Consider the following 144,179-nt stretch of genomic DNA (forward strand, 5'->3'; position numbering starts at 1 on the left):
ATTATCACCCAAAAAGTGGAGTTCCTTTACATTTGAAAACTACGAGGTGACCGTGACCAATGGAGTAATGCTGTATAAATTCTTTCCACCCTTTCCACAACCAAACCTTGCCATTTTAAAGATTTTCTACCCCTATAGTCCAGGTCAAACTGCCCGAACCTTGAGTAGTACCAAGCTTGAGAGATCCTTTCCATATCTTCCTAAGAATTTTATTCGGAATTCCCTATTAAGAAAAACTCAAAAGTTATTGGTCCAGGACTCTAATTGATCGAAGTCAGACCGAAAGTGCAGGGAAAAACTCAAAAGTTATATTTGAACACTGAGCAAATTTTGCATTCTGTAACATGGTGATGAAAGATCGGTTTGCACACAAGCAGGCTGTCAGCGGGAACCCGTGAATTGATTTTTAGTTATAGTCACTTACTTTGACGAGAGTAAAGCTAGAGAGACCCAACGCCTTTGTCTAACACTATCCTTAGCCAACTAATCTTCAATTCAAAGTACTAAAGGAAAAAAAAAAGATTTTTACTTGGAATAAATGAATATAAACACTTTTGTTCGAGGTTTTGGGCTTTTCTTCCTTTTCGCTGGAATCAAAAGGTTTATTCAAAGCCAAACGCATAGAAATTTTTCCAGATTGAGATAAATCATGAGAGAAACTCTGCTGACACATGAAAGCTGAATCCTAAGAAGCAGACTGCAAAAATGTGGAACTTACGAGCTTTCCAGATTCAAGGGTGTCGGAGAGAATGATCTTGAAGAAGTGAGGACTCTCAAGATGGGGACCAGTCACCATCTCTGGCTCGACACCTCCACCTTCCCTCCGGCTACGGCGACCTTAAGCCATATACAGTGTCCAGGAGTCACTCAAGAAAGGTGGTTTGTGCAATTTGCCTCTGTTCTGGAGGCAATCTTCAAGCTCTTACTGACGATATGATAAAGCTTTCATGTTTTATGCAATTTTACTGTTTGGATATTTTATAAAGTCTAATTCAATCTCTGTCAAATTAAAACATTGAATGATATCTTTCAACAAAATTGGATTAATTCCCGTATTTAGTATAAATTTTCATGCATTTTACAAGATCATGGCTCTTTTTAGTTATTTATTTTTTTATTGAATATTTATATATAAAATATCATATTTAATATATAAATTGACATGTGAATGATTTCTAATATTTGAAATTTTTAAAAGGCGCAGTTTGAAGAAAACTAGACATGGATCCTGTGGGATGGCATTTTTGAAGTCGTACCGTTGTTCTTCAAACGTGATGATGTTGATATTACAGTATTGCTCCATGGTAATAGCAACCCTCTTCCCCAACCAAACTATGTCAAATTATTTCCTGAAGAGCAGGTTGAAGTTGAACCATGATGCATGTGAAACCTCAAGAAGCATCAAACATGAGAGATACTCCATAGAGAAGGAATGTCATAAACGTGTTGCACTTCTCATTTGATACATCAAGAGGCAAAAACTTCTAGTGTGCATCTCCTTTGGTGTAAATGAGTTCTGGAACTGAACACTGCAATGGAGGCTTTAAACATGGAAAAACCATGACGATGAGCTCAAACATGCAGATGTCTCTTACTCGCAGCCGTTTCTCTTGTAAATAGATACCAGCCGGCAGAAAAGATGCCCAACAGGGCATGTCGATAGAACCTGAACTCCACCGGCCACAATCTGTCCAGAAACATGAGTCACAGTTTGCTCGTCTTCCATAATGTCGTAGTTGATGAATCCATGAGGAACACTCTGCCATGTATGATGAAGACCAGAATCATCTATACTTGCGTGCGCTCACGAGAGAAGCACACAAGATGAAGGCTCATGGCTTTGTAATTGCTAATTCAGACGTGGATAACTGTCAACTCGAATATGTACTGATAAAAAATTTATAACTTAACAAACGCAGCATGTAACTCAGGCTTTCTTTCGTTTCATTTCAAATTGCTAATTTTTCAATTCTACCATCTAATTGAGCAGGGTCAATACATTTTCTTTCTATTTAATTATTTATGAGAGGAGTCCATACTTAAATGCACACACAGTAATCTTCTTTTCATAAATCTGATCAAGTCCAAATAAAAGTGACCAAAATATAATCTCATGAAGATCCTACCGTTCATCATTAGACCAAAATAATATTAGGCAAGATATATAGTTAGGATTCATAAATGAATTTGAGATAGTGTAGTGGTGAATTAACAGCCAAGATCTTACGATGCTTCTCTTAATATAAGTTGGCCGCATCATCGCCTCAAAAAATGGGTTCTCCGATTCAAATGTACTGGCTAACGCGCAGGACGGCATCTAGATCGTTTGATCTTGGCTATAAACTCAGAAAGTAGAAAATTTATCATTTTGAAGACGCCAGCATGAAGGTTTCATCGATTGACTTACTATTTGAAGTTTGTGGGTCAGAGATAATTTGACGAATTAAGCCTTGCAAGCAGCCTAAAGCGACACTTATGGTTTTCATCTCAATCGACATGAATATGAGATACTTACCAGCAGAATTGCAGTAACTTAGACCCTTAAATCTAATTGATGGGCGCAGCAAATGCGCGGCCTCCCTCTTTGTGTGCGTTGCACTTGTCTAACCTTCACACCAACATCGCCGCTCACTCCCTCCAGTTACTGTCACATCATGCCAACGTCACGCTTCACCAATCTCCATTGCTCTTATCTCTCTCTTTCAAACAGCAATAGGTTTTACAGCTCAGTTAGATTATAACCATAATAGCCATTACATCATAATCTTAACCATCAATGTGATCTAACCAAACATGCAATCACAAATTCGTTTACAAGGGGATAGAGTAGAAGACCAGAGGGAAAACAGTAATCTTGCTTCTCAAGAGGAATACTCTTCATATAAGAAGGAATATAAGGTAGCTAGGCAAAATAGAAAGGATCTTAGGGAAAGAATAACAATGATGGCGCTTGATTTCGTTGCTTTTTCCGATTAATGCCACAGGAGGAGATAACAGCTATGACAACTGAGATGATGAACCCGTTACTCCCAGAAATAGTGAGGCTGACGAGGGTTAAAATTGAGAAAGGTTCTCCTTGTATAATCTAAGGTGTGGCCATGAGAACCTTATTTTGAAATAGGAATGATATTTGAATCCGCATCTCAATTTAAACAGGGTATCTAAAGATATGCATGAGTGTGAGATACTTTGGATGTTTTTTGAGGCAATATACATAGAAAAGTAGCGTTACATGGCATAAGATAGTCTCTGCTTTTTGAGGCAGAGTGTGCCCATTTTTTGAGCAAACGTGCTGGACGCATGGGGAGTTAACAGACGGTGAAAATTCCAATTTGTTTACATTCCTTGAGGTACACTGTGTGTACTTTCATATGTGATGTTGAGGAATGGTTAACGAAATAAGACAGTTATAAACATCGAGTTTTATTAGTAAAAGGATCGAAGTTTCGCTGGTAGAAGGCGACGTCAAAACAAAGGAAGAAGCTGCCATTGTTATTCTATCCAACAACCCTACATCGAGCCACGCAGATGACTCCTCTCCTCTGTTTTTGATATTGACAGACATGCACTTACTAATCTTCTCTTCAAGATTTGTGATTGACCCGAGATTCACATTCCCTCTACCCTCTATCGAATCTTTTGCTTCAACTTCTCCTTTCATGCCATCAATATCTATATAACTTCATTGTTGTGAATGGAACTTTTAGAGATCAAACCATTCAAAAATTCATTCCGCAAAGCAATGTACAACCAAGCATTAAAAGCAATTACTAAATCTCATAACAGGATTTACAATGCACATTGACAACAAACAGGATCTGACGTCCATGAAACAGAACATAAGCATCAACAAAATATTAGATTTTTTGGTTCATCATGATAGTGTACAAGCAATCATTAGGTCCTAATATCATAATTGCAAAACCTCTCGGCTGCTTGCGAATTTGAATTATGTTAATTGAAGCATCCCCCACAATCTGACATTTTTAGTCGTTGTCATCAGCTATGGAGGTAAAAACTAAAAACCCCATTGAAAACCAACCTCACTCACACTTTCAGTCGTCGCCATCAGGAAAGATATTGATAAAAAAGAAAAAAATTACTATGTTCCAACAAAAATGGAGAATGGAAACAACGCAATAGTTAGGAAGCCTCTTCTCTTCGAACTTCCCCCACAAATTAACAATGCACAGCCCGAACCGTTTCGAATTCAGGGCATTGTAGACGTTAAAAAAAAAGCCCCAAATCGAAACTCCAATCGGTCAAAGCGTCTTCTCGCAGCTGCCGATCTTCAAATTCGACTTGCTCACAGCCCCTCCTCCACTGAAGAGCAAAGCCCTGTCCCCTGGTTTCGCTTCCCCGCTGTCGCCTTCATCTGGTAATCCTTTTAAAAGTCGTCTACTTTTTCTATTTAATGATGTCTGCTTGCTTTTAGGATGCAGAAGACGACATGTTTTTCTTTTGCCTGGTTGGTCAGCCTGCTGAATAGATATATAGTGACACGTCAGCCGCCACGTATGCAAGTTTCCAACGGTGGTTTCAACGGACAGAGCACGCGTCTCTGCGATCCATGTTAAAGTTCGTTTGTTTTTTTCTTTTTTAAATTCAGGAAATGTGGCTTAAAAAGAATGGTCGATCTTGAGTCCCAAAATGACAATTATTTTTAGGCCATTAATTTTTTTTTTTCGGTAGTGCCGAATCTGGCGATGTAGAATATGATTTCGATTCTGGTACTCTAAAGACCGACTAATTTTAGAAGAAAACAAGCATTTCTTTCCATGGTCGTAATAATTTTTTATTTAGTGAAAAATATTTGTAAGGAATGCAGAATATAACCGTTAAACAACCAATTTAGGAAGCTATTGTCAGCATAGTTTCTTGGTTTGATCTACCTATTCCACATCCTTTACTCCACACGAAGGGACCGCCATCTAAATATTCGAAAGAATCGCTCTACATAGGGTGATTGAGAGAGAGAGCAGACGAGGTTAGTTGTGATGTTTGAGATGGCTTGTTTCGAAGACAACCAACAAATCCAAAATCCCTAATTGAATTGGCGAGGACAATGCTCAGTAATTTCAGGAAATGGAATCGCCAAAGTTTGAAACTTTACATAGAAAAGACTCGGTCGGCAAAGAATCGGAACCCGCCAAAGCTGTGTACCTTGAAAATTAATGTCCATGGAGCCTTTTTTTTTTTTTTTTAAGGAAAAACAGTTGGAGCTATTTCGGAGATTCTTCGCGACGAGATGGGAGCTCTACTGGATGGCCTTGCTACGAAGGTTCCAGCTTTGTCGGCGTTTCATACGGAAGCCATGGCCCTGCTCGGAGATTTGAAACGTTTTCAGTCGAGGAGAGAGAATTTGCTGGAGCTCGGGTCGACGTAATGCTGAAGAAGACGTGAGGTGGGAGGTGCAAAGCTTTAATTGAGGAAGCGCAACTATCTTCGGCCCAATTTCTATTTATCTCCTTGGCCCAACGTTCGAATACTCCTCCTTCCTCTTGAGCGGGCCGTCCTCTCCAACTTTTATGGAATCTTTTAATAATATCGTGAATTATTTCGGAAAAAAAAAAATGTACCCTGAGGGAAACCATTTTCCTGGATTGTGCAGCTTCTAACCTGCGTAAACATGCAGCTTTAATGCTGGGATTGTAGAACACTTGCATTTCTGCTAAAAGATTCCCCACAAATTCAAACTCCAGTCGGTGTTCGACCTTCATGGCGAAGGTCCGAGTGGCCTTGTTTCATGCCGAGGTTGCCGAAACTCGTAATCCTTCAATTCTGCTGCTTCGGGCCGACCCTTCTTCGCGAATTGGTCTTTCGTCTGATTTGACTGCGGTGATTCCGGAGAGCAAGACGCTTCGGATTACGGATTTGGAGTGGCGGCCGGCGATGAGGACGGACAGAATTGGGGGTGATCTTATAATCGCAGTGCCTTAGGCTATGGCATTTCGTGGTGAAGTATGGCGCTTTGGGATTGGTCGTGTGAGCATGAAAGAGGTATGTGCTTTTATCCCCTAAATCTACTTCAATCCTTGAGTTTTTCTCTCAAAACATAGTTGAAGATAATTGACTGATACTGGTTTCTTCAGGTAGGGATAATTTGAACTTTTTGTTTCTTATGGCGTGTATTTGTTGTTATTCTGCTTTGGTCTCTTAGACGTTCATGTTCTTAAGAAATGGCCCTTTGGAGAGGAAGACACTTCGGATTGTTACTTGTCCACAGTTGGTAGATAATCAGTTTTCGAGACCAATGATAGATAAGGTGCACTTTCTTTCTTAGTTCAGTAGAACAACATTGTTTTCTTGAATTCTTGATTTCCTAATGGCCTTCGATCAGCTTAGTTATTATCTTTAATCATCTCTTACCTTGTAATGGATGGTAGTTAAGCAAAGTTGTTATAGGATGCAGAGTATGGACAACTACGGGCGTAATAGCGCGTGACAGGCCAATGACAACTTTGGCTCTTGCGTCTAGAGATTCCAAAACCTGGAGATTTCAACAGGCCGGGACATATTTTCCCATTGAAGTACGGGGAGGGTGGTATCCTGAAAAGAGCTGGGTGTACAGAGGCTTCTGTCGACCTTGCTGTATCTGCCGGATTGGTGCCTGTGGCAGTTCTCTGTGAGTTAGTGGATGATGATGGCTCCATGGCAAGATTACCTAAAGTTTCGCGAGCCTGCACAGCAGGAGAGCTTGAAGATTGTATTTCTTGCTGATCTAATCAGGTATGTATTCTCTTCCCAGCAATCCAATGCAAGTACTTTTTAAGGACAGGTAGTCCCCAATCGAATCCAATTTCAGCTGCAACTTTCACTTCTTAAGTATTGGCTTTTTTGGCCAAGATGTTGTCCCAGCGGCATCACCCCTTTTTGGGAGTGGATAAATGAAGAGTAGAAAACTTGGAACCCTGGATGGTGTAGGAAAAAAGAGTCTCTTATGGGTGGCTGTTGGGCTGTTGTTTTACTTAGCAAAAGGAGAGAAGCATAAGCTATTTTGGTCTATTCATGTCTCAACTTTAGTTTATGCTTTAAGTTTGTGGTTGTTATTCCCGCTCGTCGACACCATGCGGATCAATGATTTTGGGTTCTGAAGAGTTTTCTCTCAATTTTTTTTTTTTGCGGTGTCGTTAGATTAATATATGGTTATAAATGGCCAGGATTCTTGCCAAATTATGTTAATGAGCCTGTGACCTCAGTTACTTTTATGTACATTTTCTTGTATTTACCTCTTTCAAAACTCATGTCTGAATGTCAGTTGACCGCTAACTGAGGCAGACTTTGAGGTGTATTCTCAGCAGTATCACCAGGAAATAGGGATAGAACATCTAGATTGTTTTCTGACTTGTATATTGAGAAGCTTCTTATACTGTGTGATTAAGAAAGTTTCACCGCTCATAAATTTATGGGTACCGCCAGAAAAGAGATAAATGAGTTAAACGTGCTGCTGCTGCAAGATTACCAACAATGTCGGGCCTTTCACAGCCCATTGCTGTAGGTCGATATTAGATGGAATTGAGCAAATTACAATGGTCAAGTTGAGATAAATTATGAGTTAATTGCTAAAACTGTTTTAAGAATTCAGAAACTAATGAACAGAGAGTTTTGTATGGATTAATTGTAAACTTTGAAGATCTTGTTTGTAGCAGTCCAATTTTTCAACTCAACTTACATTTGCACTTCATCTCATGTACTTCCATCGCATGATTTGTTTGACAATGATTTTACTAGAACAGGCTGTCAAGCTCTAGAGTTGAATAATCACACCACTGAAAAATTGATGGTATCTTTTGGTTGGAACTCCATCAAATGTATTTTGAAGCATGTAAAAAAATGTCTAATCATGTGCCAATCATAATTGGAAGTACCAAATTTATCTTACTTGGATAACAACGTTGTCTGGACAGGAAAGTTAACATCAGGAGAAATGATTTTTAGGATATTAGTGAACTGCTGGGAACAATAATTCTTTCTTATAGTTCCTGTATGTGTCTGCAATTGATATAGGAATGCCATGATTTTGATTAAAAGCAGTATCTTAGTTTTTCCTATTTTAGGTCCTCTTACAGACAGCAATATTTCCCATCATGTGATTCTTACTTTATTGTTTATCATCTGAACAGGGCAACATTGGAGATGATTGGGATGTCCTTGTTAGGGTACACTCGGGATTCATCCCAGGAGACATATCTGGATCTGCTAGATGCCACAGCAGCAACCAGCTTGCACTTGTGATGTAACAGATAGAAGCGGCGGCAGGGGCATGTGGTCCACCTCCGAGGGCACGAAGGAAGAGGAATAGGTTTAAGGCACATATCACGTGCCTATAACATGCAGGAAGATAGGCGTGATGCCTTGGAAGCAAATGTAGAGCTTGGTTTGCCCGTTGACTACAGGTAGAATGGAATTGGTGCTTGGGTATTTTTCCCTTAAGTCAGAAACTATACTAATGTGAGAGGCAACTGCTCCAGAGATTGTAAAACATTTTATAAGACTACTAGACGAAGCTGGTGACTAAAGCAGAGCTTCAAGTTCCCGTCTTAGAAAGACATGATCTAAATTAATCTGAAGAACCACTCCATTGTTAATCTTTTTATAGCATTTGTATTAGTGTTTAACATATTGACTAATACTGCAGATGTTGCGTGACCTGGGGGTCAGAACTATGGAGCAGATGAAGTACATCGGTCTTATGGCTTGATTATTGCTGAGAGTCCCTCTAGTAACTCCCGCAACAAAGGAGAACAAGAGATGCTTGGAGACAAAATGCTCCCAGATGGGCACATCTATGGAGCGGACAATGGCCTCTTCAGAAATCTCATCGGCAAAAACGGCAAGGTGAGCAGCCCTGTCTCTTTCGATCCAGCTGTGTCTGACTCATAGAACCTGAGGAGAACAAGAGATGGTTTGAGACAAAACAGTCCAAGATGGGCACATCTATGGAGCGGACAATGGCCTCTTCAGCAATCTCATCAGCAAAAACGGCAAGGCGAGCAGCCCTGTTTCTTTCGATCCAGCTGTGTCTGACTCATAGAACCTGCTAAGTAGTTTGACTGCTAATGATTTACACGGGGGGTCACAAGCAAGTTCACTAACAGATGGTGCTATTACTTAATTTTAAAAGCACTAAGGTAAAGAACATTGGGATACCTGCTGACGATGAGTTCTGGAAATTTTATGGCAATCCAGTTTTATAATTAGTCTAAGATTCATTATTGTTCTATTGATGTATTCATCCATTTTGTGAGGCGAAAAGGTGAAGATTAGCCATCTTATCTAAACTTCCTCGTGTAATCGATGGCTTGCAAGAGTTATCCTTAATTCAAGTTCACGGAATATGCTAAAGTCTTTGTTGTTGATCAACTCTCCATATTGGCGTTAGATAAGGATTGCTTATGACCTTTTATTTGTCGAATGAACACGCAATGCGCAAAGAGGTTGGAAATTAGTCACACACGTACCTGGTATTTTGGAAGATGCAATGTCCAGGTGTAATGTCCACCCCTTTCCGAAAAACATCAGGAAATACATCACCATTCAATTACTTGCAGCAGAGAGTTTTGCTTTCTTTGACCTGATTATCAAAACAAAATATAGCGAAGGATAGAATTTTCTGTAGGCATACCAAAGTTTACGCCTAAGGCTTGACATTCCTTTTGAAAATGGATACTTCAAGTTCAATAGTATCAATGCTAACAAGATCGAAAACACAGACATCTCCTTCCTTTAGAGTAGTTCCTCTCTGAGATGCAGCTTGACAGGCAAAGACCTTTCTCGAGCCACGTTGTGGGGTAGTACAGGAGCTTCACTTGCTATGATCAGTCCGAATATTTAAGAGCCACGATTGGCATGCTTCCCTTGATGCGTTCCCTTCAAAATCGCCAGGGACAGTCTGCAGAGTTTATTCTTGATCAACAAATGATGACTAACACAAGAAATGCTAATTGCAAAGTCACTCCAGTTGTCTCAACAATTTAAAATATTCGTACAATTCAGGAAACCACAACCATTACAACCTTTACAAGTAATGGAGAAAAGAAAAAATTCTTTCAAATTTACTAATGAAATCAATATTCATCCAATGTGCTGAAACACAACAAAGCAGATGCAACTCGTGCAATTTCCACAAGTTTAACTGGAAAAGCAAGTAGAGAGAGAAAATCTAATTGAGTAGAACTGAATTCCTACTATCTAGCATCATCTTTGTAGTATCAGTGCCAGAAAATCTTGGACAAAAAATGAACTTTGTGGATTAAGATTCCAAGATTTTAAATTTTATGAGGATGGAAACTAAATGGTGGATGGAGGAATCATTTCCAACATCAGATACAATTTTGAAACTTGAAATTAAAAAAAAAAATGGAATGAAACGACAGTTTCACATATTTGGATGAGAAAAAAGAATGGAAATGGGAGATGCTTAGAGGATGGTGTGTTTTAGGTTGTTATGCTGAGGTGGCAAATTGTGAGAAAATTATGTATTTACCTATTTGTCATCTTTGTCATATGACAGAGGATTTGCTTAATTGCCACATCAATGGCCAATCAATTAGCAATGGGTTAGTCATGTTAGAATTCATTTATCCACTTGCCTAATTTTATTAGCTAATACGAACCACTTTTTTACCATGTAAAAAGAAAAACCCGTTACTGGAAATTTACTGTAACAGATTATGGGATGATCTATCTTCACAGCCCACGTGACTAATCCTTGGTTGCATCTTGGATCCTTTTCGCGTCGCATCTGAGTATCCCGGGCGATTCCATCGCTGGATTTCCATCGTTACCTAGCGTCGTCATCATTCAGTGGATTCAAGGAATCGACGAAGCAGATGGTTTCAAGATTAGGAGCCTGAGAAGCTTGCCAGAGGTTCCGAAGTGATGGCGGTGGCAGAAACCTCGTGTTCCGATCCTATTGTGTGACTTGGCGCCTGGGCGTTGCGATGATCTCGTCGTCATGCCGACTATCCGTTGCTGGGTTTTCTTCATCAATGCATCCTCGTCGCCGTGTGTTCTGATTGAGAAGTTTGAATCTCTTCTTCGACCATAAAGGTCTACCTCTGTCCCGCGCGGTTGCTCTGTTCTTATGTCCTCATTGGGGTAACCACACGTTTGACGAAACGCCGGAGAGAGAGAGAGAGAGAGAGAGAGAGAGAGAGAGATCCAACACTTCTTCAGTTCGGTATTCGCTGTTCCAGCTCTAGATTTCACCTCTGTCACTGCCACTCATCGTCGAGAATTAAGTTGCCATGGTCTGTCCTAATTTGCGGTTGGTTATGAAGGCCTCCTTATGCTTTGTTCCTACCGTGCTTTTTCAAGAGAAGGTAATTAGTCTCTCGAAGACTCGAACTGCACCGTCATGCTCGCAAACCTTTTCTTCCTTCGCCTGTACACCATGTTCGGTCAAACGGAAATGCATGGTGACTGTTTGACGATATGCCTCATATGAATAACTTTTTTTTTTTTGGTCGAAACTCATAGGAATAACTTCACTCGGAAAACGATGATCGAAGGATACATGAGGATGGGAGCGGTGGGTGAGTCTCTGGATCCCTTAGTTACATGCCGTACAGGGATGATTGCTCTTGGAACACTGAAATCGTGTTTCGCCTATGGAATGAGCAAATGTTAGTTTCCGGGAAGAATGCATTTGCTTGAAATTCCATGATTCATGGTTATGGCAAGAATAGGACACCCATGGAAGCCCTTCCTTAGGTCGTGTTAAGGACATGAATTTGGATGCTTTTGAGACATGATCGGTGCATCAGCTTATGAGGAGTGGCAATTGCACAGTGAGTTAACTGAAAATAGCTATTTAGACAGTCGCTTCCTAAAAAAAATGATTTTGATTTGCCGGTTAATTAAGATCGATGACTTTCATGAGCCTGTTAATTTGATTAAAGCTACTGGACTAGCGAATCAGCGTATCAGAGAGTATGAAGAAGGGAAGGCTACTACTTGGAGGAGTCTCCTGCTCAGTAACAACTCCGTCTTCTCTCCGGCGAGGACGAGGATGAGGACAAGGACGAGCCATGACGTTGAAGGAATTATGACAAGGACAAAAGACGATGGGCTTCAAGGAGCTGCAACCTGCAAGTGCAATCACATGAGCTTTCAAATGAAGCACACCAATGCCTCTTGCTCTTGAAATTAAATCTATGTGGAGCTCGAGAAAGAGATTTTTTTTTTTTTCACTTCATATCTTCTGCTTCCATGACATCTTCCGCTTTTGCTGAGAGAAATTCGCTCCCGAGGTTTGATAGTTTGCCGCTGATTGGCAAATAATCTATTTCTGAATCGCTCTTGTTGGATATTATTTTGCGAAAAATAGAGTTCCCTTTGTAATTGAAAATTATGAGATGACCATGACCAATGAGTATTGCTTCGGGAATTTCCGTCACCCTTTCAACAATGAAACCATGTAATTATCATATGGCCTATGCTAATTTCCCAACCCCATGTCGATGATCACAGAAATCATAGTTAGGCACAAATTTAGACGGGCATCCTTCTTTTCCCATTAGTAATTAGTTAATGGTCACAGAAATAAATCATAAGGTTAATTAACTGCATCTTTGGGTGGTCTAATTTAGTGGTGCTTATCTACGATCTTATCTTAAAAGGACGTTCCCCAAAAATATGTTATCTGAAGAATGGACCACCATTAGATAATGCGACAATAATGTGATTATTTATACACTTGATTGTTCCTTGAGAAAAAGAAGCGAATTAACCACTCATTTGATCTCATTTTCTATTCTTTTTCCATTAATATATCTATCACGGGTTTCAACTGTGCTGCCACAAACTCTGAAATTATTGATTAGCATGTGAAAGTTTACGTAATTGGTATATCGAAAATAATAATAGTAAAAAAGGAGACTTTGAGTTCAATATTATCAATGCCAACGAGCTCGAACACGCGAACATCTCCTTCCTTTAGAGAAGTTCCTCCTTGAAATGCGGCCCCACCGGCAAAGAGCTTTTTTCATGCCATTTTGAGGGTAATAAAGGAGTTTCACTAGCCATGATCCGTCCAAATATTTAAGACTTACGGTTTGCATTCTTCCATTGATGCATACCTTTAAAACCCCGCCTGGGAAAATCCATGAAGTTGATTTTTGATCAACAAATGATCTATGAGTAAGAACATACTAGGTAGTATGACTAACACAAGAAATGTTAACCAGACCACATGTGCATAATCTCATAGGCAGACCCAAATCATATAGGAATATGATGAAAAGACTACTGACATGTCCAATGAAAATGGAGATCCTCTGCCTTGAAATTTTATTGGTGTATCAATCAATTATCAATTGGCAAGTTATATAAATGATTCTTGTATTAATGGTCGCGGTACGTGGACACACCCATGATAGGAATATGAGGAGTATAGAATTCACATTCATCCAATAAAATTTCTCTCCGCTTCGACTATTTTTCATTCTTATAAGGCCATAAAGGATTAATCGTAAGAGACGCACTTGAATGTAGTCAAAAATCCGAAGTTATCAATCTTCTTTCAATACACTTTAATTGGTGATAGAATAATACAAAGCTATCTTGTAACTCTTCAGAACTTGAACTTTTCCCGGTCATTGCATCAAAATGGCCAAACCGTATAATCACAATTGTTCAACCCTCACCGAGTTAAACACACTATTCCCCGGGTTAATAAGTCCTCATCAACATAGTTTCCTTGTTTGATTTATCTCTTATGAACGTGGGCCAACCATTGGATATGTTTGCTGCAAAATTGTGTTGATAGGTCCTGAGTAGGTGTGAGCATGTGAAATTTTGTGAGACTATTGGTGACTGTTCTAAAAATTTAAACTGTTAGATAAATGCATGATTTATTTTATTATTTAAATATTTTAGCGATCATCTCATGCTTGGTATGGTTTTTTACCTAGTATCAAGCATTGAAATTGAGGATGCAAATGGGGCATGGTAAGATTTGAACTCAAGATCTTCAACTTTAATATTATGTGGGATTTTATGGGACTACTGTTGTTCTAAAAGTTTAAGTTGTTAGATGAAGGCGTGGTTTATTTTATTATTTAAATATTCTAACAAACCAAAAGGAACTGTCTGAACCGAGAATTGGTTGGACCCTACCAACCAGTCAGTTTTGGACGATTTCTTAGGATATTGGTTCAGTTTCAGGACTAAATGCGCTAGTTCACTGTTCCTGGGTGGGAATGGAGCACCCCTAGTCCCGAGCTGGCCTAGCCACAATTTGTCTAAATACCTAAAAGTCTCAATTTATCAATTCATCTGAATGTCATCTCTTTACAAATTCGCAAGTAACACTATGCCAAGTGGATATTATGGCAATCAATATACGATGAGAAACTAGATAAATAGAAGCAAACACCAAAGAAGAAAAGGCCAACTAAATGTACATTATGCTGCTTTTTTCTAGCATAAAAATCTAAAGTCCTCGATCCCAATCCAGCAATTTGAAGCCAAAATGCCATCAATATTGTGTCCTCGAACTCTACAATAGCGTACACTATTTTTGAACTCCCATGGTAACGGTAACGCTTCATGGGTTACGAACACTGATCGCCTCTACTAACATCCGCTTAGTTATAACGCAATGAAAACAGAGCAGGCATGTCAACATGATATCAGATTTGTCAATTATAAAACAGAGCATGAGCACCGCCATCCACGTGCGTCTCTTCGAATTTCCCCAGAAATTGACAATGCAGTGCCTGATCTTCTTAGTTAGGGGCCTTTGTTGACGCAAAAAAGAGGCCTTGTCTCATGCAGAGTCTGCAAAAATCTCAAAATCATCCAATTTTCTGCTTCAGGGCCACGTAAATCCGGTGATACCGGCCCGGAGGTGAAACTTTGTCTTACCCTGGTGGTGTTGCTGTGAGCGAGACTCTGCTTGGGGATGAATCAGTCAGCATTGAATTGTAGCCCGGTGCAGTAGCGCTTGGAGCACTTTCAGCTGATACTGCGCCACATGAGCACTTGTTTCCCCGTCCAAGATAATAAATTTGACTGGGACCGATCCATGGCAGGCTTTGCTTCTATTACAGGAGCGATCGAGGACATCCGCCAAGGAAAGGTTGGTGTGCTTTCTGCATTACATTTACATTATCGAGTGCATTTTAATTGTTCATCCATAAATGACCATGTCACTGTTGGAACTGAAATCCAGATCGTAGCGGCAGTAGACCATGAGGATAGAGAGAATCAAGGGTGATTTTATAATCGCAGCACCTTAGGCTATGGCATTCATCGCGGAGTATGACACTGGGATTGTTTATGTGAGCATGAAAGGCGAGAGATTTGGAGCGCTTGTAATTTCCTTTGATGGTGAATCAGAGGGAGAATGACGAGAAGCTTCACCATGACTCTGATATGTGTTGTAAGATGCTTAGTAATTATTTTTCAATCATCTCTTCTCATACCTTGTAATGGGTTTCGTCGCGAAGCCGGAGACTTTGCCCAATGCTACATTCGATCTGATGGTGTGCCATTGCATTATCCCGGGGAAAGCAGGGGGAGTGTCGTCTCTCGCCTTTTGATCCTCGAATTGAAGTGGAAGGAGGTGCCGATTCAAGTTGAATTTGGGTTCGTTTGGTTGTTTTAGTGGGTGGGAGTGAATATGATCGGCGGAAGTAGTTTGTTCTGTGACCACTTCGCAGTCTCTGGTTTGCGGTGTTTCGGTTGAGATCGTTTGCCGTGTCATCTCATGCTGTATGAGAGTGCCCGGGTGTATCTCGATGGAATTGGAGTGTTGATGCGTATGCCCATGATTGGACTTTCTTCTTGTGATGTTGAATGGACCTGTAGCCTTAGGGATGCAATTCGTGGGGCGCTACTATTTGATAGGACGGATTTGCATGACCGATTTGTTTGGGTGAGGCATTGCCTCTCATTAGGGAGTAGCACCCATGGCGATGATAAAAGGGAAAATGACACGTTTTAGGAGGTTTACAAAAAGGAGGGCAAGGAAGAAATCTTGATATTGCCATTTTGATGCAGAATTCAAAATAAGTATAATTATAAATTGATCGAGAATTTCCAATGGTTAAATTTATATGTATCGTTTAAGTACGTATATATCTAAATATGATTGATTTGTCTAGTATAATAATTTAATGTATTAAATATTACAAAACTATATTTTTAAAATGTTCAAAAACTACATGATAGCTAATATAGTAAATGAATACGTAGGAGTACACATGAGTTCTTGTACATTATATTATGCTTTTCTTTTCTTTTTTCTTTTTTTTTAATGTCACACGTCTTCCCAAATTGAAGTGGAAGGAGGTGCTGATTTGAGTCGACTTCGGGTTCGTTTGATTGTTTTGGTGAGTGGCAGTGAATATGATCGGCGTGAGTAGTTTGTTCTGTGATCGTTTTCGTGGGCTCTAGTTTGCGGTGTTTTGGTTGAGATCGTTTGCCGTGGCATCTCGTACTGTATGAGAAAGCCGAGGGGTGTTTCTAGATGGAATTGGAGTCTTGATGCGTATGCCTATGATTGGACTTTCTTGTTGTGACGTCGAATGGACCTTTAGCTTTAGGGATGCAATTCGTGGGGTGCTGCCATCTTATAGGATGGATCCGCAAGACTGATTTGTTTGGGTGAGGCACTGCCTCTCATTAGGGAGTAGCACCAATGGGGGTGATAAGAGTGAAAATGACGCGATTTACGAGGCTCATAGAAAGGGAGGTAAGAGAGAAATTTTGGTGTTGCCATCTCGATGCAGAATTCATAGCGAGCACAATTGTAAATTGATCGAGAAATTTTAATAGTTAAATTTATATGTATCATTTAAGCATGTGTATATCTAAGATTTATGTGTACATTGTTTAAGCATGTAGCGCCAATAGGGGTAATAAGAGGGAAAAATGACACAATATAGGAGGTTCATAAAAAGGGAGTTAAGAGAGAAATTTTGATATTGCCATCTCGATGCAAAATTCAGAGCGAGCATAATTGTAAATTGATCGATAATTTTCAATAGTTAAATTTATATATATATATATATATATATATATATATCTAAATATATATATATATATATATATATCTAAATATGATCGATTTATCTAATAACTATTACAAAACTATATTTTTAAAATGTTCAAAAATTATATAGTAGCTAGTATAGTAAAGGAATACGTATGAGCACACATGAGTTCTTGTACATTATATTCATGCTTTTTTTTTTTTAATGCCACACGTCTTCTCGGGCAGCGTCTCCAGGAGAGTGTATAGATGAGTGCAGAAAAGTAGGGATGGCGGGAGGGCGGTTCAGTCGGGCCCAGTACGGCCCAGATCATTTCGTGCCACCTCCTTTTGTATTTTCTGTTAATATTTTGAGGCCCAGTAGAAATTTTCTTTTAATCATTAATCTTTGAAAAAAAAAAATTCTAAAGTGGAGACTCTCGTCGTCGAGGAAGAAGAGAAAGACTCTTCTTATTTCGTAACGTCCGTTGCGGTGAGCTCAGCTATCGCAAAGCCTACACCCCGTCCCCTCCTCTTCTTCCCCCACCTCCCTCCATCCATCTTCTTTCCATCACCACTTCAAATCTGAAGAGGAGAAAGATGGTCCAAGTTGATGTCACTGGAGAAATTGCTCTTTTATTGTCTCCTCAGACTCTATTCTCCATCGGAGAAAGACTCTCCAAAAAGCGACCTTCATCAAACGCTTGCGTTTTCTGCTGAAAGATTCCCCACAGATTGACAACGCTAGTGCCCGATCGTTTCGAATTCAGGGCTTTTGTCGACGGCCGGAAAAGCCCCAAGTCCAAACTCCAGTCGGTGTTCGACCTTCATGGCGAAGATCCGAGCGGCCTTGTTTCCTGCCGAGGCTGCCGAAACTCGTGATCCTCCAATTCTGCTGCTTCCGGCCGACCCTTCTTCGCGAATTGGTCTTTCGTCTGATCTGACTGCGGTGATAGCGAAGAATAAGACAGCTTCGGATTCCAGATTTGTAGTGGCGGTCGGCGATGAGGATAGACGGAATTGAGGGTGATCTTGTAATGGCAGCACCTTAGGCTTATGGCATTTCGTTGTGAAGTATGGCGCTTTGGGATTGGTTGTGCGAGCATGAAAGAGGGAAGATTTGGAGCGTTTGCAACTTCCTCTGATGGTGCATCAGAGGGAGAATGAAGACAAGCTTCGGACTGCATTCACCGTGATCGCGGTATGTGCTTTTATTCCCCTAAATCTATTTTTCAATCCTTGATTTTTTTTTTTTTTTATTTAATCAGAACTTAGTTGAAGATAATTGACTGGTACTGGTTCCTTCAGGTAGGGATAATCAATTTTCGAAAGTAATGATAGATAACACCCACTTTTATAGTTCGGTAGAACAATATTGTTTTCTCGAAATCTTGATTTCCTAATAGCCTTCGATCAGCTTAGTTATTTTCTTTAATCATCTCTTCTCTTACCTTGTAATGGATGGTAGTTAAGCAATATTGTTATAGGATGCAGAGCATGGGACGACTGCAGGCGTATCAATGCGTGACAGGGCGGCGTCAGCTTTGGCTCTTGCGTCTGGAGATTCCAAAACCTGAAGATTTCAACAGGCCGGGACATGTTTTCCCATTGAAGTACAGGGAGGGCGGTGCCCTGAAAAGAGCTGGGCATACAGAGGCTTCTGTCGACCTTGCTGTGTTCGCTAACCTGTGGCAGTTCTCTTTGTGAGGTAGTGGGTGATGGTGGCTCCATGGCAAGATTACGTAAGCTTCATGGGTTTGCACAGCGGGAGAACTTGAAAAATGCATCTATTGCTGATCTAATCAGGTAAATATTCTCTTCCCAGCAATCCAATGCAAAATACTTTTTAAGGACAATCGAATCCAATTTCAGCTGCAACCGTCACTTCTTAAGTGTTGGCTCTTTTGGTCAAGATGTTGTCGCTGCGGCATCTCCCCTTTTTGGGAGTGGATAAATGAAGAGTAGAAACCTTGGAACCCTGGGTGGGGTGGGAAAAAAGAGTCTTATGGGTTACTGTTGGGCTGTTGTTTTGCATAGCAAAAGGGAGAGAAGCATAAGCTATTTTAGTTTATGCTTTAAGCTTGTGGTTGTTATTCCACTCGTCAACACCATGCAGATCAATGGTTTTGGGGGTTCTGAAGAGTTGTTTCTCACAATTTTTTATGTGTATGGTGTCGTTAGATTAGCATATGGTTATGAATGGCCAGGATTCTTGTCAAATTTTGTCAATGAGCCTAGGACCGCGGTTATCTTTATGTACATTTTCTTGTATATACCTTGTTTCAAAACCCATGTCTGAATGTTAGTTGACCACTTACTGAGGCAGAGTTTGAGGTGCATTCTCAGCGTTATCACCAGGAAATAGGGATAGAACATCTAGCTTGTATTCTGACTTGTATATTGAGAAGCTTCTTATACTGTTTGAGTGAGAAATGATTCACTGCTCATTAGATGCATAAATCTATAGGTACAGCTGCAAAAGAGATAAGTGAGTTGAACGTGCTGCTGCTGCAAGATTACCAACAATGTGGGGCCTTTTACAGCCCATTGCTATAGGTCGATATTAGATGGAATCGAGCAAATTGCAATGGTCAATTTGAGATACATTATGAGCTAATTACTAAAACTGTTTTAAGAATTCAGAAACTATTGAACAGAGAGTTTTGAATTGATTAATTGTAAACTTAGAAGATCTTGTTTGTAGCAGTCCAATTTTTCAGCCCAACTTCAATTTGCTTCATCTTATGTATTCCCATTGCATGATTTTGTTTGACAATGATTCTACTAGAGCAGGCTGTCAAGCTTTAGAGTTGAATAATCACACCACTGAAAAATTGATGGTATCTTTTGGGTGGAACTCCATTAAATGTTTGTGGAAGCTTGTAAAAAAATGTCTAATCATGTGTCAATCATAATTTGGAGTACCAAATTTATCTTAGTTGGATAACAAATTTTGTCTGGACAGGAAAGTTAACACTGAGAAATGATTGTTAGGATTTTAGTCAACTTCTGGGAACAATAATTTTTTCTTATAGTCTATGAAATGATTGATAAGGGGCCTGTATGTGTCTGCAATTGATATAGGAATGTTGTAATTTTGATTAAAAGCAGTATCTCTAGTTTTTCGTATTTTATGTCCTCCCTTCAGACAGCAATATTTCCCATCATGTGATTCATACTTTATTGTAAAAGTTCTGAACAGAGTGACGTTGGAGGTAATCAAGTTGTCCTTGTGAGGGTATCCTCAGGATGCATCCCAGGAGACATGTTTGGATCTGCTAGACGCAACTGCGACCAGCTTGCACTTGCGATGCAGCAGATAGAAGTGGCTGGTAGGGCTGTGCTCGTCTATCCCTGAGGGCACAAAGGAGAGGAATAGGTTGAGGCACGTATTACGTGCCTATAACCTGCAGGATGGTGGGCGTGATTCCATGGAAGCAAATGTGGAACTTGGATTGCCTGTTTACTCTCAAGAGTATGGAATCAGTGTTCAGGTATTTCTTCCTTAAGTCAGAAACTATACTGATGTGAGAGGCAACAGTTTCAGAAATTGTACATCATTTTGTCGGACTATTAGAGGAAGCTGGTCGCTAAAGCAGAGCTTCAACTTCTTGTCTTAAAAAGACGAGATCTAATTACTCTAAAGAATCACTCCATCATTTCTTTTGACAGCATTTGACGCATCGGTATTAGTGCTTAACATATTTACTCCCAGGGAGTCAGAACTATGAAGCTGATGAGGTACCTGGGGTTCAAAGATTATGGCCTGATGATTGCTGAGACAGTCCCCCTAGTAACTCCCATACAAAGGAGAAGAGATACTTGGAGACAAAACGTTCAAGATGGGGCACATTTATGGAGTAGAAGTCAATGGTCGCTTCAGCAATCTCATCAGCAAAAAGGGGAAGCCTAGCAGTCCTGTTTCTTCTGATCCAGCTGTGTCTGACTTATAGGAGCTACTGGATAGTTCTACTGCTAATGATTTATCTGAGGGGAGACAAGCAAGTTCACTTACGGATGGTGTTATTACTTTAAGTTTAAAGCCCTATGGTCAAGAACATTGCGATACCTGCTGACCATGAGTTCTGTAAATTTTATTGCGATTCAGTTTTACAATCATTGATCTGTCTATGCCATTCATCCATTTTGTAAGGTAAGAAGGTGAAAGACTAACCCTCTAATTGAAACTTCCTTTTGTGTTATTGATGGATGGCAAGAATTATCCTTAATTCACCTTTCCGTAGATCTTTGTGTATCGATCTCTAGAGACCTCCCCATATTTCATGAATATGGATTTGGTGCAGGACATTCTTTCTTTCCTCCTGTGACCACTTCAATTGTGACAGATTTTACTTGAAGGAATATACTTAAAGGTCTCTGCTATAGATCAACTCTCCATTTGGGCAACTGATAAGGATTGCTTCTAACCTTTTATTTAATTGATCCCATGCTCCGCGTGCTCCTCGTCTCTTCGAATTTCCATCACAAATTAACAATGTAGGGCCCGATGGCTTTGAATTTAAGGAATTTGTCCACATAAGAAGCCCCAAATCGAAACTCCAATCGGTCTGCCAATTTTCAATTTTGGACTTGCTGGCAGACCCTCGTCCTCTCAAAAGCAAAGCCCTGTCTCCTGATTTGCTCCCGCTCTCGACCTCACAGGAGAGGCTTTCTCTGCTACTCCTTTTCAAAGAAGGGTCAACCTTAAGTCTCAAAATGACAATTATTACATGCAAATTGTTGTTTCACATGTATCAGAGTGAGGGACACGTTGATAAGGAGAACTTCCAAAATGACAATTAATAGATGCAGCAACGCATCTCATTTTCATTTAATGATACTTGCGTAACAACAAGAAGTGCATCGATACTAAAACGGAATTTGAGAGGATAAGAGATCTTGAAAGAGCCAAAACCTGCGAATTAGAGGGAGAAGATATTCCAAAGATAGAATTGCTTCTTCTTGTCTACCAGACTCCAATATTTTCCAGACAAAGATCGTCCATATCAGGTTCCGATACTTTAGGGAGGCATTTATACTTAAACTGAAAATCATTAGATTCCTAAATTATGGTTTTTACTGCGTCTTTCAACCCTCCAACATTGTGTCTGCAACCCTCTGTCACTAGGGCTGATAGACAGCCTCAAGTGACGCTTCCGATGTTCGTTTCAACCGGGCCTAAATGATGTTCGTCTCAATCGGTCCTTATCAGCATTGCTAAAGATTGAGACTTTGAACACAAGATCGTCCCTACCAGTGTGAGCTCAACGCATACAGACGTTTGATACAGACATAGCTTCTCTCGCGATTGCAGGCCAACTGTGTTGATAGGTCTCGAGCTGCCCTAGCGACAATCCGTCTAAATACTTAAGAGTCGCAATTTCTCGGTTCTTTTGAATGTATCTCTTCACAAATTCGCAAGTAACACTCTCCCAAGTAGAAGTTTTGCAAACTAATATATGATGAAAAAAAAAAATACGAGTAAACCCTAAAGAAAAAGGCAAACAAGATGTCCATTTTATGCTAGTATTTTCTAGCTTAAAATTTTGAAGTTCTCAATCCCAACCGAGCAATTTGATACCTAAATGCTATTAATATTGTGCTCTCAGATTCTGCAATAGAATACACAATGCTTCATGGATTACTAACACACCTATCATCTTTATTGCGATTAAGAGTGTCAAAACCGAACTGGAAAATTGAATCGAAGCTTGAACTGAGCCGAATTTTTGCGTATTTTCTTCTCAATTTAAGTGAATCAAAGATGATTAACAATTCACACAATCTCTCTCATTTTTCCGTAAACCTCTTTTTAATATTTCAAAAAAAAAAAAAACCGAAAAATTGAATCGATTGGAACCGAACTCTTTTCAAGGCGTGGTTCAGTTCAAATTTGTTGCACACCCGAACGGTTCAGTTAAGTTAGACGCCCCTGATCGCAACCTCTCGATTTATAAATAATAGTTATTTTCTTTCTATACACATCCAATTAGTTTTAGAAAAAGAAAGAAAAAGAAAAAGGAAGCTGTCTTCTATTAGAATTGGTAATTTGATGAGCCAATAAATTTAAGAAATGAAATTTCAAAATCACACCTGTGATCTCTCCATGAACTAAGATTAACAACGCGCGTAAATTTAGTTACGAAGCCTCGCCTCTTCGAATTTCCCCACAACTTGACAATTGCAATGCCCGATCGTTTCGAAATTTAGGACTTTTGCTGACAAAAAAAAAAAACCAAATCACAACTCGAAATCATCATGAGTAAAAAGCTAAGCGGCCTTGTTCCGTGCAGAGTCTACCGCAACTCGGAATCGTCCAATTTGCTGCTTCAGGCCCACCCTTCTTCCTCATCGAAGATGATGAATTTGACTTGGATCAACCCAGAGAATGCTCTGCTTCTATTCCAGAAGCGATTTGGGACATCCCCTAATGAAGGTTTGGTATGCTTTCTGCATTGCGTCATCGTGCGCATTTCAATTGTTCGTCCATTAATTTCTATGTCATGTTTGGAACTGAGTTCCAGATTGTAGTGATCTTATAATGGCAATAGATGAGGATTGCCTTCAACCTTTTATTTTATCGATCCCACGCTCCGCATGAATTCGACTTATAACGTACCCGGAATTTTGGAAAGATGCGATGTCCAGGTGTAACGATGTTCACTACTCTCCCAAAGAAAAAAAAATCAAGAAATACATCACCATTCCATCTGTTGCAGCAGAAAGTTTTGCTTTTTTCGATCTATTAACTAAACAAAACATTGCGAAGCAGAGATTTTTTTAGCAGGCATACCAGAGTTTATGCCCGAGTCTTGACATTCCTTCAGAAAATGGAGACTTTGAGTTCAATATTATCAATTCTAACAAGTTCGAACACACAGACAATCTCCTTCCTTTAGATAGAGTATGATCTTGAAGAAATGAGGTGCCTCAAATGCAAAACTTTTCCGGTGCTGTTCATCTTCTCTCCGGCCATGAGAAGTCATCCCCTGAGCATAATTTGTGTAGTAAGTTGTAACGTCTGAACTTAAACTAGTTTCATGGCTTTATATTAGCTGACTTAATTAAATGAAGCATCTAATTGGAGAAGCAATTCATTTCCGGGACAAAAAGTTTAAAAAAAAAAAAAATTCTGGAAGAAGCTCATTAAGAAGAGCATACACGGAATCGAATGGATGATAAGATGGACAATCTGTTAGTTGATCAAATTGTATCAAGAGTAATGTTAGAGGTACTGAAAAATCGATAGATTTGATTTACAAATTGATGTGTAATTAGTATACCATCGCCATTAGATATTCAGCCTACCAGTTAGAAGACTTGACCAATGAGCAGATCTAGCTCTAAGTACCAAGCTAAAGAAGAAAATTGTTTGTCTAGGCCCCGCTTATTTGCCCCTACGGCTTGGTGGACCTCGGCAGACTATGCCGTGAGGCCAAACACGTCTTCTAAATATAAGACCAAGAGAAAAGATAATTCACTCAAACTCAACGGGTCGTATCTATCATGTTTGAGCCAGTCAATCTTTATTTCCTTTGTTGAGTTCAGATTAGCATGTAGATTATATTAACTAGGAGAGTCTCACTAGCAATTCCTGTAACTAAGAATTGGAAGAAAAACACTAGTGGTACCTGCTACAAACCGAAGATCTTTAGCCTTTAGAAATTCCTTAGTCGTGAGTGCAGTACTTTTAAGTTGATCAAATATAGGTTTTATTAGCTAATATTTAGGTAAGGTTCATTATTATTTTGCTCAATTTCATTCATTTTTTCTAATTTGAAAAGTTGAGCGACTAGTCCTCTTATGGAACTTCCTCCCTCAATGTCAATGCTGAATATTCATCCGTGATTATTTAAGTAAGTGATTAATAGACTTTAATCTGAATCTAATTGTGTACTGATCACCAGAGAGCAATACCTACTTGAAAATTGATGCAGGATTCCAGCATGCCATGTCAGCAAATTTGGTTGAGTGGTCATCAGGAAGACCAAGTGGTTGTTGGGAAGGATTTCACTACATTTGATTCAAAACCTTTATGACTTAATCGCACTTTTTAAAAATTTAGAACACGATTATACATTAAGCATAAGGTTTGCGATCTTTTTTAGAAAGTTTCTCGAAAAAAGAAAAAAAAACAACGAATTAACATGCCTATTCATTTGGACGAGAAGAGAGTTGAAGGAGACAGAAAAGAAATGGGATGTTCAGTTATGAAAAATGAAGAGCATGCAATCTAGGCAATTATGCTGCAGTGGAAAAAGGTGAGAAAATCATATCGTTAACTATTATCCATCACCAACAGCTCTCCCCTCTTCCCCCGTTAGCTATTATCCATCACCACTCACAACTCAAGCGAAAGCTCAATACTTGACAGTCAAAGCAGAGAACCCGTCAATTTTCTCAGACTAAGGAATTCAAAAGAGAGGACTCAATAAAGAAGAAGTGCTGGCAACACAAGCTAAACATGAAAATAGCTCAGGCCTCGCGGTTCTACCTGGAGAACGCAACACACCCGCTAGCTCCTCAAATCCAAGGACGGGACTCGCAGTGCATAAGTGAGAGTGATTGAAAGTGAAGACGAAGGATCCAGAGAGGAGGGAGAGAGGATTATTTGAGGCTCGTGTTGAAGGTATTTTCTTTTTTAATCTTTCCCCATCGTTTTCACGGAAATTAGGAGGTGGGTTTTTACCTAGCAGCCGGAGTAGGGGTGGGCATATGCCGACAACGAGCCAGAGACGAGAACACGTTGAGCAACACGACAGCAACATTTTTCTCGTTACCTCGTCGGTTTCTCCTTGCTGATGGTTGTGATTCATGATTCCCATCTCTTTCGGTTCCAACCAAATCAAATTCACCCAGAAGCAGAAGCGATTAAAATTCTAGAACACGAAGCAGACACTAAACATGCCCCCGATCCTCCAAGGCGGAACAACAACAGCAGAGCTATAACACGGCGAATCGACCCACCTTGAGGATGTGGTGAGGGTTGAACCAGACGCGGTTGATGGTGGGGAGGAGGGCGTCGAGGGGAAGAACACAAATGCTCGGGCACGTCCCTCAATCGGTTGCCGTCCTTGTCGCCGTTGCCGTCGTCCTCCCTGTCGCCGTCGCAGTCACAGTCGCCGTCGTCATCGCCGTCGCACCAAGCTGACCAAGACAAGAGGAGACGGAAGAGAATTAGAAATAGGTCTGGTTAATGGTTCTATTTGGTTCGGTTCGGTTCGATTAACCGATAAAAATCGAACCAATAAAAAAAAAATTTCATTTTTGATAAGAATTTTCAAATTAAGTTCAATTCAAATCCTAACATCCTACTATTATCAATCACCAGCAGCTCCCCCCCCCCCCCCCCTCCCCCTGGGACCTAGGCTAGTAAGGGGTCCTTTTGAAAACTGCGATTTTATTAGGGAGAAAGAGAGAAATTGAAAATAGAATCGCTATCTCAACATAAATTTTCTTCATCTCCACCTTTGATTGTCTCGGTAACTTTAAATTTCTGCGCCATTTTCAAACATCTACTGTTCCTCTTATCGTGACTAGACAAGTTACAAAGATGAAAAGTTTAGAACCCATGATGCTTCAGCTAATGGAAAATTTGAGAAGTAGAGGCAAGTGAAAAAATAAAATAAATGAGAATGACCTTAACTGGATCTTACCAATTTTGTGTGCATTTATTATGTTGATAACTTTTGTATGATTGCATTGAGATCACCTTCCTTGTGGCCATCCCACTTGTATCTGAACAGTTTCACCCATTTTAGTTTTGGTGTGCTTAGAGTACCATTGGAAAAGATTTTCATTTTTGGGCACTCTACCACCTCAACATATTTCAAGGATGGGAACTTGAAGCTACATCTTGTGGTGGAGGAGAAGCATTCTAGGCTTGGCAATGTTGAAGTGTCAATCTTTAAGCTTCCCAAGAGAATTCACTTTTCTTTCTCCATTTTCATCATTTGCGACTACTTCTTTCATTCTTTCACATCCAATTATAGTTATGTAAGTGAGATGCATCAAATTTGTGATTGCTGAAACTTTCAATAGATGTACCAATCTAGAAGAATTCTTCACCACTAAGTTCGTCAAATTTTGGAAGGATGTCACGACTGGAAATAATGTTGTCAAACTAGGACAATCCCACACCTCAAATATGCTAATACTCTGAAGAATTTTTGCCACCAAATAGCCTTCTCTCCAGACATGCTTTAGGTTGGGTAGCTTGCTTAACTTAAGTTCTTTCAAATTTTCAAGCACGGGATGTTTTCCCACTTCAACAAGCCCTTCATCAGGGAATAAATCTTCAAATGAACTACAAAAGACCTCAAGGCTTTGTAGGTTTTGAAATCTTTGTAGGATGAATATGGGAGGAAAGACGGCATTTTCATCATGAAAGCATGCCAATGTTAGTGCTTTTGGCTTGCCAAAGATGTCATCGGAAAATTTTCTATTCTGTATCATCTGAATATCCTTATCGACTAATAAAAGTCTCTCCAAAGTGGGAATGCCCTACAAAATTGCCAATACAATGAGAGAAGTAAATTCAACAATGTTTGACAACAAATCATGGACTCTTAGTGGTAAACTTAAGTCGGTTAACTCCCATGGAAGGGGCCTTGTCCTTACATTTCATTGATTTCTAGAGCCCTACATACAAGTCTCAAGCTTCTAAAGTTATACTACAAAATGCAAACTTAACCAAACGCTACACTATGGCTATCAGCCAATTAGGCTTGGCCGTGTAGTTATATTATAATGATTAGATAGAAAGGGAAAGAACTGTATTGGCATAGGAATGATCAAACAAATAAATGAAAAATCATTTTACCCATAAAACATCAAAACAAAGATGGTCTTCCTAGTGTGATTTGAAAAGGAATTGCTAAATGTCTCTGCCAAATTCTCAATTTCGTCCACAAGAATTCCACATTTTTTATCCATATCAAGAACTTTAAGAGAATTTTGAAGTAGAGGTTAGTATGGTCAATTCAAGAACCCTCCTAACCAAATTCATCATTTAGTAGGAATGTCTTGTCCTTGTCAACAAATCCATAGTTCCTTGGAATTTCAAGTGATGAGATGCGTTGATAATGTTATTAAAACATTTTGGGTGTCCACAAATGAAAAGTGTGCTTAAAGACATTAGAAATATCTTTTGTCGACAAAGTGGTAGGCAAGGAACCCCTCTTTTTTATAGTATCGTAACGTGACATGACTATGCAATGCATAAGAAATATAGTGGGCGACATAACGAATAAAGAAGAAATGGAGGAAGAGTAGTTATAATCATACCCTCTCAATCGAGATGTGTGCTTCAGGGTCTAAAAGGTGGTGTTGATCATCCCTTTGAGTCCACTTATTCATGGATGCCACAAAAGACAACATGTTCAATTTGTCACAGTGGGTCACTCGCAATTCCATCAAGAATGGCCAATTCAAAGTGGACATGATAGAGCAAAAGCTCTTGAGTTGTGGCATATCATGTAACACCAAAGAAGTCAGTTCCGGGATAAGAAATTGAGTAGTGATAGGGCATGGAGTATCATCTCCACTCGTGACTATTTCCTTGAGTCCACAAGACTCCACCCGAAGTTCCTTAAGTTGGGTTAGACTTGTAGCCACCCAATACGGAAACAAATTTTTGAGGTTCTTACAGTTTTGTACCTCCACTTTCTGCAAATGTTTAAAAGTGAGAATTTCTTGAGGACGAAAGTTCCATATTTTGCTTAAGTTGTCCATATGGGAGAGAACCATTGATTGAAGGCAAGGAAATTGTACCTGCCATATTGAAAAATGATATAATGAATGTGATTACATTGAGTTATGGCCTCAAATAGAATGACAAATCATTAGAATACTAGAGTTTGTTAGTGACACAAACAAGGAGCAGTTGATAGATGCTTGCACTTAAGTTGACCAATAACTCTCTCAATTAATGAGTAAACAAATATGCGGATACATACATGTTATGATGAAACTTTCTACTCACCAATAACAAGAAAAAAGAATTAACTGGGCAAATGAATCTATTAGAAAAAAGGCCAAATAGGAGGGGAAAGAAAAGAGTGACTTGATTATTTGGTATGTGTTAATTGCATTTTAAAGAAATGATGTAAATTATAACAGATTTGGTGAATATATTAGCTTGCATTGGATCAATTCAATCAAAATAAATTTGAAAATTGATTTTGTTCTTTTAAAAATTAGATAATGGTGCGTACATGTATATTCCTTATTATTCTACTTTGACGGCAACCTCTCCTTTATTATATCAAATCTATAAAATAATCATTGAAATTTTAAAATGTATTTTGTTTCAATCTATAATCGATAGTACATGGAACATTGACTTTTAACGGGTTTACTTGTCATTTGATATTGACAACGCCTTCTCCATCTAATTTTTGGAAAGTTGCCATGATGACATCTCAGAATCTCCAATTAGCCTATCACATATGAATGCACTATTTTACTTCAATGCATTGGTGAATATAAAGAAATAAAAAGTTGATTGGACCATTAAAGCTCAAAGCACTCCAATTACAAAGGCCACTCTCTCTTTAATTCTTCCAATTTCTTCTCCATATATATATATTCTTCAATTGTCTACCCTTTTTTTGATAATGCAACATTGTATAAGGTAAGAATTCTCGAACTTATTTGCTTCAAGTTGAAGATGCAATTGAAAACTAATAGGCAACCAATTTGTGAATTGGATTTACAATATGAAAATTTAGTTAGTGTTGACACTTATCTCAGATACCTTATGGCCTGTATTCTTATCCTTAATTAATGTTGTGTCTCAATGATTTAGGAGTTTTATTTGGGCATGTGGAGGCAAAAACAAAAGAAAAAATTAAGTTGATGTTGCACTGCATAGGAACTGAAATTGTTTCATGTGACGCGTGCAAAGCACCATTCTATTTCCAAATTGCTATTACTACCATTGCATTGGTACTTCGATTTGACAGGATAATTGATCTAAAAAATAAAAACATTGCTTTGATTTGACAAGATAATTGATCTTAAAAATAAAAGCATTGGATTAAGAAAGAGAAACTAAAGATAATTGATCTAGGAAATAAAGCATTGGATTAAGAAAGAGAAGACTGACCCGCGTAGTGAAAAGTGAAGGAGTGTGGTCAATCTCCATCCAAGATTGCCAACTCAAACTTCTCATCTTGGGGCAGTGGGCAATTGTCATCTCTTCTAAGTAGGGACAATCCATCATATGATTCTTCCCTAAGAGGAAACAAGTTAAATTAGGCAAGCATTCCAAATTCATCCATTTAAGTTTCGGGAATGTAATCTTCTCCACCACGCTTCCCTGCCCTTCTTCCTTTGCGATTACTCCTTCTATTTCACCACACTCCTTTATCTCCATCCATTCAAGATTGGCAAGGCACCGAGCCATTGATGGAGTGAAAGCATTTCCCAAGTTGCTGCAATTGTAAAGGGTTAGACACCATAGAAATTTGAAACAAAGCATTTCTTGAAGATCTTTGTTCCATAATCGCCTCAACTTTGGTAGATTGACTAAGTCCAAAAACCGTAGTCGAGGTAGCACTCGAGTGCTTTCCATACCCTCTAGCCCTTCAAGATCGAATATTTCTTCTAGTGACTCACAATCGCACACTTGCAATCTTCTCATATTGTCTAAAACAAGCATCAATTTGGATGGAATAGCACTAATAAATGATGGACATTTATCCATCACCAATGATTCTAATTGCCAAGATGACTTGATGGGGTTAAGTTTGTTGTGCCATTTTCCAATCATCTCCGGGAACTCAGATAGCCTCATAAACTCTTCTCCAGCAACCATAGCCTATAAAAAAAAATGCATCATTGAATGTAAACTCTTAGGCGACAAAAGCAAATACTCTATTGGTAATCAAAATCATCCAATTATACAAATTTGATAACTAATGCATACCATTTCTTCATACATATTTCGGATGGTGATGTCCAGATTTTCCTTCCAAAACCATGTTGTTGTTGATACATGTACTCTCTCTAGTTTTGGCACCTCAACTGGTCCCTCAGAGAAAAACTTCATGTTAGGACATCTATTCACAGTGACTTCTTCCAAGAGAGGGAACATCAAAGTGTATCCGCATGAGCTGAAACATCTTAACCTTGTCAAACCATCAAGCTCCATATACTTCAATTGATTGAAAGCCACTACATGCCCCTTCTTATCTCCTTCGTCACAAATGATTTCTGTCAACATTTTACAATTACTTATCCTCAATTTTGTGAGTTCTACCAAATTTCCAGCTATTATCGGTGTGAACATATTTGATAACCCAACACAATGTGATACATCTAGAGTTTTTAGATGTTGGAAGTATCTTGAAAATGGTTAATATTAGCTTTAGTGATAACCCATCACAATATGACACACCAAGGGTCTCTAGATGTTGAAAATATCTTAGGACTTCTATGGCTTCCAAATTGATGCTCAGCTCTTCTAGATAAGATTCATATACAACCAACTTTTCCAAGTTGGTTAAACTCTTAACGAAACAACATGTGGATACTGTAGATTCCTTTGAGAGATGACAAAGCTCAAGAACTCTAAGCTTGCTAAAGAATTCCTCACTATGAAAATGCTCATGCCATAACTCCATCTGTTCAGATAGATCCAATTTTAACTCTTGTAGATTTGGGAATGCGCCCTGAGAAAACAGTCAAATCAAAATCTAAAGTCAGTTTAATTAAAAGAGTATTCATGTGTTATGGTATAAGTCATGCATATCGGACACCGTATCCACATTTTAAGATGTCAAGTCTCATGCTATACAACAGAAGGAAATGTGCTATGATGCAATTAACAGCTGATCTTTCATATTTGACTCGTATCCTTACTTGAACTTAAGTGAACCTCCACATTCCCGTTTCTAGATATCTATTCCTTATGAAAATAACTCCCCCCTCAAATGTAGCCACAACTGCATAGATTTCAGTGATTAATGTCAACCAAAGGTTCCATCTTTCCTTTGTTCTCATAACATCAATTATCTTTGTAGGGTTCAAATTAAGAACACGCTTGCGCCATGGTAAGTTCACAGCACATGCCACGTGTTTCCACAACCATTGAAATTGGCCGAAATCTCTTTTAAAGGGGGATCAATGAGTATGCATTTGACAAATCAAACATCTAACAAGAATGTTCAGTCAATACTTAAAGGACACATGATGTTTCCATGTTGCAATATTTCTATGGATTCAAAGAGAGTTGTAAAGTTTACATTTTCATACGAAGAACTACTTAAATGAGATGCATGGCTCTAATCTTAATCATCACTTCCAATATTACCATTGAAGTGAAACAAGTAATCTTGGGTCATACCTTTTCTACCGTGAAAAGAGGTTGTTTATGAAGTGGCATCTCATTCTCAGGTTGTGAAGCAAAAATCTCCAGTTTGTTACAACCATGCACCTCCAAGGTCTTCAACATCGGCCAATGTAAAGCATGTGTTCTGTAGATGCACTTCAACTTTGTTAGATGCTCAAGCTTGAGGGAGGTTAACCTTGGGAACACAACCTTGGGAATTAGTCCTTCCTTCTCAATGAGCTCAACAATGCCACAATTATCGATGTTTAGTTCCTCAAGTTGCATTAGATCTCTAGCTACTAAGGCTGGAAATAGAGTGGTGAGGCCCTTGCATTTGGAAACTCTAATAGAACGTAAGTACTGGAATTTAACTTGACAATGGAGTTCCCTATTCCATACACACTTTAGCTTATCGCATGCCTCCACATAAAGCGATTTTAGATTTTGCATAGAATCCATAGCAACCTGATTATCCCATATCCTCTCGATATTATTTATGCAAACAATTTCTAATGTCTCCAAGCTTGGAAATGCAACCTGTGGTATTAGCTCATGAAATTGGTGATTTAATTAAATTACAAATTCATGAAATTCCAATATGTAAATATGCAAAGGGAAGAGGAGGATCATTAAGTTGCACAAGAGGAAAAAAAAAGAATAAAAAAAAAAAGAGTAACAAAATCTCCATACTAATATGGTTTCAATTTCCTTGAGTATTTCATAGAATCGTCTAAAGTTTTCTAAATTCTTACTGAAAAAGATAAGGAATCTTTCTCCAGTATTTTCTTCAAAAAACAATTTGCATTGCAGGGCTTAATTTGATTAGTGACCCACTTTTATTCCATCTCAAGAACTTGTCCTTTAGAAATGGGATTAGCAAGTGGAGTATTAGTTATCGCTCTCAGTAAACCCTACAATACTTTCAACTTCAAATTTTGGCCCACATAGTTTAAACAATAGGCATGGCCAATGTCTAATGAAAACAAAAATATAATTGTTTATGATGGGCAAAATAGTAATTTGGATATGCTCATATTACAATCATTTATTCACATTAGTCTCTTATAGAAAGTGAATGATTTGAAGAATATTTTTTTTTTTTCTAAAAATGATCACTTATATCTTTTGAAAAATTAGTTAATGAAAAATATTTTAATTATCATTAATAATTTATGTTTATACATTTTCATAAACAATGAAAATATTTTTCATTCATTTATTTCTGTGAGCGATATAAATGACTACTTTTAGAAAAATGTTGTCCGAGTAAATCATTTTCCTCAAGACAAATTAAGCCTTAGATCAAATATTTCCCACTCTTCAATTTAGTTCATTTCGTAAAACAATTGTATCACACTTTGTATCTTGTATTTATTTTATTTTTTTATAAGAGCTGACCTCTAGCCCCACTCACAATGATATTTTTTGCTTTGGGCGACAGCTGCATTGCCATCACCCTCACGGTTTTATTCTCCTGGGCGTCACCCCAAAAAAAAAAAAAAATCATGCAAGTTAAGACTAGTGCCACTTCTTATGAGGCATATCACTTTACCATCCCCAAGTGAGTCCCCAAGTGATGTGAAATTCGGTTCATTCTTACCTTAAGGTGAAGTCGCACTCCCATCCCTTGTAGGAGTGGGTCGTTACATTTTTCATTATTGCATGTACATATTTGGGTGCCATTTTTGCTAGTTTAAAAATGAAATAGCTAGTATAAGTAGCAATTTTTAAAAATGAAATAGCTGGTACAAGTAGCAATGGCTAAATCCTCACAATCTTGTTCTATCGATTATGGCCATCTCATTCATGGGTACAAAGGGTTTCTTCGAACCTCCTGTTCTTTTCCAAGGTTCTCCTTTTTTGGGTCCTACTTATTGAAGGCATCCTCGTCTTGCAAAAGTCATACCAAATATTGGACAGGCCCCACAAAATAATAAGACAAAAAAAAAAAAAAAAAGCAGATTTTTTCGTTTCTCAATGCGCTAATACTTGATATATATATACATATAGAAATATTTGAAAACAAAAAGGACAATATTCCTCAATTTTGGTGGGCCTCTAGTTTGGAATATTGAATACAAAAAATTACTATCGGCAATTTGTATGACCTGTTCATGCTTTATAATAGATATTCAACCATCCTTGTGGAAATTATTTTTACGGAAATTCAAAGCAAGACATTGCAACTTATACATGTTTGCAACCTTGAACGCTTATGCTTGTACGCTGCTCACTTTTTTCTCTTCAATTTTTTTCTTGGTATGAAGAACGTAATTTCACGAGAATTCTCTCTCACCTCTGTTTAATCAACCAGCGACCCAGACATGCTGCTTTTTTAGATTCAATTGGAAGAGGAAAGAGAGAGATGTGGAATAAATGCAACCTTCGAACAAAGGTTGAATTTCATCAAAAAAGAAAAGAAAAGAAAAGGAATTTTCAGTTTTACAGAAGAAGGTGGGACCACAGTTGAGGGCCACTCAGTCAAGCTTGTAACAAAGGCTGTGTCACTGGTGTTACCGGCAGCGGAGATAGCCTTCCCCTAATAATTTAATAATTGTTTTTATCGATTATAAGGGTCATTAAGCGTAGTGATTTTTAAAATTTTGAAAATAAAGCACATTAATTTATCAGTTAGTTGGATTGACCACAAAATTTAATGTAAGAGAGTTTCTCTTTTATTTAGTCTATAAGTGATTAATCAAATACTTCACACCTGCAGATTGTACCACGTAAATTCATCTTTTAGATTTCAGACCCAAAAAAAAAAAAAAAAAATCATCTTTTAGATTTACCTGCTTTGTGGATTTGCCCTGATTTGTAACTTTTTAGGATTGGTTTTGTTTTGAAAGTATGTACCTCTCTAGCTTGTGAAATGAAAATTTTCCTTTTAATAAAAAAATTCACATCAAAATTCAAACTCATTGGCAGAAAATATAAATTTTTCAGACGAAATATATAAATATATAAATATATAGATTTATAATAAGATGATCCATATGTATATTTTCTGTACCTAATAAAAGTAAATGATCAATTATAACATGTTATACATACTTATTACATAGACTTGGGCGGTCAAGAGTCCCAGATACTAACCATCATTTTCACGTTCATTTGAAAAGGAAAATTGTTTCTTCCTAATCTTGATAATTTTGCTGCAACAATACTTATGGACATATTATCTTTGAATAACTTCTCTTGGATGGTCAAATGCAAATCAAACTTTTAATTTTAGTTTTGACATTGACAAGAAGAACAATGGCAACATTTTATTTTCCAATATTGATAAAGGATATATGAAAACAAAATTCATCATGAAGATCACCTATCAACTCTAATACCCAAAAATAAAAGGATAAAAATAGTAAGATGAACTTACCTAAAAACTCTCCACCTCAATGGAAACATGAAATGAATATTGTGGACTAAATCATCACCCTATATAATTTAAAGTCAATGGGATGGGAATAGAATTTCTAATTAAGGAATTGCTACATTGAAGCTCATTCTAGGACTCGGACATGGAGTTAAATCGTGTCTCCTCATATGAATGGCCCTTTTTGAAGAAAAAAAGAGGCGAAATTCCTAACTTACATTATGTAAAACGGAGAGACTAGGTAACAGTATAAAATCTTAATTGTCTTTGTAATATGGCGTAGGTAGATTTTTTATGCAATCAATGTTTTATTTTAAAATTGAGTGGAGATTGCAAGCAGAGTTCTCCTTGCAAGGAGAGAGATCAACATCTTGCAAATAGCAATCTAAGTGACATTCATGAATGAGTTTTAAAGGAGTACTCTATAATAAATATTTATAGAGTTTCCACTGAAATGACGATTCGGAGACAACCTGGCACATTCAGAAAATTGGCCACATGTTTGCCATAATGATAATTTGCTGGAAAATTTCGATGTTTGGTTGAAGCGCATAACTTTTAAAGAAATGAAATTTAACCCTGCAATTTGAGAGTTAACATTTGAGCTCACTGAAGATTAAGTATCCAACTTTGGTATATGTAGTGAATCTACTTTAAATTCTTCATTTCAACTTAGAATCACAATTTGAGAGGTAACTTTACTTTTACTTGTCCAGATTTTAGGGTGCAGTGATTATGTGGATTGTAATCAATCTTAAACGAAGTAGGCTTTGTAACTAACTTAATTTTTATCTTGACCATGCTTTGTCTTCGGTATAACTATTTATTCGTTCATTTCAATTATTTAAGTAGGTAGGCATAATAATTATTTATATGCCTATCTCATCTTCTTCTTTTTCTTCTTTTTGTACTTTTTTTTAATAATTTGTGTGATTGATCCAACTCTTGATTTCTAGAGAATGGGGTGAATTGAAACTTGCTCTCTGTTTGTAGGGCCATGTGGCAACTTGAAATACACAGCATGTAAACTTCCCAAGTACTATAACATAGAAAATTTATGCCAATTATTCTAATCAAGCAGATTTTGTTATATTAAATATTTTGACTTAAAGTTAATCACGTACCTCTTGATTGAAGAGGGCAATGGAGCTTGATTTGACATGGTCTTGACTCCAAGCTTCTTGGAAACCTGTCATTGATTTTTCATTAGATGAAATAAATGTCACCATTTGTATTGTAGGGATGAATTTATCTACAAGAAAATCTTCAATGATAAAAATAACAAATCAATCTCACATTTTTCATGAGAGAAGCACGTCAAACTCTTCATATATCTAAAACTTATATTGGTTAACATTGGGAATACTAGAGTCTTTGATGTTTCCATGCCCTGTCCTTCTTCCTCCATAATAATTGTCTCCATCTTCTTGCAAAGCCATACTTCTAGTGCTCCTAGTTGAGGGAGAGATTGAACCATGGATGGGAGAAATAGAAACTCGAGTTTGTCACACCAGAACACATCTAGCTTCTTCAAATTATGGAATCTCACTATTCCACAAGGATTCTTGTTCCATATGCACCTCAAACTCAACAAACCAAATAAATTTAAGTCAGTTAGCTCAAAGAGGGTCACATTTCCACCAGTACTTGGTCCAACAAGGTCAAAAATCTCTTGCACCGAAATGCAATCTCTTATACTTAAGGTGTGTAACTTATGTAGCTTTACTAGAGACAAGAAGTCAATAACCTTTGAGAGAGATTTGCACCCCAAAACCTCTAGAGATTGGACATTTCTTACTCCTAGTGGAGATTCATCGCTCCATATATCTTTCAGATTGGGAAGTCCAGACATAATCAAGGACTCCAAGGATGGCATTGAAACCTGGTGGATAGATCCATCAGCATAAGCATATATAATTACAAAAGACAGGCCAAAAATATCAGTGCTATAGGAAGGTATTCATAATTTTTGCATAGACAAAAATCAGAGATAAACAAAAGCTACTTTACAATCTAAAAGGGCACTTTACGATCCCGAAAGACAACCAATGAGCTTAAATTTTATTTACAATATTACAAGGGATGTTATAGCAATTAGATTTGGTTTGCAATTTACTAACAATAAGGGGAATTACAGTCATCAAGAATTTTTCTCTCATTCAGATTCCCAAGGACAAAAAAAACTAATGACCCGATAAAGCAAAAGTATTTTCAAGATAAACTACTTCCTATAAGGTGAACTACTCCCTTTAGGGTATCTAATTACTTTTAAGGTGAATTACTAGGTATCTAATTATTTTCAAGAAAGTAAATTAGTATCTCGCAAGTGGAGATTATTGCCATGAAAAAGAAGAAGTAAAGAATATAGAATGACTGTGATTACAAAAGCATGGACAACTTACTGCCAAAGGAAAATTACCCATTCCAACAAGTGAATGACTATCTCAATAAGGCAGGATTGCAATCATAGGTTCACTAATTACTTAACTATTGGCGGGTTTCTTTGTATGTGTTGTCTGGAAAGAGGAGGACTCAATGATTATTCATTTGCCAGAACCAGAAGTTGAAGTTTTGGTGGATAGGGATCAACATATGGTAATAATTAGTACTTCATTATAGCCACGTACTTCCTCTTATCATTAAATATTAACTTCCAGGGGCATGGATCATCCCTATGATCCTTACAACCATTGTCTGCAGCTCGCACAAATAGTCACGAGCCAGGTTCTCTCTCTCTCTCTCTCTCTAAACCTCATGAAGACGCGACCAAGTGCTAGAGTCAAATTCGTTGGCCGTGCCTGCTACGGACGGCAATTGCGGGCAAAGAGAATTTGCACCGCTTTGCAAGGAGATGAATGAACACAAGGGTTGAATCCGCGAGCTGTTGGTGGCGACATCGATGGAATTGAATGGTGGCCAGTCATGGCGGTGGCGGATGGGTGTTGCAATGGCGGAGGCAAGCGGATCTGGCTCTCAGCCCTTCAACAGGCCGGGAGAAGGAGAGAGAAGATGTAGGCACTCTCATGACGTTGGACAACTTCTTGATGGATGGAGAGAGAGAGAAGACGATATGGTTCAGCCATTCATGCGCGTCCTAGACAACGGTTGCATAGTAGGCTGGAAACAATCCATACTCAAATTTCCTTTCATACTTTGTAATGCTACGAAGCCATCACTAAGTACTCAACATTAGTGTAATTTTCCTCAACAGGTCGTAATCTCTAATTACAATTATTAGTAACTATACCTCTAAGCATAATTTGCCTAAAGTCATCCAACTCTCGACCGTATCTCTATATAATTAGTATAACCCTTTGTTGCAAATCCTTTGGTTTAACTATGGAGATCGCAACATAGAATGCTACCACTTAGTGAGTAACCAATAACAAAGCAAGTTAACCCAAATTGTCATGAAGTTATTGTGTTTAGTGATTAACTGAAGCATTGTAAATTTCCTTTAAGTCCTTGTTAAAGACAGTAATCTATCTTTAGGGACAGCACGTTACCTCTAAGTTCTTGTAAGTGTGAAATTTCCAGTGACCTCAGCTTTCCGTGAGAAATAATAAAACAAATTGAGATTATCGCGAACTTCTTTCTTCCTATCCTTAGTAAATTACATCGGACATTCATTTAAGGTCTATCAGCTGATCTACCTGTCCTATTAATTGTCCTTGTGGTAATTTCCTTAAGGATGAGTCTAAATCCACAGCCAAAATGTGTAAAACCACAACTTTTTAGATGAAGGAACGCTGTTGTCCTTTATTAGAATGGAAAGCTTTATTTTTCTTGTCTTTTCTTTTGTTTTTTTTTTTTTTTTGTAAAGAGCAATTCTTCTTTTTCAAAAGTTCACTGCCTTAACTTGAGAAATCCTTCTGACCGAAAAAAAAAAGGAGAAAATCCTGCGTCTGCAAAGCTGCTCGCAATCTCCCATCTACCTCGGGCCCACCCGTCGCTCCCACCTATACAGCAAGTTGAACTTCTCTGTGTTTCGTTCATTGGACTATCATCATCCCCGACAAACCAACCTTCAAACTCCTACTCTCGTTGCCTGCCACCTCTTTACCATGTCGGAGAGTTTTGTTACAGTTAAAAGAGGTATGTCATTATAATCCCACGTATATTTGCAGATCTGGATTGTAAGCAAAAATATAAGAATGAAGTATTGAAGTATTTACGCGAGAGTAATTCTTCAATGAAGATTTAGATCCCTAAAAATTTAAAAGCCTCACGACCTCTTTGCGACCAATCCAGTTCCTCTGTTGTCTTTGAAAGTAAGCTCTCTCCATGCGAAGATACTCAAGCACACTACTTTGTCAGACCCACAACTTAATTTCCACGACTCTTTCTTTATTGATGGGGAAACTAACGTATTGCCTAAGTCTTGAGCCCCACCATCAATGTCGATGACGATTGCTGCCGATTATAAAGGCAATCTTCTCTAGTCAACCAAAAGGCTTTTCCAGCAGCAATTTTTGCTGTACAAGATAGCTGTGCCCTTTCTTTATAAAAGGGCAATCCTTACTTTACTAACTTCTCTTTATTGTCAGGAAATTATCTCGGACAATTCTCTAAGTCAGATTCCTCGGTGATAATGGTTTATTATACACAATTATTAATTATTCATATTATGAATGTTATGGCCTACTATGTCTCAATTGTCATTTCATATGCTTGAGTCTCGACTGAATCAAGATTTTGCTAAAGGCTCCGAGCATTCATCTACAAACTGTTTCATTTGAAAATTTCAACAAATTAAAAGCATGATTTGGACCATAATAAAGGAATGAAGCACATGAAGTTGTTTAGAATGAGCAAACAACTTGATTAAGAGAATTAATTAATAAAATTAAACCCAAGCTTTTATCTAGACAAAGCAAGAAAATGTTATAATTGATCTTTTACCGCTTTGCAGTAAATTTTTTAGTTATTTTTTAGTAAATTATAATAATCAAGTCTGCACTCAATTATGAACCAAATCTATGTACATTATTCCTTTATTTAGGGCAGATTCATACTTAATTTCATGAAATAAAATAAAATAAAATAGAATGGTATGATTTCTGGGGATGAAATCTATCATCGACATTAACATTAGAACTTGATTTGCATGTATTGCAAAATGTTGAGGATTCAGCCAAAATAAAATATTTCCTCACGGCTAAAATGTTACGACTCCTATGACACTTTCTCCACAAGCATATCTATATCTTTCTTTTATTGACTACATCAGTACATATAATTAAACGTATTGCCATGTAGCAATCTTAGAGCTAAAGATGAAAATATGACAAGTCTGGAAAATATCTTTAGAGAAAATGGCAATAAACGTTATTGCCATGTGCACTTCTTTAATGATTTTCCTTTTCTTTTATTTTTCTTTTCTTTTAAAAAATGAATTTTTAATTTTTTATATTTATTTATTTATTTTCCTTCTTCTTTGGCCAATCACTGGCCATAGTAGTGGCCAGTGACTGACCACAAGCTAGCTCGGCGATTGGTTGCTAGTCATTTGTGGTCGGCCAAGGAAAAAGGAAAAGGAAAAGGAAAGAAAAAAAAATTAAAAATACAGCAAAAAGAATTAAAAGTAATAATACTAATTAAAAAATTCGAATTTTAAATTTTTTTATAAGAACAAACGTTTCATTATCTAAAGACCTGAGCCCAAACGACAAGAACTCACGCACGGCCTTCACGAACCTAGGCCTAATTGCCCATGACCAAAGCTTGAGCATCGGGACTTGAGCATGACATTTATGTAGCAAGGCTCAAGTGCCAAGGCATTGAGCACAGGGCACCAAGGCTTTGGGCTTGGCCTTGACAGACTTGAGCATGGGTGCTAGGGCACCGAGCGTAGGCTTCGAGGTCCCAAGCTCGACCTTGTGGACCCTGGCTCGAGTGGTGGAGACCTAATCCTAAACGCTGGGGACCCGAGACTAGCATTAGAGATTTTTGTGCTCAAGCGTAAAGTTTGAAATCCGAGCACTAATACCTAGTTAGATTTTGGAAAATGCTTTCTAGTCTTTCAAAGAAAAAAAAAATCATTTTCCTAAATTGAGGCATAGGTTTTCTGTTGAATAAAAAAAATATTTTTCGTTAATTCATTCTCCTTTTTGTCAAATAAGAAAACATTTTTTGTTGATGTGAGGCTCACCCTCACCGGATTTGGCAAGGGTCAAGCCTCGCTGGCTAAGTGGACCAAACACCGAAAAATGAAGAAAATATTTTTTCAAAAAATATTTTTCACGAGCCATCCTGCTAAATATTTTTCCATTATTCATGTTCGGCAATACTACAGCTCCCCTCAACAAGCCAACCGTTATTTATTGCCCGTCCCCTCGTCTCTTTCTTCATTATTAATTGCAACACTCGTATTTTTCTCTAGTCTTCAATAATGCTAATTTACATCAATATAGTATTCATTTACTTCAAGAAAAATAAAAATTAAAGAGAAATTACACGAAACCCCCTGTGAAATTTGAAGGTGTTACACTGTACTCCTAAACTTTTAATTATAACATATATTACTTCAACTTTGATACGACTGCGGATGTCAACCCTTCATACATTTTACTATTTGCATGTGATTTTTTAACTGCAAAGTCGCAATTTTTCTGTATTAGTTTAGTCGAATCATCCTTTGGCCTTTGAAAATGCTAAAATAAAATAATTTTTCCCAAACAAACACAAAAAAAAAAAAAAAAAAAAGAGGATAAAAAACGCAACCATCTCAAAAAAGAAGAGAAACGGAAGATGGCTTTATCTAATTAGAGGAGGCACGAATGGATAAAGAAAATGCGGAAAAATGAACTGAAATCAACAAAAGAATATGCATCATAATCTATATGACATCTAATTAACAAAGGAAGGAAAGATTTAAAAAAAAAAAAAATACTTTGTTCTTTTGATAAAAAGTTACCTGCTGTCCATTGAAGAATACAGCTTGACTGCCAACTTGGGTGTTCGATGTACTGCTTGAAGGAGCCGTCTTGGGGGTGAAAAAGTTCTTGATACTTGGCAAGTCACGCAATTCCAAAACATGTAAATTATGCAACTCAACTTTGCCACAATCATCAACTCCTACAATCTCCCGCATTAAGTTGCAATTGACAACGCCGATCTCTTCTAATTGTGGAAGTTCTCTTAGTAATGAAAGAGGAAACAAAACTTCCATCTTGTGACACTCTACAACTCGCACTACTTTTAATGTATTGAAGGGCTTGCAAGAGATATTGTAGCATATCTTCTCCAAGTTGATGAGATTCTTGAGATGTAATGACTCCAACAACTTAAAAGCAGTTGGAGAATGCCATCCGAGGATGTAACGGACAGAGGGATTATTCTTGATTCGGAGATGCTTTAATGTTGGAAAACCTTCTAGGGATAATTCAGAAAAACTTTGCTCAATTCCATTCAACCCGTCCAAATATAGATCATCACTTCTTTCTAAGGTGGTTCGTACACATCCTTTTTGAAGAATGTCGTTCATTGTATTCAACTTGAGGTTCAACGCCTTCAACCCTTTGTACTTGCTTGACCAATTCCTCGTGTTACCTATTTGGATTCTATACTTGATTAATTTCTCAATGTTTAGATCCTCTGGCAAGGCACTTAGATCGGGAATGGATACATGCAAAGTGTAGAGATTCTTCATGTTATTCAACTCAATCAAACTAGCATTTGTTGGTGGAGTTCTCTCCACAGCATTCCATTCATCAAAGCTATTCTCCATATATAACTCCTCCAATTTGATCAAGCTTCCAAGCACACCCGGTTCAATTACTTGAAGCCGTGAACAATGGTTCAAATCCAATAACCTCAACTCTGCTAGCTGCGTAATTTCTTTTGGCAATCGGTGAATTTTGGAGTTCACAAAGCTGAGAATTTGTAACCCTTTTAGGTTGCCAATACTGGCTACATCCTCTAACAAACAACCATCAAGACACAAAGTGTGTAAGTTCTCCAAGAGTTGAAACGATAAAGGCGAATGAGAGAGACGTATTCCTTTAAGATTTAAGACCGCAAGTTTTCTCATAGAGTTGAAATATGAGTTTGGAACAATAAGAGATTCATTGTTAGCGAACAACAAAAAGATCTCCAATTCGGGGCAATCTAATTCTTCGGGTAGCTGCTTCATGTCAATGTTAGGAAAGCATATTGCCCTACAACTTTTGGGCTTGTCCTTCGACCACTCTGTTACCAACTTATCTTTATCTTTTAACACGAGAAAAGGGTGATCTTTTGAAGCAACTGAGGCAACAAACTCACGAACCAAGTCATGTATCTTGATACTACAAGCATCTTCATCCTCTAACAAAAGGGACGAGGCTTGAAGAGTATTAATCGATGAAGTCACACTCTCTCTAGCTTCTTCCATGTTATCTTCCCGAAATAACCCCAACCCCACGCCATACCTCACCAAGTTTTCAAGAGAGGGTTTAGAGACGCCACAGACAACACAAAGTCGTAACAATGATTTCACATCCTCACCTTTTAAATGGTCATAACTCAATTGCAGCATCTTATTTATTTTCACACCAATTCCCTCGTTTTTGGACAACTTGAGTTGTTTCAAAACATTCTTCCATCCGGATAAATTAGCGTGTTTAAGAAGTTTTGCCATTTGGACAATTAGGAAAGGCAAACCTGCACATTTGTGGAGTGCTTCATCGACCAAGGTTTTGAACTCGAAATCGTGAACTTTGTCTTCCACATACCTCTCAAACAATCTTCTTGCCTCTTCCTCCTGCAACTCACCAAGGTGAAAGGGGTCGTCGCAACCCATTTCCTTTTGCAAGATATCTCGATCTCTCGATGTCAACAATAATTTGCATCCCCTGACTTTGTTATCATGTCCGCAAGGAATGCCGACTGATTTCAAGTCGAGCGCCTCCCACAGGTTGTCCAGTATTATAAGGACCTTCTTTTTCTTCCTCTCCTCATCATTTTCATGTTTCATCTTCTCCTCATCATTTTCATGTTTCATCTTCTCCTCATTTTCCAACCTGCGGCGAAGAAGATCCGCTCGCACGTTGACATACTCTTCGTTCTTTATGTCCAGGCCTAACGCATGCGCAATCTCTCCTTGAATCCTCTTGATATCTGGATTTTCCGACACCTCTGCCTTAGCGACCAGATTAAACGACTTGTCTTCCTTTATTCTCTTCTCAACATCTGCCAAAAGGGTGGACTTGCCGACGCCACCCATCCCGTAAACCCCAACCACACTTTTGCTGTTATCGGCAAGAGCGGCCATGATATCCCGTATGATCGAAGCTCTGGATTCGAAGACGCTATCATCCGTAAGCTTAATTGAAGTCGATGCAAAAGAAGTTGAAGCTGTCATGGTGGTCCGCTGGACGACACCTTTGCCTTCTCTCCTAGCCAGATTCGGAGCAGCTACATTTCCCGGAGCTGGATCACTAAAGGAGATGTCGTTCAATCCCTTGAATCCGTTGCATTTTTGAGTGAGTTGCTTAATGACCTCGATCTTGCCCTCAGCATTCCTGCTGAATTGATAGCGACATTTGGGGTCGGGAAAAGTCCCGTGGCAGCAAGTCTTGCTATCATTTTCAAAGTTGCGCAAGAGGTCTTGCGCCTCCTTCAAGGCCTTCTCAGTACTTGCCTCCCACTCCGTGAACACATTGTGGAAATTCCGAAGATTGTTTCTGGCCACTTCCGCAACAACCTGGACCCTCAAAACCTCGTTCTCCAGATTCCCGACTTCCTTGTTAAGATCCAGGGCGTAACTCTTGGAGGACATCACGTATCCGAATTGACGCTTGATGGGAGTAACTACGCACTTCAAGACATCCCATGCAACAGGAATGGCAGAATCGATCGACATTTTCCTTTTATTTTTTCCAAGAAAGAAAGAGAGAGAGAGAGAGAGAGAGCAATGAAAAAAAAGGGCAGCAGGAAGTGAAAAAGGAGGAAGAAGAATGGTTGTGCGGAGGAGAAGAAAGAGCAAGACGCAGCAAGAACGATGAGAGACAGGCGGTGAAGATAACTGAGTACAGAAATGGATGAGGAAACAATGGCTGAGATTCAGTACTGGAGATCCAACGATTTAATATAAAAGTCAGTTCGCCGTTGGTCGCCTCTATCAAGCCACCAATGTGGACTTGCAAACAATGGAAGAATGGAAATGAATGACCCCATTTCATCGTTCCTTGACCTGATCTGTCACCCTCACACTGTTTAAGTCTCCATCCTTTCCTTCACTGGCAATGGACAAATATCTAATTAATGTTGACCAGTAGGTGAAAACATGTCTCGAGTGTTCATGTATTATTTTCCTAACTTTCACAGGTTTCTTAACAGAAAGCCCCTCAAATCAATCATTCAAGTGAAAACAAAAAACTCATTACACAGGAAAAAATTGAAGTTGTTTACTTTTTTTTTTTTTGCCAACCATAAGTGTTAGATTAGAATATGTTGAATTACTCAATCAGTATATTTATTATGATTATTTGAAAAGGTTACGACTAATTTCTAAAAGAAATATGTTATGACTAACAAAGTCACGAGGGATGTCATTTTTGTAATTTTGTTGATAAAGATCTTTTGCATGATAAGGGAACATAATAAATTAGATCATCATATAAAGTAAGCTTTTTTTCTTTTTTTAGTAATCTAAAAGCATCGATGTGGAGGTCAAACCCATGATATATCCCATAAAGCCGATTAAACTTAGGTCAGGCCTGTGTAGGTGACTCTAACCCAAAATAGCTTGCACGCAACTTGTGGATGAACGAGCGATTCCCCACTTTCGAGCTGAAAATCTCACAATGCCCCAACCAAATACACCAATCTTGGGTTAAGCAAGCATAACGTTTTATTATAATGAGCAAGTGTATTTTGCATCTTGTATCATTTCTTAAGAAATATGACAATGTTGACATAAAATTATCGTACTAGAGACATTCAATAATTGTACAATAGAAATGCTAAATAAATGTAACGATAAAGTAATAGTATTATATGATAGATATTCATATTATTAGCCTCGGAGATAGTTGAATGTCAGGTGGCCAAAATTCTATGCGTTTGTTGGTCTCACATGACAAACACGCCCATCATAATTGGTAGGTTGGAAAGGTCAATTTACCCCCGATTCGGTAGATGCATTATGGCCGTTTGAAAATATTTTGACTAAGTAAAAACAATTAAAGTCATGAGGCAAATATTCTTTGTAATTAGGTTGAGTAGAAACTTTATCTAGTTAATAAGAAATTAATGCACATAAGAAAATTATCATATCTGAATAATCTATCTAGTCAGAAATGCATAACATTAGCTTAAGTGGAGCCTAGGTGGCCACTTTTTTCATTGGAGAATGTGGCAAATCCAATTCTTGGAATAAGGAGAAGTCCTTTTTAAATTCTGTTATCTAGAATGCTAGGTGTCAATGTTAGATGCAGCCCTTAGGGAGGAAACTATTATTATATAATTACAAATAGAGATTCTCTCTCACATTGATTTTTGTAGGGGAAGTTAGTGCATAAATATTCTTTGTATAAAAAAAATACAATTTCTTAAAAAGAAAAATTACACCCAACAAAAACAATGTTAACATAAGCAAATTCAGAGTCGTCTCCCACAGAGACTGTTATTTGTATAGTTATATCGATCTATATCTTCACTTTGATATTCTATGTGAAGTTAGCACATAATTTTGGGTGAAAAAGTTTAATTTCTCAAAAAGAAAATTTACACCCAACAAACACAATGGTAAACATAATCAAATTAAGACTCCCTTTCCACACAGAGAGATACTGTAGGTGAAAATGGAAAACAAAAGAGGTTGTATCAAGCATTTTATTCTTTCTGGTCTCTTGAGGAAATATTACATAGGGACAAATTTGGAACAAGCCCAACAAAGTATCACGCATAAAATCTAATCGCATCCAGAAAAAAAACCAAAGAGCCCTTTGTGGTTGGTGGGTTTCCTCAAGAACTTTTCTATATTTTAAGAGGGGCTTCCATCGTTAACTAATTTAACCATAAAATTAGATGTTTGCCGTTGAAAAGCAATCCGTACCTATCAATTTTTAATGTATCGATAATATTGCGTATCACTCTTAATAAAAGCTACGTGTACTTGGCAAATGTATCTATTATTTGGATAAATGACTTTCATATATGGTAATATTTTCATATGTTGTAAAAACATTCATTAATATGTTATTTTTAGGGATATTTCCTTTTTATTAATGCAATATCAACAAAATTTGGTGATTATCCAAAAGAAAAGCCTAAAACAAGATAACAAATATATATTTATCAATTTAGATACAAACATATTTCAGGGCAGTTATAACGGTCAAACCAATTAAGGTTAGTTGGGCTTAATTTCCAATTCTCGGCAATTAAAATTCAAGAGAAGAACACAATTGAAATTCAGAAAGGTTTAGTGAAGTGTATATCAGTTGGGGCGAGTCCAATAGCTATGGCCTTTAACGTCAAAGATTCCAACTTTAACCACCTCTCCCAAGATTTGTCTCTGTTAGGGATGTGTAAAAGAACTAGGAACCACTTAGATCGCCTAGAATAGAATCAGACTGAACTGGACCAGATCTAACCAAAATCGATGGTTCCCATGGAGGCTAGTCTAGTTCCCGATTCTAATTTAGTGAAATTGGTGAATACTGATTTGATTCCCAGTTCTAGGCATGAAACCGCCTACACACCCACCCGAATTGGACGGAAATATATATATTTAAAAAAGATTTATTTCAAATATTTAATAATTTTGTAATTTTTCGACCAAATATATATGTACATATATGTATATTTGTAGTTATTAGACATTATTAACTAATTTTGTCTATCGGGTGTGTAATGGGATTAACCCCTTATTTTTATTTTTCATTCTAATAATCCATTTACTTGTTTTTTCAACCAAAACAAAATAAACAAACGTAGAAGAAGCAGAGAATCCATTGGCGATGTCTATAAGAGCCAATGACTCATTTTAAGAGTATAATTAGGTCTTTCTTTAGCCATTCCATGATTAAATTATGTTGACATTGAAAAGATTATGAATCAAGTGATTAATGTTTAAACTATTGTTAGGTTAAAGCTTTTAACGTGGAATCTAATTTTCCACTTGTTTCGATGTCAAGAAATCTTAAAAGGAACATATTATAACCTTCGAATAAATAAAGTTTTTAGCTAATAAATATTATCTATTCAAGTGAAATGCCTGCTGTGATCTGGCTATCTTTAATGATAAAGTTTACAACCGACTGTCAGTAATGGTCAGACTTTGGTCTTCAAAATTTAGAACCTTAGCAAAGACTCGAACCACAAGGAAGAAAGAGGAGATAGTTACACAATATGAAGCCCGTTAATCTTAGTTTAGGCCTCAATTAAACACCGCTCAATTTCTTGGTCATAAAAATGGATGGTTTTCTACGTCATTGTTCCTTTGCTGGACCAGTCACCATCACCAATGTCCTTTCTCCTCCTTTTCTCTGCCCTAATGGACAGACATTGAGTAGGTACTCTCATGCTGTGCCACAGCTAAGGTACTAGTCATGATCCTTTCAATCTTGCATCCTTCGGCCCCGCAACCACTGCAAATGGTCCTTTCATCCTTTGTCATCGCTAATGTATTAGTCCTGATCCTTTCATCTTTTGCCACTGCAAATGGTCCTTTCATCGTTTTCCACTGCTAATGTACTAGCCCTGATCCATCCTTTCATCCTTTCCACCACTGCTAATGGACAAACGCTAATTAGGTACTAGTCTTAAACACACTCTTTGTACAGATCAATGGAATCATATTTAAAATATAAATTTAACATTAAAATTAAGCAAATTGTCATATTAGAATATGATTGTAATTGTTACATTAGATGTAACTTCAAGTAAAAATTGTTGGATCAAAACTCCTAAGAAAATTAAACTTTTTTTATTCCTATTTCTTGAATATTGCTACTCCGTGCATGACAAAATTAATATGGAAATGATTGTGAGCAACTATTGACATTGCTTCGTGGCCTCTGATTATAATTATCACAAATGCTTGGGTTTACTTCTAACATCTATTATCCAAATATTGCGGTTATCACAAATTGATTTTCAAAGCCTTCAAAAATATACAATTATTAACAAATAGAGTTATGTGTTTTTTCATAATTTATGAAACCTAATTATTTTCATTTTCAATTTTTTGAGCGAAAGCAAAACGCAGAAATGGTACTTAAAAAGTCTAAACAAATGGAATAAGTTAACTATAGAAGTCAACAAAAATGATGATGGAATGTCATATGGAGTCTTTTCAGAATCGCTCTTGCATATTCCCAATTCATGACAATCATTCTGACCAACGTCATCAAAATGAATATAGATCTATGGAAAAAAAAAAGACTTGGAAATTAACGATAAAGGAAAGTCCCAAGTTCTTATTTTGAAACATATCTATTGTGAAACATTATCCACTAATAAAAAGATGTGGATGGAAATATAAGTGAAATATAGTATGGTGAATTTTTTTTTTTTACAGTTACCATTTTTTGCAAGATAAAAAATTAAATTTTATTTTCACCAACAGCTTTAATTGCTCGCATCATTTTTTAGAGTCAAAGTTCCGCCGTGCGTGGGTGAGGATGGACACACTAATTAGTAGTACAACATGACCTTTGGGGTCAGATACCACTCGCATTAGCGGTGACTTGAAGTCGTTTCACACTTCCTCTACTGTGAATATTAATGACGCGACTATCATGATTTCTTTTCTGAACGGCAAGACTCTTTAGTGAGGGGTCGAACTCCAGATTTATTTAAATAAATGGGCTACAATAATTTCTCTATTATTTTAATTCGAGGTGATAAAGAGAAAAATATGTGATGAGTCTTTGTAACCAAGCATTACATTTTTTGTTTTGTAGTAAGCCAGATTTTGGTTCTTGACGTGATAATCTTTAGATTTTGGTGATGCAAACACAGTTAACTTTTTTTCTGAAATATTCTATTATCAATGGCTGAGATTCAATAGTAGAGATCCAACAATTTAGAACTTTAACAAATACACAAACCACCATAAAGAAAGAGGAGATTGGTACATATTGTCAAGGATATTTAGAATATTTCCTAAGCTATCAAGAAAGAATAAATCAAATTAAACCTCAGCTTTTTATTCCTTTATGCCGCCATTTTTAGTAATTTCATTTGAAGTAACTTCTCAATTTTGTCAAACATCATCTTTAGTCATTTCATCTTTAGAGGAAATATTTATCTCTAGCACAGATAATGGAGCTCGGCAACTTCACCTTAGTTTAGGCCTAAACTCAGCACCGATAGATTTCTTTTGTGTAGAAATGAATGATATTCTGTATTATTATTCCCATGCTTGAACAGTACCATCAACACTGTCTGGTCTCCATCCTATCCTCCACTGCTAATGAACAAACACTGATTGTCCACGAGTACTTGCGTCCATTGGTCCTTTTAGCTTTTTCTAAACGCATATTTTTTAAAGGTAGAGAGGGAGATAGATGGGACATCCTGCTAGCAATGTCAAGTCAAATTAGGACCTGTTATTTGACTGTTCGACGACAGGCATGGGAGAGGAGAAGGCACATGCAATTTGGTTCTTTATTTTTTGCGCCGACGGTGGAGCGAGGTGAATTTGTTTGCACCGCTCGCTTACTCTATGCTTGACGGGCTAAAGTCTCGGACCGGTTGACTCGAGAGGACCCCGATTTCAAATTGAGCAAATATAATTATTTTGGCCACGGTGAGATACGAGTTTCTTCTCTCATGTGTATTGGGGATTGTGATTACCGGAGCCGAGTCGCGAGGAGGTCGTCCGGAGGCGAGGGTCGAGATCGCGATTCCTTGGACGAGGCTAAGCGGAGCTCTCCTAATTGCCGAGTGACGGTAATTTCTGGATGAATCGTGCGCGTGTGTGTGTGGAGAATGATTGATTGCACTTGCGCGATGCGCGTCCTCCGTTTGCGTAAATTCTTTTCTGCTTCTTGCTTTGGTGTATCCGCAGGCTAGTTGTGGGACTTTGTGTTGTTATGATACCTCTACAATGGAACAGTAGCTCGCTGATTTTGTTGTTAGATAAATCGATACGTTAATCTCATCGAAGTGTTGTGGTGTTCTTCAATTCTAATATACATCACTGTATTTGTGATTTGTCCATTAATGTAACTGATAATATAGTGTTTGATCATTTCTTTCAAGACTATGGCTGAAGTTATCTACAACTTCACTAATTATAGAATTTGTTCTAGACAACGACATCTTGAAACTTCAAGTTTATTTTTTGGGGAAGGGGGGTGATGTGCGTATCTTCATCTCTCGCATCTATATTTACTTGATTAGATAGGGACATGAGAATAATGTTTTTCAGACTAAGATAGCAGGGATATGGTATGATGTGGGTTTAAAATGTATTACAAATAGGTGTCCTCTTGAAACTGGTCAACACTAGCTTTAGAAAGCCAGATTTGGCTTCCTGAACTGTCTATTTTGGTTGCGCTAATGACCGTCTTCATTTAATCATTTCAGGGATAACAATAACAGTTCATGCTGCTGATATAATTGCTTTGTCAAAGGTGACTGATTGTTTCCTCTTCGTGTTTCTCTTGTAGTTCTATTCCGGTTGCTATAGTTCTTGACAATGGTGCTTTGATTTTGAGCGGCAGCTTACCTGCTTAGTGCTACCATAGGAGCACTGTCGTTTGCTCCAACCTAAGTCAATATGTAGATCGGACGACACAAATGAAACGTGCAGTCTTGTTGAGCGTATACTACACCCGGAACCCATTGAAGTATGTTTCAAATAGTTGCGTAGAGGTCGCTTTTTAAGCCTCATTTTTGTGCTAAATTAGTCATGGATTTCCTCTCACGCTTGAATGTTCCACTCGTTTATGGTGCAAATAGGCACTTTTAAATTGAACTTCTTTACATCACATTGTTCAGTACTTATTCACTGGAATCATCATCATGGGTGATAAATGTATATGACTTACACGCACACCTTAGTGGTGTCACATGACTATGAATGTTTTCAAAGAAGCGTAACTTAACGAAATCGGTTAAAGATTAGATGGCCTAATGATATATTGCCTCAACAACTAGTTCTCAAAGAATTATCCTCTTTTGGAATTATCTATGGATATAACATTTTCCTGTTCTTCCCCATTTTTTTTATGCTTGTTGCTGTCCCATAATCCTTTAAGTTGAATCTATAGATATAGTTCCTTTTCACTGTCAATGACGATACCGAATGATTTGTCTCATTGTCCATTGCTTACACATTCTTATGTGATGGAATCCAATGCACTGTTTGATTTGCTTTTTGTTGCTTGATGATGTTAAGGAAAGAAGATTTCTAGTTTCCATGAACTTATTTTCATGTGCATGTTATTCTTGGAAACAAGATTTATATCGCATGGCCATATATTCGTCTTAGAGGTCTCTAGCTACGTGTGCAGTTTTTGCGACACATGCTAAGATTAAATGTAGGACAGCAGACATGTGGTCTTTATCTGTGAATAAGTTGTAATTACATGTTTGTTTTGAAGGTTAACATGCCTTTATTCTCCTATGGTGTAGGTTTTGCTAGTTTGCAAGCGTGATATGCTTTTTTAATATGGCGACAAGAAGAATGAGGGCAACAACTTCTAAATCAAGTGGTGTAACTCCTAATGAGGTCGAATCGAGTTAACCTGCTATTGTGGTCTTCGATCACCACTTCTTATTGCAAAAACAAAGAAAACGCAGGAAGAAGGTTCTATGGATGTGCTAAGTTTGATGGTCAGGTTGCTGCAATTTCTTCATGTGGGTTGACCAAAAAATACCGGATCAAGCGAGGGACATGATAGTTGAACTGCTTGAAAGAAATCAAGCACTATCGGAGTCAAGCCAATCCGGATGCAACGACGATTATGTAAGCTCACCGATAGCTAAAATGAAGGCGCAAAAGGCGAAAAATGGACTTTTAAAGGAAGAGCTTGCAGTGAAGAAAGGGAAGATGCTCTATCAATTGGGATTTTTCTATGCATGTGTTATATCATTATGGGGATTATATTTAATGTGAAAGCCAATGAGAAGTTTCTAAGTCTTCCATAGTACCTTGTTCTAAGTTTGTATTTAATTACTTTATCCCGATTCTCTTTTGCCCTGTAAAATTAGGAAACTCATGTTGCGTGAAAATGTAAACAATTTCGTGTGTTCTTTCAGTGAATGCTATTTTGATGATGATTTTTTAAATGTTTTGTATTACGGTTGATACTCCTAGCGCTTGGTACTCCTCACGGAATATTTCGCTCGCACAAGCCTGTTACGGAATCACGAAATACATATATCAGAATGGTAGCAAAATTCGTGGAACAGAACAACAAGGGATAGCATGTATCGGTCCGCCACAATTCCCCGGAAAATCGACGTCAAGGCTCGCCGAACGAATGAACAACCTTCCAGATTTCGAGGAGTTTGTTAGTGAAAAGTATAGTCAAAATCAAACCAGGTTGTCTGCAATGAACGAGAGATAAGCAACGGAATAATCTCACCTACCCAACCGGCGTAATACCCGAGATGTCTTCCTCTCTTGTGGCGATATGGAAATCTCTAATCTGCCATTTGAAGTTCAACGAACAAATGAAGATTTCTTGACCAGAAAAGGCTAAATCATATGATTGGAGTCATTTACAAAATTATCCATGGAGGAAAGTAGCGGGACTTTTAATCGAGTTTAACCATCCCACGAGCGACGGCATGCCAATGGCTATCTTTGATGCTTCAAAGTCGAGATAAAACAATGTTCACTTTGCTCATACTTGTTTCATTTGCAACAAATGCAAAAAAAATTAGGACTAATTTGACGGAGAATAACAATGCTGGACCCTCGAGAGACAATATTTGGGAAAACAGATCCCAAACCATACTTTTTTAGGACACAATAACTCTAGTGTAGATAGAACAGATATATATACATTATGTATTATGTGCTTAATGTGTAAAATTCTGTGTAATGCATGAGAGTGGGACCTTGATAAACCATCACGTCACAACTGGAGATAGGAAATTAGAAATTTATTTGACGGACTTTGTGGAGAGAGAGAGAGAGAGAGAGAGAGAGAGAGAGAGAGAGAGTCACGTCTCTCCATCTAGCATCACTCACGAGCCCGTGGGGAGAAGGAGAAGGGCCATTTAGTACCACGTGGAATCGCACGGGAAGACTTGACGACCACGAGGGTGAAGGGGGGGGGCGACAACGACGCGACGACGACTCGACAAAAGATCTTTCGAGGACCACGAGGCCTCCGTCCCTATTGTCCGAACATGGGGGGGAAGCATCCGAATCCACCCCCCATGGCATGCTACCTTATTTTTGACATTATGTAAGTTGTGAATATATATGGAGACTGTACTGAGGTGCTCAACAGATATAAAACTCCTATTCAAATAAAGAAACTGAAAAGGAACATGCACGTACCATGGCATGCTGCCTCAGATACACGGATGCAAAACAAAGGTGCTCTTTTCTTAGGCGAGATAAATTTGCACATTGCACTACTGCATCCAAGCATCATAAACAGATGGATTCGATATTCTCAAATGTATACAGCAAAAGGGACGAGTCATTAAACACAGCACGTTCTTTGATAATTACAAAATCACTAAAATTGATTGCTACAAAACACTACAAACCACAAACCATATAAGAAATTGGCCAGCAAAAACAGCACCCAAGATAATGTTAAAGGAGAATTTCTTGTTGCAACTTTCATGAGACAAGACACATTTAGCAAGCACGTCAATCCAAGTCTACTATCTCGGGTGGTTGAACTATCTCGGGTGGTCCACCAGGTTCATCGTGCACTTGATTCATAAGTCGTGAGCTTTTAATTGTATATGGCGTGCCTTTTGTGACTCACTTCCAAATAGGCTTTGCGGGAGCAATTGAAGTATGAGATGACTGAGGCTGTGAACTCATTGGCGGTTGTAATGGTGGCTTCGGCTTTGGCTTCGGCTTCGACTTTATGGCAACATGTTTTTGGGACTGAGGCTGAGAACTTGCCTGGGGGTGCGATGGTGGCTTTGGCTTTACACCGATGTGCTTTCGAGATAAGTTCTTAATGCTTGAAGCTGCAAACTGTCTTGGAGTTGCAATGGTGGCTTTGACTTCACAACAACATGCTTTTGAAGAGCACTTTCAGATGACTGAGGCTGTGCACTAGCTTGGGGATGCGCTTTTGCCATTGAAGCTCCTAAAACTACTCCTCTGTCCGATTGTTTCGATAATCTTGTATCATTTGAGACAGGCTACAAAAGAATGGGTATGTTTTTAGTTCAAGGAGACAATCAGTTCCCATTGTAAAGTGTTAAAACATACTCACATTGAGAATTTGAAGGTTTTTTTTTTTTAGGAGTTGTGTAAACATACCATTTTCTTTTTCTTGTTCGGTTGTGACTGCCCTTGTATCATTTCCATTTCAATGGCGGGTCTTTTAAACTGAAAAAAAAAAAAAAACAAAACAAAAATCAAATGTGACAATGTAATTACAACACATGAATGCATGGCTGGTGAGGTATTACTCACCGGGATTTTTTTAGGTCTGCCGCTAGCTATTGCATTGGCTTGAGCACGAAAAAATCCTTGTCGTTGATTAACACTAGCTTCAGCAAAAGAATTGGCTTGTCCACTACATCCACTTACATTAGCAGTAGCCCAACATCCTCTTTCATTTACACAAGACTGAGCTTTAGCATTGGCTGAAGTATCTTGCACTGGTCTAGTGAGTTTTGTACAAGCATTGACTGAAGTATCTTCTGCTGGCACATCGACTTGAGCAAAAGCATTGGCTGAAGTATCTTCAATTGGTGCACTAGCTTCTGCAAAAGCATTGGCAGCAGTATCTTCTACTTGTGCACTAGCTTCTGCAAAAGCATTGGCAGCAGTATCTTCTACTTGTGCACTAGCTTCTGCAAAAGCATTGGCTGAAGAATTTGTCTGCCCATTATTATCTTGTACAAGTGCACTAGCTTCTGCAGAAGCAATGATGTGGCCTTTGGATCCTCCTTGAGTTGTACTTGCTGTTGCTGTAGCTTTAGCCTGCATATATATACATCATTAGTAAATTGAAATCTTCACATTTATAACTTATAATGCATGAATCTATCACAACATACTTGTCTTTTTTTAGGCCTTGATCCACTGGAATTGGCTTGAGATTGAGCTTCAGGTGCATTTGCATGGGCTTAAAAAGCACATAGTAAGCATTCATGACAAGACAACAGGCTTAGAATCAACAAAATCAATTAGTTAAGAAATACCTTTCTCAAAGGACATCCTTTACAATTATGTCCAACCACATGGCAAGTAGAACAAGTCATTCTCTTACCCTCTTTAGTCATTCTGTTCCCTTTTACAAGCTCAAGTGGTTGCTTTCTTCTACTCCTTTTTGGCCTACCAGGCATCTTTTTGATCGGTGGGGGCTGAGGGGCTTCTTTATTAGTTTTGCCCCAAAATTTCTGTCCTCTCACAGTAGGCATCATGAATTGATAAGCACTTAAGTATTTGTTCTTGTTATAGCAATCGGCTAGGTAGTCACCTGGATCATTTTTCTTGTGGTGTATTGCACATATAGCATGGCAACATGGGATTCCACTAACTTCCCAAGCTCTACAAGAACAAGTATTCAAATTGAAGTCTACAACATATTTGTCACCATTTTCCATAATCTCGTATCCTTGATCTCCATTCCATATCAAATGGCAATATCTACTAGCCACGTATTACGATGTAACTTATGCACAATCCTTGGACCATAATTCATTGTCCACTTAGCACATGCATCCCTTTGACTATGCATTCTATTCATAATCATGATTCTAATATCTTCAAGCATACTCACAATGGCCTTGCACCTAGCTTCCACACACCTACCATTGAAAGCTTCACTAAGATTATTATCAACAACATCACATTTTATGTCAGTGTCAAACTAGGTACGATTAGAATTTTGAAACATATGTGACCCCTTCAATGATTGTTTGCAATATCTAGTTAATATGACAATGCTAGCACTGAGTAAGAGAAGTTCTCTATTCTAAATGCATAGTAGGACTTTCTCATGCTACTAATATATATATATATATATTTCAAAACGGTTGTATTTAGTTTGATGTCACAAGAGACTCACAATATTCAAAAGTTGATATTAATCTGGATAAACTGAAAGTTATTAGCTGAGCATCCTCACTAGTACTAGTGATTTAATGACTTAGAACCTTAACAAAGACCCAAATCACAAGAAAGAAAGAGGAGATGAGTATAAATTATGCAGCTCGATCATCTCACCTTGGTTAACGCCTTAACTAAGGGCATGTCAATTCCTTGGGAAGCAGGACCCTTAATAGCGCGTTGCTCCGAGTCATCACTGGCCAAAAATAACAATAAAAAATGACCGCTTTCCGTCTTCTCGATCAAGACAACAATCGTCGACTTAAATTGACTTCTTTCCTTGATTTCTTCGCATTATTAAATTTAAATGGCAACCCATCAAGTGGCTTACAAAAATAAAAATAAAAATAAAAGATTACCAGCTGTCAAAGTACGAAAATGAGTCGACTTGGATCATCACTTGTTTAATAAGTATTGTTTATAATCTGTCATCATCGACATGATAATATATAATTAAGAGAACAAATGGACAAGGACGGGTTATGCCCATATACGCATGTGATTAGTAGCATCTTCAATTGTTTTCACAATATTAATATTTCCATCGATATTTGTGTGAGGAGGCTTGTGGGGAATCAATACAGGGTGACGATTAGAATATGAAATGTTTATAAAACCTTCAAAGAAGATGAAATTAATAAATGATTCGACTTTAAATCAGTGCTTGTCTACTTTATATAGTCTGTCATCATAGATTAACAAATGTAATTAATAAAGAGAACAAACGGGCAAGATCAGGCCATATTCACGTGACTTGTATATCTAGAGGTGACAATTTGTATAGAAACCCATTTTCCAAATGTTAGTGTCATAGGTTGTGTATGGATCACTTAAAATTTTAAAAACCATTTGAAATGAATTTAAAATGGCGAAACACAACTTTACGTGAGTCTTTTTGGATTTGCATCATATCCATATTCAACCCATCTTGAGTTTAGTAAAATGAACAAATGCTATATTACGACTATAATGCGGAATATCTCCTTTTGATGCCCCCAATACTGTTTAATCTAGTATGATTCACTAGATTATGTCGCAATTGTCTTCTTGTTCACGTGTGTGAGGGGGCTTGTGGGAAAAAAAATTGAAGTTCAGTTCTCGTAATGGTATACAGATCGAAAGAGCTCTTAATCATAAAATAGCCTTGTTTTTTGTTTTATATATTGAATACCAACTTTTGTTAAGTTCTACATATTGATATATTAATAGTTGGGCTAACATACACCTCGTACCTAATTAATGTTGTCCATTAGTTGAAAATAGGTGTTGACCTTTCATGTATTATCTTTCAAAAATAATAAGTTAATTTACATTGTGTATCCTTTCTTAAGAAAATGACAATGTTAATGTACAATTTTCATATTATTCTCCATATTCAATAATTGCAAGATAGAGTAAGTATAATTTTTTGATTGTGAAGAATAAGTGTATTTTGCATTCTGCACTATGTCCTAAAAAAATTAGAACTTTATGTAATATTTGACAATTATTGTGAATTGGATATTAGAAGGTAAGAGAATTGCTGATTAATTGGGAGTGTTTTTAAATATATGTACGGATTTTTCATGGAGTTTTATTTGTAAAAATGTGAGGTTGAATTGCTCATTAGTTTTCTTAATCAATAGTGTGGTCTTTAACTTATATTTCATCCAACCATTATCATAACTTCTATACAATATCTCGGACTCTATTTCAATTCATACCAATATTTGTCATAGGAATTTTAAAGCGTGAAACGGTCAATATTTCTCTATTTTGACATAAATGCCTATATAGTTTGTACATGGTTAAAAAAAAATATTGACAAATATTCAGGATATATTTGAGAAGAATAACTAACTTGAAGTGGGAATGAAGGCAAAATACATTAAAATGAATGTTTGGAATAATATTTAAAAGCACGGTCTTAGATCTATATGTGCTATAAACGGACATCTTGCTATCAGCGTGAGCGAGTGCGTGGTATCCAATGAATTTGCTCTTCACGTGATTTTGTTTGTCATTATTGAATCTCATTTTTCTAAACCGTGAACTGCGGGTTATTTGTGCCTTTTGAGGCAATTTTTTGTCTTAAACTCTCTGATTTGAGGTTCATAATAATTGTAATCAGATGAAAGATTCCCTTTTGCATCATACTTTCCCGAATTCCAAGATTGGCTTTTGCTAGGAACACTGCTGCCTAGTGCAAATGCACGAATGCCAACACTATTGTCTTGGGTACATATGCCTTCCACGATATTTAATTCACTAATTGCTTGGTGACCATGTGCGCCAAGTTGGATTATGATGTAACAAAAGGGTTCATCCTCCTTGGATACCCAAAAAAAAAGAATAATAATATTGGTAAATCAGGCATGCGGACGAAAGGGAAGGACACTGTGGCTAGAAAGCAAAGAGTCTCGCACATATTTTTATGAGAGATCCAAGTGCGCTACAAACCTAACTGAAAAGCAAACGAGGTTGCACGAATGAAGATACCTTAAAACTAAAATTGGACTGTCATCTTAATTAAGTCTCCATAACAAGCCCACTTCATTTTAGGACCTTTGAAATGTAGGTCAGCCCAATTAAGTTTTTTACGGTTGTTAACCAAACAATTGAACCATGGAAACAATGGCATGTTGCTTCATGTAACAAATAACGAAGAAACAGTCAATTTTCAAAATGTTAAATCTAAATCCCAAAGCTCTCGCACTTAAGAAAGCCGTTGGGGCACATGGATAGTTATTGAACTCCACCAGCCATGATCTATACGAACACATGAGAGTCACGATTTTCTTGTTTTCCTGAATATTTTTCTTGATGAATTCCTAAGGAACAGCTTTGGAATACGCATGTTTGAACTACCAATTTATGACATTAGCATAAGCTGAGGAGAGAAGCACAAACAATATAGATTGCTAACTTGAGTAGCTTTAAGGAGCAATCTTTAACTGACCAACAAAAGCCATCGATCTTAACCTAGTTGCTTGTCACAATCTTTCTTACTGAAATTAGACGTCAAATATGTTTTCGGAAGAGGTGGGAATGGGGCAGGGCTAAATTCTGGGCGGAAGAAAGCTACCTGATGCAAGGCAAAGGTGCACCTTGGATTAAGCTGAGAACTTTGAAGAAAATAACAGAGTTACACGTTTTCCTACACAAACCAAATTCAACTTAGCAAAACTAACTTAAAATATGAGGCAGTATAGGTAGCGTCAATAATGGAATTGGAATATGCCAGTGATAAATTAAGCTCGAGATCTCAGCACGCGTCTCTTTGTAACAAGTTGGCTATATCACCAACTTGAAAAAAGGGATGCTCTAATTCAAATTCGCTCGCTAATTCAAGAGTAGCGGGATGCCTTTACTGTAGAGCCACAGATAACCAACTCAGGGCGACTCTGCATCTCGAATGTTTGATCTCTTACGTACTGAGCTGTTTCGCTAATAAAAGAGCGTGATGTGAGCAAGAAACATGGCTTATGAAATTACTAGTGATGCCCCCTCGAGCGGGTGGATGGATGGTTCCTTAGCTTCACCATCCATGACGAAGCGGTAAGGCCAAAACAGGTAACATGTCCAGAGGCTGGGAATGATCATGGTGAAAAGCCAACACGAAAGAAAACTATGAGATTGGTAAGGGGTGGACCTAAGAAAGTTGATCAATCAGCCGAAGCTGTTGCAGGATCATCTGCCGTATAGTTTCGTTTCTTTCTATTCTGCTCAAGTTACTGGTAAATGAGCAGCTTACCAGTCGCATATCGTGAGAGGCAGTGCAGGTGTCGAGAATAATTTGAGGACAAAAGCTATAACGGTACGGAATTTAAAAATACAAAGAGAGGCAACAGGTGAGTTTAATTTTTCACAAGACTTCTAAGATCCTAATCTTTCCAATAGCGCTATGTCAAGTGAAGCAGATTACTCTCATCCATTTTCGACATAGACAAACACTTGTCATTAATCTTCTCTTCAAGATTCGTCACTCTCTAAAGATTCACTCTCTCTCTAGCCTCTACTAGTCGAATCTTCTCCTTCAACTTCTCCTTTTGGGCCATCAACCTCTTATATAACTTTCTTGTGACCAGAACTTTCAGGGTCTTTGCTGGAAGCGATGCACAATCAAGCATCAAAAGCAATGACTAAATGCCACAGCAGGAGTTGCAATATGCTTTCAAAACAAAGCAGGATCCGATGTGAAACAGAAAATGAGCATCAACAAAATATCAGATTTTTTAGTTGAATGATGAAAGAATATGAGCAATCGTTCGATCATAATACTGCAATTGCAAAAACTCTCTTGGTTGCTCGTGAATCTGAACTATATTACTCAAAGCTTCCCCTGAATAGACATATTTAGGCATTGCCATCAATTTGCACATAATCAGTCGAAACAATGCGCATAAAAATAGTTAGGAAATAATAGTTTATGAAATGATTGGAAAGGGGCCGGTATATATGTCTGCAATTGATATGGGCATGCTGTAATTTTGATTAAAAGTGGTATCATTAGTTTTCCTATTTTATGCCCTCCCTTCACACTACAATATTTCCCATCATTTGATTCATAATTCATTATTTATCATCTGACCAGGGAAACATTCGAGATGATCAAGATGTCCTTGTGAGGGCACACACGGGATGACGGGATGCAGCAGAAAGAAGTGGCTGGAAGCAGTGTGCTGCTCTACCTCCGAGGGCATGATGGAAGAGGAGCAGGTTTAAGGCACATATCACATGCCTATAACATGCAAGACGATAGGCATGATACCATGGAAGCAAATGTGGAGCTTGGATTGCCCGTTGACCATAGAGAGTATGGAATTGGTGCTCAGGTATTTCTTCTTTAAAGTCAGAAACTATACTGATGTGAGAGGCAACTGTTGGAGAGATTGTACATCATTTTGTAGGACAACTAGAGGAAGCTGGTGACTAAAGCAGACCTTCAGGTTCTCATCTTAAAAAGACAAGATCTAATTACTCTAATGAATCACTCCATCATTAATATTTTTATAGCATTTGACGCATTTGTTTAAGTGCTTAACATATTGACCAGTGCTGCAGATGTGGCGTGACCTGGGAATCAGAACTATGAGGCTGATGAAGTATGTGGGACTTGAAGGTTATGGCTTGATTATTGCTTAGAGTCCCTTCAGTAACTCCCATAATAAAGGAGAACAAGAGATACTTTGAGACAAAATGCTCCAAGATGGGGCACATCTATGGAGCGGGCAACCTCATCAGCAAAAACGGCAAACTGAGCAGTTCTGTTTCTTCGGATCTGGCTGTCTGACTCATAGGCACCGCTGGATGGTTTGACTGCTTATGATTAATTTGGGTGAAACAAGCAAATTCACTGGCGGTGTTACTGCTCTATGTTTCAAAGCCCTATGGTCAAGAACATTGGGACACCTGCTGACAATGAGTTTTGGAAATTTTGTTGCGGTTCAGTTTTATAATTATTTTTCTGGCGATGTCATTCATCCATTTTGTCAGGAGAAAAGGTGAAAGACTAGCCCTCTAATTGAAACTTCTTTTTGTGTTATTGATGGATGGCAAGAATTATCCTTAATTCACCTTTCCGCGAATCTGTGCATTGATCTCTAGAGACCTCCCCATATTTCATGACCACAGAGTTGTTACAGGACATTCTTTCTTTCCTCTTCTGTGGCCACCTCAATTGTGACAGATATTACTCTAAGGAAGACACTAAAGTCTGTAATAAATCAACTCTCCATGGGGGCAATAGATAAGGATTCCTTTCGACCTTTTATTTTATCGATCCCATGCTAACCATGAGTTCGAACTTTGTTGAATAAAGATGCAATATGCAAGGAGGTTGGCAATGAGGCACGCAAGTACCTGGAATTTTGGAAGATGGAATTTCCCTGTGTAATGTTTACTACTCTCCCAAAAAATCAGGAAATACATCAATGTTAAGTTAGTTGCGGTCGAATGTTTTGCTTTCTTTGATCTGATAAATTAAACAAAACATAGTGAGGCAGAGGTTTTACTGTAGACCTACCAAAGTTGACAACCAAGTCTTGACAATCCTAGAGTACAGAAGTCTCCTTCCTTCAGATAAGTTTCTTCTCTGAAATGCGGCTCAATTCGCAGTGAAATTTTCTGAGCCATTTGTGGGAAGTACACTGGCCATTATCCGTTCCAATATTTAGGAGTCGTGGTATGCATATATTGCGAAAACCTCGCAATTGAATAATAAAATAAATTGAACACCAAATTTACGTGATTCGGTTGTAGTGACGTACGTCCACAGGAAAGCAACAACGAATTCTACTATAAATCAAGCGATACAATGAATATTACACATTCGAGTCACTTAAACACTCTCAATGTTACTCGAGCCCCAATTCCATTCAATAACACATGCAGTGTTTAACCCCACAACTTCTCGGGAAATAATTTCTCAATCTCGCGAAGAAATTCACAAATCTTACCACATGATTTCACGGTTACAAACCCTAGTCTTCCTTGGATGTAATTTCACAAACAAGAACAATGAGATAACCCACGTCAAGCACTCGCTTGAAAACGGCGCTTCAAGAAGCCTTCACATCAACAACGGAGGAACACCAAACACTCATGCAGTGCTTCAAGACCTCTTCGTGATCAACTCAGCCGCCCACGGCCACAATGTTAGGACGTCAAGGAAATACATATTGACCCTTTAGGGTAGTTAAGCAACCAGAAACCTTAAAGAAGCGCCAAATTTGAGGGAGATGCCAAAATGGAAATATAGAACAAAAACTAGTACAAAGAAATAATAAACCATGAACAGAAATGAGTCTCATTTTCATCAACTCGCAACAGCTGAATAAAGGAGGCATAATTAGAAATCTTGAATTCATATTGACACCGTGAACAGTCTAGAATAACACAACCGATGAGCACCTCAATCAATGTGAATCTGATCCTTACCACCACTGCTGAAGATGGAGACTTTGAACACAACATCATCCCTATCGATGAGCTCAAACACGCAGACATTTCCTATACACAAATGAGTTTTTCTTGAAAATGCTGGCCAACCAGCAGAGAAGAACACTTGGATTTCCCGCATATATCTTGAGAGCTTCATCGGCCACGACCTGTCTGAATACCTAAGAGTTCCCTCTTTCTTGTTTTCTTGAATATGTCGCCTGGCAAATTGACCGGGAACATGCTGCACATGGGTAGACGTTTGAACAACCAATGTATCCGAAAGAAGGACAATAATTTAAGCATGCACCCTTGGAAAGAAAGCACAAAAGGCCAGCTTTAGTCAACAGTCTTAAGAGGCTCATGAAAGCCTTTGATCTTAACCCGCAAAGTAAAGCATTTTCAAACAAATTACTGCCATTAATTGTATTTTAGGTTAGTACTCAATTCAAGTGACTATCTTTTCACTAAGATAGTGATGGAGCAGCTAATGTGGACTAAACCTGGCCTCGTGATTCTTGGGCTCATCAGATTAGCCCTTTTTAATTATGAACAAGTTAGGCCCCTTATAATTATTCTCTCTCGCTCTCGCTCTCTCTCTCTCTCTCTCTCTCTCTCTCTCTCTCTCTCTCTTTTAGTTCTTTCATTTTTCTCAGAACTCCATGAAATCTTCAATGCACCAGATTTTAATCATATCAACAACATGAACTTTAGAGCTACCTTAAATATCAATATACCAAAGCCTGAAATCGTTAACATATATTCTTTACCCTCAGCCACCTACATTCATCACCAAACCGCCACCATCCGCCACCACCCATCCTCGATTATAACTCCACAATGATGCTTATTGTGCAGCAAACAAAATGGAACATACCTAGTAAAGTTAAGTCGAGGATCGTAAGAAATCAATGTTCATCAAGAGTCTGCCGTTCATTTCCTCGCCAGTATCCACCATGAGAACAATGCACAAAACAAAACAACACACGAGTTACTCTCAGTCTTAGATTCAAATTTCACGAAATAGGAGAAGTATAAATGAATTGAAGATGCCATTGTGGTTTTAACGTGTGATGAGCATTCGCATCTACAGATTCAAGCGGATTTTCCTCAGAGATATTTCGCAACTTCGTTGGAGCATTTTCACAAACAGTTGGCTAGCATTTCGATGGGTAAGCTTAACTGTATCAACGAAACAGAGACTCGTCCCCTGACTATGATTGGCTTATCAAAGAACGTAGACCCCACTAACAAACACTCGTTTAGAGTCAGTTTTCATACAGATCGTGTTTCTATATTCTCAGCCACAGAACTATGAAAAGACAGAGCATGGAAGAACTCACCTTGAAGATGGAATTTCTCGACACGAGCGAGGATCAAATGAAGAACCGTGGCCTCAGAAACCCGTCTCTGGTGATTCATGCTGATGAATAAGCTTAGAACGACAGGTTGAGCTTATCGGACGCACGGACAGCGTGTCTCGAATATGGTCCGATTGTAATGGGGGGCACGAATGTCCCCATCATCATCAAAGCCACGCAGGCTCTTGCTGTTGCTTGCCGACCATAGGTACCGCAGCTGGAAAACTCCGTCCTCGGACGAAGCTGACGCCAACTATTGTCCAAGCCCAGGCCATCGTCGCCTGAAGTTCTGCTGCCGAACAGGAACCATTTGACTAGAGAGAACGCTATCCTAACAACAGCGCAGGCAAAGATGTCGAGATGAAGGAGGCTGCGATGGTGAAAGGAGAAACCGAGAAGGAGCAGGAGGTCATGAGGTGTTTTTCGCGGGCGAAAGGGGCCCCGAACGAAGGCTCAAACTTCTCTTATGCACTAACGGTAAAACAGGGCAAGACAGAGGACTTCTCGCCATCGGTGGGGAGGTGATCGCTGGTGACGATGGAGGACGTCCGACAACGAAGGAGAAAAAAAGGGATTTTGCTAGATTCAGTCTTATGAGATTTTTCCTTTTGCGTTTTTGTTTGATTACTAGTAGAGATAAGTTTAAGTAACTCAAATCTTAAGGTGGCAAGTGTCATGCTCTAAATGATTGACCGGTTTCATAGATTAAAATTTCTTTAATTGAATCCAATGTCTCTTTCACCATCTCTAGATCAAATGTCTAAAAAATTTTAGAAACTAAGGATATTCCCATTTCTATTTTGAGTCTGGTTAAATTCTTCCATTTAACCAAAAACTCGACCTTCGGCCATTTGTATGAAATTTTAAAATTTAAAGGACTAATATCGACACCTATTTGCAATTTTTTTACATTTAGAGCTGACTTTTTCTATAAGTTTGACAAAAGAATCAATCTAAAAGTCAATTCTTAATCTATAGACAAATTGATGCCTAATTACTAGTGGAGTTAAATGCTCCTAATCTCTACATGCAATTAAGGTACTAAAGACACTAATCTTATTTATTTATTTTTTGTCAAGAAACGAGTCTTGACACATTCATAGATCACAAGTTTTGAATTTTCTAACTTTAATTTTCAAAAAATGTTCAAGTATCAGCATCACTTAAAATCAATCTTTGAATTCTTAACATAGTGAACAAAAATCAGTACATTCATTTATAGCAAATAAGGCTTAAATAGAGTGGTGGGGGCGTTGCCTCCAACTCAAAATAACTTCGAGTTGGAAACATAATTTGACTAGCAATTGTCGCGTACAATCAAGTGCTTTTTTTTTTTTTTTTTTTTTTTTGGTCGAAGTGAAAACGCTTTGATTGATACTAAGTCGGTGGATTACAAATAGTAGGAAAATCAACACATAAGATAAGAAAGAGTTCGTGCGGGGATTAGTAACCCAATTACCCGGCAAGGAATCGGAGCTGTGTGATTTTGCGACCCGTCCGCGGCTCGGTTGGACTCGCGCGGTTCAAATTGCAAGCAAACATCCTTCATCTGGCCCAGTAATTGTCGGCAGTCCAGTACAATCAAGTGCTTCGCCATACAACTTCCTAACAATTTTTTTTATAATTTTTTTATTTAGCCGTAAAAAGTAGACGCATGGACTGCTTTCTTTGTATTTTTCACTTTCTTGCAAAAGCTTTGGTTAAACACAAAATGTTAGGACATCAAGAAAATACATATTAAACCTTTCAGGGCAGTTGAGCAACCAGAAACCTTAAAGAAGCGCCAAATTTGAGGGACTCTTGCCAAAATGAAAATATAGAACCAAAACTAGCACCAAGAAACAATAAAACATGAACAAAAAAGGGTCTCATTTTCATCAATTTGCACAAGCTGAATAAAGGAGGCATAATTAGATATCTTGAATTCATATTGACGCTGTGAACAATCTAGAGTAACATGTTCGATGGACAACTCAATCAATGTGAATCTGATCTTTACCACCACTGCTGAAGATGGAGACTTTGAACACAACATCATCCCTATCAATGAGCTCAAACACGCAGACATTTCCTTCACACAAATGAGTTTCTCTTGCAAATGCTCGCCAACCAGCAGAGAAGAACACTCGGATTCCCCGCGTATATCTTGAGAGCTTCACCGGCCAGGACCTGTCTGAATACCTAAGAGTTCCTTCTTTCTTGTTTTCTTGAATATGTTGCCTGACAAATCGACCGGGAACATGCTGCACATGGGTAGACGTTTGAACAACCAATGTATGCCGAAAGAAGGACAATAATGTAAGCATGCGCCCTTGGAAAGAAAGCACACAAAGGAGGCTTTAGTCAACAGTCTTAAGAGGATCATGAAAGCCATTGATCTTAACCCGCAATGTAAAGCATTTTCAAACAAATTACTGCCATTAATTGTATTTAAGGTTAGTACTCAATTCAAGTGACACTCTATCTTTTCACTAAGATAGTGATGGAGCACCTTGTCAAGGATATCAAAGTGAATGGATAGTCCCCACCTAATTACTGTCTTTACTACTGTTCTTTCTTCTTCTTTTGCCTGAGTCCGCGTTACTCCACCATTGGGATGCCCCACGATCACTCCCAAGGAAAATCATTTCATATGGTTCCCAATACAAACCAAATCAAGAAAACACAATATTGATGCGAGATTAGATAGAGATCGTAATTGAACTTGAAATATGGCAGTGATGGATCAGGCTCAAGATTGTACCATTTTCCTAAAATGAGACTGTTGTATCACCAGTTCGAAGAAGGGATGCTCCGAATCAAATTTACCGTCTAATTCAGGAGTAGTGAGAGGCCTCGAAGGAGTAGGATCACAAAACACTGGCTCAGAACGGTTCATTCTGCATTTAGACTCGTTGTTCCTGCCTGGAATTAAAATGAGAACTTTAAAAGACATTATCAGTGTGAATGTTTCTTTGATTGACTATGAAGATCTTTAGCATAAAAGTCATGTCATGCCATAACCAGCCCAAAGTTTCACTATAAATAATGTAAATCAAGTTTCCACCTGCACTGCTGAAAATGTAGACTCTGAACACAATATCATCTCTATCAATTAGCTCGAACACGCAAACATTTCCAACACGCAAGTGAGTTCCTCTCACGAATGCAATCCAACCAGAAGAGAACTGCATCGACCCACTGGGATAAGTCCTAAGCTTTACCGGCCATGTTCTGTTTGAATGCCTGAGAGTCACGATTTCCTTGATTTGCTGAATGTGCTGCCTGATGAACCAACGAGGAACATTCTGCCCACACGCATATTTGAACAAACCGTGATTTATAAAGAAAGACTGGGGAAGCATTCCTTTATTCAAGCGAGCAAGCAAAATGTAGATCGACATGGTAGTTTTAGTAACTCTCATCAACAGTCTTAACAGGACAAAAGTCAATATGTCAAAGTCTCTGCTCTTAGAATTGGCACGAGGGGTAGAGGATCTTTGCCTTTCTAAACAAATGGGAATGAACAGATCCAAGGAAAACGCTATGTAGTTTCCTAAAGAAATCCAACCAGCTTAGGAAAGAAGTCAAAATAGTAAGTGAATTAAACTCTCAATCTTACCACTACATGATGTTCAATATAAGATGGCCGGATCACCACCTTGAAAAAAGGATACTCCGAGTCAAATTCGCAGGCCAATTCAAAACTACGGAGAGGCCACGAACTCATAGGACCACCAAAATTTCGCTCAGGATGGCTAGCTCTGCACCTAGATTGTCCGATCCCTTCTGTTCTTTAAAAAAATGAAATGCTTATATGATGCCAGTCTGAAGTTTTCATTAGTTGACTCACTTACCATGAAAAGATTTAGCACAGAATGGAAGTTAATACTGACATGGAAATCAAGATTTAGATAAGTTGACCAAACGAAAAATTCGCTTCCTTTGCCTTAGAAGTTGTAACTACTTAACCATAATAAGCATTACCGAATCCATTATGCTATCAGTCAACATAAACAAGCTTATCAAAAATTTCTCAAGTACTTGAAAAGATCTAACAAAGGAGAGAGTGATGTAAGAAGAAACGTGACTTATAAAATGACAAGTCACACCTTCGAGATCTGGTGAGGAGCAGCTTGGACTCAGCTGAGAACATGATGAATGTGGGTCGACCCTCTTCTTCTGACAAGGAGCAAAATCCTCCGAATCTTCAACTTCTATGACATTCTCCCTCTTCGGCGAGATAAATCCACTCCCGAGGTTTGATATGCTGCTCAAAGAATAATTGATCTCCGAAGCACTCCTATCGAATATCATCACACGAAAAGTGGAGTTCCCTTTATATTTGAAAACTACGAGGTGACCGGGACCAATGGAGTAATGCTGCATAAATTCTCGCCACCCTTTCCACAACCAAACTGTGCCGTCGTTAAGTTTTTCTACTCCCATACTCCAGGTCAATTGCCCAGAACCTCGAGTAGCACCAAGCTCAGAGATCCTTTCCATATCTTCGTAAGAACTTTTTCGGAATTCCCTATTCAGAAAACTCAAAGTTATACTTCCAGCACTAAAATTCATCAAAATTAGATCGAAAGTGCAGGGAAAAAAGGAAAAGCACTAGGCAAATTTTAACTTCTGCAACATGGCAATGGAAGATCGGTTTGCACACAAGCAGGGTGTCACCGGGCAAGTAAGGATCGAGTTTTAGCTATAGTTGCTTCATTTGACAAGAGTCAAAACTAGAGAGACCCAACACCTTTGTCCACACTATCCTTAGCCAACCAATCCTCAATTCCAATAAAGAGAACTGATTTTTATCTTGAATCAATCAAAATGAACTGATTTTTAGCTAGAATCAATCAAAATGAACACTTTTTTTCTACAGGGTATTCGTTTTTTCTCTCTTTCCGCAAGAATCAAAAGGATTACTCAAAGCCAAATGCATGGAAAGATCCCCAGATTGAATGTAAACAGCAGCACGAGGGGCGACAGTTCTAAACCAAGACGGAAACATCGCTGCGAAAAAGCGGGAACTTACGAGCTTCCCAGATTCGAGGGTGTCGGAGAGAATTATCTTGAAGAAGTGAGGGCTCTCGAGACGAGGTCCCGTCGCGGTATCTGGGTCGACGCCTCCATCTTCTCTCCGGCGACGGCGACCGCTAGCCATGTACACAGGGATCAGTGAAGGAGGAGGGAGGGGAAGGGGTTTTGTGCTATTTGCCTTGTGTTCTTGAGGCAACCTTCTTGTGAAAGAACCTTGCCGTTGACTGGTAATGTCATTGATGATATCATGATAAACATTTATATTATTATTTTATTTTATTTTGGGACAGGAGGAACCGCCTACCGCTGACAGCCTCGGTGAAACCCCCGTGTGACCCAACACATGACCCACTACTACGGTGTCACGCTTAAGAATCCTAACGACAATGCGGGGATTTGAACCTCTTCTTGTCATGAGGAGGAGTCGGCTTGAACCAACGCTGCCACTAAGAGCAGTGGTATAAACATTTATATTATTTATGTCCTAAAAGGGCACAAATACTATACTACAAAACAAAAAAGTATAAATATCAATCCTGTCCATAAGAGATAAGCATGGTCTGGATGAACAGTTCTCACCTTTGAATCAGGAACCACCCACTAAGAACTAATTCCGAAAATTTAGAATCGGGAATCGTCTGTTCGTTTCATATATCAAACCGTCAATCCGGTACGATTCTCAAGTGAGTCATTGGAATCGATCCCAATCCCTACAAAGCTTATTCGGCCTTATACTGGATTGAATTGCGAACCGTTGATTAAAAAATTATAGAGCAAAACAAATAAACAATGCTTGTCAGTTAAAAACTTAATTTCTTCGAACGTCATGGTGTAGTCCTCTTAAGATTTCCCGACACCAAAAACATGTGAAGAATTAGATTCTACGTTAAAAGTTCTAACCTCCACAAAAGTTAAAACATTAATCACTTGGTCTCTTTTTTCTGAACGTCAATCTAATTTAATCATGAGAATGAATAAGAAGAGACATAATTATACTCTTATGGACATCTCCAATTAGTTATTTCCTTCCTCTATGTCTATTTATTTTATTTTGGTTGAGAAAGTAAATGGATTATTAAAATGGAAAAAAAAAGGTTAGGAGGGTTAATCCTATTACATACCCAAGAGACAAAATTAGTTAATAATATCAAATAACTACAAATATACATATATGTACATATATGTTTGGTTGAAAAACTACAAAATAATTAAGTAATTGAAATAGAATTTCTTTTTTAAATATATGTATACCGGTTCGATCTGATCTAAGTTGGCGAGCGATTCCACGCTTAGAATCGGGAGCCAAATCGGTACTCATCGATTCCACTAATTTGGAACCAAGAACCAGACTGGCCCCCATGAGAACCGTCTGCTCTAGTTCCGATGCGGTCTAGTTCCGAGCAATCCAGGCAATTCTCAATTCTTTTGCACATCCTTACTATCCATAATAAAGAGGCATATGAAGTTATATTTTAGTCGGATACAGCCACCATTATTCTATTTCCATGAATCGGATATATGTGAATATTATCATGCACATTTATTTCCAAGTAAATTGACATATGAGTAATTTTTTATATCTGTGACTCTCCAATCAAAAGGCGTGATTGGACGACTTCCTCATGAAGGAAAACATAACCCAAGATAATGGACGAGGCATTCTTCGGGGGTCTTTGAGGCCTACTTTGTTCTTCAAATTATAGATGAAATGAGCAAAATATCATTTTAGTAATGCTTCATAAAGTCATAAATGTTTCCCTGTTTTTCTTCTAACCCATTAGTAAATTTAAATTTTTTAACCCCAAAAAAGTAAATTTATATTCTCTTATTGCAATTACCAAGAAAAAAGAAGATTTATGCAAAATTAGTTTTTTGGGTTCCTCTCAGCACCATAAACAGCCCAATGTGTGACCCCCTTCTGTAGTTGATCTCAATCGATTCAAATCACTGAAAATGGAGATTCTGAACACGACATTTTCGACCAGATCATTTCATGGCATTTTGTTACTAAACTGTTTTTCCACAATTAATGTTGTTAAGCTTGTTAGATGACTCGGATTAGTTTTGATTAGAATAATTTCAACTATATGCTTCACACCTGTCAATTATGGTCGCAATTTTATGTTTGGAAAGAAACTATAGTTATTTAGTGATTGCCAAAAAATTTCTTTCTATTTTAAAAATTTAGATTGTTAGCACTTGAAAATGAGCTCTTTAAGTTCTCAATTTCTCAATTTTTGAATATGCCTAAATGCACATAATTGGTGCATCCATGCTGATCGAATAAGGCTCCTCCAATAAAGTGATGGACATGGCCTCCAATTTGAGATTATTTTGAATTTGAAACATAAGCCGAAAAAATTATAAAATAAAAAGTTCTAAATTTATTACAATTATATCAATTTAGTTTTAATTTTTAATTATACCAATTGAATCATAAACCTTTTTGCATTATCAATTGAGTTCATTTAGTCAATTTTAAATGGAAATAACTGAAGTGAACACCGACGGTACCACATAGAACCGTCAACACTAACGTGGGCAATTTTTATAATTTTTTATGTCAAAAATTGAATTTCTTATATTTTTTTTTTTTTCTTTTCCTTTTATTTCCTATCAAACAATCAGCCCTCACCAAATTTGAAAGAAAAATAATAATAAAATAATAAATCAATTTTTATAATATGATTTGCATCCATATCAACAATTTCCAGCTAAAAATATAAACTTAATTGGCAAAATATGATAAGATGTAAGACTAAATTAACAATGATTACAATAGGTTTAAAAATTTTGGTAATTTTTCCCATAATCTAATCAAGAGCCCGTCACATAAAATCAACCAATAACCGATGCCACTTTCTACTTTTATTTTATTTTCATTTAGCATAAAACAATATAAATATAATGTCAAAAGGCGAGGAATGCAAAAGGTAAACGCATGGACTCTTTGGTATAACACAAAATATTAAGATGTTAAGGAAATACATACGAAACCCCTGAGGTCAGTTAAACAACCAGAAGCCCAAAAAGCGCCATGTCTGAGGGATTATTTCCAAAATGGAACCATAGAACTGAAACTACCACCAAAAAACAAGAAAACATGAACAAAAATGTGTCTCCGTTTCATCGATCTGCCATTGCTGGATGAAGGAAGCATAATTTGATATCCTGGATTTACATCGACGCTGCGAACAGCCTATAGTAACATGTCCCGTGATCACCTCAATCGATGTGAATCTGGTCCTTACCGCCGTCGCTGAAGATGGAGACTTTGAACACATTATCTTCCCTATCGATGAGCTCAAACACGCAGGCATTTCCTACACACAAATGAGTTTCTCTCGCAAATGCAATCCAACCAGCAGAGAATGACGCCATCTTTTTATTTTTACATCGTAAGAGCTTCACCGGCCACGATCTGTCCGAATACCTAAGAGTTGCCGTTCCCTTGTTTTCTTGAATATGTTGCCTGATGAATCGATCAGGAACACTCTGCAATTGCATACATGTTTAAACAACCAGTCTATGCTGAAAGAAGGACAATGATGTAAAGATGCACTCTTGGACCCAAAAAAAAAAAAAGCACACAAGGCCATGTTTGCGAGTTTTGGGAGCCTTAATTGACGGTCTTAAGAGGCTCATTAAAGCCATCGATCTTGACCCACAATGTAAAGCATTTTCAAACAAATGACTGCCCATTAATTGCCATTTTAGGTTAGTAGTCGATTCAAGTGACTGTCCATCCTTTTCACTTGGATAGGGATCAAGCACCTTGTCGAGGATATCCAAGTTAATGGATAGTCTCGACCTGATTACCGTCTTTTACTTCTGTTTCTTCTGTTTCTTCTACTCCTCTTTTACCCGATTTGGCGTTACTCCGCCATTGGGATGCCCCACGATCACTCGAAGGAAGATATCTCGTCATATGGTTTCCAATACAAACCAAATCAACCAGGGAAAACACAATATCAAGGCAATATTCGGATAGAGATTGTAATCAAACTTGAGATGTGGCAATGATGGATTAGGCTCAAAGATTGTACCAGTGTCTTCAAATGACATTCCCGTATCACCAGTTTGAAGAAAGGATGCTCTGAATCAAAATCTCTGGCTAATTCAGGAGTAGTGAGAGGCCTCGGAGGAGCAGGATCATGAAATACTGGCTCAAGATGGTTCACTCTGCATTTAGACTGTTCGCACGTGCCTGCAGTTAAAATGAGAAATTTAAGAGACATTACTGGAGTGAATGTTTCTTCAATTGACTATGAAGATCTTTAGCATAGAACTCATGTCATGCCATAACTAGCCTAAGGTTTCACTTCAGACAACGTAAATCAAGTACCTACCTTTGCTACTGAAAATGTAGACTCTGAACACAATATCATCCCTATCAATCAGCTCGAACACGCAGACATTTCCTACATGCAAGCGAGTTCCTCTCACAAATGCGCCCCAACCAGAAGAGAATGCCGCCCCATGGACTGAACGTGGATTGCTCCAAAGCTTCACCGGCCACGATCTGCCCGAATGCCTAAGAGTCACGATTTCCTTGATTTCCAGAATGTGCTGAATGATGAACCTACGAGGAACATACTGCCCAAGCACATGTTTGAACAACCCATGCTTGGTAAAGAAAGAACCCAGCAAGCAAACTGTAAATTGATACGGTAGTTTTAATACCTGTAATCTACAGTCTTAACAGGACAAAAGTTGAAAAGTCAAAAACTCTGCTCATAGAACTATCATGGGGGGTCAAGGATCTTTGCCCTTTTAAACAAATAGCGATGAACATATCCAAGGAAAACGCTATGTAATTTCCTACAGGAATCCAATCAGCTTAAAGAAAAAAGCCAGAATGGTGATGAATTAACCTCTCAATCTTACCGCTTCCTTCTTCATATAAGATGGCCGCATCACCACCTTGAAAAAAGGATACTCTGAGTCAAATTTGCTAGCCAATTCAAAACTAGAGAGAGGCCATGGACTCATAGAACCACCAGAAACCGGCTTAGAATGGCTAGCTCTGCTTCTAGACTGCCCAGCCCCATCTGTTCTTTAAAAAGAAAAATGAAATATTCAGATCACACCAATTTGAACTTTTCACTTTCCATGAACATATTTAGTACAGAATGGAAGAAAATACCGTCATGGAAATCAAGTTTTAGATAAGTTGACCAAACGAAAAATTCACTTCTCTTCACCTCAGAAGTTGTAACTACTTAACCACAATAACCATGATTGAAATCATTATGTTATCAGTCAACATAAACAAGCTCATCAAAAAGTTCTCAAGTGCATGAAAAAGAACTAACAAAAGAGAGGGGGCTGTAAGTAGAAACATGACTCATAAAATAACAAGTCACACCTTCAAGATCTTGTGATGAGCAGCTTGGACTCAGCTGAGAACATGGTGAATGAGGTTCAACCCTCATTTTTGATGAGATGCAGAATCCTCTGAATCTTCCATTTCTATCACATCCTCCCACTCTGGCGAGATAAATCCACTCCCAGGTTTGATATGCTGCTCGATGAATAATCGATCTCCGAAGAACTCTTGTTGAAAATCATCACGCGGAAAGTGGAGCTCCCTTTATATTTGAAAACTATGAGGTGACCAAGACCAATGGAGTAATGCTGCATAAATTCTCGCCACCCTTTCCACAACCAAACTTCGTCATCGTTACACTTTTCTACTCCTATAGTCCAGGGCGAACTGCCCAGAACCTTGAGTAGCACCAAGCTTGAGAGATCCTTTCCATATCTTCCTAAGAACTTTTTCGGAATTCCCTATCAAGAAAAACCCAAAAGTTTTAGGTCCAGGACTCGAATTCATCAAAATTAGATCGAAAGTGCAGGTAGAAAAGGAAGAGCACTGAGCAGATTTTAAGTCCTACAACATGGCGATGAAAGATCGGTTTGCACACAAGCAGGGTGTCACCGGGCAACTACGGGTCGAGTTTTAGCTATAGTTGCTTCATTTGACGAGAGTCAAAGCTAGAGAGACCCAACACCTTTGTCCACACTATTTTTAGCCAATCAATCCTCAATTCCAAGTAAAAGAACCGATTTTTATCTAGAATCATTCACAATGTACACTTTTTTTCATCAGGGTATTCGTTTTTTCTCTCTTTCCGCAAGAATCAAAAGGTTTACTCAAAGCCAAACGCATGGAAAAATCCCCAGAGTGAATGTACACAGCAGCACGTGGGCGACAGTTCTAAACCATGACAGAAACAGACTGCGAAAATGCGAACTTACGAGCTTCCCGGATTCAAGGATGTCGGAGAGAATGATCTTGAAGAAGTGTGAGCTCTCGAGACGAGGTCCGGCCGCGGCATCCGGGTCGACGCCTCCATCTTCTCCCGGGCGACGGCGACGGCGAGCCATGTACGGCGGCGTCACGGTGGTCAGTGGAGGAGGAGGAGGAGGAGGTGGTGGTTCGTGCGCATCATCACCTTGTGTTCTTCAGACAACCTTCTCATAGAAGAACCTTGAAATGACTAACAATGTTACTGATCATGATCAAATTTTATAATATTCATGTCCTAAAAAGGCACAAATTTCTGTACTACAAATAAAAAGGTCCAAACATTAATATGAAAAAAGCATATGAAGTTATATTTTAACCAGATATAGGCATCATTACTTAGTTTTCATGGACCGGATAAATATGAATGTCATGCATTTTTCAGGAACGAAGCACAAAATTTACTCTAGAACTCGCCTGAGGAAACTATATCCAACTTGATCTCTTATCAAAAAAGTAATCAAACCTCTTGGTGGCCTATATAAAATTGAGGTGTTATTCGCACTGCAAGAATGAACTACCCGATTTGCTAAACACCATTCATCATATGATTTTTCTTCTCTAAAATTATGCAGTATTCTGATACTCTGGAAATACACTGCATGAGCATAACGTGCATGCATATTTATTTTCAAGTAAATTGACTTATAAGTGATTTCCATTTCATTCCCCAATCAAAAGACGTGGTTGGAGAACTTCCCCCGACTCGAAATGAAGGAAAACATAAGGCCGAGATGTTGGGCACGGCATTCTTTGGAGCCTGCCTCTGTTCTTCATACATACTTCAGAGTGGTCATAATCATAACTCCCTCTTTCCCTAATTTGGTGCATATGAACTATGAAGCTCTTTAACCGACCAATATCCTGCCAAAAATTTCAACGCTAACAAGACTTAATCTACAAACACAAGAACAAACTCATTCCCCAATACACAAGGTTTTCCCCTGTTTTTCTTCAAACCCATCAGTTAACATGTTCAGGCAACGTTCTGGTTCAAGTGGATTTACATTCTCTACTTGTGATCACCAGGAAAAAAAAGAACATCAATGTGAGCGAGCAGAAGCGAGCTCCTCGTCAATTAGTCAAGCAACAGAGAAAGGGAGGCATGAACTAGTGCTGGCAAATTAGTTTCTCGAGTTCCTCTCGGCATTGTAAACAGCCTAATACGCGACAATTCCATTGATTCACCTCAATCGATGCAGATCACTTCCTTATTTACACTACTGAAAATGGAGATTCTGAACACTATGTTGTCCCTATCGATGAGCTCGAACACGCAGGCATCTCCTATGCACAAGCGAGCTTCTCTTACGAATGCTGACCAGCCGGCTGCCAAGAATGCAATCTGGAAGCGCTTATAGCCATGGAGCTTCACCTCCCACGATCTTCCCGAATTAACAAGAGTCACCATTCGCCGGTCTCCCCGAATATATGTCTTCATGAACTTCCAGGGAATGTTCTGCTCATATAGTAGTTTGATGACCAACCAGTGTATGATTGAAAATGAGCATAATATAAGCATGCAAATTCATGAGCGAAGCACAGAAGATAGCTCCCGCTTACCAATTTTGTGTATATATGATTTGGCAATATCACAATGTGGAAAAACGGATACTCCGATTCAAATTTACTAGCTTTTTCATAAGTAGTGATAGGACTCGGACATGGAGAACCGTGAAAAGCTGGCTCCAAAGAGCTCTCTCGGAATTGAGATTGTTCAATTTCAATCCGACCTGCACCGCAAAGAGAATTCTCATAAGCACCAGTATGAAATTTTCACGCAAGGACAATGAAAGAATTTAACATGGATCGCATCACTTTCATTCTCTTCCTGGAAGATACAACCAAGTAGATTTCGCACCTCCCAAATCATTATTTCATCAATCAACAAACAAACAGCTTCTTAAAAGGTTTTCTAGGATTTGAAAGCAAATTGAGAATAGAAATAGTGTCAGCAGAAAAAATAACTTATAAAGAAACAAGTGACTGACACCACAAATTCAGAGTTGAATATGGTGCCATCACCGACAGTGACTGTGCATCTGAATTGCCATGATCTTCACAAACCATACCGAAAAATTCATCATATAGGAAAGCTCATAATTAAGGAAGAGAAAACAAGAAAAAAAAAGGTGCACTTTTGTGGATTCAGCAATAATGAACTGAACAAAAGAGTTGTAATTAGGAATATTGAATTCCCAGGTGATACAGACAGCTCAAAGCGACACTCTCAGTGTTCATCTCAATCAACATAAATCAGGTCCTTACCATCACTGCTGAAAATGGAGACTCTGAACACAATGTCATCCCTATCAATGAGCTCAAACACGCAGACATCCCCTAGACGAAGACCAGTTTCTCTTGTGAATGAGGGCCAACCACTAGTGAGAAATGCCATTCCTCTGTGATCATAGCTCTTCAACTTCACTTGCCAAGATCTGTCTAAGTAACTAAGAGTCGCAACCTGCTTGTTCTTTTGAACATGTTTCCTGAAGAATTCACTAGGAATGCTCTGCCCAGGAGGTGTTTAACAACCAACATATGATTAGGAAATGTTAAAGAATAAGGATACACTCATGAGAGAAACAAACATGAGATGTGGATTGGCAATAAAATTTGCTAGGTTTTTGAGTTCTAATCAACCGTTATAACTTGCCAATGGAAGTTACCAACCATAACCACTTAACCTGCAATTTCGCATCGAAATGTCAAAATGTATACTCTTTTGCATAACTGAAGCCATTAATCGTCAGACAAGTACTGATACGATTCATATTTGAGTTCGATTCATACCTGAACACTCCAAGGAGAACAATAAGTCATGTGGTTTCCCACACAAACTAAATCAACTTGGTAAACACTAGAATATAAGACAAAATACAAACTGCAATCACATTTGAATTCAATGCATGCCACCGATGAATAGACCTTGGCATCTTACCAAACGTTGCCGAACATAAGAAGGCCGCATCACCACTTTGAAAAAGGAATGGTATGATTCAAATCTCCTAGCTTTCTCATAAGCAGAGACCGGGCTCAGACCTGGGGAAAAGTGAAAAGCTGGCTCGGAAGAGCTCTCTTTGTGTTGAGATTGTTTGCTTTCGATCCGACCTGCACTACAAAGTGGAGAATTCTCATAAGCAGTGTCAACTTTTCACGAATTCAAAATGGAAGGGTTTAACATGGATCGCAAGTCGATATGCATGACCATTTTCATGCTCTTCCCAGAAGATATAACCAAGTAGATGTCACACCTCCCAAATCGTTATCTCATCAATCAACAAACAGAAAGTTCCTTAAATGATTCTTTTAGTATTGGAAAACAGATCATGGAAATAGAAAGAATGTCCGCAGAAACAAAACTTATAAAACAAGAAGTGCCTGAAACCTCCCAATTAGACATGAATATGGCACTATCAACGACAGTGACTGCGCATTTGAATTACTAAACACAAAAAAAAATTCATAATCTTGGAAGGCTCATTATTAGAAAGAAAAAACAGAAAAAAATTGTGCATTTTTTATGGATTCAGCGGGACCAAAATGAACAAAGGAATTGTCATTAGGAATAATGAATTCCTAGGTGATTTAGACGGCTCAAAGTGACACTTCTTGTGTCCATCTCAATCAATATAAATCAGGTCCTTACCATCACTCTTGAAAATGTAGACACTGAACACAATGTCATCCCTATCAATGAGCTCAAAAACACAGACATCTCTTAGACGAAGACCAGTTTCTCTCACGAATGAGCACCAGCCATTAGAGAGAAATGCCGTTCCTCTGTGTTCAAAAGCTCCTCAGCTTCACTTGCCACAATCTGTCTGAGTACCTAAGAGTCACAATTTGCTTGTTCTTTTGAACATGTTTCCTGAAGAATCCACTAGGAATGCTCTGCCAAGGAGGTGTTTAACAACCAATATATGATTAGGAAATGTGATAGGATAAGTATACACTCACGAGAGAAACACACACGAGATGTGGATTTATGATAAAATTTCCTAGTTTTAGGAGTTCCAATCAACCGTTTTTACTTGCCAATGGAAGTTACCAATCATAACCACTTAACCTGCAATTTCGCATCTAAATGTCAAAATATATGCTCCTGGACATAACTGAAGCCATCAATTTTGAGACAAGCATAGATACAATTCATATTTGAATTGGACGCATACCACGAACACTTCGAGAAGAATAGCAAGTTATGTGGTTTCCCACACAAATAAATCAACTTGGTAGACACTAAAATATAAGACGTATAAACTGCAATCACGTTTGAACTCGATGTATGCCACCGAAGAATAGAGCTCATGATCTTACCAATTGTTTCCGAACATAAGAAGGCCGCATCACCACTTTGAAAAAGGGATGATCCGATTCAAATCCACTAGCTTTTTCATGAGCAGTGACAGGGCTCAAACATGGAGAACCATGAAAAGATGGCTCCGAAGAGCTCTCTTGACATTGAGACTGTCCGATTTCGATCCGACCTGCACCACAAAGAGGAGAAATCTCATAAGCACCAATATGAACTTTTCACGAATTCACAATGGAAGGATTTAACGAGGATCACATATCAATATAGATTATCATTTTCATCGTCATCCCGGAAAATGTAACCAAGTAGATTTTACACCTCCCAAATCATCATCTCATAATCAAAAAAGAAGCAGCTTCTTTAAAGGTTTTTAGGATTTGAAAACAGATTAAGAATAGAAAGAACGTCAGCAGAAACATAAGTTATATTGCAACAAGTGACCTACACCTCCAAATTTAGATTTGATGTAGCGCCATCAATGATAGCACTGTGCAATTAATTACTATGAATTTCACACACCATACGGAACAATTCATCATCTTGGAAGGCTAATAACTAAGGAAGAAAAAACAGATAAAAGTGCACTTTTTATGGATTCAGTGGGTATTAAACTGAACAACTGAGTTGTAATTAGGAATACTGAATTCCTAGGTGATTTAGACGGCTTAAAGTGGCAATTCTAGTGTCCATCTCGATCAATATAAATCAGGTCCTTACCATCATTGTTGAAGTTGGAGACTCGGAACATAATGTCATTCCTATCAATGAGCTCGAACACGCAGACATCACTTACATGAAGACCAGTTTCTCTCACGAATGAGGACCAACCGGTAGAGAGAAATGCCATTCGTCTGTGTCCATAGCTCCTCAGCTTCACTTGCCACGATCTGTCTGAGTACCTAAGAGTCACAAGTTGCTTGTTCTTTTGAACATGTTTCCTGAAGAATTCACAAGGAACGCACTGCCCAGTACGGGTTTGAACAATCAAAATATGATTAAGAAAGGTGATAGAATGATTATACACTCACGAGAAAAACATGCCCAGATGTGGATTCATAATAAAAATTGCTAATTTCAGGAGTTTTAATCAACTGCTTTTAATTGTCAATGGAAGTTATTAATCATAACCACTTAAACTGCAATTTCGCATCTAGATGTCAAAATATATGCTCCTGGACAAAAACTGAAGCCATCAATCTTGCGACTAGATATGGATATCATTCATATTTAAATTTGACTCATGCCCTGAATACTTCGAGGAGAATAACATGCCATGTTGTTTCCTAAACAAGCTAAATCAACTTCGAAAGCGTAGGACAAAATAGAGACAGCGATCAAGTTTGAACTCGATGTATGCCACTGATGAATGGAGCTCGAGATCTTACCAAATATTTCTGAATATAAGAAGGTCGCATCACCACTCTAAAAAATGGATGGTCCGACTTGAATTTGCTGGCTAATTCAAGGGCAGTGAGAGAACTTCGACCTGTAGAGCCACGTAAAACCAGCTCAAGATGACTTACTCAGCATCCAAACTGTTTGATTTCCTCTGCACTTAAAGATGACAACTGCACTAGATTTTATCAATTTACTTATTATGACATTCACATTGATTGAAAAGTAATGTGATCTATTTTCAAAGTAAAAATAACTTGATGCAGTATATTGGTCATCACCTTCACATTAGAAATAATTAAATCAACTACATTGTCCACATACTTTATCCATCAACACATAAAGAAAGTTCATTAAAAAACTTTGAAGAAATCAAACTTGAAAAGAACTGAGGAAAGAGAGTTATGCTGAAACCGAACATGTTGGAAAATCGCAAGTCACACCTCCGAATCCTCGTGACAAGCCCTTTGACCTTGGCCTAGAACGAGGCGCGAACCCTTCTGAATCTTCGATTTCCACGACATCTTCCTCTTTTCGAGAGAGAAATTCACCCTCAGGCCTCGGTCCGTAGCTTCCGATGCTCGAGGGATAATCGATCTCCGAAGCGCTCTTGTCGAATATTATCACACGGAAAACGGAGTCCCCTTCATATCTGAAGACTAGGAGGTGACCAAGACCGATGGAGTAATGCTCCATGAACTTTCGCCACCCTTTCCACAACCAAACCATGCCATCCTCACTCTTCTCTAGTTTCACAGGCCAGGTTAAACCGCCTTCAACCTTGAGAAACACCAAACCCAAGAGATCCTTTCCATGTATTCTCAAGAATCTTTTTGGGATTCCCTGTGACGAGAGCTTACGGTAAACACATTGCACTTACACGAAACCGAGCTCAAGAACGCCAAAAGAAAAACAGGAGAATAGGAGACGTGCTGGATGAACAGCATGAGCCGAGAGATCTCCAGCAAGACACCAACCAGAACAAAAGAGACGCATAAGGGTGAAGGCAAAATCGACAATGCCATGAAGATTGCCGATGGATATGGAGCGAACTGTGAAGTGCGGACGAACTTACTAGCTTTCCAGATTCCAGCGTTTGAGAGAGTATGATCTTGAAGAAATGAGGACAGCTCGGTGGGATGGCCGGAGTCACCTCCTGCTCGGCACCTTCGTCTTCTACTCTCCGGCGACGGTGGCCACGACGGTGGTGCCGGCGACGGCGAGCCATGATCGATCTCCGGTGACTCTGACCGTTCGACTCCCCAAGAACGAGAAGAAAGAAAGAGCAGGAGTTGGCGCGTCGGATGGAAGCGTGTGCTTTCGTCTTTGAATTGTTTCAAGTTGTACCGACAGCTTTACACGTGGCGTCTCCTGATTTGGTGTCCTCCTATCTTGTCAAGAGATTACGCATATAACACTTTTTAGATTTGGTAACCAAGCCTCCGAAAAACCTACAAGCTTTTAAGCGAAAATTACAAAAAGGTCTGTCAACTTTTGCTGATATTCGATATCTTGTCAGAAGAATATTACCAACGTTGTGACTATTATATACCGATTTAAGATATATACTTACCTGAATAATTTGAGTGTATGACTTTCCTTTTCTGTCCATTGTTTGTTTGTTTTCTTTTCTTTTTTTTATGACTCAGGGGAACCTTTTGGCCAGCAACCAAAGAGGAAATCACTGGGGCACACATGCTAGCCACCACACACGTGCACCAGGTAAGTCGCCGAAAATGCCTCTACCAGCATTCCCCCGCTTCGCGGGGGATTCGAACCCTCGACCTCTCTTTCGAGAGAGAGAGAGTGCCGAACCAGCAGAACCACCCTAGCGGATTCAAACTTAATATATTGATAATTACTTCAACAAAACAATATTTTGTAATAAGCATTCTTTTGCTAGGTCCACTTAGAAATTGACATGTGTCCACTCATGCAGAATTAAATTAAAAAATAAAATTATGTCTAGAAAGATATTGTGCCGTACAAGCTTATGTCATTGCCTATAAAGAAAAAGCTTCTTTGCTTTGTTGCCTATTGAGACTTGTCATCCACGGTCATCATTGGCGATGATTAGGGGTAAGAATAGTTATAGGGTAAAACTTCTATTCTAAATTCCAAGATATGTAAAGTAGGTTTGAAGTTCCAAAATTTGGGAAGCGAACATGGAACCTAAATTTTGGAAGAAGTTTGTGCTTTTCTTGGTCTATGTTGTCCCACAATCTTGCAATATTTCATAGCTTGCGATGATGAGTATATAATTTAGAATTACTAGTGTAAACTTCTATTTTATGACTAAAACTTTTATATATTCTTCATGTCTCTAAATATAAGTTGTGGTCAATGAATTACAGTAACAAATGATGGTCATTAAAGACGATAATTCATTGCAATCGTTTAATTAATAATCTATATGGAATATAGACAGACCTTGGAATCAATCCTACAAATTGTGATGGAATAAGTTTTAGGTTCTAAATTATATTAGATCGGTTCTATATTCCAAAAAATAAGAAATCTCTTCCAAAGTTTCAAGTTCCAAGTAGAATCTGTACGGAATATAAAAGCCCTCAACCCTAGCAATGATCGTCCAAGATGAACCACCCCTATACCCATCACACATCGTTCGCAGCCGTAGAGGAGCCATGTCGCCAACTCCAAACATGGCAGTTCCCAAGCTAGATGTGAAGACACAACTCCACATTTGGACTGGTAAGCCATGGACCAACAAAGCTTTCGACCATGGTCGAGGCAGATGCGGACTAGCAATGAGCAAGACAACCTCAAGTAATGACGAAAGGGGTGGCTCGACCTAGACGCATGGGACACAGAGGGCTCTGGATTGATGAGGAAGGAGAGAGAGAGCTAGCTGTGGCCTGTGGGTGAATGAGGAGAAGGAAGAGAGAAACAAATGACAGATATTTATTTTATTTTTTAATTAATTCCATATCTATCGTTGATGTGGTATTGTGGACGTATGTCAACTTGCAAGTGGATGTGAGTGAAAAAATACGTGCCACAAATAATATGTATCCCTTGAATATTTTTTCTACTCTAGTAGATTTTGTTAATTTAAAATTAACAAAAATATGTTGAATATTTTCATATAATATTGGCTAAATAAAACATTTACTAATATTCCGTGAATCACATTGAACAAATCAAAAGTTTATGAAAAACATTACACACTTAATTAAAGTTAAAAAAAAACTATTAATATCAATTTCCCAAAACTTTATTGCATCTCGAAGAAATTACATTGAACTCGCAAAACTTTCAAGATTCCCTCCAAAAAAATCTTGACTGTTGCACAAAATTAACCTCGGTCTTAAAAGAAGATCTCCACGGATGGCAGCTGGAACCAATGCAAAAGTGAAAATTTTCTTTATTAGAATATGTAAAACGATAAATATTTTAGATTAAAAAAACTAATTGTAATCAAAGAAAAAACTAAAAAGGAGGGCGTTGGTGCTGATATTTTTAGTATTTTCATTGATTTATTATTCCCTCTTAATTTAGTTTTCTCCCAATTTTTTATATCTTTTCATTTTTTTACGGTAATTAAGGGTAAAAGAAATATTTCCTACACAAAATAACATGAAAATATACTTGTACATCTCGAAAACCACATGCATTGACTATACGAACAGAAAAAGTAGAGTTAACGAAAGTTTAGTGCGGTATCATGTAACGGTTGAAAGTTGGACACCGAATGGGAACAACCTCCAAAGTTCATGGGAGTTTTGTGTAATTTTCCCTTGCATTTTAATACATGTGGATAACTAGTCCACTGAAAATTAAACAAATTCATCGTGCAAATCAATTTAGGAAATAACTGTTTCATTAGTGTTCTTACTCGTAGGTGAGAGCATAGTTCCAATGTAGAAAATAGAATCTAAGAACTGGACTAATGGGAATCTATACAATTCTATATTCCAAGATACGCATTGTAAGTTTCAGATTCTTGAGGAACTTGTTTCAATGAATAAGTTTCAGGTTCTAAATTGGTGAAACCTGGACCTAGAACAAGTTATTGCATTCTTCTTATTTTATGTCTTCGTGCGATCATGCAATATTTCATGATATTCGATGATAAATGTATAATCCAGAACCATTAGTTTAAACTTTCATTTTATGACTGAAACTATTACTTTATTAATGTTCCATTTTTTGTATATATAAATATAAATAATGGTTAATGAATTATAATAATAAGTGTTGGTAATTAAAAATGATAATTCACTACAATCATGCAATTATTAACCTGAGAAAACCCTAGTTCTAGGGTTGGATTTAAGATATGCAGGAAACATTCTAAGTTCCAAAAGAGAGAAACTTCTTTTAATTGATAGACTTCAAATTCTAGGTAAAACATATATGGAACATGGAGCCGCTCACCCTTGTTACTTTGCTCTAGTAGCATAGAGTGACTATTTATTTCCATTTTTAAACTTTCTACCATTAATTTATTTCGCGAATCAAAAGACAAGGGAAAAATTATAAAAAAAAAATCCTAAATTTATTGTAATTATACCAATTCTGTCATAACCCCATCTCATCTCTAGCACGAGAGCATGACTCAACGGATTAGCATCAACGCCTCAAGCAATGTCGAACGTCTCGAAAGTCTTTTATCTTTAGTTAAGCGCATGTGGAAGCGATAATAAACAATCTCCATACAAACAAACATGGAAGTCGGGCAAGATATATGCAAGTCAAGCGAATAAAAGCAACATATACATATATATTCACACATCAAAAGCTGTTTTGATTACATGCCCATCCTAGTCCTAGGCTACTTATTTTCGTTTCCATATATAGTCAATCAAAGTGCTGTGGTAGCCTAACTCCTCTACTGAGCTGCTCCCAAAAGCGGCTCCCATGCTAAGTTCATTCCTTTCTTGGACTTTGGTTCACCCATCACACACCTGAAATGGTGAAAACAACAAGAGTGAGTCGATGAATCAGTAAGTAGAAATCCTTAATTCTCCTATAGGAGGACATCTCGCCATCGATCGTCGGATATAAGGTCACCAACCACTTATCAATGGCATATCAATAGCAAGGTTCGTGCCTTGCCTGCTTATGCATATGAAAGGCTTTCAACTGTCTATATGTTTTCAAGAATCAAATATAAGGAGTTAGTGCATATGAACAAGCTTTCCAAAGATCCATGGCTTATAATCATTTCGGTCATAAAAAGGGATGCGCACATCTCATGAAACTCATTCAAACACTAAGTGACCCAATTCAAACAAATGCTCAAACTGATGCAATGACTTAACAATGCATATTAAAAAAACCCAGCGTTTGCAAGCATCACACATGAATCAGTCATGAACCACACGTGGACTTTCATTTTTTTCCTTTTCCATATCATATTAGTCGAAATTAATCGACTCTTCTAGTAACAACCGAGCATTGGTCCCCCCCTTGGCAATCGGCATCATCCCCATCTCATTATCAAGACGGCATCCAAGGCGACCCCCAAGCATCGGCCTCACCCGGGCCGATATCGTCAACGATCTCAATATCGGGATAGTGTCAAGGCTTTACCCCAGGCAATGACCCAACATCCCCCAGTGTTGGCATATAGGTCCATCATGTGTCCATGCATTTCAAGTATCAACCAATTCATTTCATGTTTAAACTCTAAATCAAATAAAAGGCCCAAAGGCGTGCCATGCAAGGTGAACTAATGAATGACTCTTATGTTTTATTAAATCAAACTCATGCTGGATGCAATTCGGGCTCGTGACCTTGACTTGGAACCATTCGCTCAGGCTTTAGCATTGTCCATAGCCATCGAGACCTCTCCCCAACATCCGAGTGTGCTCGACACTCATGTGAGATCATGAACTTACTTAATGCAACAACAAGTAATATAAACATAACAAGCATAACAACACAAACCAACACAAGCAAACAATGACGTGATCCTAAAATCGATAAGCGTAGCACATCACCCTATCTAAGAGTTAGGAAAATCTACTTACTACTATTTGAACCTAGCTCCAAGATGCTTCTTTGGCAGTTGGTCAGCGTCTAAGGCGACTTGAAAGAGAGGGACATGAAAGAGAAGGGAGGAAGGGAGAGGAAAAGAGAGAAAGGCCAAGGCTTAAAATGTGAGGAGGGCTCATATTATTTATAGGCCTTCTCTTCTTAGATTTTATTGCAAACTCATGATAATGCCTAAATAACGAGTTATCCTACCTATTTTCTCGAGTTAGCCCACCTATCTTCTCGAGTTGGCCCCTAGGTCATTTGGTGTTGGCTTATGATTGGTCCACCTATTTGCTTATCCTCCGAGGCTCACTCTAGGCTCATTATTGCCTATGACGCCTAAGGGACACATAAGCCCCTTTTATGCCTAATGTCTTCTTCTAATTGGTTGGTTTTTTTGCCTTACTTATCAAGGCTATATTCTGGAGCCATCATACCTTAAGATTTATCCAAGATTTGGTCATCAAGAAATTTGAACTTTGGACAACTTGTTTTCCAAGTTAAACACGTGAGCATATGACTCATTAAATTCATTAGTTAGCTAGCTTCCAAAAGCATTCAATACATTCTTATCTTCAAGCCAAGAAGACTCTAGATTGGCTTCTTCCTTTAGTTAGGTGTGTAGCTCCCTTCCCCTTCAAGTTGGGTGTGGCACCCCTCGACGGCCCCCGATCCGATTGGGGTCGCCACAGTTCGCTTACATTTCACTTTCCCTAATAACATGACGCTCTGATACCAAAAAGGGATGTGACACCCCTCGACGGCCCCCGATCCGTTAGGGTCGCCACGGTTCGCTTACCTTTCACTTTCCTTAATAACATGTCACTCTGATACAATTTCAATTGCAGCGGGTCCATACAACCTGGGGGTTTACATCTTTTAGATCGGTCCCTTGCGCAATTCATGTAACAGAAGCATATCCAACAACTCCATTTCCTATATTCAGAAAACGATGCACACCAACTAAACATCTTATATAAGTTAAAGCCAGACACTTTTATTTACATAAAGCAGATGGACATCTTTAGTCGGTCATCAAAATGCCATGGTTTTCTATATTTGATTATACTTCAAAAGATGACCGGCATCTCCTCCAACAGTCGTATACTTAAAGTTCATCGATCAGTGTCGGCGTCCAAAAGTTCATTCCTTTGCTATCCTCCTCCTCACGGTCATATCCAACCACTTGATCCATCTACTGGTGGCAGTGGTAGCAGAGGTATCTTATCTATTCTGAAATGTTAATCCCCGAAAGGGGTGAGTACAACAACTCAGCAGTAAAGATCCACCAAACTACTCATTGCGTAAAACAGAACAATCAAGGCATCCTAACAAAGCACATATCATTCATGCATATCAAGCATACCTCACCTCACAACCATACATATATCATCATGCCATCATCATCAAGCATTCATGCATACCTATACCATATGTGCATATACCACCATGCACTCATCATCAAGCATTCATGCATATATCACAATGCAACGTGCATATATTACAATGCACTCATATCATCCATGCTATCAAGCACACATCACCATGCAGTCGTGCATATATTGCCATTCAGCCATACATATCTTGCCACGCCATCGTGCATATATCATCATGATTCATATTATCCATGCTATCAAGCATGCATCACCATGAAATCCATTCAAGCCTTCATGATCGCATTCTCCATATCAAATAGCATTAATTTATTTTCATAAGCAGATCATGCATCACACCATATGCATACACCCATGCACATGATTCACTTTCAATTCTTATCTTTCACAAGAATCTCATCAGTTTTTCTTTCTAGGGATCAATGTTTGCATCCCACAATTTATCGCTTGCACCCAACCTAGCATTGCGAGGAACCTCCAGGCATGTATTCAAAATACAACCGGGCATCCGGCACACACCTCCAGGCATCTCGCATCCCAACTAGCATCACGAGGTATCCCCCCGGCACACACCTCCAAGGCTTCTAGAATTACATACCGACATACCACCAAGCACTTTCCCTGGAATTACATACCTTATATCACCGGACATCTCAAAACTCCCGATGACCCTCCGGAATTACGCCACTAGGCCACTGGGCATCCGGCACCCCCACATTCCGGGCATCCCGACACTCCCAGGGCATCGTTGGCTCACACCTCCAACGGTCTTCTCATCACCACAATGCATATTCCCATACATCTCATTTTCAATTTCACATTTGATGCAACAATGTCAATAATTTGGCGGCAGCCCTTTTTAAAATCATATAATATGACTTGGGAAAAGAATCATTTGATGCAATGGTTTTGATAACTTCATTGAGTTCATGAAAATCCATCAATCCTTTGATGTCATATGAAATGTATGAATGTCATCATGTCATTGCACGAATAATAATATAGGACATCACGATTTGCATGATAAATCCAATAAACAGTAAATAAAACAACTTCCAGCTTAAACAGAATGCGTGCTATTCATGAAAAATTCTAGAAAATTAGCAAACGATGAAAATAAATTCTGAAAATTTACCAAAATGTAGATAAGATCTAAGAAAATATATTTTGTGAAGGACACCATATTAAACAAGGCTTCACAGAATACGTACAGATCCGTATATATCACTGAAAAGGGTTTTTAACATGACCCATGCACAGTTTCGAAAACAACTTCAATTGAACCCTCAAATGGACTCAAAAAATTCTGAAATTTGGACACGTTGTAGTTAATATCTATAGCTACAAGTTTCATGAAGAAGCAGAAGTCAATTCGTTTCGGATTAAAATTTAAAACCAGTTTACTTTCCTGTTTTCGGGTTTATCTTTTCCAGACTATCATCATTCAAAGAAACTCGATTCTTCGACTTATATATGTTCATTTCTTCTAATTTTTCAGTATGTTATTACTCAGAATATTAACTACAACTTTAATTAAGAACATATGACCAAATTTTGACCAGATGATTTTATAAAAATCACGGAGTCTTACTGGGTCGAAGTAATGTTTTCCAGATCCGGTTTTCTCGAAGAAAAAATTTCACCGACTCATCTTTCTTATTTTCCTCTGAATTTTTTATATTTTTTACCTCAAGAAGTCTACTACAACTTTCATTAAGAGATCAAGGTGAGATTTTCAAAATAAAATCACTTTATAGTCTACGAAATCAGTGAAGCTCAGTACAACATTTCCAGATCTAACGTCTTCAAAGGAAAAATCGTTTCACCAAGAAAAAATTGTTCGTTTGATCTCAAATTTGAGTATGTTAATATTCAAGATGTTATCTACAACTCTCATGAAGAGGTCGAATTGTAAGTGAAAAGTGACATGCAACACACGAAATCACCAAGAGGTCAACAAAACAGTTTCCAGATCTAACATTTTCATAGAAAAAGGGTTTCACCCCTCAATAATTGTCCATTTTGTCTCAAATTTTAGTATGTTATACTTTAATATGTTTTCTATAACTTTCATGAAGAGGTCGAAGTGAAATTCCAAATAAAAAGTCGCATGCAACCCCCAAACTCGTGAACAGTCAAGCTGATTTTCCAGAAATAGCATGCAAGACCAACAAACCTCTCCCCAAAGCTCCGAAATTGCACCACTTACCACAACCACGATTTATCATCTTCTACACACACTTTACAGCAAGCAAAGGGTAGGTTTTAGGACTCTACTTGCCTTAGATTCAAGCACAAAACAGCAGCAAACAAAGGCAAAACGGCGACGAACGGGCAGACTTCTTCCTCGCGCGGCCTCCTCCTCCTCTCTCTCGGTTTCCCTCTCTCACTTGACAACTCTCTCTCTCTCTCAAAACCGGCCACTCCCTCTCTCTCTTTCTTTTTGGTTGTTTAAATACTTGCATGCTTCCCTTTTTGCATGGAGGGACAAGTGTTCTCATGAGGAGAACAAGTGGCAAAAAGAAGAGAACAAGTGGCAACATTGAAGACAAGTGTTGGAGGACATGCACTCCCCCCTCCCCTTTTGGTTCGTGCGACACCCTTGGGGTGTTTCTTGGGCCTTCTTGGGCCCAAGAGTCCATGAAATAAGGCCCTAATTCCCTTTATATATATAGTATTTTATCTCTATCAAATTTAACTTAATAACAAAAATTCAGATTGCTTTATATACAAGTATATACACACACATATATATACTCCAAATTCTTATGGCCCGCTCAATATCCTCAAGTTCTAATTCTTTAATTTTTTGTGCATATAATTCTTATGCAAGATCAAATCCCATCCTTTTGGTTCAAAGGATAAAATTGAAATACTATTCCAAATGAACAAATACAAATCAATTCTTATAAAATAAAAGCAAAGCCACGGTTCGGTGACTATCACCTATCCGAGGGTTGTCTAAGATTTTGGATGCCACATTGGGCATGTGGTTCTCCCATTCTAAGAAAAAAAATAGTTTTGAGCAATTTTAGAAATCAATACCATTACCTTATCAAACGGACTTGAAAAATTATATAATTTCAATATGTTGTAAAGAAGACCTTAGAAAAAAAATATCATGAAGGAATCCAAGCCAAATTCGTTATGTGAAAAGACCAGCAATTCGTTGAACACAATCCAAAAATTCATCTATCGAGTAGATTCAGCGGTCAGAGAAAGAGACTCATTTCAAAATCTAAATATTCACAAAAATCTTTGAAATTTTATTATGTTATATATATGGATGTCATTTAAAACTTTTGTGAATGAAGCATTCCAAGCTTCTCCAAATTCGTAACATAAAAAACTCTAAAAAATTGGAAAACAACAAAGGTCCAGAAATTTTGAAAATTAAATGAGGTAAATTCTAGTTGAAAAGAGGAGTGTTCTCACTTCGCCTTGAATCAAGGGTCATCTATGATTGTACAATATTATCTCCCAAGATCCTAAGTAGGCTCTATACTAGCTTGGACACTTGTCTCGGTTATTTATTGGTTAATGTCCAAAAGAGATAACGTAGACTTGTCTTGGTCCAAAGTTGGACTTGTCTTGACCTTCTCCTCTCTCTCTCTCTCTCTCTCACTGCATGTGGCTTCTCCTTTGTAGGTTTCAAAGTCTACCATTCTCACTTATATCCTAGGATATTAATGGCCTAAGCTATAGGGATATCTTTCTCCTCACTTTATTTAATGCGTTCATATTTGTTCACACTTGTTTACACGTGTTTACATTTGTTCACACTTGTTCATACTTGTTCACACTTATTTTCTAGGAATGTTTGACTACCCTAAGGCCTGTCTAGCTTAGCCTCCTGGTTGGGACCAAAAGAAATGTCGAAAATGAGGATGTTACAAATTCAATATTAGACTCTCTTCTTTGGCTAATTGAGTCTTAAATCTTTTACATTTGTGCAAATTTAGTCCATTGCTGGCTAGCACTAATGTGGCATGGTTAGTGTTGACGTAAATAAATTTTAATTATTTTTTTTCTTTTTCCTTTTTATTTTCTTTCTCTTTATATATTTTCATTTTCCTTCTTTCTCTGGCCACCAGATTGAGGCAACCTCGTCAACCCCTAGCAAGACTCGCCTTTCCATCGCTAGGTGAGGTCAACCTCCCCATCTAGCTTTTCCTTGCCTTTGGCCAGTCGCCTCAATCTAGCAACCGACCGAATGAAGAAGAAAAAGGAAAAAATAAAGAGAAGGTATAATAATAATAATAATAATAATAATAATAATAATAATAATAATAATATTATTATTATTATTATTATTATTATTATTATTATTATTATTATTATTATTATTATTATTATTATTATTATTATTATTAAAATTACGAAAATTATTTATATCGGTGATGACCTACCAAAATAAATTGAACTAGCACAAATACAAAATGTTTAAAACTTAATTGGCCAAAAAAATTATAAACTGAATTAGTACCATTGCAATAGATATAACTATTTTGGTAATACAAAAAAAAAAAAACATGTCATGAGTGTGAGTATACCGATATACGTAAATTACGTTAATGAGTAGCTAAAGAGGATATACATAGGCTAATGTGAAAAATCTCGTTTTTGAATAACGAAGGATGTTCCTGTTTTCAATGGGGAAATTATTTTTCTAAAAAGTGAAAATGCTATATTTGATCATTAAATGAATATATATATCCGTTAAGTAAGTTCCCACGAAACATTTGCTATTAAAATTCCTATGCATTGACGTGTTTTTAACTCTCGAGAAAACAATTAAACGGTATTAGATTTGATATCGATCCTTGCACTTAAGATGACTCGTCCCTTTTTTAAAAAGAATATTGTAAAAGTACAATTAAATTCTAAAACATTTAAAAGTGCAGTTAAATTCTACAATTTATCCAATTAATGCAATCAAGTCACTCTTCCTATTAATTTTATCTAATTTAACTAATGAAAAATGTTATTGTCACTTTTCCTTAATTTTTGGAAGGAGAGGTGTTAATGTGTCAACCATAGCGGCCATTACAAAAGGATTTTAGATTAAAAGAAGTTGTAAACGAAAATTGACAGGTGGCACCCGCGACCGTGGAAAACTAGAAGGAGCTGCACGTCAAATAGAAAGCTGCACGCGTCCATGGCTACTCCAGCTTCATGGAGCTTGACCATAGCACTTGAGCTTTAGTTTTATTTAACGTCGTGACGCTCTTTTTTATAATTTTGCCCAATTTGACTAATGGAAAAAGTCCATTTTCACTTTTCCTTTAATTTTTGGAAGGAGAGACGTTAACGTGTCAACCCCGTCTGCCATTATAGAAGGAAAAAAAGATTAAAACACCCGTGACCATGGAAAACTGGAAAGAAGTGCACATCAAATAGAAAGGTGCACGCGGCCATGGCTACTCCAGCTTCATGGAGGTTAAACCGCAGCACTTGATCTTTAGTTTTATTTAACGTTGTAATGTTGTTTCTGTTCGATAAATGTAGTTTCCACTTTCATCAATAGGAATCAACACACGGCTTCAGGTCCTCTAAATCAAGAAGTCAAACGTGACTGATGAGAGTGAGGATACGGTGAGTTCGTGTTGCACTGAAATTAGTTATACAACTTCTCCAAATTTTGAAAGTTCTTATCTCCCAATCAAGATCAAGATTTGGAAGTTCTTTTCTTCCAATTTAACTATAAATCTAGGAGTTCCTGTACTCGTTCAACCTCTCCTAATCTAAATCTAGATTTTGAAGTCTGTTTAACTAATTTTTGGTGTTTTTGTGCAGTAATGGTATTAAGTACCCTACGCATGTATCGTCCATTGGGCAAGTCGTAATCATCATAAAAGGATATTATGGTATTTACTCATCACTTATGATAACGTGAGATTTGATAATTAGTCGCCGTGCATTCTACATTGATGAAATTAACTAAGTAGTTTAATTGCACCAATTTTTTTATATTTTAGGACTTAATTGTATTTTCTGAATTTTTAAAACTTAATTGCATCTTTAGATTATTAATGCATTTATTTTTATTTTTTCTCTACTATATCACTTACCTCGCGTCAATAAATTTGACATATGAACAGTTGAACACCCAGTACAGCGTTTTCCAACACCCCTCGGACAGTGCAAGGGCACAGAAAAGAGCAGACACATCGTCATTGTCGTCTCTGCTTTACCTTTTAGCTTTTTCTTTCTTAATTATTTCTTTTTTGAACACCAAAATAAATGTTGTTTTTACAAAGATCCTCTCTACTACTGATGGGAAGAACTATATATGCTCGTTTGAGCAATCGGAGGAAGGGGAGAAACGGAAATTTGGAGAAATTTTGAAGTCTCACGTTCTCTTCATCTCACAAAGCTTTTAATTTTTTCCTTAATTTTCATGCAAATTTTCTTTCTCGCTTCATCGACGGCACCCAATTTGCACACCATAAGAGAACTTTCCAATGGCACCCAATTCGCCAAATTAAACAGAGCGGATCTCTAAATATTGCAAATTTTAACCATTCTGATACAAATGAAGTTGGACAAACTACGTATTTCATAGATCGACGTGATTCATAAACTTTCCAATGTTCTTAGAATTGCCTCAATTGGAGCTTTTCCGGAGTAGATATTATGATTTTTCACAATGATGGTATGTTTAACTTGATTCACAAAAAAACCACAATCTTGACAATTTATTCAGGAAAATTGGATTACATTAATGAAAATTCTGTGTCGCTAGCTTTTTGTGAGCTGAAGAATCAATTTGATCAAACGTTAATCAAACTAGTTGTAATCCATCAATATTTGATCAAATTTTATTTTTTTTAAAAAAATCTACTTTCCATCTTTGTACTTTCACGACTTTTTTAATCAGTCCCAACAATTTTTAATTTGTCCAATTGAGTCTTTTAACTTTAAAAAAAATTCAATGAAGTCCTTCCTACACCAAATGCAACTAACATGGCCGTTGGACAATCATTGTGTGACACGAGTTCTAACAATATATTGTATGGAATGTTAATGGATGGTAGATGTGATTCATGAGCACTAATTTAGGGTTTTTGATGAGAAAAATATTAACTTAGAGTGAATGTGTGGTGAATTATGTGTCGAGTGGGTACCGGCTTGTGAATTTTTTCGATGAAAATTAGTTTATGATAAATGCATCAAGGTTACCATGAGATTTTTAATAATATTATCCTCTCTTTTTTTGTCAGTTGCCACATATGCTATTGAACAATGGGTTGGATGGATAGAGTATCGAGGGCTAACTTTGAAATATAAACTTAAGTTTGTGCACCTGTGTGAAACATTTTAAATTTCATGCTATTCTTTATAATATAGGCATAGTTCATGCCATTTTTTCTTTAAAATGAATTTTGGCAAAAAAAAAAACCGTCATTCTTGAGTTCCAAAATGAGAATTACTACATTCAAATTGCTTCACATGCATTCTAAAATTTATCATCATATTTTTTTTTTGACGATCCTATTAAACTTTTTACCTACTTCCTTACAGGCATTTAAAACTAAATCATCCATACCCCAAAACTTCACTTTCCTCTTTCATGTTGAAAAGATGACCACTGGAGATTTATTATCATATTCAAATAATATCATAATTGTTATGCTCAAATTACAAAAAAGTTTTCTTGGTAGTGCTAATACAAGATATATAATTTTGATTCTCCGATTCTAAAAACTTGCTAATTTTATGAAGTTGGCATGTAATTGGAAGTTGCCAGGTCAAAAACTACTAATGACACCCCCTGTACGAAAATAAAAGGGCAGATGTTTTTCGTGATTTTTGAATAATTGCATTAAGCTCTTACCTTATATAATACATTCCCTCTAAAGCATGGCCAATTAAAGTAATTTTCATTAATTAATTTCCCTAAAATAGCGCCGCGAAACACGCGCTTTAACGTTATACCCCCCAACGTGCAGGGCATTCCCCCCGGAACGAGTGTTGACCGCTTGACTTGTGACCGTTGCTAAAGGCGAGCATACAATCCGACGGCTCCGGACCCCCCCTCCCCTACGGCCGCCACGTGTGCGGCGGCGATGCCGTCACAACTGTCATCGCTAGCCCAGCTAAGGGCGGAAAAGCGCGTGATCGATGGGCTGCTGGACGAATGAATCTAGACCGTCCGATCGGCCCGGGAATTTCCCGATTATTATAATGATCCAACGGTCGACTCGCCCCCCAGCACCGACTCGAAGCGCGAAACCTTCTATAAATACCGCCGCTCTTCTCCGTCGTGAATCGCACCAAAACCCTCGCTCCGATCGCCGGATTTCTCTCACTAAGTCTCAGTTCCCTCTTTCTCTCTCTAAGAAGCAGTTCTTCTACAGCTACTCTTCTTCCATGGCCGGCTCAAGCTTGTTTCTCTCTCTGGCCGCAATGGCGGTCCTCCTCGTCGGCCTGGCGGCGGCGCAGAGCCCCGCCCCGTCGCCGGCCCACACCCCGTCCAAGTCGCCCTCGGTCTCGCCCAAGGCCTCGCCGTCACCTTCTCCGGCGGCGACGATGACCCCTCCGCCGGCCTCCGCCCCGTCTCCCGCCGGCACCGTCACCTCGCCTCCGTCGCCGCCGCCCTCGCCGCCGTCTCCCGGCCCCGGGGGCCCCGCTCCGGGATCTCCGACGTCGATCTCGACGCCGCCGGCCGTGGCGCCCGCTCCTGCTGGCAGCGGGGCCGTGAGCAACGGAGTTGGCTTCGCCGGGGCGGTGGCGATCGGCGCCCTCGTCGTCGCTGGTCTGGTCATCTAGGCGGTCGCCGGATTGCTGCTGCTGCTGCTCGCTGGCTACTATTTATTTCCTTTTTTTCTTTAATTGAATACTCGGAGTTCTTTTTTCGATATTTTTAGGCGCAGAGAGACATGGACATTGGACAGATCATTACAGAGGATTGATTATATATTATTTATCCGTAGATCACATTATTATTTATTGCCAATAATATTCGTTTATTTATTTTCTTGGTGAATTGATACTCAATCTTTTAATTATTGTTTGTGATTCTTGTTCGCTTAAACGAATACTGCCCATGTATTTTCGAAATTGGTCTCATTAGTTACTTTTCCTAACGCTACTCCATTCCCAATACTCATTCTCAAGTTTTACATTAAAATAACAAAATAAAAGAGGCCATCTCTGAACTTTACCGATATCAAATTCCTCGCAATTCTGTAACTTCTAATGAATAATGATGCTAAAAAAGGCCATCTTTTAAATCGTAATTTTTCTCACAAACTTAAAGATTTTGCACACAGGGTACAAAAAAAATTAAGTGGTATGAATTAAGTGAGATTACAAAGAGACAGAAATAGAGCCAGTCTAAATCGGTATATTGAGAAAAGTATACAGGATTATTGAGAAAAGTAGAACCATCAAATTAGTAGACTGGGCTTTGTTTTGAATTTTTTTAACTTTTGTATTTTTAGCATTATTTTTCTTTTTTAAATATTCAAATCTCCTAATTTCTGATGTGGCATTTTATGGGTGCCACATTGGCATCACGTGTATTAAGAAAGTATTGAGAAAAGTTGCATCGGTATTTTACATTATTCAAATTGAATGTATTTAACGAAGGTAGTCGACAAGTTTTACAAACTTTTTATTTAAAGTTTTAAGATTAAGTAGTAGCACTTTTTATGACAATTTTTATGATTTTCAGGTACACTTATCTCCCTCTATGCAATGACTTAAAACTAGACCAGGATACTCACAAGACGTGGAACAAGAATTTGTCGAATTCAAATCGAGCTTTTGGGGGCTTGAGAGAACATATGACAACGATAGATTAAAAAATTCTACCCAAACGTCATCCCTTTGTTTTCACGACTAATTCCTAATTTGAAAGTTAACCTATCCCAAAAATAAGAATAACAATTGATATTATTAGAAGTCTTATGGTGGCGAAAGATATACTCCATAAGTCGATGAGTTTTTGAAATTTTTCAATAAGAGCTTGAAGTACTATTGTTTTCTTAAATAAAAGCCTAAATTAGATATTGTTTCAAAAAAAGGGCTTCAAATGGATTTTATTTTTAATAAGGCCTGAAATAGCCGCATAAGTCTTGAAAATTGGCTTGACCTCATCGGCTCGTTAAGGGCATTTTTCGTTCTTTAATTTTTTTTGTTACTTTTTTCTTCTTCTTCTTTTTTTTTTTTAAAAGACGAACTAAAAGAAACAAGGGCTAGAATCCCTCCCCTGCATGTCCCCATTGCCAGTAGGGCCATTGTCGATAGGGCGTTGGCCAAAGGGGGTCCTCCCGCCAAATTTTTAATTTTTTTGTTATTTTAAGTATTAACCTTTTTTTCCTTTTCTAATTTTTTAAAGAAAGGAAAAAATAGAAAAAGCACAAGAAGAGGAAAAAAAGAAAGAAAATAACGGAAAGGCCCTAATCGGTGAGGCGAGGCTCTTCTTTGAGACTAACACTTTAGGTTATTATTTGAAAATAAGGGTTACTCTATATTTTTTATTTTAACAAGATTCATTTTAAGTTATTTTTTTTAATAAAAACATGGCATTTCAGACTTTTTCTTTTTGGGAATTTTCCAGTTGTTTTGAAATTTATTTTGGGGCTATCGGAACGTGCTACGAAGTACGAAAATTAGACCCTTTCTTTACAACTGTCCCCACTAAAGCCCCAGCTAAGGCCCCAAAACCGCGTGATTGATTGGCCACACCCGGTCATCAGACACGCAACGAAATCTCCACCGTTGGATCGACACGAGGGTTTCTCCCAATGTGTACGGATCCAACGGTCGACTCCGATGAACACCACCCCTGTACGGAACTCCGGAGCACAGACCTTCTATAAAAACCCCCCGCCCTCCTCCGTTGCATAACGCACCCCAAAACCCTCTCTCCGATCAGCATACTTTCTCTCACTAAGTTTCAGTTTTCTCTCTCTAAGAAGCTCTTCCCTCTCGCTCGCTCTTCTTCCATGGCTGGCTCAAGCGCGTTGCTCTCTCTGGCCGCAATGGCGGTCCTCCTCGTCGGCTTGGCGGTGGCGCAGAGCCCCGCCCCGTCGCCGTCGCCCTCCATCTCGCCCAAGGCCTCGCCGTCGCCCTCCATCTCGCCCAAGGCCTCGCCGTCGCCTTCTCCGACGGCTTCCGCCCCGTCTCCCGCCGGCGTCGTCACCTCTCCCCCCTCGCCTCCGCCGTCGTCTCCCGCCCCCGAGGCTCCCGCGCCGGGATCTACGCCGTCGATCGCGACGCCGCCGGCCGTGGCGCCCGCTCCTGCTGACAGCGGGGCCGTGAGCAACGGAGTTGGCTTTGCCGGGGCGGTGGCGATCGGCGCCCTCGTGGCCGGTCTGGTCATCTAGGCGGTCGCCGGATTCCTCCTGCTGCTGCTCGCTGGCTACTTTTTATTTCTTTTTCATTTTTTATTTAATTTTCGATATTTTTGTGCGTAGAGAGATATGGACATTGGACGGATCATTACGGAGGATTGATTATATATTGTTTATCCGGAGATCATGTTATTATTTATTGTTAATAATATTCGTTCATTTATTTTCTTGGTGATGGATATTCATTTTTCTTATCCATTATTTGCGATTCTTGTTCACTTAAAGATCAATTTTCGGAAATAGCACAACTCATCACGATCGAGAAAAAAAATTTGCCATCTGATCTAATTATTAGCTTTTCCAAATGCTACCCCAGTCCCAATAAACAGTTATTTGACAGTTTTACATCAAAATAAGAAAATAAAGTGAGGACTTTACCATTCTAAAATTTCTAAGGAATAAAAGTCAATTAGTGAACCACCCGCTGTGGTGGCACCGATGGTAGAACCCAGTGCATTCCTCCGTGGAGGGGGTAGTTGGGTCATTTGTGCGCCTTGCCCGGTGTGTGGGGGTGGTGGTTTCCTCACGTTGCTCCCATTGCTCCCAGGTTTACTTTCCAGTTGCCGATTGTGCGGAGTTATCTGAATCACTAAAAAAAAAAAAAAAAAACGACCACTAAATTACTATGCCCAAATTTGAATAATACACAAAAAAAGGCCATCATTTCTTATTTAAGTTCCAATTTTTCTTAGGCGATATTAGAAAAGTGGGTAGATGGCTCACATATGGAAATATGAATATTTTGGGGATCATGTTAAATGAATTAAAAGTTCTAAGATGGTATTTGCATGTTCAGCTAGAAGTACGAAAATGGCATAAAATAAAGTAAATGTTGAAGAATCAAGTTACACGTTATTAACATATGGGGACAATATCTTTGACTTCAGCAGTGAAATCAAGGTAGTACAAAGAAAGAAATTCCCGGAAAAGCTGCAAATTCATTATGGCAGACAGAAAGCGTGTAGATGATGATATCCAGTTTGAAGGCAAGAGCAAGAAAAAAAGAAGAAGAAAATTTGCAAAGGATGATCAAACCAATTTGATCATCGGTAATTGATGGGGAAAAGAACCGGTCTACTAATATGTTATTATTGATTAGCTTTGTTTGAATATTCTTGAATTCTTTTATTTTCGTAATTCTTGTTTTCCTTTTTCAAATTTTCAAATATTTTTTCCTTGATTCAATATTCTTTAGGCACCACATCGACGTCACATGTTTTGAGAAAGTATTGAGAAAAGTCGGCATTTTTGTTAGTCAAATTAAATGGAGTTAATGGAAGACCTTAATTGCATCAATTTAATAGATTTTGGGAGTTAATTATATATTTTTAAAAGTTTTAAGAATTAAATAGTACAACTTTTTGCTACAAGTTTTATGAATTTCAAGTGCAATTACCCCTTTATTCAATGACTAGAAACTAGACTTGGATACATAACTTGTGGACACATAATCCATTCATCGATTTCGAATCAAGCTTTTGGGGGCTTGGGCAAACATATGACGACAACATATTCAAACATTCTAACCAAGCATCGTCCCTTTGGTCCTACAATCGATTCTTAACTCGAAAGTTTCTCTGTTTGAAAAATTAGAAAATGCCAACATAGGAAATAACACTCGATATTTTTTAAGAGGGTTAATACCATAAAAACTCTCAAATTTATATATCGGTGACAAATTTATCCCTAATTAATTTTTATTAAATTATTTTGCTAAATTAATGAGTTAGATGACACAGAGTTATAAATATATTAATTTGTAATTTTTGTGATATTAATCATTCAATGAAAAATAATCTATGGTAAATTTATCACAAAAATATCAATTTGGATTTTTTTATAATAAAAAATCATTTAAAATAAATTTATTACATATATATATATATATCAATTTAAAAAATTTCATGATATTAATACTTATTAAAAATGTCCATAATTGCGAAAGATGTACCCGGTCAGTCGTCGATGTGCTGTGAATTTACTTTTGGGCTATGAGAACGTGCAAAAGAGACGTAATCCTTTACAACTGTCGCCCCTAAACCCCAGCTATAAGACTGGCGGAGAACCGCGTCGTTGATTGGCCACGCGGTCAGAAAATACAAATAAATCTCGGCCGTCGGATCGATCCGAGGGTTTACATTTATAATGCGGATCCAACGGTCGACTCCGATGAACTCCACCCCAGCACGGAACTCTCATCGCAAAACCTTCTATAAATACCGTCGCTCTCCCCGTCGCCGATCGCAACCCGAAAACCCTCGCTCCGATCAGCAGATTTTCTCTCACTAAAAGTTTCAGCTCCTTCTTTCTCTCTCTAAGAAGCTCTTCTTCCATGGCTGCCTCAAGCGCGTTGCTCTCCCTGGCCGCAATGGCGGTCCTCCTCGTCGGCCTGGCGGTGGCGCAGAGCCCCGCCCCGTCGCCGGCCCTCACCCCCTCAAGTCCCCCTCGCCGTCGCCTTCGCCTTCGCCGCCGGCTTCCGCCCCGTCTCCTCCCTCCGGCCCCGTCGCCTCTCCCCCGTCGCCCCCGGCGTCGTCTCCCACCCCGGAGGCCCCTGCGCCGTCGATCGCGACGCCGCCGGCCGCCGCGCCCGCTCCTGGGGACAGTGGCGCCGTCAGCAACGGAGTTGGCTTCGCCGGTTCGGTGGCGATCGGCGCCCTCGTCGCTGGTCTGTTCATATAAGCGAGCGATCCGCCGGATTCTTGCTGCTTTTCTAAGGCTACCACCGTTTATTTCTTTTTTAAAAAATTTGTTTCATAATACTCAAAATTCTTTTTTTTTGTTGTTGCAATTTTCGACACTTTTATGTATAGAGAGAAATGCTTATAGGACGGATCATTACAGAGGATTGATGATATTGTTTATCCAGAGATTATAATTATTTATCCCTAATAATATTTGTGTATTTAGTTTCTTGGTGAATGGATATTCGGTTGTTTATCTATTATTTGCGATTCTTGCTCGCCCAAACAACTACACATTGTTGATTTATTTTTCGAAAATTAACAAAATGCCTCGTGATTGGAAAAAAAAAAAATTGCGATTTGGTCTAATTTTTCGCTTTTCTGAACACTCTCAATAACAACATCAAAGGTAGAGTAACTTACCAAAAAAAAAAAAAAAACATCAAAGGTAGAGTATACTTTACCAAAATAAAATGGTGAGGACTTTGCTATTTAAGTATCAACCTATAATTTCTAAGAAATAAAAGGCCGAGAGTGATGATCAAATGGTTTGTGCTACTTAGAGTTATGGTCCTTATGGATAAATATACAAATAATCTCTAAACTTTGATCCAATGAGTAATGTGTCAATGTAATCACCTTATTTTTAATTTATTCAATATGTCCCTAAGCCTTTAATATATGTTTAATGTAATTCTTGAATTATATAAAAATGTCTTCACGCTAATCCTTACATTAATTTCCATATAGTTCATGGACTAAATTGAACAAATTAAAAGTTCATGGAATTACGTTAAACAAATTAAGAGTTTAAGGATCACATTACACATCGGGCTAAATTTCAAGAACCACATTAGACAAGTTAAAATATTTAGGGCCGGCCTTATTATATATTGAGCCAAAATTTATGGACCAGTTGTATCATTTTTTTCAAATAATTAATGTCATTTGAGGATTCAATTTTTATCCCAAATCTATGTGCTTTTGAAAAATACATGAGAAAATATTATGTGACCGAAAGAAATGGAATTTATCTTAAAATGTTCATTTATTCAAGGGAATAAGCGCACTAGAAGTCCTTTAATAATTGAGTTCAAAAGCTTATTGAATTGACCACCCACCTGGGTGGTGTCGCTGGAGCGGACGCTATCCTTCTCTCACCAGATGACGATCCTTTCCCTTCGCTGCTTCTTCTCGTCTTTCTCGATTCTTCACCTGTTCTCGTCGTTGATTTTGGCTTCGCCGTGCGGAATCGCATAGGCGCCCAGCGAGTTCATCGTTTTTGGTCCTTAACAGAAAATGCAAAATATGAAATTGTGATCCTCTCCTTGCACTGGCAGACACGGCTCCTAGGTTGCATCATTGGCTCTCATGACGTCATGTAATGAAAGTTTGCATTACTCTTTTTGAAAGTTTAGTGTGCTTGATATAATGCCTGGCTCTTTTGTTGAGCTTGATAAGAGCGTGCTTGACGTAATGCCTTGCTCTTAGAAAGCTAGGGTGAGATAGGATATATCTGAATGCGTCAAGAATCTGAAGTAGAATGGTGGAGAAACTCTTTGTCGGTGCATTGCAAGAAGATGTGGCCGTGTGATGACTGCATAGCAAAAACAGAAACATGCATTAGTAGGGTGCGGCGGATTTTGCAGGATGGGTTCTCTATGATTCAACTGAGTAAATTGAGTTTTGGTGGAGCCATTGGACGTGAATTTAGTATCAGGCATGATTGGTCATCGCATTTGGTTATTAAGCTTGTTAGAAAAATTTCACATTTGTCTGAGGGATGGATGTGGTTATGGTTTCAGTGTCCTTCCAGAGAAAAAATATTTTGGTGCCAGGTGTAGTTCTGTTTAGCATACAAAAGTTGTTGGCATGAGCATTTACTTTTGTTTATGGATGAATCGTAAATGAAGGAGCATTAGTATATAGTAGGCTCAAGTTAGCTCAAAACCATGTCGTTTTTTTGATTAAATGTTGGGAATGACTGTTGGAGCAATCAATCGTGGATTGAATCCTGTTTGCTGTTGCAGGCTTGTGGGATGATCCAAGACCTTTCACTGCTTGTGATACTCTTTATAAAGGACGAGGGATAGTCTTGGTGAATCAGGTTCGTGAAGTTTCTAGTTGGTTTTCTGAATGGCTTGCGCCTGTAGACAATCTTCTGTCATAGTGTTTAATAGAATGTGCTGGATGCTTCTGGCCCTTTTTTTTTTTTTTTTAATCTTAGTTCCTTGCTGCAATTTTTTGCTGTTTCAAGAGTGTTTACTCGACATATTATGACCTTTCTGGCAGTCATTCAGTTTGACAGTGGGTTTCAGATGTTGGGCCAATGATCTGTCTTTTCACTTTAACATTACAAGAATTGGTGGATATTTCAGCAACTATACTCGTTTGCATGATTAATACATAAGTTCTATCAATTCAATGTCTTGGTATGTCGGTAGCAGCCCATGTAGAGAGGCTTCCACCATATTACAGATGGTAGTATCTTTTTGTTGTTTTCAGGATACTTTTATCTCTTGGACTTCTGAGTTTAGTTAATGGTAGAATGTAAATGTTGGTTGCGCACCTAATTTCAGTGATTGGCCAGTAACTCAAAACTCTGTATATTGCAAGCTCCTTATGTAATAATCAGAAAATATCAGAACAAATATTTCTTCTCTCGATTGTGTTACTATTGAATCCAGGCTAAGCTTCCAACGTAGAAGGGTTTTTTCGTATTGCTTTGCTGCGAATCTTAAGGCCTTGGGCCAGACTGCTTGTTTAATGGCTGATAGGGTCTGTTTAGCACACGAGAGTATAGGTTCTAAAGAGTATTGCCCTTCTTGTATTTCACATGCATTTTGTGTTTAATGATTAATGTGTTCCAATATAGATAAATAACAAAATTCAAGCGGTGGTAATGGGTGCAGCCGCAACAGTTATGACAGTTATCACATTAGTTATGGATGATTATGATCATTCTGAGAATTGCATACCAAGAGAGCCTCATGTGAATCGATGAGTTGATGAAGGGCTCAAAAACATCTTCCTCAACTGTGCATTCAGAAAAGAGGTCTCACAAAAGGTGAAAATGTTCCAACAATGATGACAAGTATGTTGCACTTTCAACACAACTTGGAGAGATGGCCTCAGCAATTAAGTCATTGGTTCAAAGGGATGTTGATCACTCTCAAGTCTATTACTCTCAACTCTACAATAAGGTGATGAAAGTTGATGGATACGATGAAATTACCCTTGGATCAGTTTTTGACCATCTTATTGAAAATGAAAAGATTGGAAAAGCATTCATGGTGAAGAGTGCGACTCTTCGCAAAGTATGGGTTGATAAATTTCTAAGCAAAGGAGATCATCATTAGTGATATATTGTATTGAGCTTTACTAGCAAGCTGTTTCTGCTTGTTGTCGTAGTTCCTCGGATTTTAGATGATGGGTAGAACTGTTTCTTGATTGAAGGAAACTGTGGTGGAGGGTGGGCTATGCGGTGTTGTTGACATGTTGTATTGGGATATGGATGTAGAATTTTTCAGTAGCAAGATGTTGTCTTGGACTTGTCTCTGGGTGTATGGTTGGTGATCGTGATTGTGATGGTGATCGAGAACTCTTCCTTGATGCTCTGTTTCTCCTCTAGTGAGGCTTAGATGTTTGTTGGTACTTGTGAGATTGTATCCAGGAATGACTTCAAGCTTCTGCAGCCTAGAAAAACGGGTCTTTGCACTGTGCAAGAATTGAGCGGCTCTAGATATTGGTTGACTAAATGCTGCAAAGCAAGAGTCAATTTGCAAGTGTTTATTTGCCAAAAAACTCTATTTTAATGGCAGTAGATGCAAAACATGAATCCAAGTTCAGTTGTTTGGTTTCCCAGAATAATTTTGCCAAGTGGGTTCGTTCTTAGTTGAACCCATATCTTCAAACGATCAAGAAAACACCCAAAGGAAAAAAAGGAAGCAACTTCTAAGCAAAAGGGTTGGAAAATATTTTCCTTACCGAACACTGAAAAACATTTTCTGAAACATTTTCAGGTTTTAGTCGAACACCGGAAAATATAGTCATTCTCCTGGAAAATGACTCCTGGGAAAATGTTTTCCGGAAATGACTAATTTTTCGCGAAACGAACGGACCGAAAACCCTCGCTTTGATCAGTAGATTCGCTCTCTTGCTAAGTTTCAGTTCTCTTTCTCTCTCTAGGAAGCTCTTCTTCCATGGCTGGCTTAAGCGCGTTGCTCCCTCTGGCCGCAATGGCGGTCCTCCTCGTCGGCTTGGCGATGGCATAGAGCCCCGCCCGTCGCCGGCCCACACCCCGTCGCCGTGCCCTCCATCTCGCCCAAGGCCTCGCCGTCGCCTTCTCCGACGACTTCCGCCCTGTCTCCTCCCTCCGGCCCCGTCGCCTCTCCCCGTCGCCCTCACCGTCGTCTCCCGCCCCCGGGGCCCCGCGCCTGGATCTCCGCCGTCGATCGCGACGCCGCCGGCCATGGCGCGCTCCTGCGGACGGCGGGGCCATAAGTAACAGTTGGCTCCGTCGGGCGGTGGCGATCGGCGCCCTCGTCGCAGGTCTGGTCATCTAGGCGGTCGCCGGATTCCTCCTGAGCTGCTCGCTGTCTACTTTTTATTTCTTTTTCTTTTTCTTTTATTTATTTAAATGTCATAATACTCAAAATTCTTTTTTCGATATTTTTATCCGTAGAGAGGTATGGACATTGGACAGATCATTACAGAGGATTGATTATATATTGTTTATCCAGAGATCATATTAGTATTTATTGTTAATAATATTCGTTTATTTATTTTCTTGGTGGTGGATATTTATTTTTTTAAATCCATTATTTGCGATTCTTGTTCACTTAAAGATCAATTTTCGAAAATAGAACAGCACATCACGATCGAGAAAAAAAATTGCCATCTGATCTAATTATTAGCTTTTCCAAATGCGACCACAGTCCCAATAAACATTTATTTGACAGTTTTACATCAAACTAAGAAAATAAAGGTAATTATCTAAAATGGAGCGAAAAATTCAAAGATTTTCTACGTACTTTACAAAAAAAAAAAAAAAAAGTGAGGACTTTGCAATTCAATTACCATTCTATAATTTCTAAGGAATTAGTCAATTAGTGATATGTTAGTAGGATTAGCGAGTTGAGAGCGTCCACTAAAATACTATGCTCGATTTTGAGTAATACATGAAAAAAGGCTATCATTTCTTATTTAAGTTTTAATTTTTCTCATAAAGAAATAGGTGATATTAGAAAAGTGGGTAGATGGCTCGCATATGGAAATATGAATATTTTGAGGACTACATTAAATGAATTAAAAATTCCAAGATGACATTTGCATGTTTAGTTTAAAGTATGAAAATGGCATAAAATAAAGTAAAAGTTGAAAAATCATATTACATGTTATAAAGATATGGGGACAACATCTGTGACTTCAGCAGTGAAATCAAGGTAGTACAAAGAAAACGTGTACATGATGATATCTTATTCAATGACGGTGGAAAAAAAGTCATAGCCCAACCAGTTTGAAGGTAAGAGCAAGAAAAGGAAAAAAAAAAAAGAGGAAGAAAATTTGCAAAGGATGATCAAACCAGTTTGATGGTCGGTAATAGATGGGGAAAAGAACCAGTCCACTAATACGTTATCATTGATTAGCTTTGTTTCGAATTTATTGAATTATTTTATTTTTATAATTCTTAGCATTGTTTTTCCTTTTCAAATTTGTAAATCTTTTTTTCTCTCATTCAGTGTTCCATATGCACCACATCAATGTCACGTGTCTTGAGAAAGTATTGAGGCATTTTTTGTTTATCAAATTAAATGGAGTTAATTAAAGACCTTGATTGCATCAAATTTAATAGGTTTTGGGACTTAATCGCACTTTTTAAAAATTTTAAAACTCAAATGGTTGAACTTTTTGTAAAAAATTCTATGATTTTTTAGTGCAGTTACCCTTTTATTCAATGACTATTAAACTAGACTTGGATACATAACTTGTGGATGCATAATCGGTTCATTGATTTTGAATCAAGCTTTTAGGGGATTGGGCAAACATATAAGGACAAGAGATTAAAGAATTCAAACCAAGCATCGTCCCTTCGATTCTACAATCAATTCTCAACTCGAAAGTTTCTTCGTTTCGAAATTAGAAAATGCTTTGACATAGGACTCGATATTATTAAAAGAGTTAATATCACAAAAACTCCAAAATTTATATATCGGCGACAAATTTATCCTTAATTAATTTTCGTTAAATCTTATTATCAAATCGCTGAGCCGGATGACACATAATTATTTATGATTTTTCTTGATATTAATATAATTTAACGAAAAATAATGAATGGTAAATTTATTACAAAAATATTAATTTAGAACCATAATAATTTAAAAAATTTCATGAAATTAATATTCATTGAGAATGCCCATAATCGCGAAAGATGTACCCGGCTAGTCGTCGATGTGCTGTGAATTTATTTTTGGGCTATTAGAACGTGCAAAAGAGACATATAACCCTTTACAACTGTCGCCGCTAAACCCCAGCTATAGGCTGAGAATAAGACTGGCATCACCGCGCAGTACGAAAAACCGCGTCGCTGATTGGCCACGCGGTTAGAAAATACAAATAAATCTCGGCCGTCAGATCGATCCGAGGGTTTCCATTTATAATGCGGATCCAACGGTCGACTCCGATGAACTCCACCCCCAGCACGGAACTCTCATCGCAAAACCTTCTATAAATACCGTCGCCCTCCCCGTCGCCGATCGCAACCCGAAAACCCTCGCTCCGATCAGCAGATTTTCTCGCACTAAAAGTTTCAGTTCCTTCTTTCTCTCTCTAAGAAGCTCTTCTTCCATGGCTGGCTCAAGCGCGTTGCTCCCTCTGGCCACAATGGCGGTCCTCCTCGTCGGTCTGGCGGTGGCGCAGAGCCCCGGCCCCTCGCCGGCCCTCACCCCCTCCAAGTCCCCCTCGCCGTCGCCTTCTCCGCCGGCTTCCGCCCCGTCTCCTCCCTCTGGCCCCGTCGCCTCTCCCCCGTCGCCGCCGGCGTCGTCTCCCGCCCCCGAGGCTCCCGCGCCGTCGATCGCGACGCCGCCGGCCGCGGCGCCCGCTCCTGGGGACAGTGGCGCCGTCAGCAACGGAGTTGGCTTCGCCGGTTCGGTGGCGATCGGCGCCCTCGTCGCTGGTCTGTTCATATAAGCGAGCGATCCGCCGGATTCTTGCTGCTTCTCTAAGGCTACCATCGTTTATTTCCCTTTTTAAAATTTTTGTTTCATAATACTCAAAATTCTTTTTTTTTTTTTTTTTTGGAATTTTCGACACTTTTATGTATAGAGAGAAATGCCTGTCGGACAGATCATTACGGAGGATTGATGATATTGTTTATCTAGAGATTATTATTATTTATCGCTAATAATATTAGTGTATTTAGTTTCTTGGTGAATGGATATTCAGTTGTTTATATATCATTTGCGATTCTTGCTCGCCCAAACAAATACACACTGTCGATGTATTTTCTAAAATTAACAAAATGCCTCATGATCAGAAAAAAATTGCGAATTGGTATAACTTTTTGCTTTTGTGAACACTTTCAATAATAACATCAAAATTAGAATATACTCTACCAAAATAAATTGGTGAGGACTTCGCTATTTAAGTCCCAACCTATAATTTCTAAGAAATAAAAGGTTTATTTGTGATATGTTAGTAGGAGTAGCAAGTGAGAGTGATGGATCAAATGGTTTGTGCTACTAAGAGTTACGGATAAATATACAAATGATCTCTAAACTTTGGTCAAATGAGCAATGTGTCAATATAATCACCGAACTTTTAATTTATTCAATATATCCCTAAGCCTTTAATACATGTTTAATGTAATTCCTGAATTATATGAAAATGTCTTCACACTAGTTCTCACATTAATTTTTATATAGTACATGGATTAAATTGAACAAATTAAAAACTAATGGACCATACTTAACATATTAAAAATTTAAGAATTACATTACACATTGAGCTAAATTTCAGAAACCACATTGGATAAGTTAAAATTTTAAGGGCTATATCATATATTAAGTCGAAGTTCATGGACCATTTGTATCATTTTTTCAAATAGTTAATGTCATTTAAGGATTCAATTTTTATCCCAAATCTATGTTCTTTTGAAAAGTACATGAGAAACTACTATGTGACTGAAAGAAGGGAAATTATCTTAAAAGGTTCATTTATTCAAGGGAATAAGTATACTAGATGTCCTATAATAATTGAGTTCTAAAACTTATTGAATTGGTGGCAATCAAGTCCCTCAATTTGCCTAAACAGTTTTTATCGACAAGTTTTTTTAAAAAAAAAAAAAAATAAGTTTTTCTCTCCTAAGGGACTTCGGCATTGAAATAATATACCCAAAAAGCCATTGTTTCTCATTTAAATCATATTTTTTTCTCAGAAAACTTAATTAAGCGGGATCAATAGTGAGATTAAAAACCCACACCCTTCCACAAAAGAGCTTCCCCAAAGGAGATTGTAACGGTGGCGAAGAGGAGTTTCCGGTCGAAGAGCGGATATATGGGTTGGATCTGGCTGTTTTGGTGTTAGCTGCGACTAGCGAGTCGTCGAGGTCGTGCGAAGACAAATGTGAATTCGAACTCTTTGTTGCCGTTGCTGCCTTCTTGTTCTCACGGCAAGAGCCGGTTTTGCCTTCTTGTAATTCTCAGCATTTTATTTCTTTTCAAATTTTCAAAAAAGATCATGACGTTGCATTGGGTGAGCACTACCTCAGTGCCACGTGTCTTAAGAAAGTATCAAAGAAAGGCACGTCGACCTTTCCTACCAAACAAATTTAATGAAGTTAATAGATGAATTTGATTGTACCGATTCAACATGTTTTAAGACTTTATTATATTTTTTAAGAGTTTAAGAGTTTTTTTTTGGGTCTGAATTAGATTATTCATTCATAAAGCAAGGATTACAAGTAAACAATAGATTGGATTCGGAACATAAAATACTCCAAAGATGTTGGGGTGGTGTGAATAACCAATTTGGGAAAAAGGTTTTGAGACGATGAGCTCTTGCTACCCAATCGGCGGCTTGGTTGGCTTCTCTTGGGCAATTGGATAACTTCACGAAGGTTAAACTTTGTATTATACATCTGCTTTCATCTAGCAAACTGCTTACAGCCCATGGGACTTTGGCCCGGCCCAATATAGCTTCCACCAGAGTAAGATTGTTGCTTTGCACTTCCCACTTTTTACCCCTTATCTATACTTCTTCCATGTGACTTTCACTTTCAGTTCTCTATTTTAGAAAGTGAAAGCCGTGTAGAAGCACTAGGGCTTCAGCGTGTAGAAGAGACGTTGTGTGGATCTCGTTCGCAAATCCATTGATTGCCATGCCTCGCGAGTCACGCAAAATACCAGCCACGGAACTTGTCTTCTCTCCCTTCGCCCAAGAGCAGTCGACGTTGAGCTTGAGGTTGTGGCTTTCCGGCGCTACCTAGCAATCGAGCAAGTTTCGCCTTCTAGTTCTCTGCTTTTCTATGCTTGGGCACCATCTTGAGAAAGCCTGAACTTGTGCTTGGGCTATATCTACTATGGAGTCAGCCTTGGGGGGGTCGGGATCTGACGATGCAATCATTTCGAAGCTTCCAAATTAACCATATTATGGTGGCCACCATGTTTGCTGAGGGTAAGTTAGTATTTTCTGCAAAGAAGTCTGCAAATCATTTGTCCATCCGAGTAACTGAAGTAGTTTTGTTGTAGAGATTGAGGCGCGGGCCTATCCATATATGCTGAGTCCTTTTGTAGGGGAAAAAAAGGATGTTCTACCGTTTCAGGCTATCGAAAGCATAGGGGGTGTTGCGAAAGGCGAGCAATCGAACAATAATATAAACGGAAGAATAAAATAAATCGGACATTGGATTTACGTGGTTCGATCGTAAAGACCCACGTCCGTGGAGAGAGCAGTAACGAATTTCATAATAGATCAAGCAATACAAAGAGATTACACACTCGAGTCACTCAAATACTCTCTCGGTGTTTCCCAAACCCCAATTTCACCCAATAACGCACGCAGTGTTTAGCCCCAAAATTTCTCAAGAAATAATCTCTCAATCTCACGAAGGAATTACAAACAAATCTTACCACAATATGTAAATCGGCTACAAACACTAATCTTTCTTGGATGTAATTCACGGACAATAACGACAAAGAAAATCCCTCCTAAGCACTCGACGACTAGACAACGCTTCAAGACCAATTCTTCATGATTAACCCTCTTCCATCCACAACCACAAGTCTATATATATATGGGCATTGGGCTTGCTTTTACTAGGCACACCGCTTTTTCATGCCCCTACTTCTCATAGGATTTCGTTTCCTATCTTGTCTAATTTTATCCAAAACATATCTCTGTACATATTAAACAAAATCCAAGTCCAAGTCAAAGTTGAACTTTCTTATTTTAGCGACCAAATTCTCCAACGCATATTCAAATGTTGGGAAGTTGATCATCGGATCTTTTTTGCTCAATTTCGAACGTATGCAACATATCCAATTCGGAATATTTATAATTTCACATTGGATTTAAACTCGAGACATATTTTAACAGGGGGCACAAGGGATCATGTAATATTCTCATCTTATAGAGATTATCCTTTGTTGGAATTGCATTTTGGCATATACTCCATAGGAAAAATCTTACTTTAGGGGGGACTGGAATATTCCATAATCTGGTCCATAGAAATCTTGACGGCTGATAGGACGTTGTTGCTTTTTTTGAGTCTTGGTTGTTGGCCAATGAACAGACCCTATTGTAGCCACTTGACTGTGTAGATGCCTAACTTATTCCCCATCCAGATTTGCCTATCTTCCTGAGGGTGAGTGCAAATGGGAATTTATAGTATTTCATTGACTACTTGGTCATAAAAAAAGATCACGAATTTCCCATAACCTCCTTTCATCATTCAACAATTCAACAACAGTCACGGGATCATCCTTGTTCGCCGGTCCTCCTATCACTCCCCTTGGAAGCCATTTATCTTGCCGAATGTTGATACTTTTCCCGTCTCCCACCATCCACTTGACCTCCGATTCTATAGCGTCCCTTCCTATTAGGATATTTCGCCAACCCCAAGATGGCCTTTGTCCTGTTTTTGCATTCCATAAGTCCCCATTTGGATAGTAAACTTCTTTTAGAATCTAGCTCCATAGAGCTGATGGTGATTGTGAAAGTCTGAAAGCTTGTTTGTCTAACATAGCCCCATTGAAATTAATTAAGTCTTTGAAGCTAAGACCCTTTTCGTCTTTTCTAGATTTCAAGTCTCCAAGCTTGTTTACTCAGAGTTCAAATGATACTTTTGCAACAAGTCTTAGGATTTTCAGATTGTAGTCTAGGAAGCACTGATAGTTTCCGAGAGCCATCGTGTCGTGTCGAACACTTCAACATGTGTCCGACACTCTCGGACACTCTTCAGCACTCGGTTAACACGTGCCGGAAAATTCGACACTTGATCAACTATTCCAACATCCTCCAGCATTTGAGTTGAAATTTCGACATGTGGGTTTCTGACACGTGAGGTCAATTTTAAAAATTTTCAATAAATGAGTAATCAAAATATATATACATGAAAAAAAAATAATGATAAAAATAATTAACAAAGAAAGAAGAAACAATAATATTCTCTTATTTTTAGACACACATATCGTGATACATAATTCACCCCAAGTTTCTTTTCCCCTTCTCTTCCAATACATCTAACATGCGAGTCTAGAATATGAATTGCTTGTTTTTTCTCCAAGTTTTATGTATTATTGAAATGAAGTTATATTTGTCAAATTGAAACAATGGATGATATGAATAAATAATGGATTAATATTTTTAGCGTAAATTTTTTCTAGGTTATTATTATTTTTATTTATTTGTGACTTTGAATCAAATTAATTTGATTGAAATAATCATAAAAATTAATAATTTATTATGTATATATAAGAATATATATTTAATATATAGCATGTCCAAATGTGTCGGAATTCTCTATTTTTTTTTAAAAACGACATATCGGCGTGTTGTATCGCGTGTTGCGTGTCAGTGTCGATATTACTTAGATTGCAATTACCCTTTTATTTATTCAACAACTAGAAATCAGACTTGGATGCATAACTCGTGGATGTAGAACCAAAATTCATTTACTTCGCATCAAGCTTTTGTGGGCTCAAGCAAACATATAACGACAACACAAGAGATTCATAAATTCTAATTGAGCACCGTCCCTTTGGTTCTACAACCGATTCTTAACTCGAAGTTTTTCTGTCCTACAAATTAGAAAGAAATGCCAACATAGGAAATAACAGTTGATATAATAATAAAAAAATGGCCGGAATATATATCATATTCGTACAAAACTCCTAAAAATGCCAACAAAAAAAAAGAATTTATTTTTGGGGTATTAGAATGTGCTACCAAGACACACCCTTCATTACAATTGTTCCCACTAAACCTTAGGTGTGTGCAAAAGAACCGGGACTCGCCTGCACCACCGAGAACCGGACCGGACACCGGGAACCGGACCGAATTTCTTGGAACCGGTGGTTCTTGAGGGAACCGGTCCAGCTCCCCCAATTTATGGGAACCGGTGGGTATCGGTCCGGTTCCTAGTTCCATGGGTGGACCCACCCACCTGGACCGGACCGGACCGATTATATTATAATAATAAATTAATTTTAATATTAAAATAAATTTCGAAATTACTAATTAGCAGATCTAAATTTTAGGGCTCCATCTCCTCTCATGGTTTCCATCTTTTAATAAGAATTTAGTAAAGTGTGTAAGCTACGTTTCAACAACTCAACAAATGGCTCATTCAAAGAATACTTTCGGGACTCACATATGACACTATGTTCAAGAATATGCGGAGTACCGGTAGAATTGTTTCTATAAAAAAAATTCAGTAAAGCAAATTTTGTAAGAGATTGAGCATTGTTAGAGGATAAAAGGAAATATGATTTACATATGACAATCATCCAAAATCTTGAACTTAAAGAATATTTTAGATTTTAACTAAAATGATTCAAAAATAGGAAAAAAAAAAACCTATTTATCTTCTTTGGTAGTGTTTTTCAATAAAATAAAGAAAAATGGTACCCTTAATTAAGCCGGTTTAATTTAAGAAAAATATTACTTGATATGAAAAGTACTCACGGTGGGATTTGGAAAACAATATTATTATTAGTGAGACCGGTCCGGTTCTCAGGTGGACCCATGCAACAACAAGTGGTTCTCGGTTCCAATTTTTTGAAACCAAACCTTAGTAGGCAGTTCTCGTTTCTAGGCCGGGAACCGTCCATCCAGACTATGCACACTCCTATTAAACCCCCGGCTACAAGGCTTGCATCATTGCGCAGGATGGGGAAAACCACGTGATTGATTGGCCGCACACGATTAGAAAATATGAATAAATCTCGACTGTCGGATCCACCTTGCCATTTCCCGATTATAACACGGATCCAATGATCGGCTCCCCACACCGACCGCCACCAACCGAAGTAGGAACCTTCATGTAAATACCGCTGCTCTCCTCCGCCGCATGCCGCACCCCGAAGACCCTTCCTCCGACCGGCTAGACTTTCTCTCACTAGGTTTCAGTTTTCTATCTCTAGGAAGTAGTTCTTCTCTAGCTCTTCTTCCATGGCTAGCTCAACCGCGTTGCTCTCCCTGGCAGCAACGGCGATCCTCCTCATCAGCTTGGTGGCGGCGCAAAGCCACAACCTGTCGCCAGCCGTCACCCCCTCCAGGTCGGCCTTGCCGTTGCCTTCTCAGGCAGTGGCAACGATAACAGCGACCCCGCCGCCGGCTTCTGCCCTGTCTCCTCCCTCCGACCCCGTCGCCCCCAGCATCGTCTCTAGCCCCGAAGGCTCCTGCGCCGTTGATCGCGAAGCCGCCGGCTGCAGTGCCCGCTCCTGGGGACAATGGCGCCATTAGCAACAGAGTTGGCTTCGCCGGTTTGGCGGCGATCGGCGCCCTCCTCACTAGTCTGTTCATATAAGCAAGCGATCCGCCGGATTCTTGCTGCTGCTCCTCAATGGCTACTACTATTTATTTCTTTCTCTTTTTTCTTTTTTGAATTTTTCATAATACTCAAAATTCATTTTTTCGATTTTTTTTTTAATGTAGAGATAGATATGCGCATTGGGCAGATCATTTCAGAGGATTGATTATAGATTGTTTAAACGGAGCTTATTATTGTCATTATTAATAATATTTACCGCTAATAATATTCGTTTATTTATATGTAATTTACGATTCTGATTCATCTAAAAGAAACACATTGTCGGTGAGAAAATCGAATTAATATCACGCCACCCGAGCCGAAAAAAGGAAAATCGTGATTTGGTACATTTTTCGCTCTCGAACGATTGTTTTCCCATGATTTCTCGATATTACTTTAATTAACAAAATAAAGAGGTAATTAACAAAATTAGGATCTCCGCCATTGATCGCGACACTGTTCGGCGTGGTGCCCGCTCTTGCCGACGGCGGGGCCGCGAGCAACGGAGTTGGCTTCGCCAAGGCGGTGGCGATCGGCGCCCTCGTCGCCGGTGCAGTCATCTAGGCGGTCGCCGATTCCTCCAGGCTTTGCTCGCTTGCTACTTCTTCTTTTTTTTTTTCTTAATTTTTGATTTTTTTTTTTTGTGCGTAGAGAGATATGGACATTGGACAGATCATTACAGAGGATTGATTATATATTGTTATCCGGATATTATATTATTATTTATTGTTAATAATATTCGTTTATTTATTTTCTTGGTGATGGATATTCACTTTTTTATCCATTATTTGCGATTCTTGTTCACTTAAAGATCAATTTTCAAAATAGCACAGCACATCTTCCAAATGCTACTACAGTCCCAATAAACAGTTATTTGACAATTTTACATAAAATAACAAAATAAAAGTAATTATCTAAAATGATGCGAAAAATTCAAATACTTCTATGTACTTTATAGGAAAAAATAGTGAGTACTTTGCAATTCAATTACCATTATATAATTCCTAAGGAATAAAAAGTCAATTAGTGATATGTTTGTAGGAATCGGGAGTTGAGAGCGACGATGCTCAACTTTGAATAATACACGAAAAGGCCATTGTTTCTTATTTAAGTTTTAATTATTCTTGTAAAGAAATATTCAATATCAATTAAGTGAGATAAGAAAAGTGAGTAGATGACTTGCATATAGAAATATGAATATTTCATGATCACATTAAACAAATTAAAATTTTTAAGATGGCATAAAATAAAGTAAAAGTTAAAGAATCACATTGCATGGACCACATTTGTCACTCCAGCAATGAAATCAAGAGAGTACAAAAAAAGAAATTCCTCGAAGAAATGCAAAATCATTATGGCAGACAAAAAGCGTGCAGATGATGATATCTCATTCAAGGATGGTGGATGTAATGTAAAGTCATAGCCCAACCAATTTGAAGGCAAGAGCAAGGAAAAAAGAAGAAGAACAAAATGATTTGTAAAGGATGATCAAACCAGTTTGATCGTCGGTAATTAATGGGAACCAGTCTACTAATATGTTATTATTGATTAGCTTTGTTTCGAATATTGTTGAATTCTTTTATTTTTGTAATTCTTAGCATTGTTTTTCCTTTTCAAATTTTCAAATATTTTTTCCCTAATTCAATACTCCATAGGTGCCACATCGATATCACATGTCTTGAGAAAGTATTGAGAAAAGTTTGGCATTTTTTGTTAGTCAGATTAAATGGAGTTAATGGAGGACCTTAATTGCATCAATTTAATAGATTTTGGGACTTAATTATAACTTTTTAAAAGTTTTAAGATTCAAATAGTACAACTTTTACCCGGCCTATGGTGGCCGAGTTAGTGGAATCACACGTTGGCCACACGCAAGGCCTGGGTTCAATTCCCCAACTTGTCATGATGCGCAACTAAAGTGGGAAGCCGTGGGAGGTGAGTCCCTGCACTAGCACCTCCATGATTTACGCGTAATTGCCCTTGGCCGCGATGCGGTTTCATGGTCATAATAAAAAATAGTATAACTTTTTGTGACAAGTTTTATGACTTTCAAGTGTAGTTACTCCTTTATTCAATGATTAGAAACTAGATTGATGCATTTATTGATTTGGAATCAAGCTTCTAGGGGCTTGGGCAAACATATAATGACAACAAATTCAAAAATTGTAACCAGGCATCATCCCTTTGGTTCTACAATTGATTCTTAACTAAAAGTTTCTCCATTTTAGAAATTAGAAAATGCCGACATAGGAAATATCACTCGATATTATTAGAATGGTTAATATCACAAAAAATCCCAAATTTATATACCAATAGTTAATTTTCATTAAATTTTATTATTAAATTATTAAATTGGATGACACAGAGTTATAATTTTATAAGTTTGTGATTTTTCGTAATATTAATTTAATTTACGGAAAATAATGAATGATAAATTTATCACAAAAATATCAATTTATAAATTTTGATGATAAAAAATTAATTTGAAATTAATTTATTATATATATTAATTTAAAAAAAATTATGATATTAACTCTTATTAAAAATGCCCATAATTGCGAAAGGTGTACCAGGTTAGTCGTCGATGTGCTATTAGAACGTGCAAAAGAGACATATAACCCTTTTACAACTGTCGCCGCTAAACCCCAGCTATAAGACTGGCGGGGAACCGCGTCGTTGATTGGCCACGCGGTCAGAAAAATACAAATGAACCTCGGCCGTCGGATCGATCCGAGGGTTTCCATTAATAGTGCGGATCCAACGGTCGACTCCGATGAACTCCCACCCCAGCACGGAGCTCATCGCAAAACCTTCTATAAATACCGTCGCTCTCCCCGTCGCCGATCGCAACCCGAAAAACCCTCGCTCCGATCAGCAGATTTTCTCTTACTAAAAGTTTCAGTTCCTTCTTTCTCTCTCTAAGAAGCTCTTCTTCCATGGCTGGCTCAAGCGCGTTGCTCTCCCTGGCCGCAATGGCGGTCCTCCTCGTCGGCCTGGCGGTGGCGCAGAGCCCCGCCCCGTCGCCGGCCCACAACCCCTCCATGTCCCCCTCGCCGTCGCCTTCGTCGCCGGCTTCCGCCCCGTCTCCTTCTTCCGGCCCCGTCGCGTCTCCCTCGTTGCCCCCGGCGTTGTCTCCCGCTCCCGAGGCTCCCGCGCCGTCGATCGCGACGCCGCCGGCCGCGGCGCCCGCTCCTGGGAACAGTGGCGCCGTCAGCAACGGAGTTGGCTTCGCCGGTTCGGCGGCGATCGGCGCCCTCGTCGCTGGTCTGTTCATATAAGCGAGCGATCCGCCGGATCTTTGCTGCTTCTCTAAGGCTACCACCGTTTATTTCTTTTTTTAAAATTTTTGTTTCATAATACTCAAAATTCTTTTTTTTTTTTTTTTTGAATTTTCGACACTTTTATGTATAAAGAGAAATGCTCATCGGACAGATCATTACATAGGATTGATGATATTGTTTATCCAGAGATTATTATTATTATTATAATATATCGCTAATAATATTCGTGTATTCGGTTTCTTGGTGAATGGATATTCATTGTTTATCTATTATTTGCGATTCTTGCTCACCTAAATAAGTACACATGATCGATGTATTTTCAAAAATTAACAAAATGCCTCGTGATCAGAAAAAAAAATTGCAATTTGGTCTCATTTTTCGCTTTTCTGTACACTCTCAATAACAACATCTAAGGTAGAATATACTTTACCATAATAAAATGGTGAGGACTTTGATATTTAAGTACCAACCTATAATTTTTATAAAATAAAAGGTCGATTTGTGATATTTTAGTAGGAAAAACAAGCGAGAGTGATGATCAAATGGTTTGTGCCACTACTAAGAGCTACGGATAAATATGTAAATGGTCTTTAAACTTTGGCTCAACGAGTAATGTGTCAACGTAATCACCTAATTTTTAATTTGTTCAATATTTCCCTAAGCCTTTAATACATGTTTGATGTCATTCTTGAATTATATAAAAATGTCTTCATGCTAGTCCTCAAATTAATTTTCATATAACTCAGGGACTAAATTGACCAAATTAAAAATTTATAAATTACATTGAATAAATTAAAATTTTAAGAATCACATTACACATCAGGCTAAATTTCAGGAACGGCATTAGACAAGTTAAAATTTTAAGGGCCATATTATATAGTGAGTCAAAGTTTATGGACCAATTATATCATTTTTTCAAATGATTAATGTCATTTGAAAATTGAATTTTTATCCCAAACCTATGTTCTTTTGAAAAATACATGAGAAACTACTATGTGACTGAAAGAAAGGAAATTTATCTTAAAAAGGTTCATTTATTCGAGAGAATAAGTGTACTAGAAATCTTATAATAATTGAATTTTAAAACTTATTGAATTGGTACAACCAAGTCCATCAATTTGGCTAAACAATTTTTATGGACAAGTTCTTTTAAAATATTTTTTCTCTCCTAGGGCACTTCCACATTGAAATAATATACCCAAAAAGCCATTGTTTCTCATTTAAATCATACTTTTTCCTCATAAAACTTAATTAAGTGGGATCAATAGTGAATAAAAACCACCACCGGCCGTGGTGGCTCCGTTGGGTTGGCTTCAGTGATCCTCTACGAAGGAGGAGAGGTTTGAAGCCCCTGCAACGCAAGGGAGCTGGCGGAGTTACTTTGCGTCTTAAGTGTGCTACTGGGGGTAGTGGGTCCTCCCGCTTAAGGCACCTGGGGTTCGCGCTTCGGCTACCAGCTGAGGCGATTCCTCCAAAAGAAAAAAAAAAACAGTGAATGAAAACCCACGCCCTTCCACATAAGAGCTTCCCCAGAGAGAGAGAGAGAGACTGTAACGGCGGCGAAGAGGAGTTTCCGGTCGAAGAGCTGATACATGGGTTGGATCTGGCTGTTTTGGCGTCAGCTGCGACTAGTGAGTCGTCCAAGTCCGTACAAAGACAAATGCGAATTCGAGCTCTTTGTTGCCGTTGCCGTCTTCTTGTTCTCACGGCAAGGGACCGTGGTTCCGACTGACCTTCTCTCTCGAATCTACGCCCGTTTTGCCTTAGATTTTTGTGCCTTTAGGAGTGCGGTGGGTTGTGGTTATTTTTGTAATTCTCAGCATTTTATTTCCTTTCAGATTTTCAAAAAAAGATCATGATGTTGCACTGAGTGGGCACTACCTCGGTGCCACGTGTCTTAAGAAAGTATCAAAGAAAGGCACATCCACCTTTCCTACCAAACAAATTTGATGAAGTTGATAGATGAATTTGATTGTGCCGATTCAATGTATTTTAAGACTTGATTATACTTTCAGCAACAGGTCTTAGGATTTTTATATTGTAATCTATGAAGCAACGATTCTTTCCGAGAGCCATCGTTTTACGTGAACACTTCGACACATGTCGGATACCCTCGGACACTCTTTGACATTTGGTTAATACGTGTTGGAAAATCCGACACTTAATCAATTTTTCCAATATCCTGAAGCATTCGAGTTGGAATTTGGCATGTGAGTTTCCGACACATGATATTAATTTTAAAAACTTTCAATAAAGAATGGATCAAAATGTATATATACACGCACTAGTTCGCGCCCTGCCCCTTCATCCAGGAGGGGAGAGGTTCGAAACTCCACGCCCCTCATTGCGCCACTAAAGTGGAGTGCCGTGGAAGGTGGGCCCCCGCGCTAGTGCTCCCCCTTGGTTTATGTTGTGGCTGCCAACTGTACAGTAGTTCCGAGTAAAAAAATGTATATACATGAAAAAATAAAAAATAAATGTATATACAAAGAAAGAAGAAAAACAAATATTCTCTTCTTTTTAAACTCACATATCGTGATACATAATTCATCCCCAAGTTTTTTTTCCCCTTGTCTTCCGATATGTCTAGCACGCGAGTCTAGAATATGAATTGTTTGTTTTTTCTCCATGTTTTATGTATTATTGAAATGGAGTTAAATTTGTCAAATTGAGACAATGAATGATATTAATGAATAATGGATTAATATTTTTAGCGCAAATTTATTCTAGGTGATTATTATTTTTATTTATTTGTGACTTTGAATCAAATTAATTTGATTGAAATAATCATAAAAATAATAATTTATTATGTATATATAAATATATTTATTTAATATATAACATGTTCAAACGTGTCGGAATTCTCTATTTTTTTAGAAACGACATATTGGCGTGTTGTATCGCGTGTCGTGTGTCAATGTCGGTGTTACTTAGATTGCAATTACCCTTTTATTTATTCAACGACTAGAAATCAGACTTGGATGCATAACTCGTGGATGTAGAGCCAAAATTCATTTACTTCGCATCACGCTTTTGTGGGCTCAAGCAAACATATAACAACAAAACAGGAGATTCATAAACTCTAACTAAGCACCATCCCTTTGGTTCTGCAACTGATTCTTAACTCGGAAGTTTCTCTATCCCACAAATTAGAAAGAAATACCAACATAGGAAATAACACTTGATATTATTTTAAAAAAATGGCCGAAATTTATGTCATATTCGTACGAAACTCCTAAAAATGCTAAATAAAAAAAATTACTTTTGGGGTATTAGAACGTGCTACCAAGATTCATTACAACCGTTCCCACTAAACAGTAAACCCCTGGCTACAAGGCTTGCATCGCTGCGCAGGACGGGGAAAACCGCGTGATTGATTGGCCGCACGCGGTCAGAAAATATGAATAAATCTCAACCGTCGGATCCACCTCGAGGTTTCCCGATTATAACACGGATCCAACGGTCGGCTCCCCACACCGACCGCCACCGACCGAAGCAGGAACCTTCATGTAAATACCACTTCTCTCCTCCGCCGCATGCCGCACCCCGAAGACCCTCGCTCCGACCGGCTAGACTTTCTCTCTCTAGGAAGTAGTTCTTCTATAGCTCTTCTTCCATGGCTGGCTCAACCGCGTTGCTCTCCTTGGCGGCAACGGCGGTCCTCCTCGTTGGCTTGGCGGCGCGCGGGGCCCCCCCCGTCGCCGGCCGTCACCCCCTCCAAGTCGGCCTCGCCGTCACCTTCTCCGCTGGCGGCGACGACGACGACGGCGACCCCACTGCCGGCTTCCACCCCATCTCCTCCCTCCAGCCCCACCGCCTCTCCCCCATCGCCCCCACATCATCTCCTGCCCCAAAGGCTCCTGAGCCGCATTGACGTCACGTGTCATGAGAAAGTATTGAGAAAAGTCGCATCGGCATTTTCTGTTAGTCAAATTAAATGGAGTTAATGGAAGACCTTAGTTGCATCAATTTAATAGAATTTAGGATTTAATTATGAGTTTTTAAAAATTTTAAGAATCAAATAGTACAACTTTTTGCACAAGTTTTATGACTTTCAAGTGTAGTTACCCCTTTATTCAATGACTAGTATATTTGGATACATAGCTTGTGGACGCATAATCAATTCATTGATTTCGAATCCAGCTTTTAGGGGCTTGGGCAAACATATAACGACAAGAGATTCAACAATTGTAACCCAGCATCATCCCTTTGGTTCTACAATTGATTCTTAACTTGAAGTTTCTCCGTTTTAGAAATTAGAAAATACCGACATAGGAAATAACACTCGATATTATTAGAATGGTTAATATCACAAAAAATCAAAAAATTATATACCGGTAATTAATTTTCATTAAATTTTATTGTTAAATTATTAAATTGGATGACACAGAGTTATAACTTTACCAATTTATGATTTTTCGTGGTATTAAGTTAATGGATGATAAGTTTATCACAAAAATATCAATTTATAAATTTTGATGATAAAAATTAATTTTAAATTAATTTATTATATGTATATTAATTTAAGATTTTTTTTTATGATATTAACTCTTATTGAAAATGCCCATAATTGCGAAAGATGTACCCGATTAGTTGTCGATGTGCTGTGAATTTATCTTTGGGCTATTAGAACGTGCTAAAGAGATATAATCCTTTACAACTGTCTCCACTAAACCCCAGCTATAAGACTGGCGGAGAACCGCGTCGCTGATTGGCCACGCGGTTAGAAAATACAAATAAATCTCGGCCGTCGGATCGATCCGAGGGTTTCCATTTATAATACGGATCCAACGGTCGACTCCGATGAACTCCACCCCAGCACGGAACACACCGCAAAACCTTCTATAAATACCGTCGCCCTCCGCGTCGCCGATCGCAACCGGAAAACCCTCGCTCCGATCAGCAGAGCTTTTCTCACTAAAGGTTTCGGTTCTCTTTCTCTCTCTAAGAAGCTCCTCTTTCATGGCTGGCTCAAGCACGTTGCTCTCCCTGGCCGCAATGGCGGTCCTCCTCGTCGGCCTGGCGGTGGCGCAAAGCCCTGCCCCGTCGCCGGCCCTCACCCCCTCCAACTCCCCCTCGCCGTCGCCTTCGCCGCCGGCTTCCGCCCCGTCTCCTCCCTCCGGCCCCGTCGCGTCTCCCCCGTCGCCGCCTGCGTCGTCTCCAGCTCCGGAGGCTCCCGCGCCGTCTATCGCGACGCCGCCGGCCGCGGCGCCCACTCCTGGGGACAGTGGCGCCGTCAGCAACGGAGTTGGCTTCGCCGGTTGGGCGGCGATCGGCGCCCTCGTCGCTGGTCTGTTCATATAAGCGAGCGATCCGCCGGATTCTTGCTGCTTCTCTAAGGCTACCACCGTTTATTTCTTTTTTTAAAATTTTTGTTTCATAATACTCAATTTTTTTATTTTCTTTTTCAATTTTCGACACTTTTATGTATAGAGAGATGCTTATCGGACAGATCATTATAGAGGATTGATGATATTGTTTATCCAGAGATTATTATTTATTGCTAATAATACTCGTGTGTTTAGTTTCTTGGTGAATGGATATTAAGTTGTTTATCTATTATTTGCGATTCTTGCTCGCCTAAACAAGCACACATGGTCGATGTATTTTCGAAAATTAACAAAATGCCTCATGATCAGAAAGAAAATTGCGATTTGGTCTAATTTTTCACTTTTCTGATTACTCTCAATAACAACATCAACGGTAGAACATACTTTACCAAAGTAAAATGGTGAGGACTTCGCTATTTAAGTGCCAACCTATAATTTCTAAGAAATAAAAGGTTGATTTTAGCAAGCAAGAGCGATGATCAAATGGTTTGTGCTACTAAAAGTTAGTAATGAATATACAATAGTTTCTAAACTTTGCCCAACAAGTAACGTGTCGATGTAATCACTGAATTTTTAATTTGTTCAATATGTATTATATATAAAAATATCTCCACGCTAGTCCTCACATCAACTTTCATATAGTTCAGGAATTAAATTGAATAAATTAAAAGTTTATGGATCATATTGAACAAATTAAAAATTTAGGAATCACATTACACATCAGACTAAATTTCAGGAATCACATTAGACAAGTTAAAATTTTTAGGGCCATATTATATATTGAACCAAAGTTTATGGACCAATCGTATCTTTTTTTCAAATAGTTAACGTCATTTGAGGATTCATTTTTTTATTACAAATCTATGTTCCTTTGAAAAATACATGAGAAACTACTATGTGACTAAAAGAAAGGAAATTTATCTGAAAAGGTTAATTTATTCGAGAGAATAAGTGTACTAGAAGTCCAATAATAATTGAATATGTGGACGTAGAACAAGAATTCATTTACCTCTCATCAAGCTTTTGTGGGCTCAAGCAAACATATAACAACAACACAAGAGATTCAAAAATTCTAACCAAGCACCGTCCCTTTGGTTCCACAACCTTAGCTCGGAAGTTTCTTTGTCCTAGAAATTAGAAAGAAATGCTGACATAGAAAATAACACTTGATATTATAAAAAATGGCTGGAATATATATCATATTCATAAAGTAGAAACATAGGCAAAACTCCTAAAATGCGAAAAAAAAAATATTTTGAATTTATTTTTGGGGTATTAGAACGTGCTACCAAGACACGCCCCTTCTTTACAACTGTTCCCACTAAACCCCCGGCTTAAGGCTTGAAAACCGCGTGATTGGTTGGCCGCACCCGGTCAGAAAATACGAATAAATCTCGACCGTCGGATCCACCCCGCGGTTTCCCGGTTGTAACACGGATCCAACGGCCGGCTCCCCACGCCGACCGCCACCAACCGAAGCAGGAACCTTCCTGTAAAAACCGCCGCCCTCCTCCGCCGCATGCCGCACCCCGAAGACCCTCGCTCCACCGGCGAGACTTTCTCTCACTAGGTTTCGGTTTTCTCTCTCTAGGAAGTAGTTCTTCTCTCTAGCTCTTCTTCTTCCATGGCTGGCTCAACCGCGTTGCTCTCCCTGGCGGCAATGGCGGTCCTCCTCGTCGGCCTGGCGGCGGTGCAGAGCCCCGCCCCGTCGCCGGCTCTCACCCCCTCCAACTCCCCCCCGCCGCCTTCTCCGGCGGCGGATACGACGGCGACGCCGTCGCCGGCTTCCGCCCCGTTTCCTCCCTCCGGTCCCGTCGCCCCCGGCGTCGTCCCCCGCCCCGGAGGCTCCTGCGTCGTCGATCGCGACGCCCGCTCCTGGGGACAGTGGCCCCGTCAGCAACAGAGTTGACTTCGCCGGTTCGGCGGCGATCGGCGCCCTCGTCGCTGGTCTGTTCATGTAAGCGAGCGATCCACCGGATTCTTGCTGCTGCTCCTCGATGGCTACTACTATTTATTTCTTGTTTTCTTGAATTTTTCATAATGTTCAAAATTCATTTTTTCGATTTTTTTTTAATGTATATAGAGATATGCACTTTGGACGGATCATTACAGAGGATTGATTATATATTGTTTATCCGTAACTTATTATTGTTATTATTATTAATATTTACGGCTAACAATATTCGTTTATTTAGATGTAATTTACAATTCTAATTCACCTAAAAGAAACACATTGTCGTTGAGAAAACTGAATTAATATTACACCACTTGAGCCAAAAAAGTAAAATCATGATTTGGTACATTTTTCGCTCTTGAACATTGTTTTCCCATGATTTCTTGGTATTATCGTAATTAACAAAATAAAGAGGTAATTATCTATAATGAAGCGAAATATTCAAAGATAGAAATATCAACTCGCCAAAATGACATGGTGTTGGATGTTACTATTTTAGTTTTTTGGTTGAAGATGTTGCCATTTAATTACCAATCCATATAACTTGTGAGGAAAAATTAGATGATTAATTATATGTTCATAGGAATAGCAAGCGAGACTAAGTGATTTGAGACTCAAAATCATTTTGTAAAAGATATAAATAATTATTTTTAAGAAAAAAAATTTACATTATTTATATTTTGCAAAGTAGCAAGAGTCTGAGTTGGGTTTTTCTCACATCTTTAATGTGTACACCATTCTCAATTCTCCAACGGTAATTCAAGTCATTCCATCACGCTATTGACCAATCTAGGCGTGATTCCTATACCTACAAGTACATGCAGCAGAATTACAATTTGAACCTTCAGTCCAAAATTTTCGTTCATGAAAGTTACATTTGTCCGGTGACTAGAATTAGACCAAGATAATGTAGCCCGGAGACGTGGAGCAAAGGTTTGTTTATTTTGCGTTAAGCTTTCAGGGGCTCAAGCAAACATAAAATAATACATTCGAAATTGTAACCTAAGCATCCCTCTTTGGTTTCTACAACTAATTCATAACTCGAGAGTATCTCTGGCACTTTGCTAATCAAGGCCAAAACTGAAATATTAGAAATGCCAAAATAAGGAATAACACTTATATGTTATCTGAAATGCCCATAATGTATCATCTTCCTAAAGCAAAAACATGGATGGATTCCTATAGTGTGAAAAACGCGTTTAAATTTATTTGCATTATTGGAATAAAGAAAGGCTACAAAGATAAATTTTTATTTTCTTGTTTCTTTGTTATAACCCATTCACTTTACTAGTGAGTTGAACTAGTCAAAAAATTTACCTTTTTTATTTTTATTTTTCTGCTATAACCCTAAACTCACTCATTATAACACAAATATCCTAAACTTATATCAACATGACAAATATACATTATATGAAATAATAGACAAAATTAAAAAATTTCATGTACAAAATGATAAAGAATATTTATATCACAATGGACAAGTTTAGGGATTTTGACAATGTAATAGGCACAATTTGTTTTTATTTCTTTTGTATTACTATTTACCCCTTTCTTAAAAAAAAAAATTAGAACGACCTGATCATAAAAAATAAATAAATAAACATGGATTACCTCAAAAGATGGTAGCACGGTCTGATTTACAAGAATACACACTAAAACCTGCATTTGCATCCACTTCAAAATCTCTATAGGCCTACAAATTTCTAAAGCTACCCATACGAATCACACTGATGAAACAGAAGACTGATTGCACGTACAAGTTCTTCCCCAACCTTGACACAGTTTGTTAGAATGGAATACCCAGAAATACGGTGAAGCGGTCAATGGAGTCCCATACCCCACCTCAACAGTGTTCGACGGTCGGTGCTGATTGGTCGAGAACACACATATGATACAGAAAAACACACTGATCACACTTCATTCCTGTTAGTACTTTCACTGATAAAGAAAGGAATCAACCGATCCCCCGAGATCAGGACAATCCAATCGGGTTCTTCCTGAAGGAGGCCATGCACCTTACCCTTTACATGTTGAATGAAAAGAAGAGACGATGCCTGAAGGGGAGCTTGAGCAGAATCTCTGGCAGCCAGATAAATGTAGAGTTAGTAGACGTGCTGTAATGCCGTCTAATATCTATGAGTTACTAATCATCCTCCAGATATTGGTGCACGTGTCAAAGGCGGTCGTCTTTGTTGAGTCAAACTCAAACTTATCCACCACCCTTTTCTCCCTGTCAACAATATCTGTGGTTATTGAGATTCAAGGACCAACTGATCTGGGGACAATGGTGAACTCTAGTCGATTGTCACTGCATTAGAGTACATGAACAAGAAGAATTGAAAGGATACACCCTGCAATTTTGGAGCTATCATCCAAGTTTGGGATGATCTTCGTCACAGAAGCATACATCGAAAGACTCATCCTGCAAAATTAGGTAGAACAAAAGGATATTAATTTTGAAACAACATGAGAGAACCTTATTGTGTGCGCACATTGTGCATGAGACCGCAGGAGCACAAAGGGGGAAAAGGATACATTGAAACAGTCATGCTATAAGACCAATTTATACGAAAACAAAATAACTTTGAGCATCCCATTATGCAAATTTCATTGCCTATTCCTGGAAAAGAATGCACAAAGACAAGCAAAAATCAACCTAAGCAAGCATGCACACAGGACACACATCCAAAGAGTGCATGAGAACAAAGAATTTAAGGATATGATCAGATAATACATAAATACTAGGAAGCAAGAAATCAAATAGACTACGAATTGGCCACAAAAAAGGGTCATATACATTCTGGCTTGTGCTTAAGGTACACTTCAGGGTTTAAAACACATTTGGGCTAACAATTGCAGAACTTTGACAGTGTCCTTCGAATTATGATAAAATAGCAGCTTAAAAGAGATTATTTTCTGGACCTATATGACTTTGATGGCAATGTTCTTACTTCTTAGCTACTATTCACTACGCTTTTCATTCTTTTGTGCATTTAGGGGGTTAGGTCGTTGAAAGGATAGTATTTGGGCTCCAGTGTTTGGAGGATCAGATGTACACAACCCCTAAAGCAAATGAGCGGGCTGTTCTGAAATAAGAGAACATGCTGCAACATCCATACAAGCAATCTTACTCTGCGAGAACCTAACCCCAAGTTCGACTACTTAAAACTAATGCCAGCTAGTTTGTTGATCTTGGGGAAGCAGTAGTCACCAGAAGATGATTTGATTCTAAAAAGCACCAGTAGATAAATATCATGGATTATAAATTGGGATTATATGGAGGGAAGGAATAGGAGATTTACTATAAGAGTGGAATTTTAATTAGACTTCTCTATGTATGAATAAATGCTGAAGACCAGTTTACAGTTCTCATAGACAATTGTATAAGAATATAAGAATCTGCAGCCCCTTACATCCCTCTTTGGTGGTAATAGAGTTATAGCAAAAGGACACAGGAGACAATTATCCCGTTAGCACAAATATTAGATCATGAATAGGGAGAACACATGCAAGCTGCCAACTAGATCCTTCTATTGCACAAAAATGTAGGATTCAACCGATGCCACTAACCTCATCCTACCCTGTCTTTTAACAGAGATCAGCTTAAGTAGCACAAATATGATTGGGCTGTCTAGCAATATAAACTTCTTGTGTTAATCACATGAAATGTAATTTCACAAATTGTATAGATGGAGAAGAGTTTATGGTGACCATTCCAATGTATGTCTATTCGACAACATAAATCATCCAATAAAGAGATGATGCAAACTAATTGTTCTTCAGAAGTGATTAGCTAGCAACAGACACTGCTATGGACAGTTAGAGAGGCATACAGAGCCTTGCCTTTTTTTCGCAATAGCAAGAATATATGGAAATGCAGATGCAAACTTATAATACCAGACACAGTTTAATGTTATGTTATTTTCAATTTCATGCAATTTTTTTTGCAACATTCAGAAAAGATATGCACATTCAAAATATCCAATCTGTTGAGTTATTAATTTGAAGAATTGAAAAGCTTCTGCACATGAACTTACTGTTCTTTCCGCCCATTTTGCTCAAGTTTCTTCAAAATTGGCTTCCTCTCCTCAATGGAAATCCTTTGGAGATCTAGCTCATTAATTTCATTGGCAACAATTGTGTTGGTACACATAAGACAAAATTAAAAATCAATTCTTTGTCAATGAACATGTAAAAGAATCATTAACGCTATCACAAAAAGGATTGTTTAGATATTTATCTCAAATCCTCCATAAGCAGCCGTTCCTTCTCAAGTTCCTCTTGCAGTTCTTTCTGGAGTTGGTCAATATCCACATCTCCAGCAACTTCAGATCTCACTGCTTCAGTTTTCTTCTTGCAAGCATCAATCTTTTCCTCATACTCTGCTCAACCACAAAATTTAGAACAAAGAGAGAGAATCAAACAGGTGTAAAATCAAAGCAAACCATCTTGTTGATAAGTTGGTCTAGATTGTAAAGTCATCGTGATTGTGAATAGACGTAACTTTGCATTTCTTCCGGACTAGTATCCAATTCTACGGAATTAGTAGGAAAGCTCTGTACTGCAGATAAAAAGGGAAAAGGGGGGTCCAAAGGAAATAGACCATGTTCTCATTTCATTACCAAATAACCAAAAAGCAAACTGGCAAGATCTAATTTTGACACAATAGCATTTATTCAAATATTTTATAATTAAAATGACACGATGTGAACTTGAGGGTTTCATGGATGTTATCACTAGTATAGCAATTCAAGAAATGTCTCCAATGTTAGTCCATGAACCTGTCACAGTGAAATACTTGCATCTGGTAAAGACAATCACAAGTCACAATGTTCAATTACTCTCAGAAACACCCCCAATCCCAAAAGCCATTCAATCTATAAGGTTGATAGGAGATGAATTGTCACACGCAGAAGTAATCGTAATTTCTACTAGATGAACAACCTACCTCGAGAAATCGTAACTATGAAAAAGCAAAGAGAGGAAAAAAGCATATTCTGATATACATAACAGAGTAGGCTACCAAATCAAAGATAGCAAGAAAGAATCAAACAAGAAATTCTGTTTAAGATGGAGGATCTGCATAATTTATGTAGGGAAAAAGCAAGAGAATAGAATCAAATAGGCTTAGAGCCAGCATATTCCTTTATCATCTGCTATGTGATTCAATGGGTTAGAAACTACACTCTTAATATACAGTTTACTTGAATGACGTGCAGCCATCACAAAGGGCTTTCAAATATTTTTGTACTAACATCATGATAAACAGATCGATCAAGCACATCTGCAAAATGGCTTATAGCAGAAAAGATAAAGCATCCTTTAACTAATTTAACACGGGTACCAATATCTCTAAACAGTTTGGTGTCCGGCCAGCAATTACTCGCACGAGACAAAAATCAAACTCAGAACTTACATATATGACTTAACTAGTGGGTTGCACAAATTGGACAGCTAACATCCTAGTATTAGGACGTCCATATTTAATATGGAGGACTCCAAGAATGCGAGTAATGAAAACTGTAGCAGAACTATACACACTGCATTACGCCTTGTGATAGTAAAGACAGACAATTGTGCATCTCTTCCTCAGTAATAGAAGATTCTACAGAATTAGCAGGGAAGAGAAGTACTGTAGATAAACAAGGAGTAGAAGGATGTGCCAAATCAAATCGCCCGCATCTTCATTTCGCTACCAAATAACCCATAAGCAAACTTGGCCAGATATATCAATCGCACACAAGATAGCATTTCAAAAGGCCCGGACCCCTGAACCACCTGCACTTCGATCCTGCCATCCTTATCGATAAAAGAAGAAATTTTTGAAAGAGACTCGGAAACCCACAACAGAACAGCAGCCCCAGTTCAAACGACACCATGTCAATTAAATTCAGACACGAACTGGGAACTCATCAAAAACTTCAAATTGAATCCTTTTCAGCCCAAATCAAGCCATCGACACGAAACGGTCGCACCCATCAAACTCAGGCCCGCGGCATCTCCGACCCGAACCCACCAACCCACCACCGAATCTCGACGCGCAAGCAAAAGGGTAGCCGCGAAAAAGGGGAAAGATTACCGACCCAGGAGCGAGGACCGGAGTCCGGCGAGGTCGGCGTCGCAGGAGGAGCGGAGGGCGTCGGAGTGGCGGAGGCACTGGGCGAGGGCGGCGGCGTCCTTGTCGTCCCTGAGGACCTGGGCGAGGTCGTCGCTGTAGGAGACGAGCTTCTCCAGGTCGATGCTCCGAGAGGAATCCCCATCTCGTTCTCCCTTCGCGCCGGAGAAGAGGGAAGATCGAAGAAGAAGAAGACGATGTGGACTGGAGAGGGAAAACTGGGAAGAAGGGCGCTCCTCGAAGCACGTTCAAAATCTTTCTCCTCTTCTCTCCCCTCCCACTTTTTCTTTGAGAAGTAAATTATTTAATGGGTTAATATCTTGAAAAAACCCCAACTAACGCATCCATAATAAATTTACCCAAAATTAATCCCAAACTAGTATATATTTGATAAATTTATTCTAATCTAAGACACTCGTGACAAATTTACTTTATTTTAATTTTCATTAAATTTTACTTTGTCAAATTATTAAATTAAATGACATGTGACAATTAACCGGTTTACCACCTTGGAATTTTACGCCTGTTTATCATAATTTACAATTTTTGTAATTTTTTTGTGATATTAATCCAATTTAGCGGAGAATATGTTTGTCACAAATTTATCGGTTTGGAGATTTTGTGGTCGAATAAATTAGTTTGAGGTAAATTTGTCATAAACGTACTAATTTATGGTTTTTTTTTATGGTCGTCGAGATAAATTTGTCATAAGTGTACCCAGTTTTGATTTTTCAGAATATTAACCATTATTTAAATAAACACACTAATTTCACGAAAAAAAACTAACAATTTAAAATGCTTTCTTAAGAAAATAATCAATTTCATTGTTGACAAAATTTGACTGACAGAAATTTTCTTTGCTCACGATAAAATCGTCTAGACATAGATTTTTGTTGATGATTAACATTTTTGTAAACATGATAAATGATATTTTTTAGAAAATATTTGTCAGATAATTGATTCTTCGTAAAAATAAATGCACCCTAGACGTTTCAAACAAGTATGCCGTCTTTAACGTTTCATAATTAATTCATTGAATTTTAGCTTCAGAAACCGATCGTTATTTACTTTAGTTATTGTTTTCTCCTAAAGCACTTTAGACTCGATTTGGTTTGACGGAATAGAATGAATGATGAGATTGAATGAAAAGTGAAAGGAAATGAATGAAGATTTCGTTTTCTCAGTGGTTAGTTTAGCGAACATAATAAAATGAGATTTTCTTTCATTTGGTGGTGAGCAAAATAATTCGAGAGTTGCAATCAATTTAATTTACGTACACTGTTGTTTTAATAAAAAATTGCACCATTAAAATTTATGAACATATTTGTAAAAATGTCACTCTAAATTTACCATTGTAGCTATAACAAATTATTGCAACAAAGTTATAATTCCTAAAATATTGCTTAAGGGAGTTGCCGTGACAAAATTTGTAACACATTGATTCTAGTTGTCGCATCACTATTTAACATATATTTGCCGATTATGATTAGATTCTAGTTGTCGCATCACTATTTAACATATATTTTCCGATTATGATTAATAATTTGCTATAGACATCTAATAATATCGCTAATTATCTAAAATAATCTTATGGTCTATTCTATTTTTAATGGGCCCAAATGGCTCTCTAGCCTTGGTAAGGGATGATGATTCCATGGCCCAATGAAACCAATGGGGCCTCTCCACATCTGTTCACTATCTACATCGCTTGATTTTCAAGCGACTCTAAACTTGACAAAGTAATTGGGTCAATTTACAACAAAATTAAGAAACTTGTAAATATAGATTTTGTTTGTTTCACGAAAAATTTACCTTTCTGGAAAATATTTTCCATAAACTTATTTTTGAAGAAAATGAGAATATTTTCCGATATTTAGTTAAAATCTAAATCTGTCGTTTGGAGAGAAAAATTTGATTTGATTTTTCTAAATACACATAGTCTATTCAAGCGCTAATGACTTGCACACAAACAACCGAGGAATTAGACATGGACACTAGGATCCCGAGTCCAATCTTGATGAACTTCGACCATGGTCCCAAGGACCTAGGCAAGGCCAGTGCAGTCTTGAGCAAGAGAGTAGGCACCAATCCCACCTCCATAGAAACCCAAATCGAGAACTCAATACATGTGCAAGACTTCTTGGTGCCTTGAAATGGTTTCATGGAGGCCGGGCCTTTGAGGTCCTAGTGCTTGGATCCTTGGCAAATGGGCCAAGGTCCATAAAGGCGGAGCATGGGACCTCGGTCACTCAGTTCCCTGGCGCTTAGGCTTGGTTCCTAACACTTCAATCCTTGTCCATTGAGGATGGCCTAAGGACGCCAATGCCCATGCCTGAGTCCTCGACGACCAAGCTAGGATCCTTAGCGATTGAGTTCAAGTCCATCAAGGTCATGTTTGGGACTCCTAGTTGCTAGGACAAGGGGAAGGCATCAATGGACACGAGCTTAGGTGGCGAGGATCTAGAAATGAGCATTAGGTTTCTTGTGCAAAGCTAAAGTTTTTGGTCTAATTGCTATTATCTAGTCATATTTTAAAAATGATTTCTGATCTTTTAAAGAGGAAATCGTTTTCTTGAATTTAAGTATAGGTTTTTAGTTGATTAAGAAAATATTTTCCGTTAACTCACTTTCTAAGCGATTTAAAATGTTGGAAAATGTTTTATTAATGTCAACTTTATAATTTGATCAATTAAACCCACTACTTAATGTATGGCGCTGTCATTAAGCATGAATACTTGACACAATGTTATCATTCTTCCTGCCTCTCAACTAATAATCGAAGTGTCTATATTAGATAACCAAAACCACATCAAAACTAATTAGGCAACCTACTATACGTATAAATAATTTTGGTGCACAAACAATATGATAAATTGCGCACATCGTGAGGGCATCCATCTAGTTTTTCCTTTTCGTTTCCTTTTAGCTTTTTCCTGCTTGCTTGCGGGCATCCACCTAATTATGAAACGTCGTGAACATTGACATTTGACCGAATGCATATATCCTTGAAATTTCCAAACATGGTCTTAAATCCATTCATAATAGTCAATTCCGTGGTGTCCATGCCCAATATGAGAACGATTTGAATGCCACTTTACAAACTTTTCTTCACCCTTTATTTTATCATTTAGGGTTTTCTTGACCTGCATACAAAACTTCAAAACTACGACTCTAGGGTTGATAAGGTAGAATCATGTACTGCCATTGCCACATTCTTTTACTTCACCTAAGTAATTTTCACCTACTCTTTGAAGAAAAATATTATGTTTATCAGTTACTTGTAAGATTCATTTAGAAAATGAGGGTTGATAAGGTAGAATCATTTACTGCCCTGCCACATTCTTTTTCTTCACCTAAGTAATTTTCACCTACTCTTTGAAGAATAATATTATGTTTATCAGTTACTTGTAAGATTCATTTAGAAAATGAGGGTCGATAAGGTAGAATCATGTACTGCCATTGCCACATTCGTTTTCTTCACCTAAGTAATTTTTTTTTGGGTAAGGTTTCACCTAAGTAATTTTCACCTACTCTTTGAAGAATAATATTTTGTTTATCAGTTACTTGTAAGATTTATTTAGAAAATGAGGGGAAAGATTCTTTATTGAACTTTCAATAAGATTCGCTTATAGTGGGGTACGTTTATTCTGCAAAGTAACTTCACAAAAATAGTCTTACTTTTCCTAAAATTAGTCCTCATCGGACTCCTATAACTCTACTTTAGATTTAACAAAGTATTGAGTGGGTTCAATTAGCTCACAAATCATGCTAGTGAATGAGTTCAATTTGAGTTGCTTTAGCACCTTCCACCTCAAAGGCACAATTCGTGGGTAGCCTATATACCATAGATTTCCCATATCAAGATTTGCATGATTTTGTAAACCAATTTTCTTATCCTCTCGCTGCAAATACCCATCATTTCACCTCATTTTGGAGAAACTTTTGGACTTCTGGCCGTTAGTTTTCATTACAAATGGGCTCCTCAAGTTTGGTATTTGAAGACTTAGAATTCCGGCAGTCAAAACGAATGGGAACTCTCCGCAGAGATTACTGCTGCCTCTCTTGATTTTCAGCCACTCAAAGCAACTTGATTTTCAGCCACGCAAAGCAACTCGATTTTCTTCTCCTGCGACCTGACATTCGAGTTTACTAGGATCGTTCATTCCTCCTGGCATGTCCTATCTTCTTCGTCCCGGTTTTAGCGTTACTGCTGCGCGACACTAACCCTTCCTCAAGGTTTAATGACCTTGGGAGAAAAACTCAATAGATAATGGTGAAAAGCCACATATAGTATTGAATTCTCATGTCGAAACTTAATTTTGCAACTTGACGAAGTGATTGGGTTAATTTAACACCGAATTAAGGAACTTATAAATATATTTTTCAACTTTATAGGGCCGGCCTCCCCCCCAGGCTCAACTAAGAATCAAAATGTCTAGATTATATAACCAAAAACACATCAATTCTAATTAGGCAACCAACCATGTGTAGAAATAATTTTGCGCACATTATAATTGCACAAATTGTGTGGACATCCGTTTGATTGCTCCTTTTTGTTTCTTTTTAGTATTTTCCGGTTTTGAGCATTCATCTAGTTATGAAATGTCAGGGATATTAATATTTTACCAAATGCTTTGATCCTTTGAAAAATTTCAAAATATGATCTTAAATACATTCTTAATAGTCAATTTCTTGGTGTCCAAGCCTAATGTGAAAACGATCTAAATGTCACTTTACAAACATTTTAAGTTCTCATCCCTTTAATTTATCAATTAGGGTTTTCTTGACCTGCATGCATATTACACTTCAAAACTACGAGTCTGATCATCTCCTCAATGATATATAATATTAACATTTTATATCATGCAGAGATTGCAGATAGAAAAAAATCTAAGGAATCTAATGGAATATGGTTGACCAAAAATTCCTTTTCATACCAGCTTTTCATACTAGCAAGGCGCTAAGATGTATGCTTCCTTTCCGTAAGGAAATGAATGAGTGGGCAAATAGATTTGACAGCTCTTTATGTCCAATTTTTGACAAAGTCAGTACTTAGCAAATGTCACGTCCCGTCCTTGTCTATTGTCTTTTTCTTTTTCTGTTTCTCTACTGGTGGCCGATGCTGCTCGCGCGGTGCATATGCGGGTGTTATTCATAGCGACAAGACGGAGTTGTAATGCCATTAGGGTTCGGCTACAATCCAATAGAGCGAGAATGATTATTAAATTACTTAGTTTTTTTTTTTACCGATTCCATTCTATTACTATTTTAACTTCTTTTCAAATTTTTATCATACCCTTTTATTGAGCATAAAAGTTGAAATTTATATCTAAAATTAAATCGTTCTCACTTTTATCATTCTTTAAAAGACGGAGATTTAAATCTCTCATTTTTTTTATTTTCTATGTAGGAAGGGTGGCCACCAAATAAATTTCAAATAAATTTAACTCTTCTTTTATACGGTTTAACGTTGAATTGAAAAGGATAGAAGTATAATGCCAAAATGTCTTATAACTTTCTATTCTGTGTCCAAGCTCTGCCTACGATAGTCTACATGTGGCCAATAACCATGGGTGATGGGTGAGGGACGACGTGCTTATTGTCACTGGCAGGGTTTTCACATATGACGAAATAGCGAGGGTGATCGATTGCTTCGATTAGGGGTCAGTCGTCGATGGTGGGGATTTTCGCAAGCGATCGACACTAGGGTGATGCTATCGGTGACCCTTGTGCTTGCCAAGTGAGAGAGAGAGAGAAGTGAAGGGTCAAGCATTTCGCATATGTCCTATTCCATCTAGAATTATATAGATATACTTGACGTTCCTTACGTTTCTATATACACATCACCTCTATCCCCCAAGTCCGGGAGCTTAGTCTTACTAAGCTCTATGAGTTTTGTGCTTACAAGGTTTATCACTAATAATAATTAAAAAAGGATGGTAGATTTTGGGTATTATATCAAGTTCTAAGTAATGTTGATTAAGAGAACCAACCACCCCCGAACTCATCTTATTTCATCCGTTGAAGGTTTGGTTGTGCACTACGTGCCTAACAATCACTAAATTGGAAAAAATCTCACATCCTTTTCTATGCATCAATGCCCCACGACCGCCGACCGTAGTCTTTCGACCACCTTCGTTGCCACAGCGTTGCTGTACTAGCATTCAGCCATGCCGACCTCAGCCACCGTGTGCTCGATGACCACTAGCGACGGCAAGCTTTGCAAATGACAGAGAGAGAGAGAGGCAGGCGGTGGGCACAACGAAAGCTAAGGAGTAGTGTTTGCTTTTGGCTAGAGATGGCGGCATGGGGCCATGAACATAACTAAAAGTTGTGGACAACATGTCTTCGATTGGCGAGCTATAAATTATAAACATCATCCAAATGCGAATTTTTACTAAAATTGAAAGTGGATGGTGTTCGTATGTATAGCCCCACCAATCAATAGGTCGGTTGTAGAAACCTATCTCCATTTTTAGCTAGGGACATGAAAAATATAACTTGTAATTCAGTCTACCCTTATGCTAATATCTCAGAATAATTATCCAATCAATCATAACCAATTCAGTTTAAACATTTCAATATTGTTAATGTAGTCCTAAACTTTAAGCAATATTCCTATGAAATCATTCCGGTAAATTTTTACAGGAAAACATTAATGTGGTGGTTTAGCAGTCGTTGGTCGTCCTACGAGGCACATTGCCACATCAACAGGCTTTCGTGAAAATTTATTTGAAAGATTACTTTGAAATTTTGCCCTAAAGTTGAGGATAAAATTGATAAAATTGAAAAATTTAGAATTGAATTAACATTTATATAATAAATTTAGACTTGTTTGGACAATTTTCCACCATTATCACCTATCACATCATGGCCCCAAACTTAGTTGCCAAGTTTTCCATCTATAGGCTAATAAAGGCAATCAACTTTCTCAGTCCTTTTACACGTTCGATCAATTACATCATAAACTAGGGGTGGCTGAGCTTGGTGGCTAGTGCAACTTGTCGTTTTCATTTTTGAACGATCGTTCTAAGTGAATCCAATCCACTCGAATTTCATGTACATCCCCGTCAACGGAAAAGCTCATCATCATCCAGTCTTTTCCCACTAAGTACAAGAAGTCGACATGTCTCACACCAAAGTAATAACTTGATTGTATTTATTTTTTTTCCCCTTATTCTCATATGATATTTTCTTCTATGCTTACGCACAATAATTCAAATAAATTGATCTATCTGTATTATCAATTAGAAAAGCCAAACGGCCATTCAAACATCAATCTTTTACAGAAAAGAAATTCCATGAAAAAACACTTGTATAATGAAAATACCTGTTGTAATTTACAACAATCAAGATTATCCTCCACAATTGATCACTACCTATTTTTCTTTTTTCTTTTTCAGTGACTCTCCAACTCAAGATTTTTCAATTGTTGCTTGGAATTCAATTTTACTAGAATTGTCCGCTCCTCCTTGAACGTCCTCTCTACTTCATCCTTCTTCCGGTGTTACCGCTACATGAACCTGACCCTTCTTCAAGGCTCGAAGAATTTGAAAGAAACCTCCTCATCAAATATCAATAAAAGCTATACAAAGCACTCAATTCTCCTGTCGTTATTTAAGCCTTTAACTCGACAAAGTAATAGGTTTAATTTAAAACAAAATTATGAAACTTTTACATATGATTTCAACTTTATGTACTTAACGTAAGGCAGTGTCATTAAGCATGAATAATTGACTCGATGTTATCGATCTTTCTGTCTCCTCATCCAGCTCAACTAAGAATTGAAGTGTCTAGATTAGATAACCAAAATTACATCAAACTAATTAGGCAACCGACTATAAAAAGAAATAATTTTGCGCCCACAGACAATATTATAATTGTGCACATCATGTGGGCATCCGACTATTATTGCCTTCTAGTTTCTTTTTAGTGTTTTTTCCGCGCGCGTGCATCCAGCTAGTTAAGAAAATGCCACAAATATTGACATCTGACCGATCACATTTATTCTTTGAAATTTCAAAACATGCTCCTAAATCCATACATAATAGTCAACATTACGGTGTCTTGGACGATTTTGATATCACTTAGGACTTTTAAAGTTCTTGGCCTTTATTTTATAATATATGATTTTCTTGACCTGCATATAAAACTTCAGTGCCACGAGTCATCTCTTTAGTGATATAATAGTAATATTTGAAATAATGCAGAAATTCCAAATTGTAAAAAAAAAGGATTATAGTTGACTGAAGCAACCTTTTCATACCAGCATGGCAATGATAGATGCCTTCTTTATGTAAAAAAATGAATGCGTGAGGAAATAGATTTGACAGCTTTTTGTCCATTTTTTTGACAAAGTCATACCGAACAATCGTCACACATTCAATGGCCTTCAAGGAAAATCTGGCGTGAGAATGATCTAAAATGTAAAGCCCTTATTTGCTATAAAATCGTTGGTATTTCTTGTATTATGGAGAAGAAAAATATACACATATAATTAGGGGGTGTAAAGTGTGTGGGTACCGACACGTTAAAATAAGGAATGTAGTCTTATCAGTGCTCCACAGGATGAAGACTACCGGGGACAACCCTTGTAGGTGGTGAAACCCTGCCCCTCTCTTTCCAACCATGGGCTCCATTTTGTCTCATCCTTATTTATGTTGTCTAGCGACGAAATGAAATTATAATGTAATTAGGGTTCGGCATCGTGAGTTTCAGTAGTTTAGCACGAGGATTAACTCTTCTTTTGTATGGTTTAACACTGAAAATCAAAAGATAGGCCTAAGATGCCACAATGCCTCGCCACT

The 144,179-nt window shown here is 38.2% G+C and overlaps 10 protein-coding genes and 2 long non-coding RNA genes across 14 annotated transcripts; 5 read left to right on the forward strand and 7 right to left on the reverse strand.

Moving 5' to 3' along the window:
• Positions 1-6,007: 6,007 nt before the first annotated feature.
• On the forward strand, positions 6,008-9,200 carry LOC120296290. Its single transcript, XR_005553212.1, has 3 exons — positions 6,008-6,729; positions 8,124-8,396; positions 8,639-9,200. It is a non-coding gene; the product is annotated as an uncharacterized LOC120296290 (long non-coding RNA).
• Positions 9,201-17,478: 8,278 nt separating this feature from the next.
• LOC120296274 lies at positions 17,479-21,224 on the forward strand. 2 transcript variants are annotated; one of them, XR_005553165.1, is made up of 4 exons: positions 17,479-18,182; positions 18,469-18,787; positions 20,184-20,475; positions 20,697-21,224. It is a non-coding gene; the product is annotated as an uncharacterized LOC120296274 (long non-coding RNA). The 2 variants fall into 2 exon arrangements; XR_005553164.1 differs by lacking the exon at positions 20,697-21,224 and having other exon boundaries at positions 20,184-20,641.
• A 5,657-nt stretch (positions 21,225-26,881) lies between these two features.
• LOC104452866 lies at positions 26,882-31,331 on the reverse strand. Its single transcript, XM_039317549.1, has 4 exons — positions 30,912-31,331; positions 30,090-30,803; positions 28,268-28,753; positions 26,882-27,484 (listed from the first exon to the last, which is right to left on the reverse strand). Exons 1-4 carry the CDS (start codon positions 31,272-31,274, stop codon positions 26,882-26,884), a joined length of 2,166 nt encoding a protein of 721 aa, XP_039173483.1. The 5' UTR covers positions 31,275-31,331.
• Positions 31,332-31,346: 15 nt separating this feature from the next.
• On the reverse strand, positions 31,347-45,773 carry LOC120295931 (disease resistance protein At4g27190-like). The gene is made up of 6 exons (XM_039317551.1): positions 42,608-45,773; positions 36,988-37,573; positions 36,816-36,880; positions 32,331-32,852; positions 31,445-31,656; positions 31,347-31,350 (listed from the first exon to the last, which is right to left on the reverse strand). The coding sequence occupies exons 1-6, from the start codon at positions 45,533-45,535 to the stop codon at positions 31,347-31,349; spliced, it is 4,317 nt and encodes a 1,438-aa protein (XP_039173485.1). The 5' UTR covers positions 45,536-45,773.
• Positions 45,774-64,578: 18,805 nt separating this feature from the next.
• LOC120295291 (B3 domain-containing transcription factor VRN1-like) lies at positions 64,579-70,609 on the reverse strand. Of its 2 annotated transcripts, XM_039316302.1 has the most exons (8): positions 70,269-70,609; positions 69,779-69,945; positions 69,224-69,464; positions 68,921-69,081; positions 68,177-68,420; positions 66,160-66,503; positions 65,694-65,998; positions 64,579-65,060 (listed from the first exon to the last, which is right to left on the reverse strand). In XM_039316302.1, the coding sequence occupies exons 1-6, from the start codon at positions 70,603-70,605 to the stop codon at positions 66,253-66,255; spliced, it is 1,401 nt and encodes a 466-aa protein (XP_039172236.1). In that variant the 5' UTR covers positions 70,606-70,609; the 3' UTR covers positions 64,579-65,060; positions 65,694-65,998; positions 66,160-66,252. The 2 variants fall into 2 exon arrangements, with proteins under 2 accessions (XP_039172236.1, XP_039172237.1); XM_039316303.1 differs by lacking the exons at positions 64,579-65,060; positions 65,694-65,998; positions 66,160-66,503 and having other exon boundaries at positions 68,007-68,420.
• A 3,515-nt stretch (positions 70,610-74,124) lies between these two features.
• On the reverse strand, positions 74,125-78,084 carry LOC120295584 (B3 domain-containing protein Os03g0212300-like). The gene is made up of 6 exons (XM_039316827.1): positions 77,461-78,084; positions 76,568-76,989; positions 76,087-76,250; positions 75,549-75,795; positions 75,246-75,406; positions 74,125-74,694 (listed from the first exon to the last, which is right to left on the reverse strand). The coding sequence occupies exons 2-6, from the start codon at positions 76,632-76,634 to the stop codon at positions 74,425-74,427; spliced, it is 909 nt and encodes a 302-aa protein (XP_039172761.1). The 5' UTR covers positions 76,635-76,989; positions 77,461-78,084; the 3' UTR covers positions 74,125-74,424.
• A 299-nt stretch (positions 78,085-78,383) lies between these two features.
• On the reverse strand, positions 78,384-81,297 carry LOC120295528 (B3 domain-containing protein REM9-like). The gene is made up of 5 exons (XM_039316742.1): positions 81,159-81,297; positions 80,451-80,620; positions 79,778-80,021; positions 79,073-79,242; positions 78,384-78,968 (listed from the first exon to the last, which is right to left on the reverse strand). Exons 2-5 carry the CDS (start codon positions 80,478-80,480, stop codon positions 78,699-78,701), a joined length of 714 nt encoding a protein of 237 aa, XP_039172676.1. The 5' UTR covers positions 80,481-80,620; positions 81,159-81,297; the 3' UTR covers positions 78,384-78,698.
• A 1-nt stretch (position 81,298) lies between these two features.
• LOC120295932 (B3 domain-containing protein Os11g0197600-like) lies at positions 81,299-84,499 on the reverse strand. The gene is made up of 6 exons (XM_039317552.1): positions 84,298-84,499; positions 83,666-84,065; positions 83,213-83,313; positions 82,545-82,788; positions 81,830-81,999; positions 81,299-81,403 (listed from the first exon to the last, which is right to left on the reverse strand). Exons 1-6 carry the CDS (start codon positions 84,448-84,450, stop codon positions 81,299-81,301), a joined length of 1,173 nt encoding a protein of 390 aa, XP_039173486.1. The 5' UTR covers positions 84,451-84,499.
• Positions 84,500-99,028: 14,529 nt separating this feature from the next.
• On the forward strand, positions 99,029-99,391 carry LOC120295933 (classical arabinogalactan protein 1-like). Its single transcript, XM_039317553.1, has one exon. It carries the CDS (start codon positions 99,029-99,031, stop codon positions 99,389-99,391), a length of 363 nt encoding a protein of 120 aa, XP_039173487.1.
• Positions 99,392-101,487: 2,096 nt separating this feature from the next.
• LOC108960862 (classical arabinogalactan protein 1-like) lies at positions 101,488-102,157 on the forward strand. Its single transcript, XM_039318173.1, has 2 exons — positions 101,488-101,685; positions 101,716-102,157. Exons 1-2 carry the CDS (start codon positions 101,575-101,577, stop codon positions 101,953-101,955), a joined length of 351 nt encoding a protein of 116 aa, XP_039174107.1. The 5' UTR covers positions 101,488-101,574; the 3' UTR covers positions 101,956-102,157.
• A 16,174-nt stretch (positions 102,158-118,331) lies between these two features.
• On the forward strand, positions 118,332-119,256 carry LOC120295934 (classical arabinogalactan protein 1-like). The gene is made up of 2 exons (XM_039317554.1): positions 118,332-118,593; positions 119,126-119,256. The coding sequence occupies exons 1-2, from the start codon at positions 118,332-118,334 to the stop codon at positions 119,254-119,256; spliced, it is 393 nt and encodes a 130-aa protein (XP_039173488.1).
• An 11,583-nt stretch (positions 119,257-130,839) lies between these two features.
• LOC120295935 (kinetochore protein SPC24 homolog) lies at positions 130,840-137,472 on the reverse strand. The gene is made up of 6 exons (XM_039317555.1): positions 137,347-137,472; positions 135,341-135,590; positions 133,498-133,639; positions 133,295-133,396; positions 131,606-131,679; positions 130,840-131,500 (listed from the first exon to the last, which is right to left on the reverse strand). The coding sequence occupies exons 1-6, from the start codon at positions 137,470-137,472 to the stop codon at positions 131,391-131,393; spliced, it is 804 nt and encodes a 267-aa protein (XP_039173489.1). The 3' UTR covers positions 130,840-131,390.
• Between the last annotated feature and the right edge of the window lie 6,707 nt (positions 137,473-144,179).

The sequence above is a fragment of the Eucalyptus grandis genome, chromosome 7 (assembly GCF_016545825.1).
Source record: "Eucalyptus grandis isolate ANBG69807.140 chromosome 7, ASM1654582v1, whole genome shotgun sequence".
NCBI classification, from domain to species: domain Eukaryota; kingdom Viridiplantae; phylum Streptophyta; class Magnoliopsida; order Myrtales; family Myrtaceae; genus Eucalyptus; species Eucalyptus grandis.

Coding starts and splice junctions, on each gene's coding strand:
- LOC104452866 (XM_039317549.1), bottom strand. CDS start 31,274: ATGTTCACACCGATAATAGCTGGAAATTTGGTAGAACTCACAAAATTG. Junction 28,754..30,089: donor CTTCACTTTTCACTACGCGG/GTCAGTCTTCTC, acceptor TCAATATGGCAG/GTACAATTTCCTTGCCTTCA. Junction 27,485..28,267: donor CACACATCTCGATTGAGAGG/GTATGATTATAA, acceptor GCAATTTTGTAG/GGCATTCCCACTTTGGAGAG.
- LOC120295931 (XM_039317551.1), bottom strand. CDS start 45,535: ATGTCGATCGATTCTGCCATTCCTGTTGCATGGGATGTCTTGAAGTGC. Junction 36,881..36,987: donor GTGCTTCTCTCATGAAAAAT/GTGAGATTGATT, acceptor AATCAATGACAG/GTTTCCAAGAAGCTTGGAGT. Junction 32,853..36,815: donor TTGCCCTCTTCAATCAAGAG/GTACGTGATTAA, acceptor CTAATACCACAG/GTTGCATTTCCAAGCTTGGA.
- LOC120295291 (XM_039316302.1), bottom strand. CDS start 70,605: ATGGGAGTAGAAAAACTTAACGACGGCACAGTTTGGTTGTGGAAAGGG. Junction 69,465..69,778: donor ATATTGAACATCATGTAGTG/GTAAGATTGAGA, acceptor GCGTGTGGGCAG/AATGTTCCTCGTTGGTTCAT. Junction 68,421..68,920: donor AGTCTCATTTTAGGAAAATG/GTACAATCTTGA, acceptor ACCCATGTGCAG/CATGTTCCCGGTCGATTTGT.
- LOC120295584 (XM_039316827.1), bottom strand. CDS start 76,634: ATGAGGGTTGAACCTCATTCACCATGTTCTCAGCTGAGTCCAAGCTGC. Junction 76,251..76,567: donor CTCATCACAAGATCTTGAAG/GTGTGACTTGTT, acceptor TTTAAAGAACAG/ATGGGGCTGGGCAGTCTAGA. Junction 75,796..76,086: donor CTTATATGAAGAAGGAAGCG/GTAAGATTGAGA, acceptor GTGCTTGGGCAG/TATGTTCCTCGTAGGTTCAT.
- LOC120295528 (XM_039316742.1), bottom strand. CDS start 80,480: ATGCGGCCTTCTTATGTTCGGCAACGTTTG. Junction 79,243..79,777: donor CTCCATTTTCAGCAGTGATG/GTAAGGACCTGA, acceptor TTTGCGGTGCAG/GTCGGATTGAAATTGAACAA. Junction 78,969..79,072: donor ATCATATATACACAAAATTG/GTAAGCGGGAGC, acceptor CTATATGAGCAG/AACATTCCCTGGAAGTTCAT.
- LOC120295932 (XM_039317552.1), bottom strand. CDS start 84,450: ATGGCTCGCCGTCGCCGGCACCACCGTCGTGGCCACCGTCGCCGGAGA. Junction 84,066..84,297: donor CGCTGGAATCTGGAAAGCTA/GTAAGTTCGTCC, acceptor CTCTCGTCACAG/GGAATCCCAAAAAGATTCTT. Junction 82,789..83,212: donor CTTATATTCAGAAATATTTG/GTAAGATCTCGA, acceptor CGTACTGGGCAG/TGCGTTCCTTGTGAATTCTT.
- LOC120295933 (XM_039317553.1), top strand. CDS start 99,029: ATGGCGGTCCTCCTCGTCGGCCTGGCGGCGGCGCAGAGCCCCGCCCCG.
- LOC108960862 (XM_039318173.1), top strand. CDS start 101,575: ATGGCTGGCTCAAGCGCGTTGCTCTCTCTGGCCGCAATGGCGGTCCTC. Junction 101,686..101,715: donor CGCCCTCCATCTCGCCCAAG/GCCTCGCCGTCG, acceptor ATCTCGCCCAAG/GCCTCGCCGTCGCCTTCTCC.
- LOC120295934 (XM_039317554.1), top strand. CDS start 118,332: ATGGCTAGCTCAACCGCGTTGCTCTCCCTGGCAGCAACGGCGATCCTC. Junction 118,594..119,125: donor TCGCGAAGCCGCCGGCTGCA/GTGCCCGCTCCT, acceptor TAACAAAATTAG/GATCTCCGCCATTGATCGCG.
- LOC120295935 (XM_039317555.1), bottom strand. CDS start 137,472: ATGGAGGTGGGATTGGTGCCTACTCTCTTGCTCAAGACTGCACTGGCC. Junction 131,680..133,294: donor CAAAATGGGCGGAAAGAACA/GTAAGTTCATGT, acceptor CTAATTTTGCAG/GATGAGTCTTTCGATGTATG. Junction 131,501..131,605: donor TAGCTCCAAAATTGCAGGGT/GTATCCTTTCAA, acceptor CAATAACCACAG/ATATTGTTGACAGGGAGAAA.